Here is a 144,179-nt window from a genome sequence, read left to right as displayed (position 1 = left end):
CAGCTTGGTTTATAGTTCCTTTTTTTTTTTCCTTCTCTTGATTCTTTTCTTGATTATTTGTCTTGATTATTTACTATAATAAAAGACAAAAGTTTACTATTCAATATCGTATACTTCACCATTAAGTGGTCAGTCATTCCTCCTGCATAAATGGAAGTCCAGTTGTGATTTTTATTTTAATCTGTGTTTCACTCTCCAAAAAGGAGTGACATGGGATATAAAGGACGAAATAAAGCCAAGATACTGACACTGATTAATAAAGGTTCCTTTAATTCATTACCTTCATTCCTATACTTGATGTAAGCATAAAGTAATATTAATATGAAATTGTTTGCCAAGAGTGTTATTTACGGCAATACTAACTTGACAATGGGGTAGGATATGGAGATTGAGGGTGTGTCAACTTTCTGTTTAATCAGGAACTTCTTAGATATGAGTGGTACTTTGATCAGCTATAAAATAATCATTGCTTTGGCATGATAGCATCGCTACGGTGCTGAAAGCTTTTATTAAAAGTATTTATACTCAGCAGCATGACGTTTTATTTCAAAAGGTTTCAAAGCCTGTACTTAACTGTGACCGTGACTAATTTTGTGCATCACATTTGCAGGGTGCTGATAAAAACTAAAAAATGTTTTAGGCAAAAAGAAATGCTGAGCAAAAATGAAATGCAGCTAAATACAGGGCTAAATACATGCTAGCATAGATGGACATGAGTGTTACAGAAATTATGCCCTGTCAGAGTACACATAGGTCAGTTTTGATGCAACTTTCATCATAAACTAAATAATTACCAACACTCATAAATCTTACAGAAGTCAAAGTCTCAAGAGGTTATCATTTTATGTTTGGCTCTCTCAGTGACTTCAAGAAACGAATATATGGTCAGTTCAATGCAGAGAATTAATGAGTAAAATGTAACAAAATTTCAGTTTGAAGTCATAAGTCTTTGGCATACCAAAAAGGTACCAAGGGATAATGAATTGCCATGTGTCAGCTCCTGTGAGGTAACAGTCCATATGCACATTCTTCCTCTCCTGCAAATGTGGTATAATCATAGGTAGTTTTTCCCTCACTTAAAGGACAAGCTGCTTCATTTTTACACAAGGTAAGAAAATTATAGAATCATAGAATGGTTTGGGGTGGAAGGGACCTCAAAGATCATTTAGTTCCAACCTCCCTGCCATGGGCAAGGACACCTTCCACTACGTCAGGTTGCTCAAAGCCTCATCCAACCTGGTCTTGAACACTTCCAGGGATGGGGCAGCCACAGCTCCTCTGGGCAACCTGTTCCAGTGCCTCACCACCCTCAGAGTGAAGAATTTCTTCCTTATATTCAATTAAAATCTCCCTCTATCAGTTTAAAGCCATTGCCCCTTGCCTATCACTACATGTCCTTGCAAAAAGTCCCTCTCCAGCTTTCCTGCAGGTTCCCTTTAGGTACTGGAAGGCTGCTAGAAGGTCTTCCCAGAGCCTTCTCTTTGCCAGGCTGAACAACCCCAACTGTCACAGACTGTCTTCACAGGAGAGGTGCTCTAGCCCTCAGATCATCTTTGTGGTCCTCCTCTGGACCTGTTCCAACAGGTCCATGTCCTTCTTCTGTTGAGGGCCCCAGATCTGAACACAGTATTCCAGGTGGGGTCTCACGAGAGCAGAGTAGAGGGGCAGAATCCCCTCCCTCAACCTGCTGGCCATGCTTCTTTGGATGCAGCCCAGGATACGGTTGGCTTTCTGGGCTGCAAGCACACATTGGTGGCTCAAGTTGAGCTTCTCATCAACCAACACCGTCAAATCCTTCTCCTCAGGGCTGCACACAGAGAATTCAAAAAGTAATTTACTGTCTCCCAATAATTTGTTCCTGTTTCCTGTGTATCCATAGGAGTTCAAATGCAAAGTTGATATTAGGATTACCTAATCTAATATTCTGCAGAGCACTAGCAAACAAGTTTCACTCAGTAATTTCTGGAGTGATCTCAACAACTTTTTGATGTAGATTACATATCTAGAAAGACATTCCACCTTAAGGCACACCACTTAAAGACAATTACTTTGAAACATCTCCTAACATGTCATTGATTGTCCATATTTTGCTGAATTGGACCTCGAAACTCCAGGGGATCAAGAATAACAATATTTCCTCATAAGATATCTCAAAGGTTAGTTCACTTAATTTCTATTTTGAGTGTTTCTGGTATTATCTTCCAGGTACAATCTATCCTCTTTTCCTGCTTCTGTGTGAGTACTGGAATTGTCATAATCAGGGAGATCAAAAACTCGTCTAGCCCTGTGACAGAAGGTTAAAATAGTTACTTAGGGAGACAGCATCAGAAACAGATCAAGTGTAGAGCAATATTTTGCAGGAATATTCTCCGTATTTCCAGGTAGATCCTGCACTAGAGTCTTCGTTTAGGCTACTGTATTTAAATCAAAATGGATCTATCCTTCTTAAGTTTGTCCAGTCCCTTTTATTTTACTCTCTCATCTTCCCTGCCAAATACTCAATTATTGTTACAGCTGATGAAGAAAACTCAGCAGCTGTAGAGCTGGACTTTTTACCAAGCAATCTGGTAAGTTAGTGGGATAGCACTCATATAAGTGGGGAACGAATGGGTGCTCTATCCTTGTTCTGCTCCAGCACTGAGGACTGGGTTAACAGTTACCCCAACGAAAATATGAGAACAATAAACAACAGGTCACAGATCAGTTTTTAAAAATGCAGAATTCTAGTACTTTGGATGCTGAGAATAGATGCTATCTCTAACTGATAGACAAACAAAATCAAAAGGGCATAGAAACTAGCTTTTCAACAGACTAACTGGAAGGAGCAAGTAAGGGCCCCTTTGGGGAGTGGTAACTAAGTAACTAACTAAATAGGTTGCAATTCAAGAAGATGAGAGAGAGAGAACATCCCTGGGGTGTTGGGAGACTGATTATCAATGCATACATTTGCGAGAAGAAAGCAAGAGATGTCGAGGGCATACCTGTGTGATCAAGACATGCAGGGTTATTTGGAGGGAAATTTCTGGAAAGTCAGGCAGATTTTGATTTTTGAACAAAGAATCAAAAGGATTATTTTGACTATTTCCTGGAAAACAGGATGCTGCATATATTCTTGTAAATTACCACGATTGTCACTATTGGCCTATTCTCCCTTTCTCTTCCTAATGCAGAGAGGCTCTACATATTGGATAACCACTCCTAACAAAGGCAATGAATTTCTTCTTTATGTGCAAACATGAAAAATTTACCTTCCAAGCTTGTATAGAACTACGATCACACTAATATTTGCATATTTTACAGCACAATAAACCAGACTTTTTATCCTGAGGTTCTGAAGTGTGATATGACATATGAGATTTATAAGATGATAAACCCCGAAGGTTCACTGTTCCAGTTTTATTAAAAAATGAACCATGATTCAGTTTTTTGAGGGCACTGTTTAAAAATCAATGACACAACTGCACCTGTAAAGTGAGAAAAGGTCATGATAATATGACTGTATATTAACAGTTTCAGCTGTGATAAAATAACTTCCTTTTGTAGCAATTTAATTCTATATCTTTAAAAAAGTGTCATCCTAACTACGATCAAAAAGTTGGCCCCAATCTGGATACCTTTGGGCAGTTCACCCAAAATGGTTTACTCTGTCTGAAAAATGATTGATAATCTGATTAGCTTTTCCCTCAAACACAATTTTCTTCGGAAACTGACAGCCATGCTGTGTCTGAGACAGACATGGAAAAGTACTCACTCTTTCCAGAGAAAACAAGGATGGCTCTAAGCCCCCTTGCCTACCTCCTTTCAGGACTAAAACTAAACATAAAATCTCGGTTTGCTCTTTTCTTGTTGTTTTAAGATGAAAAACAGCCAGTTTCAAAAAGGTAGTGTCATATTTATATCAATAAAAACAGATGTGGAAATGGCAAAAAGCTTTAGTTTCAAGTGCCTTTTGTGTTACACTAAGTCCAGAGTTCTACTACCTGAACAGAACAGTATCATTTGAAAAGAAGTTCCCTTTTTTCCCCCCTCCATTACTTCTGCTGAGATGCAGTTCCAAAATAATACTCCCCCAACAGTCAGAATCCTGATTATATATTCACAGCTTAAATTTAGTCATGGTCACTTCACAGGTATTTGTTGTTCTGTCAGTATTGTCCCTTAGCTGAAGAGCTCTTTTCTCCTCCTCAGGTTTTTCTCCCCCTCTAATACATGTATGTCACAGTGGCTGGTAAGGTAGGTAAAGCACCAGGACTAGGGTAGAATCCATTGGTGCCTGTACTTCTGATCAATATTAGTTATTATTTTTCTTTAACCATCATAGCACAAGTAGCATCGAATATGTTGATTTCACATCTTTGGGAGGCATCAACAATGCAAATGGGGCTAAATCCGGCTGGAGGCCGGTCACCAGTGGGGTTCCGCAGGGCTCAGTGCTGGGTCCGGTTCTGTTTAACATCTTTATCAATGACCTGGATGAGGGGATTGAATGTACCCTCAGTAAATTTGCAGACGACACCAAGCTGGGAGGCTGTGTCGATCTGCTCGAGGGTAGGGAGGCCCTTCAGAGGGATTTGAACAGACTGGATCATTGGGCTGAGGCCAATGGCATGACCTTTAATAAGGCCAAGTGCAGAGTCCTTCACTTGGGGTATAAAAACCCCAAGCATCGCTATAGGCTCGGGGAAGAGTGGCTGGAGAGCTGCCTGGCAGAGAAGGACCTGGGGGTGTTGGTTGACTACCGGCTTGATATGAGCCAGCAGTGTGCCCAGGTGGCCAAAAAGGCCAATGGGATACTGGCGTGTATCAAGAATAGTGTGACCAGCAGGAACAGGGAAGTGATCCTGCCCCTGTACTCGGCACTGGTGAGGCCGCACCTGGAATATTGTGTCCAGTTTTGAGCCCCTCGCTTTAAGAGAGATATTGAGCTCCTGGAGCGGGTCCAAAGAAGGGCGACTAAACTGGTCAAGGGGCTGGAAAATAAAACTTATGGGGAGCAGCTGAGGGAATTGGGGCTGTTTAGCCTAGAAAAGAGGAGGCTGAGGGGAGACCTGATTACAGCCTACAAATACTCGAGAAGGGATGGTGGGGAGGTGGGGGAAGGGCTCTTTACATTAGTGATGAGTGACAGGACAAGAGGAAATGGGTATAAGCTTAGTCAGGGGAGGTTCAGGTTGGATGTTAGAAATAATTTCTTTTCTGAAAGGGTTGTCAGCCACTGGAATAGGCTGCCCAGGGAGGTGGTTGAGTCCTCATCCCTGAATGTGTTTAAGAAAAGGGTAGATGAACGGCTTAGGCATATGGTTTAATGGGGGATTAGGGACGGTTGGACTGGATGATCTCTAAGGTCTTTTCCAACCTAGAAATTCTATGAATCTATGAATCTATAAATCAGGACTGGAATATCCTATAGACGTGTAATTTTAATCGGTGGAAAAATACCCATCAAATGAAATGTAACAGCTTAAAATGCAAGATGCTGTGCTTAAAGACTAACAGCAGAAACTTTTGCTCTGAAAACTTCTGCTCTTTGTACTTGCAGTTGGAAAGAAGTTTTTGCACGTATTGATCACACATGAACCAATAGGCAAAGGGAACCCAGAACACATTGGGAAAGGCACTGCAGAGGTATGGAATATCTCTGCCATCCCACAGCTGCACTCAAATGCTTCAGATCTGAAGGGAGTGTAGAGAAGGACTGGGAGATAAGGTAATGAAGAACCCACTTTCTGAGACATTTGTTTGTTTAACCTCAATCTGTGTTTTATTTTGTAATTTCCCATATAATTAGAGTATTACAGTCAAGTATTAAATACTTCAAATCTACTGAAAATCAAACGAAAGGATATTAGATGAAGATGTTGTGATTTAATTTTAGTGCTTCTAACCAATACAGTGCTTTTATTTTACTAATTTTCTTCTTCTTCTGTACTTTTGCCAAGTGTGGAAATTAACATGAGTCTCCATGTCAGTCTTCCCCTGCTGTGAAAGAAATTTCTAAACATCAGGTTGAACTGCATAAGCAAACCTATCTTGTGCTCCATACCGCTGCACCCAGGCTGCTTCCAAGATGTAAAGTAATTTATGTACAGCTACACTACATTTTAAACAGTACTGTAAATATGAGAACAGTCGAAAACTTTTATTTTAAAACTCCTCTTTTTTAGGCGGAAGAATATCACTCCAACAGTTAAGTGGAGTCTATTTTCAGAGATTCTTCTTCTCATAAAAACTTCTCAATGACTGTGACCAAGCCCTCATAACCAAAAGGTTCCTCCAAAATCAGCCTTTAGGATCTGTTTGACTTTTGTTGCTTTCAAATGCCACTGCCTTTCCTCTCAAAGGACCACAGAGATTTCCTTCTGTCCTTGTGGTGACAACAGCTAACCACATCTTCTGCTGTATTGGGAAAAGTGTAGCCAGCAAGTCAAATGAAGTGCTTTTTTTCCTTTGTTTTTTACTCATGAGACAACACCTGATGTACTGTGTTCAGTTTAGGGCTTCCCAGTAAAATAAGGACATGGACATACCAGAAGGAGCAAACTGGAGGGCCACCAGGATGACTGGGAGACTGGAATACATCACACACAAGGAGATGATGAAGCCTCGTTTGTTCAGCCTGCCCAAGGGAAGTCTAGTAGGGGGTCTTCTGCTATTATAAGATGACAGGTACTTTCTTCTTGGTACACAGTGAAAAAGTAAGAGGCAGTGGTCGTAAGCGTCAATAACAGAAATGTTGACTGAATCTTAGAAAGAATGCTTTCACCAGGAGAGCGGTCGAACACTGAAACAGGTTGCCCATGCAAGTTGTGGAATCTCCATCTTTGAAGCTGTTGAAAACTTGACTGGACAAGGACCTGAGAAATCTGATGGAACTTCCAAGCTAGATCCAACTTCAAAGTTGGCCCTGCTTTGAGCAGAGTATAGACCAGATGACCTCCAGAGGTCACTTCCAACCTAAATTAGCCCGTGGTTCTAACATAATCTGAGTTTTCAACTTTACCTTGCCTTTGTAATCCTTTGGAAGTGCATGAAAGAGTCTACTAGTGTTACTTGTTCTAAAAGATGATGAAGAGATTCTTCCCTCCTGCATCTTACCTCTTTCCTCTTGGGGAATGGTTATTTTTTTTCCAGGTCTACTCTTGTCACTCTTGTGTGTTAAAAACGAAACTTCACTCATGTCAACTTTCCTTTCCCTGGTGTCAGTATTGCTTTTCAGACCTTTCCTGGCAGGCTCTAGGTCACTCTGTAAGATGCCATCTGAGAGTAACAGAGGATGCCAAGTTGCCTCCAGAGAAGAGACAACAGTATGCTCTCATCGTAAATAAAGCAAACAGTGTACTGGGCTGCAGTAGTAGGTGAGTGACTAGAAGAAAAAGGCAAGTTGTTATTCCCTTTTAGCTGGTGTTAGTGAGGCCATACCTGGAACATAGCATCTTGCTTCATCCACTCCCTGGCTCAGACAGGATTTTGAGAAACCTAAGTCCGGGAAAATGGTATGAAGATTGAAAGGAGCCCGGGGCATAGCTCCTCACATACGTGAGGAGAAATCTATTTGGTTTGGTGAAGAAGAAAATAAGGTACGAGCTAATAGTGGCATGCAACTATTTGAAGGGGAAATACAGAGGTGACAGACACTTTTCCAGGTAGTTGCAGATAGTTTTGCAATGGGCAATAGCAGTGATGTGCAGTGTGAGAAGTTCCAACTGTACGTTACAGCTAAGAGGGTGGTGCAGCAGTGGGACAGAGACTGACTCCATCCTCGGAGGTTTTCAAGACTCAGCTAGACAAAGCCACTGCTGACCTGATCAGCTGTTGAAAAGTCCTCCTTCAATTAGGCAGGTGGACTGAGTGATTTTCAGAGGTCTCTCCAACCAATGTGTTTATATTTCTGAAATTCGCAGTTTCCTATATTACATTGCTATCTCTCCTGCTGTGTTCCCTGGCTATCTACATTTGTCCCCCTTTTCTAGAGAGGTAACTTCTGTTCTTTCTAGAAAACAAGTCTTCTGTTTCTGTTTGTTCTTTGCCCCTGCTTTTCAGGGATTTAAATCTGTTTTTCAGCTCTGCTTCTCCTCCACTAGTGATCTCTTCTTCCATTTTGACCTGTTAACGTATGTTTTTTGGGTCATCCAACTCATTCAAGCATTTCTTCTCTACGTCATCACATTTAATAGGTGTCTATAAATTTCAAGTGCCTGCACAGTCTCCTCTCTCCCTTCCTTTCCTCTCTGTTTTCGTATGGCGCTTTCATCAATCCTCCAGCTGCAGTGCTAATCCTCAGATCTTTTCTTCTGTCTGGCAACACTTCATCAGTAGGTAATTTCCATCAGGTACCTATTCAAGATTAGAAAATATCCTCCAGCTTCTGCATCAAGTCCTTTTCTTGCCTGTTCCATTTTTAGTCAGATTTTATGCATTAAAGGAACTGTATTTCTCTGTCCCTTGTCTGTTTTTAATAGATTGTAGAGGTTTTTTTGGATGTGTCATATTGAGTCAACAACAATCTGCAGACACTAAAATATAGAGTAACTTATGAAGACTATCAAGTTTATGGAAGATGATTTTGCCTGACCTTTTAAAGACATGTGGTGTTTAAATTAGTCCTGTGAGTAAGAGATCAATTCAGATCAAATTTCCCCAAATTTAAAGAGAAAATTGTACTTCCTTCATCTCACCCTATAAAAACATTTTTTTAATGCTCTTTATTTCTTCGCTTTATAGTCCCTGGACTTTCCTCAACATTGGCTGCTTCCATTGTTAAATCTTAGCAGTTAACTGTCCATCAGTTGTGATTAAAAGCAGAAGGTCTCAGCTGGCTCAGCTCCACACTGTCTGTGTTACACGGCTCCCCTGGAGAAGACCGTAAACTACAAACTGCAGCAAACCACAGATCCCACAGACTAACCAAGCCAACTGCCACCAACCATTGAAACCTTGTCTTTGATTGGAAATTAAGTGGGAAACTGAGAGAACATGCCACAACTTTTGGTATTAGCTGAAGTTCCCGAAATTGAAGAGGTTTAATGCCACCAGGTAGCTAGAACTGATATAGCTGTTTTGAGATGTGACAACACATGAGTAAGTGACGCAAATTTCTAATTGTCATGGTTTGATGTGGAGGGGGGGTGGTTCTGGTGGCAGGAGAGGGGTTTTGCTCCCTGCGACCTCCCCGGTTTTGGAACCGGGTTAGGCTGAGTTCTGGCCACCAGATCAGACTGCCATCCCCCTCGGGATTGAGCCAATAGGGTGCCTCTGCGAATTGCCCTATTTAAGTCAGGACAAAGGGACCGGAAAAGGTGCTTTGCCCAGGATCGAGCAGAGAAGGGAGGAGGGCACTGCCCCTGCTCCCTGGCTCCCGGCCGGGCAGCTGCCTGCGTCGGGCCGGCGCCGCCCACGGAGAATGGCGGCGGCGGAGCCAGCTGGGGAACTTGGGGGCACCCCACTCCCGGGGTGCCCACTGGGCTGAGTTCACCTGGAGAGGACTGAGATCTGAGAGAAACAGCTGCATCGACACCAGGTCAGTGAGGATGGAGCGGGAGGAGGTGTGCCGGAGCCGAGTTCCCCCCTGCAGCTGATGGTGAGATAGCAGGCGGCCCCCCTGCAACCAGGACGGCCTCGGTGGAGCAGAGACCCACTCGCAGCCTGTGGGGAGAAGATGCCTGAGCCTGAGGACGGTCGTGTTGGGATGCACGACAAGGCAGAGAGGCATCTGGAGTCTGCGTGACGACCCACGCCGGAGCGAGTGGCTACAGCTCCCTAAGTACCCGAGACTGTGGTAAAGCCCACACCGGAGCAATCTGTGGGGAAGGATTGTTTCCAGTGGGCTGGACTCATGCTGGAGAAGTTTGTGGATTTTTCCTCGTGGGTAGGGGATCCATTGGAGCAGGGGAAAAGGGTGTAAGGACTCCTTCTCCTTTAAGAAAGAAGCAGCAGTAACAGCACGGAATGAACTGACCTGCACTCCCCCAGTCCCTGCCCCCTGTGCTGCTGGGGGGAGGAGGTAGAGCCGGGAGGAAAAGAAAGGGGGGGGGGAAGGTGTCGGTTTTAAGATCTGGTTTTGTTTCTTTCTGTCCTCTCAAGTAATCAGTTTTTGTTTCCCTTTGTCCTTCTAAGTAATCATTAATAAACTCTTTTGCTTTGAGAAAAGCTCTGCCTGTTTTGCCCAGGACCATGGTTGGTGGGTGCTCCCTCTGTTCTTGTCTCAACCCTCAGTCCCTTTGTTTTTTTTTTTTCTCTCCTCTCTACTTTACTGGAGAAGGAGAGACTGTGTGAGTTTTAGTTGCTGGATCAGCCTAAAACCACGACAGTAATGCTGCAGACTTTTTGCTATTTCATGATTTTCATGATATTTGGTGATTTTTTTTCAATATGCCAGTTCCTAGAGTTGTAAGACTATAAGAAAACATCAAACTTCACAGATTTTGCATATTGAGGACACTGACTGCTGTCTACTGCTCGTGGTGTACTTTAAAAAAATCTATTTACCTTGAGTCATTCAAGTCCTAAACATTTATTCATTGAACTGCTTTGCTGATGAAAACTAGCAATCATAATGTTTGATTCATGCATAATAGGTTTACCACAATAAAATAAAACACACATGTTCATACATCACATTGTCTTAATCCAAATTTAGGGACTTTTATTTTTGGAATAGGTGGTTCAATGATAATTCAGATATAGATAAAACATCTAAAAATGGAGTCTCCTAATCATCATTCCTTGTTTTGTTTCCTATATAATTTTATTTCTCTTTTCACTACCTTTATATTAATAGTCTCTCAGTATCTTGGAATAGCACTAGAATATCATGTCACAATGTGATATGTTGACTATGTTATTCGTAGAAGCAGGAAAGATTTAAATGAATTAGTGGTGCTGAAACAGAGTGGAAGGAAGAGTCTCAGAAATATATTTTTTCCGTTGATGGTAGCATATAGCATAACTGAAGAATCATGTTTTTTATTGCTTAATTTAGCTTTGCTTTTATAAAATCACTCTCTATGGATATTTTAAATGCTTATATGAATTCATATTTACTCCATCCTTTCTATATGTTACTAAATGCAACCCTGCACAAACAATGACACCATTTCATCTCATGTCATGCTGCAGATCTGTTCCAACAGTTGGATACCAAAAGGCTCTTTAAGAACATGCTGTAATAAAAGCTGCCACTTTCTTCCAGTTCTGACTTCTTCATGTAGCCTTACCACAGTTTTATGTGATAATTTTCCGTAAATCTTAGTCTGAAATACGAAACATAATTTCATCACAAAAATGTAAGACAATATTCTATAATATACTGACCATGAGATCCTCAGAGTGATCCTCTCAGGGCCTTGCTCCTTCATCATCATGATTTGAAAAAACTTACATAAAAATACAAAGTGACTCATGAAGCGCATTAGGGCTGCAACAGAAGCTTTTGTCTGACCTTTTGTGGGCTCAGGGGATTTAAATTAGTTCTGTAAGTAAAGAGCAATTCAGATAAAGATACTTGAATGAATAAATAACTTGAAGAAAAAGGGAATCATTTTATTCAGGTTAAAGCTGAATTCTTTATGCTTTCTTCATGCTGAGTTGATTTTCTTTTCCAAGAGAAAAGAATATTTGATGGGGTAAAAACCTCACCTTTTTTCTCTCCTACAAGATTTGCAATCAAAGGACTGTAAGAATCAGGAAAAGAAGTTAAATTAAATGTAAAGGCTACTCAGTTATTTTTCATGTGTTAAGTGCTTACAAATAGATTTTAAAATTTCTGGGGGATTATCCATTCTTTTTTAGCCAATTTAACATAGAGCACAACAAACAAATTTAGTAAGCAGTAGGAAGTAGGAGTTATAAGATTTAAAACTGTGATAATTAACAAATTAATATAATTCAAACAGGCAATCTCTGTTCACACGTAATCCTTGTCTCAGTTTTTCTGTATCAAGTTAATACGGAACATGGTTATAATTTCACTCAATTCCTATATAACAAGCACAGTTAATTGCCCAAGAAAACTAAGCAATGATTTGCGAAGCCTGAAAGTCTTTCAAAACTATCTGTTTTCTGGGATTCTCTGCCAGCCTAGTACCATTACATAACCAAATCACGCATTTTAGCTACAGGTATTAATGACAGCTATACATAATATGGTATCCAATGCCCCAAATTAAGCCCTTCTAATGATAGTTTTAAAATTACATAATCTTCTAAATAAGTAACTGGTATCAAAGACAACAATAGCTAATGGAAAAAGAAGACTCTGCACAGAAGACTGCTGCTGTATATTGAGAATGACACAAAGCACTTCATATTTAGTTGTCTACTCCTAAACTTGCCCTAAAGGTCACATAATTAGTTATAAAACCTGTAGACACTTTCAAAATATTTTATGTTACTATAAGTCGTTAAAAACTTGTCTGCACTAACAAGATAAATACAAGATCCAGCACCAAACTATACATTTATATCTCTCAAGAGTGAAATGGTTCACTTAAACAGGTATTTGAGACAAGATTTAATTTTAAATGTTTCCTCACCAATAATCACCAGTCTTTATAATCTTTGCGCTGTTGAAAAGCTTGTGAAATCCGCTGGTGAACCTAAGGCTATGTCTATGGTCATGAATTCAACAGTGCTTGTGAGCGTTCCCAGACATGGGAATATGACTGCTCTGAAATTATTAGAGCGGTCCCTGGCATGCCTTTGGCCTGTACCAACTAGCAATCTCCCAAGTAATTCCTAGAGACAGTCTGGGAGTTTGAACATCCCACAGACCATTACCAGCCAAGGATTTGCATCCAGCCACCCTGTTCTGGATGCTGGCTGTGTTTGTTTACTGCAGTACCTGCGAGTCAGTCCATGCCAGTTGGCTTCCATGCCTGGGAATATTCATGGAAATAGTTTTACCTGTTAGTGTAGACATACTACTACCTCTTTCCCACTAATGCTGAGGACAAGTAGGTGGCTTCAGGAGATTAAATACCAAATTAGTAAAGTTTCATTCAGTTAGAATCACTTTTGATAATCAAATCCATAAGGATGGGGTTTTATCCATTTTTTAACAAAGCAACTTCCCTTGTTATTTTAATCCCACTGCAACAAAGACGGCACAGCATTCAGCTGAATTCAGAAACAGTTTGAGGTGCAGTTCATTTTTTCTGTATCTTGATTAATCCCACACAGAATGTCAGGCTGGAGTTACATTTAAAGGCAGACTATGCCAATATTCAATATTCTAAGTAATTAAAAATGAGTGCCCACCACCACAAGCACTGTCTTGGAAGCCAAGAGACCAGAGTATTAGTTCTCGCTCCTGCACAGAGTTCCTATCTTGTTTTGGGCAAATTGTTTACAGCCCAATCCATGTCTAAACTGTTAGACTACAGGATTATGCCTCCTCTCTGTCTCCAATACAATCCATTTAAGCCTGCAATAAGATGATGCCCCAAAGCAGACCATCAAGTACCCTAATCGTTAAGGTTAAGGCAGCCCTAGAGAGATGCAGATTTTAAATTCTCCCAGTTGAAGAGGGACAAAATGGATGGGCCAATGTCTCCCATTTTGCAGGCTGAGTGCTCTAGTCAAACAATCAAACAAAGTTTACTTGCTCCCTTCCTACTTTTAAGTATTTATTCTCAGAGGAAATTTAGATTCTTATCTTGCAGTCTTGATATAGATATGTAAGTCCTGAACAGAATGAGTTCTCAGACAAACCTACATACTAACAGTACCTTTGGGATGAAATTCATATATTTTTTTGAGGGTTATCCTTACTTTGCCTAGCCCCCAAATTCTGGGCTTTGGATTCCACTCTTGAGTCCCAGTCTCATAAAATTTAGCTGGTCTGTGCTGAAATTATGGACATCTAATTGCTATAATTGCTTCATCTTTTAGATCTCTGCTGTATTTACGCTGCCATGTTAGCTGGGGCCAGAGTTAAAGTACGCTGGGGACTGCCTGCATGTTGTTTATCATTTTGATTCTCATCTGGAAAATCAAGGTATCTCTCCAAAAAAAGAAATCTGACGCAGAGGGCAGGACCGGCTTGTACCTGAGCTTGTGCTCCTCTGGGCCATACAGATATAGCTGGAGCCATTTGGCTCTTTGAATTCAAACACAGATTTCAAAGCCGGTAGAGACAAAGCACTGCCTTAATTCCCCGTGTGTAGTACGGGGAGTAGCTGTACAAAACACACAGCCAAAAAGATGAAACGTCTTCGGTAGTGCAGGGATGGCGGCTGAACGATGGAGGCAGTTGTGGATCACGGATTCTCAGGACAGTCTCACACTGTCCTAAACCCTGGTGAAAGCCTCTGTATGTACACCAGCCGAGTATAGCTGAAGGGTGAGGTACTTGCAGCTCCGCACAGGAGTGGAGCAGGGCGGGAGCCAGCGAAGCAGGCTGGATGCCAGCTGAGTCCCCCAGTGCCAGGGGAATTCTCAGCTGGGAGAGCCTGGCTGCCTTCCAGCCTTGCTCGTCTACATATATACATAGATATGTATACATCTATGTATATATGTATAGCAGAACTCTTAAAGGAGTAACTATCTTCCGTATGTCTTCTAGTTTGACTAGAAGATTTTTATCTCATCTCTAGTCTAGTATAGAATAAAGCTGCAGCTGCCTGATCTGTGATTACCCTCAGCTTTCACATAAACCATACTTTTAAGCAATCATGTTGACAAAAAATTCTATGCCTCTCTTCTCAGAAAAAATGAAGACTAAATATCCCAATAGCGTAAGGGCTGGAATACCCATACTGGAGAAGAAATATAGGCAGGCATTCCAAATATCTGCAATAACAGAAAATATCTTTTTTCACCTAGAAATACGTGGGTGAAGGTACTGGCTAAAAGCAGAAGGGAAGAGGCAATACCTAAATGGCTTTCGAGATAAAAGTAAGTGTTCATTTCTTCCACCATAGAAAAAAAACCCTACTTTACTAGTTACCAGGTGTTTCTAATTTAATTCATTTCATTAACTTCTTACAACTTGTTCAGCCAGCTCTGCAGACAATTGATTTTTATTACAACATGCTTCAGTGACTTTCTACACTAGATTTTTTTTCCCACTAACTATACAGTTCTTCAAATCACTTCAAAATTACATTTTATTTTGTTTCTATCTTTTCAGAGTTTAGTCTGGCTTTTCAGTCAAACTTATCACTTATTTAGCACATTCTTTTATAAGGCAAATACAATATACATAAATTATGTAACATCAAATATTTACATATACGTTTGCTGCTTTCGGAGGTGTGATTTCAAAGTTTTCATTACAGTCCTGCTGCTAGTGAAAATTGCTGACAAGACAGAAAAATAGCCTGATTATGATACTATAATAATTTGATATATATCAGACATGTGAAACAACAGTATTTGGAAAGTAATCCTGAATAATAAAGGAGCTTTTAAGATCCACAACTAAGGATTATCATGTGATGATGCTGAAAGTCTTAATCAGATTGTTTTCACCCTTAATTATACAGGGAGAGTTCACACTGACACCTGCTGTTAAGATTACCTAACTTTTCCCATTATAAGACCATTTTCAATTTCATTACCAATTTAAGTGTGTGGGCTGATCTTTTCTGGGATAACTGTCATCTTCTGATTTAAATCAAAGGGAAAAAGAGAGAGTTAGTGTTTCAGACAAAATTTTTTTATGATTTTCAAGAATTATGTGGGCGATAACAGCTCGCTTACTTCACATGGACTCTCTTTCAGTTACTTAATTTTAAAAAATCATTTATCTACATCCTTTGAAACAAGAACTTGAAAATCAGCAGAATTTCATTGCTGAAGTTTCCTAGAAAGGCATCCATACTTGGCCAAGATACGAGCCCCAGAAAAATCAGATGATACATACTGATGTAAGTGGAAGGGTATTACAATTTTGTACCCAACATCTTTGAAGATTCCACTTGTTTCTACCTCTGACAAAACACCAGGAGTGAAAAAAGATGGCCAAGAAAGGCAAACACTGACGAAGTAGGCAGGATGATGCAGAAAGAGGTGTAGCAATGGGCTGTATGAACCAGAAGAAGGATAGACAAACCCAGTAAGACATGCAGTGCCAGCGAGCACTGAAAAAGAACAAATATTAATGAGGAAAAAGGAAGGAAATACTGGGGGGCCAACAGGCGTTTAAATGATGAAGTATTTAAATCATGACTCCAAAATTTTGACACTTCCCTGCTCTTTAGTAAATAACTATGAAGCAAACTGCCATAATTTTCCATCTTTTTCTGTTCGTGTGTCCACAAAAACGATAACTCATTTTTGTTACCTTTCTCGTAATAAAATAATGACACACTTCTGTGTTGATGACCTAGAGAGACCAGGCAGATAACTCACATGGAAGATGAGCATGCGGTTGTTCTAACCTCCCCCAAGAAAAGTCAGCATCAGGTTTCTGTGCAGCTGGCTGCATACTTGTAAACTGAATCCAGATATATGCTATTACAAAATCATTTGTTCTTCTCATAAAGTGATATTACTGGATTGATGTTACATAGGGATAAATCAAGGCAACAATTCTGAAACACCCTTTGTAAAAGAAATGATGTTTTAAATTACTGGCATCCCTGAAATCGTTACTGTTGAGTGCTCATCTGCTAAGACCTACATATGAAATTGTTATTTGTTTTTTAATTAGGATGATTTTACACTTTATTCTTCTCCTCATCCCCTCTCAGAGAATTTGGAATCAGGAAGTTTGGGTTTTTAACCCTGAGCTTACCCCTAGTTTTCTGTATGACTTTTGAAAATTCAGTAAACCCATCTGCCTTTGCTGTCTACAATGTCTATAAAATAGATATGAGTGTACATGATCTACCAGCAACTTACAGAGCTTTCCACATCTACGTTGGCAACTACATTTTGGCCCAGGTCAGTAGATACTGAATGTAGCAAAGACTACAATTTATCATTAACATCATAACATTAGTAAAGGGCAATCCTCAATGTCTTTATTTGATATAACATGGCTTGGCATTTACACTTTCCTTCTCCTGTACTGGTGACTCACACCACCCCAACATTTTATGGTCATCTGTCACCTAACACTTCGTTAAGCAGAACACCTGCAGTGATTTCAACCACAGCCCACGGTATTTTAGCCACTAATGGTCTACATGACACCAGCAGTCATTAACTGATTGGAAACTATCTGGTTGTCTCAGCCCTATAGGCTTTTAAGATAGAAAATAGATGAACAATTGATCTCTTTTCTATCTTTAAATAAGAAGAATACTAAAATAAAGATTTGTTATGATGCTGACTGAGGTATTTTTGGGCTGGTATATTCTTCAAATACTGATATAGAGAAAAAGTCATTCAAATAGCTGTCCTCCTGATGTCAACTGGAACTTATTATGGGTTTTGTTTAGTTTAAAGTCTCAGAATGTCATCAGAAAGCTTCATGTGGAGTTGGACTCTGAAATAAATTAAAAGATGTGTGTTTATAATTTGCATTTTAACAAAATATTTAAAAGAGAGGAAAGAGCATACAACAGTTGAAAAATTGCAAATGCAAACGAATATTGAAGTAATTGTATTTGGTTAAGAAAAATTGCTTGGTCCAGTATTTTGCATTCAATTGTGGTCATACATCCTGCAATGTCTCTGTGCACAGAACTGCTGGGCAGCATTCCCCAAGGCTTTGGATGCCCTCAGGGACCAATGGGTGCTACTAAGGTATTCTGCTTAGTATCTTAGTATCTCTATTTCCTTTTTTAAATGGTTTTTACCTTTTGACTTTTCCTTCAACTCTCTTTTTTCATTATTATTATGATGATGATTAGTATCTGTTGCCTCTAATGATAATTTAGTTTCTTCCTGGTTCCTTTTTCTGTAGCTTGCCCCTTGTCATTGGAAACATCTTCTTTCAGTCTAAATAGTTGTAGCTTAAGTAATTCCTCATATGGAAGTTGTTCTATATCTCTGATTATCCCTGTTGACCTTGACTAAATCTTCTCCAGTCCCTTGTCTTTTTTTTAGGTGGTACGGAAGTACAAGGTCAGAACTTCACAACATATTACAGATATCGTGAAACCACAAATTTACATAATGGCAGAGTGACATTCTCTCTTTCATTCTTCATTCTTCTCCTAATGGCTCCTAACATTTGATTTACTCTTCTGATCACTACTGAGCACTGAGTGATGTTTCTGCGTGGCTATCTATCATAACTCCCAACCCTCACTCCAGTCAGCTCAGAGCTCATGTAAGTGAAATTAGAATTTCTTCTCCTTATGTACATCACTGTACATTTATCTACAGCGAATTTGAGCTGTCATTTTATTGCTCAGTCACTAAGTTTTACTACCCTGAATAAATTAATATCATCAAACTTGATTACCTCACTGCTAACATGCTTTTTAAAGTCATTTAAGAGCATGTTGAACAGCAAAGGCCCTAGCATAGATCTTATGGAACCTCATCTGTCACCACCTTCCACTACAAAAACTGACCATTTATTCCTATCTTCTAGCCATTTAACCATACAAGGATCTTCCCTCTCAAGATGTGGTGCTAAGTTTCCCTAAAAGCCTGTAATAACACTCTTCTCAAAAGCCTCTTGGAAAAAACAAACAAGCTATGTCAAACACATCACAGTTATCCACATAACAATTCACAAGACTTCAGAAAAGTCAACATGGCTTTTCTCAAAAAGATCACTTTATCAAGATATTCAGTAACTCTGTTTCTGCCGGCTTATCTGCATAGTACAGATGTCATGCTTAAAAGCTTTGTAGCTCCCCAGGTCTCTTCTCAAAACTTTTTTTAAAATTGCCTTTAGATTTTCAACCGTCCTTGGTCTTTCGGTGCCAAGGCAGCTTTGTGCAAGGAGTTACCCAGTATCATGTTTGAGAAGCCATTCAACTATTCGAGACTTGAATTCCTTTTGAACTCTCTTGTGAACACCACCTTGTCCTGGTGATGTGCTGCTCCTTTTGTGCTCTATTTGCACCATGTGTTGTCTTCTGTAGTCACTTCCTCTCCACATAGGTCCTTTGAGGAATCTCTCACAAAGATGATCAAAACATGCCCTGCTTCTTGTGCAGTGAGGGCAGATGCAAATAATTAATTTAGCTCCTCTGAAATGGCCTGACCCTCCCCTGAGTCCTCTATACCATGATTATCATCCTGCACCTTCAAACTCTTACTTCCTCCTTTTGATCTATTTGAAGAAAGATTTATTGTTACCTGTGAATTCTTCTGCTAGATGCTCATCAAAATTCTTCTTGTCTTGTCTTACTGTGCTTTTACGTGTTAGCTGCCAGAATTTATGATCCTTTCCATATTTTTAATATGGACATCAGTTTTTTGAAGAGTGTCTTCTTGCTTTTGTGATGCATGTCACCTGATCCTTAGCTACGCAGGTTTTCTTTTGCCTTTTCCCACTTTTCTCCATAAGCAGTGTGTTGGCCTATGGTGGAGACCTAAATAAATTCCAGATGAAGAGGATTTAATTCTCTCAGCTGACCTTTTTAAACTAAGTGCTTCTTTTACGCAGTTTATCTTTTCGAGAGAACCCCACCGCAGCCGTTCCCAGAAAATTACTGAAGCTGAGCGCGCTATGGCAGCCGCTGCAGAACAACCCTCCAGCTGTGGGGCTATGAACCAGCTCCCGGGCTGCAGACCATCCTGGGCTCTCCCTAACCAACCTCCCCAACACACAGCTGCTGAGGGTGAGCTGCGTGTTACGGTCTGATGTAGTGTGTGCCTGATCGCTGCAGGTAAGGGAGGAGGCCCACCATTATTGTATTTCCTGCTTTGGCTGCTTCTTTGGTGGTCTTAGGACACTGAAACCAGGTATTAACCATCTTCGCTAGGCAGTTGTACAAAGCCAATAATACACTATTTTTATTTAGGCTTCAAATTTCTGTCCATGTGGGTTCATAAGGTTGCTTGATGAAGTGGGGAGTTTTTGAATTAGATTCTAATTTTTAAAAAATATATAACACTACATCACCACCAAGAAGGCCTACTTCATCTTTCATCTTCATCACCAAGTTTTTTGTTTTACTGTTACAATCTTCTGTGGATTATCTTGATTCTGTCAAGCTTCTGATACATGTACTATGCCACTTCTTTCACTTAGGGCTAGACTCGCTTTCCTCACCCTGGATTTCAAGCGCTTGTTTCTGCCATGTTTTCTTCTTCAGCTGGCAGCCTGTCTCCATGTCCTAGTCGATGTTTTTCTCCCCTCTGACCGACGTATCTGAATTCTCACAGCATTACCTGTACCACAGGTCCCATTTCAAACCACTTGTTCTTCTGCACCTCCTGGCTTTCTCAGGACTTCTTCATTTACGAACTCACTCCTGACATGCCTTAGTTTTAAGTGCCAGAAACCCAATTCCCATATGAATCCTCTTCTATGGCTTCACTGTATCATGGCAATGTTCCCAGTTCCTGGTAAATCTGACTCCCTGATTTTTGCACCTTCAATATCTGGCTGAGGTCTTTGTGTTTGGCACCAGTATTTGCACCTTTGTGCTTGCCAAAAGCACAACAATAGATGCACTTTCAAATAGAGTTGGTTCCATGATCTATGTCACGTATGACGTGTGTGTCTCCCGACAATCAGGCCAGTGCAGCCCAGGGTGACAAGCAGAGGGGAAAGGAAAAATCAATGTGAGGGTGGTAGGGAGGGAATTTCTAAGCGAGAACAGCCACCAGATATTTCAGAACGTGCACCCACATCCCCAGAAGGACTCTGTATACAGTAATGCTCCTTCATCTGAATTAAAACTGTAAAACCACAAAACAATTAATTACATTGTATTGTTTGTTATTATACGAGTTTCCAAAAGTACTACAGTGTGAACAGGAACATTCAGAGTATAGCGACTTAGAAAATATCAGGCTTAAGTTTAAAACGGAGAAATTGTTATCAGATTTTTCTAAGAAACGCAACATATTTCTAATGTCCAGGGAAGGATAATTGCCTATTTTCTTACTTTCACCTTCCCTGCAAGCACATATTCACTTCTTTTTATGCCTTCTCACTGTGGGCTCATTTATATTAATAAATACCTCTGTGTGTGATACAGCATGACAGACTCTCATCAACAAGTAGGAAAAATATATGCTTGTGAAATCATAAAAATCCCTTAGCGACCTATCTGAATAAAGTACGAATGAGCACTATTCGGTTACAGCAGATCTCCTGTCTTGCTGAATGAAGCTGGAAATCTTTATCTTTTCTTCCCCAGGATCAAAGTATTTAGCCTAAATTTCTATTTCAGGGTAATTCCTATGCATAGTCTAGCTCTAAAGTCTGTAAGTTTGCTTCAACTGATTTTTTTTTTTGGGAAAAACAATTCCTGTGCACTTTGAGTTGCCAAACTTCTACAGTCTATGTAGAATCCAGATACCAGAACTCGGTAGTGTCTCCAAATACAAGCAAATACAATATATTTGGACAAATACAAGCAGTGTGTCCAAATACAAGGATGTTGGGGTTTTGTTCTACAAAAAAAAACATCCTTCACACGAAAAGAAGGATGTTTTTTATATATTTTCCAAACATAGTCTTCATAGTGAAAAGAAATACGTGAAGTGTAATTTTTATGGACAGAAAGCCTCATTTCAGAAACTGTTTTGCAAGAGAGGTCTTTATATGCTGAGGGCAGAATGAAGTCCTGAGCCCGTACTCTTGTCTTTCAACATTTGAAACACGCACATGTCACAAACAAGTTTACTCTTGCATACAGGTGAAATCACAAACTCATTGTAGACACAAACATAATATATTTAGTAACTGGGCATTCTTTACAACAAAACGGATATAAGAATGTATTTGAAAAGGCGTATCTTGGTCATTACTTGTAAACACTACTACATATTCCAGCATATCTGGACATACCAACAGAAAGACAGGGAATTTGTCTTGATTTCTACTGGAACAGAGTTAGTTTTTCTTTTTAGCAGCTGGAAAAGCTCTGTGTTTTGGATTTAGTCTGGGATTTGTTAGGAGAAAAGATATCATATTATTATTATTTTGTTCTTATCTCAATCCATGAGTCTCCTTCCCTCTTCCCCTTTAATTCTCTTCCTCATCCCTGGGTGTGAGGGAGGGTGACATGACAGAAGTCATGTTTTAGAGGCCTTCTAGGATTTCACATTCTCTTGAGAACTCACAAAAGGTTTTGTTTTTTTTTAAAAAACAACTGTGGTCAAGAATCTGGGGAAGCAACAGACCAGTACATTTCTGAATTACATAATACAGACGAATTCTGTAATTGCCGGATTAAAATCCTCATAAATTAGAAACAGGAATGAAGCTGCAGGAGATTGAATGATAATATGCAAAAGCTCCATGTTAACATCATGAAGAGATACAGACAAGTGCAACATGGACAGCAACTCTCCAACAGAAAAGACTCAGAGATAATTTGGCATGTAACGTAGGAAAAGCACAGAAATCGAGCAAAAAGCCTGCCCAAGAATCCACCTCCAACACTAAAACCCAACACTAAAAACCAACAAAAAGCAACACAGAGTAGAGAAGATGAGCAATGACAAGATCACATAAAATTGCTCATGGTGTATTATGAAGAAAAATAAGATGATGGACAAACCTTCTGTCTGGCGTCAGACACTTGTAGCAAGAAGAAATTATCATGCCAAAACTTGTATACAAGGGAAAAGGAAAGAGGAGAGGGAAGAGGAGAGCAGAGGAGGAAGAAGGAAGGGGAAAAAAAGGCAACATAAAATAGAAAACATAAACCTCTGCCTATCATAATACATCAAGACAAGGCAGCATACAAACAGGAAATTAAATGCCAAGTACACAGTATGGCATCAGTGAATCTAGTAGACTATGAAAACTCCTATACTATTACTTTGGAATAGAGAGCAAAATTGCAACCACAAAAAGTCAGATCATAGACCCAAAAGGATTGAGTAATTACCCAAAAAAAGGATGCACAAAGAAAACATGCAGAGAAAACTGAGAGACTGCAATTTCTGGTAGTACAGACAACACAGAAAGTAATGTCACTAAAAGAAATCATGAAGCTTATTGCAGTAAGTTTCTGACAAATGTTTTAAAACTGATTCAAAAGCAAAATGAAATCAAGACTCCATACCTTCTAGAGCAGATAACATACTACGGCATCCCTGCAGCAAAGCTGCTGAAAGATTAGCAGGCTGTATTTGAAGGACTGGAACGTCTTCCAGGCATGTCACAGCCACAAACAGAGAATACAGTTCAGCCAGTGGAGTACCTGCACCACAGGGCATACGTTACATAAAGAGAGGAAAAATGAGAGCACCAAACACAACAGAAGACACCAGTCTTAACGCCTCCACTGATCAATGTGATGGTAACAACTGCACGTTTAGGAATGCTGCACAAAAAACCTGGGTATCTGTGTTCATTTTTAAACACAGAACGAGCCTTAAAATGCCAGGGTAGGACCCTGCACAGACAAAATGGTTTTGTAGGGATTCATAGCTACCCAATTAGAACACCAACACCGATAACAAAAGTAATTTTTATCCTTTAGATGATCAGTCTGAGTCCATGCCCAGCTGACAGCAGGTGAAAGTCACACAGACATGAGATATCTAAGATCAGTGGCAAAACTTAAAAGAAGCTGCTATGCTCAGTGTTGTTCTTATTGGATATTATAGTGGTCCCGGCCTCAAAATGGAGTAAGATTTAATACAGTTGTACTATCTCAGTATACTACAGTACCATAGTATACTACCTCACTACTCTAATGAATTTTCTCTCAAAACACGGAACTGTACATGCAGCCTTACGCCCGAAAATGAGAATTTTAGGGATATTATTGAAGTGGCTAACGGTATTTTAATCTACCTTTTCTATTTTTTTTTTTTGTAATGATTGTAAACATTAGATTTTTTACTATTAATTTTTAATCAAAACACTGGTTTCCAATGGAACAACACCTTTAGAAGCAAGCTGGTTAACAGGGCTCAAAACCCAAGTCCTTTAGCCATACAAAAGCAAATAAAGAGTAGGAGGCACCCTTTCTTTAATAAATGAACAAACCAATCCAGCAAAGCAGAAAACATTTATCTTTATTTGGAAATTAATAGGTTAACATCAGAAAACTACTTCTTTAGTGAAATTCTTTATACAAAATGTATACTGTAGTTCTTAGAGCATATAATTTCAACAATTACATACACACTAAATATACATCAGGTCTATTCTAGCTTTTGCTATTGTAGTAATATGAGAGCAGACTGCTACTTTTATTGACATTTCCACATTACTTCAGGTTCTAGTTCAGGTTATGTCCTATAAGCATAAAGTTGCTCTTCCTGGTACAACTTACGTCATTTTGGCAACAGGTATAACTCAGTCCTAAGTGTACTTACTGTTTTGTGCCTACAGTAGGGAAATGTGCTGGTATAGCTGTTGAAACTCCCTTCTATGGAGGCCTGGCTATACTGTGAACGCAGGATATTGCAATGGCCTGTATTTCTCTCACCTCTGGCTGAACACAGAAATACACCGGTGTATCACTATTTCCATCATGTTGGGAAAATGGTAATGTTTTTTCTTAGAATGACATTGCCTGAAGTCAAGCCATGATACAAAAATACATTAATTAAAGGTATATTTGTTTCTAGTTCACAAGCATTCAGAAATGAAAAAGCTAAAACATGAGAATTCAAAAAGTGCTCTATTTATTTAAATGTCCTGATTTTAAGCAAATTGTGAGAGATTTGACAACGTGGAGCACCACACACCTACAGCTTTAAATCAGGGCAAGTACTGTGCTGTCCCAGCTTGGAAAACATGGACAGAGAGCTGTTACATGTTCTTTAAAACGAAAAGAAAATTACTGAGCATATTCTAATAATTTTTTTTTTTTTTTGAAACTTATATAAAAAGGATAAACTTGAAGTTTTATTAGAGTAATGGACTCATCCTGAATTAAAATTCATGCCAGAATCAACATTTTTACTCACTGGTTTTACCAATGAGTGCAGCAAATAATTAAAAAAAAAAAAAAAGTCGAAACATGATCTAACACATAGAAGCAGTCTGTTCAAATCAACCAAACCCAAACTGAAGTTGGACAGCTGGCATGGGAATTTTAGTCCAAACAGTTCATGTGTGGCAAAGCCATAAGCAACTGAAAATAGTACCTTACAACAGTAAGAGTCTGACAACTGTTAAGACTAAATAGTACCTTACTTATTAAGTAGCTTTACTGAGATGGTTCACCAGATTTCATCAGTTTGTCTTAAAATTTAGTAGCACCTTTAGCACTACTAGTTGGTAGTAAGACTGAGGATTCAATTTTCTTTGTGGCCTTGCGCTAACCTCACTCTCTCCATAGCTACATTCTTCATCTGCAGATAAAAAACAAGCAAACACTACAAGTTGTAATGTTACACAGTGTAACATCAGCTGTAACTTTACACTGACACAGTTAACTTTAGCTGCTTTTCTTCCTAGAAATCAGTGATACCAGTGTAGTGGTTTTAGGCTGATCCAGCAACTAAAACTCACACAGTCTCTCCTTCTCCAGTAAAGTAGAGAGGAGAGAAAAAAAAAACAAAGGGACTGAGGGTTGAGACAAGAACAGAGGGAGCACCCACCAACCATGGTCCCGGGCAAAACAGGCAGAGCTTTTCTCAAAGCAAAAGAGTTTATTAATGATTACTTAGAAGGACAAAGGGAAACAAAAACCGATTACTCGAGAGGACAGAAAGAAACAAAACCAGATCTTAAAACCGACACCTTCCCCCCCCCTTTCCTTTTCCTCCCGGCTCTACCTCCTCCCCCCAGCAGCACAGGGGGCAGGGACTGGGGGAGTGCAGGTCAGTTCATTCCGTGCTGTTACTGCTGCTTCTTTCTTAAAGGAGAAGGAGTCCTTACACCCTTTTCCCCTGCTCCAATGGATCCCCTACCCACGAGGAAAAATCCACAAACTTCTCCAGCGTGAGTCCAGCCCACTGGAGACAATCCTCCCCACAGACTGCTCTGGTGTGGGCTTTACCACAGTCTCGGGTACTTAGGGAGCTGTAGCCACTCGCTCCGGCGTGGGTCGTCACTCAGACTCCAGATGCCTCTCCGCCTTGTCGTGCACCCCAACACGACCATCCTCAGGCTCAGGCATCTTCTCCCCACAGGCTGCGAGTGGGTCTCTGCTCCACCGAGGCCGTCCTGGTTGCAGGGGGGCCGCCTGCTATCTCACCATCAGCCACAGGGGAAACTCGGCTCCGGCACACCTCCTCCCGCTCCATCCTCACTGACCTGCTGTCGATGCAGCTGTTTCTCTCAGATCTCAGTCCTCTCCAGGTGAACTCGGCCCAGTGGGCACCCCGGGAGTGGGGTGCCCCCGAGTTCCCCAGCTGGCTCCGCCGCCGCCATTCTCCGTGGGCGGCGCCGGCACGACGCAGGCAGCTGCCCGGCCGGGAGCCAGGGAGCAGGGGCAGTGCCCTCCTCCCTTCTCTGCTCGATCCTGGGCGAAGCACACCTTCCGGTCCCTTTGTCCTGACTTAAATAGGGCAATTCGCAGAGGCGCCCTATTGGCTCAATCCCGAGGGGGATGGCAGTCTGATCTGGTAGCCGGAACCAAACCTAACCCGGTTCCAAAACCGGGGAGGTCGCAGGGAGCAAAACCCCTCTCCTGCCACTAGAACCACCCCCCCCCTCCACATCAAACCATGACAACCAGAAAAAAATTCATGATGGAAGGAGTTAAAAGCCAACCATCTAGCACTCTCTGTATCACCTTACAGATTCCATATGGGGAACAGACCCCTATTTCCTTTGCATGGATAGCAGAACATGAGTGATGGTCTCCTAGGCTCTCACCTGAGAAGGCACTGGGTTGCAATGCTAGGGCACACTCCAAAGCTGGGAAGTTTCCTATGTAGCACCTCCAGAATAATGCCAGAGATTTTAGAGAAAGACTGTAATAGGTTATTTTATTATTTAAAAAATACAACACATTTAAAATATTTTGAAATCTCAGCATCTCTACAAATGTAGACAACAGATTCACTAACGAGCAGAGCAACAGTTTTAGCTACGCATGCAGTGCCTTTCTTCCAGGAGGTGCGAAGTGCAGGCGAAAAACATCATGTCAATCACATAGAGAGAGAAGGGAAATTACACAGAGATTAAACAGCTCCAATAGATTGAAAGTGGCTATAAAGTCAGAGACAATATTTTAAGCATATGATTTACCACTGGATTTCCTTACTAATAAAAAGCTATTTTCAGATGCTCTTCAATACCTATTCCATATACTTTTCAGAAACTGTTGTCTCCCAGTACCACAGGTTCCTTGAAGACCTTAAGTAAAATCTTATGCTTTTTCTACCGTTATGCAGAGCTTGTTTTGTACAGAATGTGAGAATAATGCAGGAGTGTTACAACACTGATAGGCAACAACAAACACACCACATACATTTGGAACACACGACGTACAGACTTTTGCAGTACAAAATTAACCATGGTTGTATGTGCTGCTGCTGAACACTGAAAGACATGCAGGGAACAATAATGTTGAAAAGCTAAAATAGAAATTAAAATTGGCTTTTACGTTAGACTTGAAAAATGAAGTACAATTTTCATTACTATCAGTACAGACAGAAGCTGCCTGCACATACAATTCCACTTACAGTCCCGTAAAGTGCACATCAGTTCTTTTCAAAACTGAAACAAAACTCAAAATTCAGAGTTCCTAATCTTAATGCAGAAGACCTCAACAAAAAATACAGATAGTCCTGATAACAAAGTTTGAACAAAATCAGGAGAAATAGTTAAAATAAAAGCTTATGCAAAGTTTTTTTAGATCCTGATTCAGCTGGGGTGCTTTGTTTTTGAGTCCTGTCCCTAGGGTCTAACTGAAATCTTGTGAACATCTGTCACCTTGTCTCATGTACTTGTAGGTTCTAGTTCACTGCTGAAACAACCTGCAATCTTAATTTCCAGCACAGAACTAGCCTATAACCACCAGAGGCCACTGCTGGTCTTTGCCTTTTCCCTTCATGTAGCTGGGCCATAGCAAGGAGTCAGCTCACAGGAGCCCCAGGCAAGGATCATGGCAGCTTCAGTCCACCTTTCCATATTTACCAATGCTGCCCTTCTGCAGAGAAAATTAAATACAGTACACTTGTTACCGGCAGATAGAAGAAACAAAAAAAAAATTATCTAAATATTGCTTACCCAACCTTAGCCTTCAGGAAGAAATGAAACTTTGCATTCCAAAAACCTGATTTCACTCTTTGATATGATTAAATCTGGTAGCTAAAGGCAAGTTTTTAGATGTAATTTAATTAGGTATCAGAAAGGCATTTAACTTAGATCTGATGAAAAAAAATAGCTCCATACATTCGCAACAGAACGACATACGTGAATTAAAAAAGTGTTAATTAACATTCAACGATGAGAATATTAAGTAATGTTTTGCTACTAGTCTACAGATATTAGTACCCAGCTTGCCCTAATTTTTTGATCAGTGATCTGAAGTACCTCCTTAATACTAGTCACAGAGACTACAGAAAATCGCTTTAAAGTAATAAATGTGGATAGGGTCATCCAGCCTCCTTAACTAAGCCTACATCACATTAAACATGCTTTAATACAAGCTACTGAAACACTACATGGATTGAAATAAAGAAACCAGCAAACCAGGTGCTGGCCATATGGGATGGAAGGAGGAAAAAAAAGGGATATTCTGGAAAGCAGTGAGAACTACTTGAGCATTTTAACAGTTGAGTAATGAAGCAGCAGCAACCTGGTTCAGTGTGAAGTGGGTTTTGGATCACTCTGGGTGAAAGACTGAGTAGCAAAAAAAAAAAAAAAAAGGTAGTAGGGAGTCTTCTCATAGCAGTTCCCTTTGTATAGAAACATACCCTTTTTAAAAAGATATTTAAAAATTAAAAGGTGCAGAAAAAAAAGCAACTCAAGAGAAAGCTTTAGAATCTTAAATACATGAAGATATTGAGATAATGAAAAAAGATTAATCAAGTCACTCATCTAAAAGAAATGTTTTGTATTCAAAGTTTTATTTAGCAAGAAAGAGGTGTAATAATTTTGGAACCTGACACCCTATGAATTCACAGATGACACGCAGCAGTGTCTCTGGACGCAACGAAAGCCATGAAGCGCTGGAACGAGCTACCAACAAAAACACCTCCACCTTTACCGATGCCTTTCCGCATCCCGCTTCCGCCGCGCACCCGTGACCGCCGACAGGATGCCCTCACGCAGCGTGGGGCTCGGCCGCAGGGCTCAGCCAGGCCCGACCCCGCGGTCCCCACGGGGGTGGGCGCTGCAGGCAACGGCGCTTCTGCCGCCAGGCTGAGCCCCTCGCCCGCCGCGCACGTCTCGGTCACCGCTCCGGCCAAAGCCAGAACTGATGGAGGGGGCAGGAGAGGAAGCGAGGGAGCGATGGCCCCCAGGGAAGGGCGCCGGCCCCGCCGCCGCGGCCTCGGCCGAGCCCGGCCTGAGGCCGCCCCGTCTGTTTCTACGCTCTGAATGGGGCACTTCAGCCTTTCCGCTGGAGCGACACGGCCCCCAGGAGGACCGGAGGCCCCGACCTCATACGGCTCTGGCTCAACCCCGCTCCGCGTACCCCACCGCCCCCAGCCCCGCGCATGCGCCGCCGCACCCGGACACACCAACCCCCCCCTTGGGGCACGCAGGCACATGGAGGCGCTCCCCCCCGCCCCGTCCTGTCTCGCCTTAGCGCATGCGCAACCCAGCCTCCCCGCCACCGCCCCTCCGCGACCTCTTTCACGCTGCCGTGTACAATCCTCCCCCCCCCGGCCCCGCGCTGGCGAGGCGCTCTCAGTGCGCCTGCGCCGCCCGGCCTTGCCGTGAGTTCTCTTCTTCCCCGCTCGCTGTTCTCCCTCCCCCCCCCCGCCCCCCGTCCCGCTCCGCTCCCCCGGTGGGTCGGTGTGCGCCTGCGCCAGCTCCCCGCCCGAAGCGCTCCCGCAGCGCCGCGTCCCCGGCGGCCCGTGTGTAGGGCCGGGTTCGCTTTCCCGTCCCCGCCCCTCGTTCCCCCTTCACCAACCGCCGCGTCCTCCGCCGTCGCCAACTGTGTGTGCGTGTGTGTGTGTGCGAGTGCGCTGGGGCGGGGGGGGGTGGGGGGAGGGAGGGAGGGAGGGGGCAGCCATGCCGAGGGGGCGGCCTCCCAAACCCAGCAGGGAGACTAGCGAGGCCGGCACCGAGTCAGGTAAACAGCGCGGCCGGGCGAGCGCGACACGCGCCCGGGGGTGGGAGCGCGGGAGCCGCGAGAAGGCGAAAAGCCTCCGCGGGCTCCGCATATAGTCCCCGGATATGGGGGAGGAAGGCCGGGTCTATTGTGTGAGTGTATAGGCGAGAGGGCGGAGGGGAGGGAGCCTGGCCCGGCCCTGCGGAATGATACCGAGCGGGCAGCGCCCGCCGCCCCACACGGCGCGGCGGCGGGGAGCGTGGTCGGCCTGACGGACCCTGCCACCTGCCCGCAGCCTCCCGCTTCCCTCTGGGGAGGGGCAGCGGCGGCTGTAATGGCACCTCACCCGTGGAGGGTGCGGGGGGAACTGGTCGCGGCGCGGCCGGCGCCTTCGCCTGCTGCCCCGTCGGCGAGGTGGCCAGTGGAGAAGGGTTTCTCGGGCCGGGCCGGGCCGGCGGCCTTGCCTTCCTCTTCCTCCTGGCGCGCCTCCGGCCGTGCTGCGGCCGCTGCGGCCGCAGGTCCCGGCGCGGGGCTGGCTGGAGCCGGGGAGGGCCGGAGGAAGAGCCCGGGCGGGCTGGCGGCAGGCAGGACAGGAAGGGTCCCGAGTCCTTCCGCCGCTCTCTTCCGTCCCCTCGCACTGCCTCCCCTCCCCCCAGCCAAATTAATGAGATGAGAGCTTCGAATAAAGGATGATAAACGAGTAAAAATAAGATTCAACTCTTCCACCTCTCTGATTATAAGAAGGGGGGGCTTTCTTTTTTGGGGCTTTAAAAAACACCTTTGTAGTCGTTTACTTTGTGAGTATTATGTATAAAAAAGAACTGATTTTCCTTCCTGAATGTGTATTAGTCTGTTGGTTTTTGTTTGTTTTTTTCTCAATTTTTGCTTTCATTTTATTGTTGATGACTAGAGAATATTTCAGGGCAGGATTGGTTTCATGGGCTTGGGGTTTTTTTTGACAGCGATTTGTAGCTAGTGAGTTTTCTGGCTCTTTTGTGTAGTTCCTTCCTGCTGATGTTATTAAGGATCCATGAGTAATACCTGAATAAAATCCACAAACTGCAGATACTTTGTTTCAGTTAGACCTGAAACCCTCTTCAATGACTTCTCTTTCAGCACAAGCATGTATCAGTAGATTTATTTGTTTGTTTGTTTGTTTGTTTTTTTCAGATAGAATGGGCAGAGATTTCATAAAGCATTAAAATACCATAGTTATTTCAGTCATGAAAAGTCAACTAGTTAATATTTTTAGTATATGTTTAGGATGTCTGGTTTACTGAATGCTTGTGGATGAGCTCTGGCTCCTCAAGAGGAATGTGTAGGTGAGCCTTCTGCAGAATACTTTTTGTAGAATTGAAATGTGCTGGCAGGCAAAGAAAAAAAAAAAAAAGCTGTACTGTTACATGAGCATTGGGAAGTTAGCTAAAATGTTTTCTGCAGTATGAAGAGCCAAATGGGCCACAGATTCCTACCAGAAGTTTTTATTATTTTTTTTTTTGGTGTTGGAGCCGTTGATCTCAGCTTTTGAGCACCCAATAGTAAGTATATAAAGAAGAACCCAAAGAACTTTAGCTGTTCTTTAACCAGAACTTTAACCAGTTTTGGAAGTTGAGGGCATTTGTTTTTTTTTTTTAAGTTTATTTTAACTAAAATATCTACTTAATTCTCTAATAGTTCTTGCAAGGGTACACATATATCGTATACATGTAAGCTCCTGTATTAATGGCATGGTGTATGAATGAGAAAAAGATCAAGACTGAGACAAGCTGTCCAGAAAAAGTGCCTAGTAGTAGCTGTATCCCTTTTGCTTGTAGTTCGACCTTGATCTTAGACCCTTCCTATGGTAAGAAGTATGGCTGACAGGACTTACTGAGTTTGGTCATCAGTTTTGTATTTTTCATGTATTTAATTTAAAAAAAAATGCTAGATTATTAATGAAATTGTTTCATAGAGATAGTTTGATTGCAGGCAGCAGTTGAGAATTACAGGGTGTAGGGCTACCACAGAGATTCAGACTTATGCAGTCTGCAGTTGCAAGGACTCTGCCCTATATAGGTAAATATTGTGGGTTCTGGAGTCTTTGGTCCTTGAGATTTCAGCAGTTTGGGAAAACAGCAAAGTCAGTGTTGGCAAGTGTCGCGTTTTTTCTACGTTTACATGTGTCTAAGAGAAGGTAATGAATGAAGAAGCTGTAGCTTAGCAGAACAGCTCGAATCTGAGGAATTTATGTTCTTGGGACATTCGGCTGTTTGTCCCATTCGGATACAGACTGACAGACTTTGAAAACCGGTTGTGAATTCCAAGGGCCTCACTTTTAGCAAGAGGAATTCTGTTTAGAAAATAGCTATTTACAAAAATAAATTTCATGTCTTTTGCTTAGGAAATTGTACGTTTTTAGGCTTTGTTTCTTTTTAGTAGGCCCTCAGAATTCCTACAACCCTGATACACCAATGTCTTTCACAGAAGAGAAGTGTTGCTCTCTGTAGTTGTACAGTCTGTATGTTTATGGTAATACAGCTTTCTTTGGAAGAAAAAGTGAATCAGTAGTGTTTTGTTGTGCAGCTTCCTTAGACTTCTGTAACCACTGGGCATGTCAAACACTAGGACCTGTTCTTTGTTCTAGGAAAATTAAATATGTTAGATAAAAACCGGAACTCTGGGCAGGAATAGCCAAAACAATATCTTGACCTCAATGGCTGCTCTTCTAAGAGAACTTTTCTTTGCATTGATAGTGTTTTCCCAAAATGGTCTTGCAATTATTTCTCTGTGTTTTTGTTTTGTTTTGTTTTATTTTAAACTTTATTGAACTGTTCAAATTGACCTCTCTGATGAAACACAGGAGGTTCTGTCTGAGGATAAGGAAATACTTTTTTACTATGAGGGTGGCTGAGCGCTGGCATTGGTTGCACAAGGAAGTTGTGGAGTCTCCTTCTGTAGAGGTACTCAAAACCCATCTATACAGAATCCTGGGCATCTGGATCTAGGCGTCCCTGCTTGAGCAGAGGGGTAGGACAAGATGACCTCCAGAGGTCACTTCCAACTTTAACCATTCTGTGACTCTCCTTTGAGGTGGACAAAGTCTAGGGTTTGGTTCTCAAGATGCTTAAGAGAGCTAATCTGTGATTTGAGGTTTTGCTGCTCCTTGATTCTTGGTCTGGTTGCTTAGCAGTGGTTGTATAGCAAAGCCTTTTACAGAGGTGTGACAGGTCCTTGGCTCTTGCCTTTCTGAAAATTTCAGGATGAGACCTTGAATATATATGAAGCAAGAAGAATGCATTAGAAAAAATGCTGCTCCATGCGGATGTTTTTAAAGAGAGGAAAAGGACAAGCAGCTCTTAACACATAATTGTTGTTAACATCAATAGCAATTTCCACTGCTATTGTGCAGCTAAGGTAGCACAAAGAAAACATGCAGGGGAACATTTATTGTGTTCTGTTTATATTGGTATATGTTTTCTCATGCCCTTTTATGAATACATTTCTCAGGTTTAAGCTTGGATATCGTGGCGATACTTTCTTAGTAATAATCCCTCAGACTTTTACCTTTTCTTTTAGTTTTACTGACTGACTTTGCATAAAATGTTCTCTGTAGGCTTTCTTGAAGATGCTAGCATTATAGAAGTTGCTTATTTTTAATATTTTTTGAGCGTGGGAGAAGTGCCTGAGAATTGAAACAGCCTTGAAATGCACTCGTGTTTTGGAAGGTGCAGTATGATTTTGCTTTGAGAAAAGTTTTTAGAAATATGATAGGCCTCATACTGTAAGGATGTTATTTTGAAAAAATCTTACTGAACTTTTTGTTTTAATTAGAATTTAGCAATGAACAGTTAATATTAAGCTGGAATTGAAATAAATTCCAGGCTTCTACTGTTCAGTTAGATAGCCAATGAAAAGACAATGTTTGAAGATGTATTTGTAACAGACCCAGAATAGTATTTTGAGTGTTTATGGCTATTTTATTAGCTACTGTAGTGAACAAGAGTTTTTTGTAGGTCCTGTGAAAGCTTAGGTGGAAACTTGAGATTTTGTCACTGGTTCTTTCTGCTGTTTTGTGAGAGTTCCTGTTCTGTCCCAATAAATGTTTAATTGTTACCATGAGTTGGTAGTCACCGCTTTGCTGTTTCTGTTGTTGTTTCAGGTATATGGGAAGTATTTTGAGGACTCTGTTACTATTCTTGCATCCTTGATTGTGTTTTCTTGCCCTAAATTTTCCTTCCCTGTAGTGAAAGTCCTTTCTATTTGATACAGTACTGCTTGTCATGGTTTGAGTGGCAGCAACATGAAATTACCAATTTTTTGCTTTCATAGCTGTCTGGTCATTTTCAAATATCAGAAGAGGAAATCTTTGAACAGCCAAGCAGAACATTTGCAGGGTGTACTTAAGGAGTTTTTAAGCCTAATGTGTAAGTCATATATTTAAACCCAAAGGCTACTTTTACACAAGTTTAAACTGAATTCATTTATGAGTGCAGTTAAAACTGGGTATTGTGTGCCTTCAGACGGCGTGAATTTTATCAGAATTCACATATGAAGAGTGGTAAATATTAAATACACAAGGATAAGAAACGCAGAGAAAGTGATGTAGCTTTATGTTTGCCTCTGCAGAGATGGCTGTATTTTGGTTGCTTCCATTCAGTTCTCTAGCATCAGTTAAGGTGTGGATTTATTGAATTAGGAGGATGTCAATTCTGAGGCTTTACATTTCAGTTTTGTATTATTGAAGGAAAATGCAACTTGAAGTCATTAGTTAATATAAATTCAAGGAAGACTTATGTAGATTATTTTAGTAGTTGTGCACTAGGACTTTAAGTGATGACCTCTGACTGACAAGTAAAAGAATAGGTGAGTGATGTCATGCAAGCAAGAACAAAGAGGTTGTGGTACTGCTTCTGTAATGTGGGCTAAGTCTTTTAAAAATGCTGGATATAGGCAATTCCTTTTTGAAACATACAGGAGGGAAAACTGCTGAAACTTTTGCCTTAGAAAAGAGAATCTTTAGGCTTTAATAGTGATATGTTTGTTTGGTCATCTCAGTGTTCTACAGTAACAAAGTCTAAATTTATGCAGGAAGGGTGCGTGGGGTCTCAGTGAGAAGATCCAGATTGCACTGGTCTTGAATTCCGTGTTAGCTCCTCCCTATGCTTGAAATATGTTTATGCCTTTTCCTCAGTAGTCTATACAGTCGAATAACCTTTGTTTAAGTTTTGGCTGTGTGGTAACGTCAGCCTTGTTCTGCCCCTTCTCCATAGCTTTCTTCCACTTGCAAATCCTCGTTATTTTGTTCCCTACTGCAGTTGCCCTCATACCGTCATATCTCATTCAGTCCTCTGTGTTGTTTCCAAAAAATAATTAAATTTATATTAGAGAGCTCTCATGTCTTTTTCTTCTGAGTTTTTCCGCTGTAGTTGGATCGCATTCCCTCTCACGGAGAGGGAAGATCATCTAGCAAATGATTTAGTTCATTCTTAAATTTCTATTCACAGTGTAGTGGCTGGGCACAGGTAAGAGTCAAGGTCTCAAGCATGAGACATCCAAATCATATAAAAACTGACAGCTGAAAAATACTAGCTTGGAATATTCACGTGCAGCTGTCAAAAACGTGTAACTCCTGTTTTGGAATATTTAGCAATAAATATAGCAATATTTACCTGAATGTCAGGTGAAGCTGTCAGAGTTGGTTAAGGAAATGCTGATTTTCAGTTATCTGTGTAGATTAGGATGATGTGAATGGTATATCTATGTGATGAGTTGACCCTGGCCAGCAATCAAGCACCCACAGGCCACTCGCTTACTTCCTCCTGCAGTATGATGGGAGAGAATTGGAATAGCAAAAGCAAGAAAAAGCTTGTGGGTTGTGATGAAGACAGTTTAATAAATGAAGGAAAAAAGCAAAAAAACCCCAACCAACCGAGTGATTCAAAGGGCGAACATTCACCACCTCCCACAAGCAGACTGATGCTCAGTCGGTCTCTGCGCAAAGACTACCTTGGAAGGACTACCCTGCGTTTGTATTGCTGAGCATGATGCTGTATGGCAAGGAATATCCCTTTGGTTAATTTGCATCATCTGTCCCCTCCGCTGTCTCGCCCACCCTCAGCCCACTCACTGTGGGGGCAGAGTGAGAAACAGAGATGGCTTTCATGCTGTACAAACACTGTTCAGCAATAGCTAAAACATTGTTTTAGTCACAAGTTTAAAAACACAGCACCATACAGGCTGCTATGAAGAAAGTTAACTCCATCCCAGCCAGACCCAGTACGATCTATTTGGCATATAACCAGCTACGATGGAGCTATTAATTCTGTTTCCTGTCAGACTTCTCCACCGCCTGCAGCACATCAGTGTGGCCATGCAACTTCTGGAGTCAGCTGTGATCCAGAAAGGAGTGCAGCTACTTTGCATTGGCAAATGCTGAGCATTCGGCACCTGGACATCCATCTTGGCAGTGTGCTCCTGGAAGCTAAGTGCCTGGACTGGTGTGACTTTAAATTCCAAATTGAGTATTGACCAAAACTTAATAAAACTACCTTTTCTTATATGAGCGAATTGTAATTAATTTATGGATTTTGGTCTGATACATGGACCGAGAGTTGAGTCTTTCCCTTGAGCTTCCCTTTAGAAGTCATGAGGCATGACTGATGTTTTCTTTAAGAAAGTGCTGCATTAGGTTTAAACTAGCCCAATTCTTTTATGATTGCAGAACTAAGCAAAATGTTATAATGATTCATTATCACCTGTGTTTGATGACTTCTAGTGTAGTAGCAGGAGACATCAATATTGCCTTCCCTGTTTTGTTCTCTTGTCCTGCAGCTTGCTTTCCACTCGTAAATCAGCAAATCGGTTTTGATAGGGTCAGACCCCTTTGTCCCTAAACTTACCAACTGCCGTTAAACTTCAGTGACAAGTTTTCATCCATGAATTCTGCAAGCTTGAGCATTGTATGCGCAGCGTCCTCTCAGTCGGATGCGAGTAGGTTGTTTAGAGATCTAATAAGGCCGTGCTGCCTTTACAGCTGAACGAGTCCATCTGCGCCTTGCGGAGAGGACTGCGGGCTGCCGTGAGGCACGGCGCTGCTGACACAAGGAAGGGGTGGTTGGGAGTGCTCTAATTCTGTCTTTCTCCTTCCACATTGAGTTGTCGTCAGTGGCTTACAGCAGGGAGCACCTGCTTGCTGACTCAGCTCCCGAGGTCAGGTTTTCCTGAAGGCTGTGTCACAGAAATCTGTAGCTGAGTTGACCCGAAGCGTGATTGCCACTGCTCTGAGAGGGACAATTAATTTCGAAAGAACTTGAAGGCTGTAACATTAAGAGTATTTGAATTAAGTCCATGTTTAAACTAAAAGTTTTTTATCTTTGATAGGTACTTTGCAAATACGATTCTAGTGTTTTTTGGGCACTTTGGACACACTGTAAGAATACAGCCAAAATGTATGTTTGACAGTGCATAAGGAGCTAAATGCTCTCTGTTTAGTTTAATTGCGTTGATACTTGACTGTCTCTCTCAAGCTGTGATGGAATAGGGTTGGTTTATGTTGCAGCTAGACAAACATGCGAACTGGAAAAAAAAATTAGAAAATGACAGTAGCTTTTGCACTGTTTCCATGCAGTTGATACTAATGAATGGCAGTGTTTTAAACTTTGCAGCTGTTCAGTGAGGATTTGTTGTAGTGTGCAGACCTGAAGGAATCACTTGTTTTTCAGGGGAGTCGTTACTGCAGTACTCATTTTGTGTTTTCTCTGTGTGCACGTTTGTTTATGGATGTCAATAAGTAGCTTCTCTCTAGTAACAGCATGCCAACTTTTCATGCGATTTTGTTGATTTTATATGCTCAATCAGTGAATGTCTTTAAATAAAACCTCGAACTTCTAATTCTGTGTTGTTGACTTGAATAGCATTCTATTACTTTGTTAACAGGCGGTAGACTTGTGTTTTCAGCTGAACAGAGCACATCTGGTAACAAGTAGATTGCTTAATTTGTGTACCAAATATTTACATTTTGCTGGGAGCATAGGCACCATATTAACTATTTATGATAAGGTTGCTAATCTGGTAAATGGTGAATTGTGACCATCAAATGCTGTGTCACATAGGTCAGTGTTTTTATTTTTTCCCTTTGATAAGCAGGGAATATTTAGAGGTTGTTTTTTTTAAAAAAATTAACAACTTTAGCAGTACATTTAAAAGTACAGGATCCATGTCCCACTGCTAACTTCTTCAATTGGCGTCATCTTACGTGTTTTTTAGTATTCAAAAATATCCACCTTTAAGATAGGTTCAGTATTTTACCATGTTTGGCTTGTTTTGTGGTCTAAGCTGATACATCTAAAGGCATTTTTTTTTTTCTCTGATATAAGGAAAGATGATTACACAACTGGGTTTTATTGCTGGTTTCCCTGAACTACGCTAATGTAGGTTATTACTTTGACTTGCTACGATATAAATGTATTTTGTAAATACATTTTGTAAATAGTGTCTTTGTCTGGTTTTTAACGCTTCTAATAAAAAAATCTGTCAAACTGTTATTTTGTTTTTATATTGAAATGAAGATGGACCCAAGCCATACTTTATGAGTCTCTGACACTTGCCTGAAAAGCTAAAATACAGCTCGCTTGCTAGTTACCTTCTTAACTGGCAATTTCTTTCCTGTTTTTCTGTCTTCCCAATTCTAGCCACAATGTAATATTTTTGTCCTTGCTGTTATCCAGTTGCTTGATTTCAGCACCGATATTGTTCTTAATCCTCTTCTTGTTACTGCTGGAAGAATAAAATAAAAAGTCACTTTCTGCATCTTTGATAGAAAGGAGCTATGCAACTCCTAAATACCCAGTATTTAGCTGGTGAGAGATGACCAAACTATTTTAGAGAGAATACAAGTGAAGAGATTATTACAGTCTCATCTTTCCCTTAAACTACTTTGGACATAGTGCCAATGAGTAAATGAATTTGTGTTTTAATTTTAATCTGCATTAGATCTCAGTTCTGCCCTGTGAGTGAAAGTCAAACAATTGAACTTTCATAGTTCTTTTAAATCCAAACTGAACTGTTTTTTCTATTCATATGGGCTGTAACTACGTAGAACAGTCTTTAGCCTGATCTTCCAATAGTTGAGCCTTTGAAGATTTCTGGAATCTAACCTAAATTGATTTGCTGGGCCTTATTAAGGATTTCTGCAGTAAGAGTCCTCTGCCAAGTCAAGCTGGACTGTACACTCCAGTTGCTAATTCTAGGATCCAGTCCTGACTCCCAAACATCTTTCTTTTGCTATTTGGCAACATGAAAGATAGGACCAAAAAAGCATAACATTTGGCTTTGCAAAGAGTTACAAAGATTTTATTTGAAAGAGTAACGCTGAAGATGTTACAGATGTAAGCAATGAATTTTCTAAATGTGTGCTTTCTAAATGTATGCCTTCCATGCTCAAAAGAAGTGTGGCCAGCAGGTGGAACAAGGTGATTTTACCCCTCTACTCTGCTCTAGTGAGACCCCACCTGGAGTACTGCGTTCAGCTCTGGGCCCCCAACAGAAGAAGAACATGGACCTGTTGGAGCTGGTCTGGAGGAGGACCATGAAGACGGTTGGAGAGCTGGAGCACCTCTGCTATGAAGACAGGCTGAGAGAGTTGGGGTTGTTCAGCTTGGGGAGGGCTCTGGGGAGGTCTTCTAGCAGCTTTCCAGCACCTAAAGGGGGCCTACAAAAGAGCTGGAGAGGGGCCTTTTACAATGACATATAGTGCTAGGACAAGGGTTAATGTATTTAAACCGAAAGAGGGGAGATTTTGATTAGATCTAAGGAAGAAATTCTTCACTCAGAGGGTGGTGAGGCACTGGAACAGGTTGCCCAGAGAAGCTGTGGCTGCCCTATCCCTGGAAGTGTTCAAGGCCAGGTTGGATAGGGCTTTGAGCTACTTGGTCTAGTGGAAAGTGTCCCTGCCCGTGGCAGGGGGGTTGGGACTAGGTGATCTTTAAGGTCCCTTCCAACCCAGACTATTCTATGATTTCTTCTTTCTTGGAGTCTTAGGGCTGTTAGGAAGGTGGAAAGGCTTGCAGGTAGTTCAGGGTTTATGAGGGCTCTCCCCGAGTTCTCCAAGCGGCTCCACCGCCGTCATCCTCAGCGGGTGGCACCGGCCCGGCCCGGCACCGGGGAGCGGGGGCAGCGCCCCCCTCCCTTCTCCTCGCTCCTGGGCAAAGGCACACACCTTCCCGGTTCCTTTGTCCCGACGTAAATAGGGCAATTCGCAGAGGCGCCGATTGGCTCAAGCCCCGAGGGGGATGGGAGTCCGGTCTGGTGGGCAGCTCCTGCCACCAGAACCTCCCCTCTCACATCAAACCATGACATTCACCCATGAACTAGTCTTGAGAAACTCCTGATGCTTCCACACAGCGTGTGATGTGCTCACTTCCTCATTTCCTAAAGTTTAGGCTGTTTTTCTGTTTTTTCTTATAAAATATTTTTAAGATTGTGCTTTTTTTACCCCTTTCTGTTTATTTTAGTGGTGATCGTTTACTTCTTTTTAAAGAGAAGCTGAAATATCTTCTTCCTGTGTATCTCTGTGCATCATGTGGTTTGGTTTCGTACACTTACAGTTATCACTGAAATTCTGTTGAAACATCACAAGCGTATTTATTTTTTCATTAACATATAATTAATTTAAAGTCCTATTTGAATTCCAGAAGAAAATTCATAGCCAGTAGATTAATCAGCATTGTGATTGATACAAATGAGATACACATTTTAATAAAAGTTATGTACAGAAATGTTACTGACCTACAAGTAAGTCACTTGGTAATGTCATTCAAATGCTAGTGAGCATGTTGCTTTATCTGTGTTTCAAATCCTAGAAAAGTTACCACCTTTATGTTATAAAGTTATACTTTCGCTACTTCAGTTGCTTAGGCATTGTTTTTGTGTGTTGTCTGGTGTCTTTGATCTCGAGGGTGAATGTCTAAAGATAGTCGTCTCTCTGGTTCATGGAGGTTTAAAGGCTTTTCTAAAGTCATGGATTGGATCATTTTTCAGTTGTCCATTTAAAGTGGGAGGTCAGGCTCTCATGGGTGTGAACAATTACTCTTTTTTCTAGAGGAAAGGAAAACTTCTTGAATAAAGTTTTCGTGTAGTCCAAGTATTGGAGTAGATTTTTCTGTCACCTGTCTTTTTCTTGTCATGCCACTATTTACAGAAACTGTTTTTGTGCCCTTTATTCTACTCAGGTATATTTATCGCAAGGACGCTTAAAGGACAGTGTCGTGTAATTAAAGCTGTGCTTTTCAGCTCTTGAGGAATTGTGACTGTTTCAGGAATGGAAAGGATACCTCTTATTAATAGGGTTTGCATATACCATGAATTTACAGCTGAGAGTTCTTCAAAGGATGCAGTAGGTTTACGTTTATACGTGTTAAAGATTTGTGATTCTTAAGCAGGTTAATTCTCTCTAACAGAAGGATGCACAACTAAACTTTGCAAAGCAAAAGTTAATTGGGCTATTTAGTCAAGAAATGGGAAGTATAAGTCCCCAGCACATTGGTTTTAGTTGTGATTTCACACCCAAAATGTCTTGTGCGGAAATATTTTCTAGAACTTCCTCTACTACAAGCTTTTCAAGTTTGTTTATGAGAATTTTAGCAGGAAAAAAGGGTGGTCAGGACGTAAGGAACTGTTTATTTTTTTTTTCTTGAATGAGACAGGACTTTGAGGTAGGTGCAGTACTGAGCAAAGATAGTATATGAATCATCTTTGGTTTCCTCTAAGGAAATGTAAACAGGATGCTGTAAACTTCTAGTTGTGTTGTTACTTCCTATGCCTAATCCTTACACACATGGTGAGAAGTACTGACTTTGTTAAAGGGAAACATCAAGCCTTGCTTGTCTAGATAATAGAATCAACATTCCCTATTTTTTGCATCCTGTTGCATTCTGTTGTTGATGCACTGGGAGTTGTGACAGTGTTTGAAACTGAATTCTATGGTATTTTTTTTCTCTTTAGTGTCCTTAATCTGTAGCATGAGTCACTTGATTTTTTTTTTCTTTTTATTAATACTGGTTTGAGTGATCTTACGTATTTAAACTCCTCCTGCCAATTCTTTTTCTTAAAGTTTTTCTTCAGTAAAAATAACTTCCTTAGTAATACAGTATCTTTTCAAGTGTAAAATTTAAGTTATTTAAGTTGCCTGAATATTTAAGATATAAGAAAAATATTGATAGGGCTGGCTTCAGCCATTTGAGCAAGAGGATACAGAAGCTTGCAACTCATATATCAAAAGTTGTGTGACTGTGGGAAAATGAGAAAACTGTGAGGGCTTAAACTGTGTCTGCTGAAAAAATAATAATCTTTTTTTTTCTCCATTGAATTCATGTGTACAGAGTTTGACTGGCATTTTATTGCATTTCTCAGCTATTTGAAACATTGGTGTTGGTTTTACAACTGAAAAGGTAACCAACATAGGTTTTGCATTGCCAGAAGTAGAAAAAAGAAAAGATGCCTTTTTTTTCTTTAAGAAAAAAAAAAGAGAGAGAAAGGAGTGAGGGGGGCAGAAAACTGGTGTAGTCAGAAGTGCTGACTGTATTGTATGAAAATGGTTTTTTTTTTAGAAACACATGATGTAACATTATGAAAAGTAACCCCTGGCAGTATCTTTCTCATACCTAGTGTATTTGGCAGCATTTTATTTTGGTGCAAACTTGATGGGTGTTTATGAAGCACGGAAAGAATTTATTTCAAATTACTAGGATAAGGCAATTATTCATCTCCTTAGCGACTGGCAGTTAGAGGGATGGATATATTCCTTTGATGCTGTGTCAATGGAAGTAGTGATGTTTATGCCTGGGATCTTCAAGATCCAGTGAAGTTAGATGTTGACTTATGCGAGAGTCTTACACAAGTTTTAGTAGTTTCTGCTTCAGAGAATTCTGGTTTTCTTTCAATAAATTATAAGTAAATGAAACGTGACTTCATACAAATGTTTCAATGCTTGTTTTGTAGATGATGTTCTGACACCAAATATAGAGAACAGTAATTTTCCCTACCAAGTACCTAACTTCCGTAAGTGTGAGATCTGTTTGCTGTCTTTTCCAAAAGAGACCCAGTTCCAGCGCCATATGAGGGATCATGAGCAAAATGACAAGGTATGAATTTTCGTAGATATAACTTAGGAAATACCAGTGTATATTGATATTTTCATATACTGACAAGTAAAGCTAACAAAAGACATAGTTTTCTTTTTTTTTTTTTTTTAACCATATCGCTATTAATTACTACTTGGGGAACCTCAGAGTTTTATGAAGTTTCTCTTTCATGTTTCCTCGTGTTTCCTTTGAGACAGGACCTTACTTTGATGCTATTTAATTATTTTCAATTCACTAATTTTAAATTTTAGCTATTTTCTTTGATTTATAAAATATTCAGGTAGATGAGAAAACGTGTGGGTTTCTTTTAATGGAATTTACAAACTGATTCTACGCATTAGCAATAAAAAGAACATAACACTTATATTGATTAACTGAAACATTGCTTAGATGCATAGATTCTGTTGCTAACTTTACGTTTCACAAAGCTAAAACTACGTGTGATGGAAAAATAATTTTATTACTGTTTGAGGTAGCTATAGATACAGATACATTATTACAAAATTTAGGACTTTGAGATGATGATTCATATATACAAAGAACTATTTATGTACGTTTAAGTGTTGTAAAGTTTATGTATAAACAATGGAAGTTGATAGTGCTAAAACTGTGCTATTGCATGCTTGTGTAAGAGCCTGTATGTCTAAAAGTGAAGGTGCTCTTAAAGAATGAAAACTCTGCAGATTCCAACAGTCAATCCTAGCATAAACTAATCTCTTTGCTTTGCTGGTTCAGTTATTTATTCTGCTTAAGAAGAGTTCACAATCTCAGTTAAAGTAGGAAAATTTATTTCTGTCTCTTGCTAGTTTTTCTCCTGCTAACTTCACACCCTCGGACAGTCTCAGTTTTGAGCCTGCTTTCTTTAGTTCCCCTACCTTCTTTCCCCATATGCTCTTGAAATGCTGTATTTGCATTTTCAGTAGTGGGGTGCAACGAGCAGAAAATAATTGATTGGTATTACTAAGGATCGTTATTGTATGTAGGTACTTGATTTGTGCTTTTTTATTTTAAACATTTTGATTTGTATGGTTGTATGTGTCACCTAGGCTATATGTAACTTCTGGGAAGATTGAGTTTTGTCTTTTTGTGATTTTAACGAACAGCCTCACCGATGTGACCAGTGTCCAATGTCTTTTAATGTTGAATTCAACTTGACACTTCATAAATGTACTCATAATGGTGAAGATCCTACGTGCCCTGTGTGCAACAAGAAATTCTCCAGAGTGGCCAGTCTGAAAGCTCATATAATGCTACATGAGAAAGAAGAGGTAATTCATTAAACCTTATAACTTAGATTTTTGAAAGACATGTCATAATGGTTGTACTTAATCCCTTGCCTGTGTACTTGAGATTGGAAGGTTGAAGAAATGGTCTCATTCAGAAGAAATGTAAAACTTTTAGTGGGGAGTCTGTTTTAATAATAGTAGCAAAAAATTAGTATATTGGACATAAGCAAGTGTTCCCATCCTGGCTGTACTAACAAAGAGAATCTGTGCATGTTTGATAGATATCATATCATAAATGAACATTAACTGACTAGTTATTTACAAATACTTTAATTTTGAAGCATTTTCTGTGATTTCATGTATATTGATAAGCCCACATGTAATAGTCTGAGTGAGGATTTTTGGTGGCAGATGTCATGATGAGGCACGCTTACCATCAGTTTCTTGCATCATGAAGCTGTTCCCTTATCTAAAACTCCTACCCCCTTTTTTGAGTGGTTATTTTGCTTGAGAGGACTTCTTGTTACTTCCTGTCTGTGCTGGTTTTGACTGGGACAGAGTTAGCTTTTCTTTTTAGCAGCTGGATGAGCTCTGTGTTTTGGATTTAGTCTGGGATTCGTTATGAGAAGAACGTTGATAGCGCACTGATGTTTATAGTTGGTGCTGAGACATCACGGAACTTTCAGCTTCCCGTGTTCTTGCCGGTGTGCAGGAGCACAACAGGCTGGGGGGGAGCATGGCTGGGACAAAGGGCCCACAGCTCCCCTTATGATTTGAATTTAGATTTCGGATTGAGGGCCAAATTGGCCAGTGGAGTATTCCATGTCATGCAGTATCACGCCCAGTTTAAAAATGAGGGTTGACTGGAAAGAAGGGCCTTTGCTCTTCCAGGGCTTTCACTCTAGGACTCTTGGAGTGCTCGCTCTCTCTCACTCTCTTTTCGGGCCTTTCGCTTGTCCGGGATTGCGGTGTTGAGACTTGCCTGTTTCAGGATTATTAGTCCAGGCTCGGCCTTGATCACTGGTTGGTGAGCAATTACACTGTGCATCACTTGTTTGTATATATTACCATTATACATATATATATATGTATATATGTATTATTATTAGTAGTAATAGTATTAAATTGTTCTTGTCTCAACCCACGGGTCTCTTTCCCTTTTCCCCTTTAATTCTCTTCCTCATTCCTTGGGGGTGGGGGAGGGTGAGTGAGCGGCTGGGTGGCATTTAGTTGCGGGCTGGCCTAAACCACGGCATAAAGCTTTCCATAAGTATTTCTGAGTTTGGGAATTTAAAGTATTGTCTATCAGTGTACAAACAGCCCCCTTTGTTTAATGTTAGAAGGTGGATTTAACCACAGTGAGGTTAACAGTTACTTGTTCTATGTGTGTGGGTGTTTTTTTTTTCATTTGCTTGAGGAGAAAAAAATTAAATCTGGTATCACCTATTCCAGAGAGAGGCTATTGGGTTTGATATATTGCTGGATTTTTGTACAGTTTTTCTATTTTACCCTGTCCTTGCTTTACTACAGCAAATTCTACAGTAGTGAATAAAAATACATAGACTTTTGTTGTCTCAAATACTTCTTAGACTATTCTTTTGTTTGTGGAAGGTGCTTAACTGAATATGTGTAATAGCAAGTTAATGTCATAGATAATGTGTGTCTGAAAAATGCTGAGGAGCAATTGACACTCTCAATTTTGGGGACCATGAGCTTGATTATATTGTGCATTGTAAGCTTCTCTTCAGGTAATTTTCCTCCACTTGTACAAAGCGACTGTCATAAACCAAATTTGTTGTATAAGAACAATATTTTTCCATAAGGCGTATTCTCTTTCAGATTTGAATGTAGGTCCTGGAAAAGAAAGTAATATTTATTTGTTTATTGTCTCACACTATAACTTGAGTCTGGTAATAAGGATCTCTACGTTAGGTTAAAACAAATCATTTTGGAGGTAGTATTTAATTTCATTAAAGGACTTCAGATTTTTAAGTTTTTGTGTGGAAACATTGTCTGGTGATATTGCAGAATTTTGTGGGGTTTTTTTTTTAGACTTAGAGAACAGATTTATTGTCAAAGCATTTTTAAAATAGCACTGCATATCTTTGTTCCTCTCAATTAAAACATTCTTGTCAATATCTTTATTTAGATGAACACTGTTTTTTTTTTTTCTCTTGTTGACCATTCAAGGAGAGGAAAAAAAAGGAGGGGAGAGGTTAAAAAAACATTTCCATTTGCAGTGATAATTACAATTATTGAAAAAAGAACCAAGACGAAAACTATCTGAATTTACTTATGTGCACCAGTAAGGAACATGAAACAGATGAAACAGATGTATTGCCAAGAGATGGTGAATATTTTTAGACATTTAATCTTAACTCTGCTTAGATTTTGTAAAATAAAGATACACTGAGAAAGGAAATTAATTGTTTTGAAAAGCAAAAGGGAGTAAAATAAATGCAGAACTTTTAGTTTTCATTGAAACAATATTTGACTTTGATTCTTCCTCTGAATTTCAGAGAAATGGCAATGCTTTTGCATTAAACATTACAATTATGATTTCCATTCTAAATGACATGACATTGAGGGCTGAAGCACCTCTCCTATGAAGACAGACTGAGAGAGTTGGGGTTGTTCAGCTTGGAGGAGAGAAGGCTCTGAGGACACCTTCTAGCAGCCTTCCAGTACCTAAAGGGGGCCTACAAGAAAGCTGGAGAGGGACTTTTTACAAGGACATGTAGTGATAAGACAAGGGGCAATGGCTTTAAACTGAAATAGGGGAGATTTTGATTAGATCTAAGGAAGAAATTCTTCCCTCTGAGGGTGGTGAGGCGCTGGAACAGGTTGCCCAGAGAAGTTGTGGATACCCCATCCCTGGAAGTGTTCAAGGCCAGGTTGGATGGGACTTTGAGTAAGCTGATCTAGTGGAAGGTGTTTCTGCCCATGGCAGGGGGGTTGGGTACTAGGTGATCTTTAAGGTCCCTTTCAGCCCAAACCATTCTATGTTTATATGACATGGAATGCTAATGTAACTGGAAAGTGATGTGTTTAACACTACTGTAAAATTAATGGGTTGAAGTGATATCAAAAACATTATGTGTCCCTTCTTATTTCTGTTGTCTTTTCTGTGAAGATAGCTTAAGAAAAGTCAGTAGTAACTATGATGGGATTAGTGTTAAAAAGTATGTGACAATCTGTATCATTTTAATCAGTAAAAGTGTAAAATCCCTGAATCTGCAGTTAAGATGTTTCTGGTTAGAAAGTAGTATTTTTTACAAATGTTTATGTAGACCATAGCGTAATGGCACTGAAGTAAGTTTCTGTGTGTACCTTGAACTAGCCTACCAAGGAAATAGGGAATGGTGGTGAGAATGGTACCGAAATGCTTGTTTCTGCTGCCGTATGAACTTTTTCAGAATGCAGTTTCAGTGGAGTTTCTTAAAATACAAATATTACCATAAATTTGCAGTGATTATTGTTTATGATTTATATTATGAGGCTCAGAACTTTTTTCACTTGTATACTTTTATTACTGTTTGCTTTCAGCTGCCAATGTCCATAGAAGGATACATTAATCTACTAGAGCAAAGCTTGTGCAAGTGTTCTGCTGTTTGAGAATCTTTTGAAAAATTAGTCTCTATTATCTCTTTCAGAATCTTATCTGCTCAGAGTGTGGAGATGAATTTACTTTACAGAGTCAGCTGTCCATACACATGGAAGAACATCGTCAAGAATTGGCAGGCAGTAGGATCCACAGCTGCAAATCTTGCAAAAAAGAATTTGAAACTTCCTCACAGCTGAAGGAGCATATGAAAACTCACTATAAAATAAGGTGACAATCACAGATTGTAACAAAATGAGCAGATGTTACTTTTATGGTGATAGCTGGGGGAAGCAAGAGTACCATTTCCAGTCAGCAAAGTACCATGATCTATGCAGGTCATTTCTTTTCTTTGGTATGCTGTTATGAAATGGCTTTTTTTGAAAAACAACAACAACAACAACAACAACAACAACAACAAAAGCCTTGCTAAAGTAGGTGATTATTTTTGGAGGCTTTTTTTGTTGTTGTTTTTGTATTTAGACACCCAGACTAAGCTTAGTTCTATCTTCTACCTGTTCGTAAACACAAAGTTTTTCTGATAGAGTGCTTTTTGAAGTGTGTTTATATGTGATTTTAAAGGCTAATGGCAGTACATTGAAGAAAATGCATACTAATTTTACTTAGCAGTTATTGTAGTTGCAAAAATCCTAATGCTTACTTTCAGCAAGGATATCAATTGTTCTTGCAGCTTTAATCATCTTCTGCAAGTAGTCCTCACCAGAACCTGCTGTGAGTTTCTTGTAAAAGCACAGAATGAAAGGAAAAAACAGGCCTAATAAATACTATCCCTACTTTTGGTGAAAATTTGTTTTGTCCATTCTTTCAGTTCTCTAGTTTAACTTCACTTTTAGGGAGGTGAACATTACTTTAAGTTGGAAGAAAGAAAAACTTACTTCTATTGACTTAGTTTATACATTGAGAAAGCCTCATGTTTTTGACTGGTGGTTTCTCTTTTAATCTTTAGTCTGTTCTGTAAAAAACAAATGGGAAAAATAGATATTGAAACATGAGAAATACTGAGTATTTCCAATTATTTTTATTAGCAGATGATGCAGGTTGTGAGATCGTAATAGTTGTGTTCCAGAAAGTTAAAAAAGTATTGTTGTAGATTTTCCTTTGCAAACTGAAAATTGAGGTAAAGTTGTTATGTTTCTGTCGAGTTATATAATATTACACACATGTTCTGTTGTGGACATCTTCTGTGTAAGTTAGGATGAATGAATAAAGAATGGCTGAGTGAATCTAGTATGATGGCTGTGATTTTGAGAGAGTATTATGCCTGCTACATTCTGATACAAATGAGATACAAAGGCTCCATGATTATTTGTTTATTTTCATAAACACAGGTTATTTCTGGATTCAGAGCTTCCGTATATGAAATTCACCATATTTATCAGTTCAGATGTAGAAGCATGTTACGTTTTTATTCAAGAAACTTCTGTCCATAATGATGCTTTACTGTCCTTTCACCAGCAGTACCAATACAACCCATGTATGTGAGGCAGGTTAATGAATTGTGTAAGAGATGCCACTCTACCTTCTGTGTTTCAGTAGAAATGATTTTGAAAGGAAAAACATGGACGTTCTAATTCATTCATTTATTTATTATTTGACACAATCCTCTCATATTGTTCAGATTAATTACGAAAAGTTAACATTTGACCTAACCTGCGTGACTATATATAAAGTTCAAAGACACACATCAGTAATTAGAAATCTTACTATTTGATTCCTGTTTTTCGTTGTAAAATAAGCTTCAAAAATTTATTTTGAGGAACAGCGGTGAATATTTGGGTTCTTAAATTCTTAACCTGTTCTTGTTAGACCTCAGCAACTGTGTGTGTGCTCTAGTTCATGAGATCTTCCTATTCTAGTTAAGAACAAAAGTCTTGCTGTGTTCAGGCAAAAGAAATAAAGTTGCACCAAGTTGAAAGTTCCCACCAAAATAGTAGTTGTGAAGACACTGTACACTTCTAGCAGAATTGACAGTGAAAATGTCTCTAGAGAACCTCTAAGAACTGTCAACTTTAATACAGAAATAACTGTAAAATTCTTGGTGTTCGTAGGCTCTTAGAAAAGTGCTCCGTTTACATTGCACTTAATTACAGAGTTTGGTTTTTAACTGTCACAGCTGATATGTTGTCGTCCAATTTACACTGTATGTTAAAAAACGATGGGATAAAGTCAGCTTCTTTAAAATAATTTTGAATATTAGGATTAAGAGGATTTTATTTAAATGCTTTTTTTTTTTTTAAATTACAGAGTATCAAATACTAGATCTTATAACAGAAATATTGATAGAAGTGGATTTACCTATTCCTGTCCTCACTGTGGAAAGACGTTCCAGAAGCCGAGTCAGTTAACACGACATGTTAGGATACACACAGGTAAGACCATGGAAGTAATTATTTTAGTTTGCATTTGTTTTACAAAATTCAGTTAATCTGTGAAATGCTAAATGTTTTTCTCCCAGTTGGGACTTGAAATAGTCTCAATACATCTGGCTCATTAGATGCCGTTCGTTACCTGTTGGTTTGAAACGCCTTTATGTAATTCCTTTGCTTAGGAAATTTATATGCTTTTAAAAACCTTTTAACCTGTTTCTGATGATATACATCTGGAAATCCTAAGTGCTTTGCAGGTTTCATTTGTTACAGAATACCAGTTTTGGTACTTAAAGTTTCAATGGGCCCTAAAATTGGAATACCTAGATAAGGGCCAGTCAGATACTCTAAATAGGATTTTATGTCCTCTAGAGAAAGATTCTAAAGTTTACAAACACAAGAAGAGTAGAAATACAGGAGAATTAATAATACCACTAACATAGTGGCCTTGCTTCTGTTTTTAGATTGATTTATTTGAAGTTACTGCCATGTACATTCTGTACTTTCTATAACTGCCATTTTCAGGATGTCCAAAGCAAACTTGCGAAGTGATAAGCCTAGATTGTAGTTTTGATACTCGAAGAAGAGCAGGTGACTGTTCAGTTTTGCAGAATGAATAGCAGATGGATTTTGCAAAATTGCTGTAATAAGTATGAGCGTTGGTTTAACCCTTAAGCAATTTAAATAACTGAAAAATGCTAAGTATAAAATAATACAAAAGTTTTTGAAGTGTACAGAGGACTGTAAGAATAGTTCTCCAGTTTTAACCAGACATACATAATATAGTGTAATTTGGCTTTAAACAAAACCATCCTTAAAGGTGCTCCAGTGATGTGCAATGTATGTGTATTTTCCATCTTGTGAATAAATCGCTGCTTGTCTAGTTTTTAGCTATTTAAAGTAGTAACTTATATAAACGTGCAATGTTGTTTGTATTAGCAGTCTGTTCAGACAGTGATGTGATGAGTTACCATGTACAAGAATGACTTTGCCAAGGGAGAAATAAAAATTCCATTATGTGACACTTTCTTAGGAATCTTTTTAAGCTTTATGATTTAATTATAAAACAGTAACACAAGAGGTCACCCTTGTACCTGCTTTAAAATTTGCCTCAAAGTAATGTCCAAAAAAGTCATGGAAATTTAACTTTTTTATTTTAGCGTTTTGTATCTATTTGATACATCATCTTAGCTTCTTCTAGCCAGAAGTAAAGAAAAAAGATGATAGTTGGTTGAGGACACTTTTCTAAAGCTTCAAAAAGTTCAAGAGCAATTATAGTTCTTTTGAAGAGTAAAAAACCATTTGTCTATTGGGAAACCAGAGACAGAAAATGTAGTCCCAATCTGCACATGACGGTAGGTCATTTTAAGTTCCAAGTAGCTTGTGAATACTCATTTAATTTGTGAAGTATGTTATTACTTTAAATCTGCAGACAATCTGTCTGGCATCTCAATTGCTTGAGGTACTGTAAAATATGTAGGATAGAACTCTGCTCCTAAAGAATTTAGAATACTTAAGTCTTTAGTTGTTAAAAGAGCATGTCTGTGCTACATGTACAGCATTACATTAGTGTCTTAATGGCAATACTTTTCTTGTTCATAGCTATTAATTTCAAGTGCTTACACCCTTTGGGAAAAAAAAAATTGAGTCTCAGGGATTGCAATTCTCACATTAATAACTAAGTAATGAACCCCCGTTCCCCTTCTCAAATCTGCATTTTATTAAGTTGCACTTTAGAAATATAGAAATTCCACATTTCCATTCTGGAATTAAGACTTAGTTTTTATAATGAAATTTACTTAAACAGGCAAGCTTAACCTGAAGCAATACTTCTATGTGTCCACCAGCAGCTATTAGTGGAAGCAAAGCCTTTTTACTTCTGAAAGCTCGATCTGAACTTTGTCACTGTATTTCATGAAAATCTGAATCAGTGTTCTGTATTTTAATCTATATTAAAAAATATACTGTTAAAACCCACAGACCTTAAAGCATATTGAAAAGCCATAAGCAGCAGAACAAAAGATAAACATTCTTTCAGAGTTGATACTATGTGAGTTATATGCTTGTAGTCTTTCAGAAAATAGCTGCTTTTATTTCAAACAATGTGAATTTAATTAAGAATTAATCATTTTAAACTAGATGTAATTGCAGCTCTGTAACTAGCTGACTGTTTTGTCACTTACAATGTCTGGGGAGTTTTTCATACTTAATCTGTTCCTGTACAAATAACTGTAAGTACGCATGGCACTGGGAACATCCGAATCAGGAAATAGTGACAGAGCATTCCTGTAACAATATTGCTTAGATTTTCTTTGGTGTTCAGTAGTAATATGAACATTCCAGGCTTTAAAATTATTTTTTGAGCAGGGCTGTACGGTATCTCATATAATGAAAACATTATTTTATTGCACACTTTCAGTAGGTGGTTGTAAAGAATGAATGACTATTAATACTTATTGGGGAGTGGGAACGATAGGCCGTCTTTTACAGTGTTGCTGTAAGACTTTCTGATTTTAAACTAAATAAAAGGTTAAATTTTTGCCTGTTGGTTATTTATTACTGTCCATTCCACCCTCTGCTCTTCTGCTTGTTTCCGTGCAGGTATATGCATTTTGTAGGATTTGGTGTAAAATAATTGTGTATATGTTGGGTTTTGGTTTTTTTTTTTTTTTTTCACCCATTTTTCCTTTTCCTCTGGTAGTTTTTCATAGCAGCTTCTCAGATCTTCCAAACCACAAGTTGAGGGAAGCTGTTCTAAGTAATTACTTCACACAAGTTTCATTTACTTTACGCAGTTTCATTAACCATCATCAATTAGGTCATAAAACTTTCTTATGCAGCTACATCTTTATCAGAATAGATGCTGAGATTGGTGGCGAGAAAAACAATTCCATTGTCAAAACGCGTAGTAACACATGTTTCTGTGTTTATGTGCATGTATGTACAGATATCCACATGCAGTATTTTATCTTAACTGGTACAATTTTTCATTTAGACGCAGGAAGCAGCTACCCTTTACGTAAAGCCCCTGACCCCACATCCTCCTTTTCTCCCGGTTCAGGTGAAAGACCTTTCAAATGCAGCGAATGTGGAAAGGCCTTTAACCAGAAGGGAGCGTTGCAGACCCACATGATCAAACACACCGGAGAGAAACCCCACGCTTGTGCCTTTTGTCCGGCAGCCTTTTCTCAGAAAGGCAATCTCCAGTCACACATACAGAGAGTTCATTCGGAGGTAAATGCGGTTATTCATGAAGCAGTGTGTGCTAATATACTACTTATTTCATTTTCAGTGTTTGAGTCATCCTGTTTGCTATTCCTGTGCTCTCTGGTGCTTTCTGCAGCCCATACAGATACACTGCTGTCGTCTAGATTCTAGTTTGTTGGTTTGACCTGCAAGCTTGCCTAAAATAGCTTAATCTCAATAAATGCATACTTAGGATAAGTAGCAAAACCTTCATTTACCATTGCCTTTTCAGTTCAGTGTGCTTTTCAGTACACTAATTAATACATTATTAGTGATTTTAGGTGTATAAAAATGTAACTGCGTCAGTCTTGGGAGAGCGAGGGCTAGAATTAAAGTAATCCAAAAGCAGCAAAGCAGCAAATGGTGAAAAATTTCAAGGCCAAACGGTAACCCACTAACTCCATCATAGACCATACTTGCAATTTGTCTTCGAAGCATATATCTTAAAGCCTTTTTCAGAGGTTTTTCGGTTACCGATAGAGGAAAATTACAACATAAGATAAAAACCATTGTTGTCTCAGACCTCTTTATGCTGATTTTTTTCATCATCTTCATGACAGACAATTTTTAAGATTCAAGAAGTGCTGCTGTGATAATGTTATGTAACCTTCTGAGGAACATTGGCTGTGCAACTTTGTTCAGTAATTTCCTTGCTGACTTTAGTGATTTGTGGTTGGAAATACCCGTAGAAAGAGACCTGGTTTTGATTTGGGAGGTGTAAACTGATAGAGACGGCTTTTTTTTCTTTTCTCTTTTTTAACCTGCATTCCCCTAGCTCTGTCTGACATTTGCTTTCTTGTTTCTATTTTTGTGTAACAATGATAGATCTTATTTATTGAATTTTTTTATTAAGGATCCTTTTAGTCTGTTAGATTTTCTCTCTTTTAGGATATGGTCCTTCAATGAATATGTCTTAGTGTTTTGTATGATGCTTAATTATATTAAATTATAAGTTTACATTTCATGTGACTTTGTGTGACTAGTCTTCCTCACTGATCACAGCTCCCTATATGCAATAGCTTTTGCTGCATAAAAAAATGCACCAACATTAATTTGATAATTTACATTGATTTTTTTTTTAATATTACAAGATTGTTAGGGATCAAGCCAAAAATATTTTTCACTTTTTTTCTATGTTACTCTGTTTTTCTGTAAGGGGAAAAAAAAAGTTGTGGGATAAGGGACTTTGAATAAATGATGCCTCTTGATCACATTTTATGCCGTGTTTCATTATCCGGAGCCTGCATTTTAGTTATTGCTTTGGATCATTTGTTGATTTTTGTTTTGTCTTTCTTGCTGTCACTGTATTTTCTTCAAGACTGCATACAGAATTATTCATTTTTTCCTCAGACAGTCACAAAGTAATGTTACAGGTGATAATGAAACAGATTGATTCTCAGTTTGTATATCACTGTTTAGTCATACCTGTGTTTTATTAAAGTCTTGTTACCAGTTGAAGCTAAAGTCAGAAAATACAAAATTCCGTACTACATTGTAAGCATCATCTTTTGAAGGCTTTGTTTTTCCCTACATATTGAAAGTACTGCACTGGTTCTTACTGCTATGTAGTAGACTGGGGAGGAGGGGGAAGTGAGGATGGTTGGAATCTACAAATTTAGCTGCTTTAATTACCTCAACCGCTTCACCTGAAAGTCCCAAACAAGCTGCTGCTGATCGCTTTTTCATCCTGAGTGTTCAAGTTCAGTACAAATTATGTATTAAACTTCCCTGCCTTTCACTGTGTTCTTTTATTTGGTTTGTTGTTGTTTTCCATGCAGTCCCTATGGTCTTTGGCCCAATCTATCTCACCTTCATTCTACTTTGACCTGAAAAATGCTTTATTTTTTTTTTTTTGAAATTTAAAAAAGATACGTTTGCAAAAGTAAACAGAAGAGAACCAAAATTTTAAGATAAATTATCTGAATTTTTTTTGGTTTCATGTTCCTAAACTCACATTTGTATTACATGATTTTATATCTTCAGGCACATCTTAATTGATAAAGATGCATTTTGGTTTTGTTTCTAAATGTGTAATGGTAGGAAATTGTAAAGAGGGAAGTCTGAGGCCTCATTTACCAAATGACATTTGTTTTGTTCTCTGATGCTTCCCAACATTGAGAAGTGGTAATAGAAGATGACAGTCATGCACGTAGATTACAGTTGACTTGATATCCGAGAGATACCAGGCTTATTCCATGACTGGATATCAGTAACTTGGAAAAATAAACCATTTTAGTTCTCATAACTCCATACTATAATTGGTTCGTAGAGAGCTAAAGAAAAATATAAAATTTTGTAGATTTAGGGAAAATTTACTTTTTTTTGTTTGTTTCATTGAAGGTGAAGAATGGCCCTACGTACAACTGTACAGAATGTAGCTGTGTCTTCAAAAGCTTGGGTAGTTTAAATACACATATCAGCAAGATGCACATGGGTGGTCCACAGAATTCTGCAAGCTCTTCAACAGATGTATCTCATGTTACAGCGGTAAGCTTTGCTTGGTAAATTGTGAAAATGACTTCAAGAGGTTAATTAGATCTATATCTTAATTCCAGTAATTCTTTGATAGGTTAGAACTAAAAGACCTATATCTGTTTTTTGTCTTCTTAAATCTTGTGACATTTTCAGAATTGATTTGCATTGTTGGCAGAATGTAAATTGGCCAATAACATAACAATAATTATGAAGTTTTCCTGGAACAATGGAATCTGGAACTATTCAAATTATATATTAGTTTTATTTCATTTTCAGAAATTCTTTATATAATTCTAGTCCGTATAAAGACATAGTGGATGCTTCTGAGTATTTCTGATAACTTGTTTTAAATGCTAGCTTCTTATTTGACGGATCATAAAGGAAAAATCTTAGCTTTCTTGGAAGCGCTGAGTGTTGATTTTTTTCTTTACCAAAATACAAGAAACTAAATTTTGGAAAAGTTTTCTGGTTTCATAAGACTTTTTTTTTTTTGAGCCATAATAATTTTTTTTTGAGTGCATGTTTAATGTATCATAGTACATTTTTTTTTTCTTTGAATAGAACTACCTTTTCTACCTTTATTCCACTTGTTTTACGTAATTTCCAGCTTCTATGCTTTAAAGGTCAATGAATGACAAGTAATATCAGACTTTGAAGAGGAGGTTTAAAATTTAAAGTCTCAATTTCATTATGCAGCTGTATCTTATTGAAAACAAGTGTCTAGTAGTGTTACTTGGAGAAACATTTTTCTTTTTTAGACTTCATAAAGTCATGAAAGTCTTCATACATTTTTTTGTATGGCAGATGCTATTTATCTCTTCAGGTTAACTAAAAGAAAAAAGACTTAATTTGTTCTATTGTCTTGCAAGTGTGTATAATCTCTATATCTTTTTGTACATCTCTATATTCACAAGCCTAATCTTAAAAGCAGAATGGAAAAGGATTCTTTCATACTACCTCATGCTTGCTTTGCCTGACTAGCTGTGTTTTTCTTGTTTTGGTTTGCTTTAGTATTTTGCATTTACCTTGCATATTAATATTACAGAAGTGTGGTGTTTTTATCTTTGCTGCATGCATACTTCATTGCTTGAGTGAAGGAGGGGAAAGATAAAGGATACCTCCATACAATAGTATAAGCAAAATGGGAGAAAAAAATTTCTTTCTAAAAACAGATGCTGAGAAGTTTAACAAGGAAGATAATAACGAGATAATAACTAACATGTCAATTGCATATTGAAAGAGTATTACACTTTTTATTTTTAATTTTGTATTTGAAACTGCAGAGATATAATTACTGATCGATCGATTATTATTGCTATGGGAAGATGGTACATTCTTGGATTAGCACTGGCATTCTTGTGTTAGAACTGACTTTTTCATTCTGCTCTAAACTTGCAGAGTTTCTTTTAACAACAAAACTCCAGTATAATAATTCTGTTCTGAAGTTCACGATCAGCCTCTGTCGTCCCTTGTTATATATCTGGGGACGAACAATGATTATGTCTTTAATACAACAAATCCCAAAAGCTGAAGTTTCCTGAAGTGCTATGCTGCCAAAGAAGGCATTCTTGTGTGATACATGAATACATCTTGTAAAATATAGTTCCTGTAAGGTGGTTACCTGTTTTTTGCTGCATCAGTGCTTATAGCTAAGGTGTATTGGTTTCTGTAACTTGTGTTTACTTAATGTATATAAACTATGAACATTAGTGATTCTAGGTACTGTTGTATCTCACCCATAGTCTCGTTTTTTTCTGTCCCTAGTCTCCATGCTGTGGGAAAATGAACTGCACTACTTTTGTGTGATATTAGCCATGTTTTTCTTCTTCTTGTACAAACGCTTAAAGTACTTTATTTTCATTTTTTGGTAGGACTCTGTCACCCAGCCTTTAACAACGTCCCCTACTAATCTTTTACAACCTGTTGATAACAAATGGAAGAACGTAAGTGTACAGTTTTTGTTATATTTTTGTGTCAAGTCTAAAAGTGGGAGAAACTACAGAATATTTTAAACTTTCATTTAACTTGTGGGAATGGATATGCAATAGTTCTCTGTGGTAAGTTGATCAGCTAATACGTGAAGACAAACTTCTCGGTGAACGCAACTGGTTGTTTAGAAACGGAATAGGTCTTGAATGGTTTATGACCATATCATGATTGAGGGAATATGATTTGGCACATAATTTCTGCGGAGATCCACTTCAGAGCAGGTAAGACTGCGACTGGGGAGAGCTACTGCAGGAAAAAGCCGAAGAAAAGCTCTTTTCTAGGGCTTTTCTGGAAGCATTTTCTAGCCGGGACCAGATCTGCCGCTGTTGGGGGCGGTGCCGGCGTAGGCGGGCTGCTGGGAGAGCCGGGGAGGAGCCAGCACACCCGCGGTAAGTTTAAAAGGGCTGTCATCGTGCCTAACGGTTATTTCTGCGGAGATCCACTTCAGAGCAGGTAAGACTGCGACTGGGGAGAGCTACTGCAGGAAAAAGCCGAAGAAAAGCTCTTTTCTAGGGCTTTTCTGGAAGCATTTTCTAGCCGGGACCAGATCTGCCGCTGTTGGGGGCGGTGCCGGCGTAGGCGGGCTGCTGGGAGAGCCGGGCGGAGCCAGCACAGCTGTGAGTCACTGGGCTATAAATAGCCTCAGGGAGGGCAGCGAGAAGGAGCTAAGGAAGACTATTGTTCCCGCCTAACGAGGGGACAACTGCTGCAGTCTACAGCTCCTTGGACGGGATTTGAGGTACTTCATCTTATCAGGGAGTCATGGTGGCGACTCGGAGGAGGAAAAATGTGCTTTCAGCACCCACTCGAGGGGATGTGGGTGTTCAGGTCACAGGCTGTGAGGAATGTCACAGCTTATCCTTGGTAGCTGGGAGCAACCCTGAGGAGGGCTGCGTGAGGTGCGAGCAGGTCGATGACCTGCTAAGCCGGGTGGCGCAGCTCCAGGATGAAGTGCTGGAACTCAGGGAGGAGGTGAATAGGTTAAGAATAATTAGGGAAAGCGAGAAGGAAATTGACAGCTGCCATAATCTGGTTGTGGCAGAGCAGAAAGAAGTGGAGAGGGTAAAGGGGATCAGGGAATGTGAGGAATTAGGGGACGAGGAGCAATGGCACAAGGTCCCTGCTCGGCGTGGCAAGCACAATTGCCTGGCAATTCCCTTGCCCCCCCAGGTGACCTTACGTAACAGGTACAGTGCTCTGCGAGGGGAACTGGAAGACAGGGAGGGTGATGGCTGTCCCTGCTTGGAGGTGTCTCCAAAGCCGGGTCGGACTGCCATCGGTATTAAAGCCTCATCAAAAGAAGAAAGCATAGATGAGGGCCCACGCAGAGGGTTGCCTAAGGGGAGTCAGTCTGCTCCACGATTTCTGACTGCCCCTGTTAAAAGAAAAAGGAGGGTAATTGTCATAGGCGATTCCCTTCTGAAGGGAACAGAGGGGCCAATATGTCGACTGGACCCAACCCACAGGGAAGTTTGCTGCCTCCCTGGGGCCCGGGTCAGGGACATCACTAGGAAACTCCCTGCTCTGGTACGGCCATCTGATTATTATCCATTACTGGTCATGCAGGTTGGAACTGATGAGCTAACAGAGAGAAGTCCAAAGGACATCAAAAGGGACTTCAGGGCATTGGGGCGACTGGTCGAAGGGTCAGGAGCCCAGGTAGTGTTCTCTTCAGTCCCTTTAGTGGCAGGAAAGAACATAGGAAGGAATAGAAAATCAGATTTGATTAACAGATGGCTCAGAGGCTGGTGTCACCGACGGAAATTTGGTTTCTTTGATCATGGGGAGGCTTTCGCTGAACCAGGTCTGATGGCACCGGATGGGACCTGCCTTTCTCAGAGGGGAACCAGGGTCTTAGCTCAAAAGCTAGCAGGGCTCATTGGCAGGGCTTTAAACTAGATTTGAAGGGGGAGGGGGGGAATATCAAGAATGGTAAAGATATGCTGGAAGTATCTGTAGAACAGAAGAAGGGATTTCCAGCCAAGAAGTCAGATCTATACCGCTGTCAGCATGGCACCAGTGCCAGCACCGAGGGTCCAGAAGCTGAGGATGGATCGCAGGTATGTTCGAACGATCTTACACTGCCGTCCAAGAGAACACCTGTCACTCCAGCCAGCGAGTCGGCTTTGTCGGAGGCCCATCTCAAGTGTATGTACACCAACGCACGCAGCATGGGAAATAAACAGGATGAGCTAGAGATGCGTGTACATGAGCAGGGCTACGACCTTATTGGCATCACGGAGACGTGGTGGGACGACTCCTATGACTGGAGTGTCAACATAGAGGGGTATAAGCTTTTTAGAAAGGACAGGAAGGGGAGACGAGGAGGGGGTGTCGCTCTCTACGTCAGCAACCGGCTGGAGTGCGTGGAGCTTCGCCTGGGGTCGGAGGACGAGCTGACAGAGAGCTTATGGGTCAAGATTAGAGGACGGGGACGGATAGGGGATGTTACGGTAGGAGTCTGTTACAGGCCACCTGGCCAGGAGGACAGAGCAGATGAGGCGCTTTATAGCCAGATAGGAGCAGCCTCGCGGTCACAAGCCCTGGTCCTCATGGGGGACTTCAACCACCCTGACATCTGTTGGAGAGACAATACGGCAGGGCACAGGCAGTCCAGGAGGTTCCTGGAATGCGTGGATGACAACTTCCTCCTGCAGGTGATAGAGGAGCCGACAAGGAGGGGTGCCATGCTTGACCTTGTGCTCACCAACAGGGAGGGACTGGTGGGCGATGTGAAACTTAAGGATAGCCTTGGCTGCAGTGACCACGACACAGTGGAGTTCAAGATCCATGGGGCAGCAAGGAAACCATTCAGCAAGCTCTGTACCCTAGACTTCAAGAAGGCGGACTTCGGCCTCTTGAAGCACCTGATGGGCAAAGTGCCGTGGGAGGCGGCCCTGGAGGGACAAGGGGCCCAGGAAAGTTGGTCCACATTCAAGGAGCACCTTCTCCAAGCTCAGCAGAGGTGCATCCCGACGAAGAACAAGTCGGGCAAAAAGACCAGGAGGCCGGCGTGGATGAGCAAGGAGCTCCTGGACCAACTGAAAATGAAGAGGTTAGCCTACAGAGGGTGGAAGCGGAGACAGATAGCCTGGGAGGAATACAGAGAAGCTGTAAGAGTGACCAGGGATCAAGTGAGGAAGGCTAAAGCCCTAAAGGAATTGAATTTGGCAAGGGATATAAAAAGCAACAAGAAATGCTTCTATAGGTATGTAGGGGACAAAAGGAAGTCCAAGGAGAACATAGGCCCCCTCCGGAAGGATACTGGTGCTCTGGTTACCCGGGACATAGAGAAGGCTGAGGTACTCAATGAATTTTTTGCCTCAGTCTTCACTGGTAAAGCCTCTTGTCTTACCACCCAAGCTGTGGAAAGAACTAGCAGGGACTGTGAGGATGAACCACCGCCCACTGTACTTGAAGACCAGGTTCGAGAACATCTGAGGAACTTGAAGGTGCACAAGTCCATGGGACCTGATGAGATCCATCCGCGGGTCCTGAAGGAACTGGCGGATGAAGTTGCCAAGCCACTGGCTATTGTATTCGAGAAGTCGTGGCGGTCTGGCGAGGTCCCCGATGACTGGAAGAGAGGGAACATAACCCCCATTTTTAAAAAGGGGAACAAGGAGGACCCAGGCAACTACAGACCGGTCAGCCTCACCTCTGTGCCTGGCAAGGTCATGGAGCAGATTCTCCTGGGAACCATGCTAAGGCACATGGAGAGCAAGGAGGTGGTGGGTGACAGCCAACATGGCTTCACCAAAGGCAGATCGTGCCTGACCAACTTGGTGGCCTTTTACGATGGGGTGACAACATCGGTGGACAAGGGTCGACCAACGGATGTCATCTACTTGGACTTGTGCAAAGCTTTTGACACTGTCCCGCACGACATTCTTCTCTCTAAACTAGAGAGTCATGGGTTTGATGGATGGACCACTCGGTGGATAAGGAATTGGCTCAATGGCCGCACTCAGAGAGTAGTGGTCAACGGCTCAATGTCCAAGTGGAGACCGGTCACGAGTGGCGTCCCTCAGGGGTCCGTGTTGGGCCCGGCCCTCTTCAACATCTTTGTCGGTGACGTGGACAGTGGCATGGAGTGCACCCTCAGCAAGTTCGCCGATGACACCAAGCTGTGTGGTGCCGTCGACACGCTGGAAGGGAGGGATGCCATCCAGAGGGACCTCGACAGGCTGGAGAGGTGGGCCCGTACCAACCTCATGAAGTTTAACCAGGCCAAATGCAAGGTCCTACATCTGGGTCGTGGCAATCCCAGGCATAAATACAGACTGGGTGGTGAATGGATCGACAGCAGCCCTGAGGAGAAGGACTTGGGAGTACTGGTGGACGAGAAGCTCAATATGAGCCGGCAATGTGCTCTTGCGGCCCAGAAGGCCAACCGCGTCCTGGGCTGCATCAAGAGGAGCGTGGCCAGCAGGTCGAGGGAGGTGATTCTCCCCCTCTACTCTGCCCTCGTGAGACCTCACTTGGAGTACTGCGTCCAGTTCTGGAGTCCCCAACATAAGAAGGACATGGACCAGTTGGAGAGGGTCCAGAGGAGGGCCACGAAGATGATAAGAGGGCTGGAGCACCTTTCCTATGAGGACAGGCTGAAAGAGTTGGGGCTGTTCAGCCTGGAGAAGAGGAGGCTCCGGGGTGACCTTATAGCGGTCTTCCAGTACCTCAAGGGGGCCTACAGGAAAGATGGGGAGAGGCTGTTCAGGAGGGCCAGTTATGATAGGACAAGGGGTAACGGTTTTAAAATAGAGGGAGGTAGGTTCAGGTTGGATATTAGGAAAAAATTTTTTACCATGAGAGTGGTAGAACACTGGAACAGGTTGCCCAGAGAGGTGGTGGATGCTCCATCCCTGGAGACGTTCAAGGCCAGGTTGGACAAGGCCCTGAGCAACCTGATCTAGTTGGAGATATCCCTGTTCCTTGCAGGGGGGTTGGACTAGATGACCTTTGAAGGTCCCTTCCAGCCCTAACCATTCTATGATTCTATGATTCTATGATAATTCTGTTCATTAGGTCTTCAAAATGGAGACAAATATTTTCTTATAAGATTAAGGACTCTCATAAATACCGAATTATCCTGCCCCTCTGACTGTACTTCACAGGGATACCATAGTTAGGGTGGAGAGGGAAGGTGCTGTGTTGGTGCTAGCTGAGTTGGTTGGAACTGAGGCAGCAGGAGAACCATGGGGCTCACAAGGAGCCTGTGGAGCTGGGGAAGGACGATGCAGGGCTGACTTTCTGGAACCCCATAGCAAGCAGTCTTGATGTACAGGCGGGTGTGTCTTGATGGGCCACTCACAGTGAGAGCATTAGTGTGTTTTGTTGCAGTTATGTAGCACGTCGTTTGTCAGCTATAGGTTGCAGCATGGTATCTTAGTGACAGACTAATCTGACTTGCATTCCCTCTTCGAACCTTCAGCCACTCATTATCTCTTTGTGTACTAGAATCCACAAAACCAAGGACTAGGAAATGTCTGTATTGCTTTCGAGTCACCATAACCAGTCTATCCACTTTCTTTTCATCTTTTCTTATGAATTCAGTGTTCTGCGACCAGTTAACTTAAAGCTGAACAGAACTGATGTGAACTAATTAATTACTAATATTTGCTGTATTAAATAGTTATGCTATATTTTTTACAAGACTTCAAAAAGCATAAAAATGACTGTTCTTCAAAAGCAGTTTTAGTGAATTTTCATTTCTTTAACCAATTGAAATTATTTTCCTTGATAAGGAGTGGTATCAGAGGTGATGCCTCATTTTTAGGAGGGGTGTGTGTGTGTGTGTGTGTGTGTGTATAAGCACAGGCCTGAAAAGAAGGTAATTGTCGAATGTGCCACATTGTGTGGTTCTCTGTACTTGATGGAGTGCCAGGTTTTTCCCCAGTGAGAGGTGCCAGTTGGGAGCAATAGATCCTTTTGCCCTTTCCTCCCAGAATTGCCTGGTGGTCTTGGCTGCCAAGTGGGAGAACTGTTTCAGTTCCATTCTTAGTCTTAGTGTCTTCAAACCTGTTTCTTCTCCAGAGAACGACTTAGTAACTGCTGAGCCACCAAGCAGTTTAAGTGTACAGAGTCAACTTCAGCTTGTGTGCAGTGGATCTAGGAAACCAAGCAAGGAGAAGCCTGGTTTTCTAGTTTGGCAGTTAGAACAGAAACCTGAATTCTCCTTCCTCTTGCTAGGGTACCTTCTATTTTTACAATAGTAACTATGTATGGGAACATGTTGGATGTTTTATGGTTGGACTTGATCTTCAAGGTCTCTTCCAACCTAAACGATTCTCTGATTCTGTGTATAGGAATCTTGTGGAAAAGGAACTCATGACATCACCTCAAAACTAATGCAAACAGATCTCAATGCTACAGTGAATCAGCAGCAAATTTGTTAAATGTTTTCAGATATTCCTCCTTTGATGTACTATCTGCTTGTTTCTGTGTCTTCAGATGCACAGCCTGGTTGTTTGTGTGCAGTTGCTGTTTGTTGAACTGGCATATATGCTCAGATTCCTCCATGGAACTGTACCAAGTGTCACACATGGTTTTAAGAAAATGTCTAATGTTAAGTTTTTGGTAAGAAGAGCTAGTTGCATCCTTAGTGATTCTTCTTTTTCCTTCCTGTAATGGAGGTGGTAAAAAGCAGGGATATGTTTTGTATTTTCAAATAAAATGACATACAAAAATTAATGTGAGGCACTGTGAGTGATTCTTAAAACTTTCTGAGAGAATTTGTAAAAGAGGTGTGTAGGGCATCACCATTGTTACTGTTTCTGATGGAATCCCTTGGAAATTAGTTCTTGACCCTGCACTACTTAATATTTTATTAGTGACCTGGAAGAAAATACAAAATTATCATGAATCAGGATGATAGAAAGATTGAGGTAATTTATGAAGAGGACAAATCACTGATACAGAGTGATCTGGACTTCTTGGTGAGCTGGATGTACCAAGCAATATATGTTCTGATATGGCCAAGAATAAAGTCACATTTTGAAGAATCGGAAAACTAGGCCACATTCACAGGATAGGAGTTTTCAAGGATTTTAAATTCACCTTAAAAATAGGGATAGAGGAGATAATAATTGATATATCATCTAAAAAGTAATTTTTCCTTGCCTGGAAAGATTAGTTTTGGACTTCTTATTTAGAGAAGAAACTTCACATCAGAATGAAAAGCTTTTATGTCTTCTGTATTTCCTTCTGGGAATTTTTCCTTTTGTCGGTTGTTTGTTTATAGTGTTCACTGTTCATGAATTGTATTCAAAGATACAGGAGGAAGCAGAGCCATCAAAATTCTTGAAGTATGATGTGGTGTGTTTTATTATTGAAGAGATTCAAGGTGTATTATCTTTTTTGCCCGTGAGGGAAAATATTTAAGGATGACTTGATCTGTTGTTTTGAAGAAAAGAGAAAAATCTGTAATCTCTTCAATAGAGAAGAGAAAAAAGTTTTGAGGGTTGAAGCCAGACAAATTCGCACTTGGAAATATAGTATGGAATTTTAGTGTGGATACTTTACTGTTGAAGGAACTTGTTGAAGTTGGATTGCAACAGAAAAAGTTACTACAATAAATGACTTGATTTAAAGAACTGCTATAATTTCTGTGCAGTTCCTGTGCCTGGAAGGAGTAATTCACTCAGAGCAGTCACGCGGTCTGTGTTGCACAGCCCATCAGACAGACTGAGGGTGATCACAAGGTCCGCTATTCTAATTGAACAAATGGGCAATTATGAAGTAGTAATAAAACATTTCGTTCTCTGTGCTATTTTTAAAATCGATTGTTGAAGTGAGACCTACAAAGAGACCTCTGAAACTTTTTATAATCAACTGGGTATCTTAGTAGTAACAGTTACAAACTTTATATGCATGCATATGTATATATTATTTTTTAAAAAAGATAACCTCCATGAGACTGTATATAAACTGCTGTATTATCTGTGAACACACTGGCTAAATACACGAAATACTGTAATTTTCATGTCAAAGATGATATTGAGCCGTTCCTTCATTTATTTTTACAGAATTTTACAGACTTTTTAGTGTAGTCTTCCATCTCTACTGAAGAGCTTCCCTGCATCCTGTTTCAAGAAAATGAATGAGCTCTATAAAGAGCTGTTACACTCTTAAGCAAAACACTTTGTTTCAGTTCCTGTTTATTGCAATGAAAATGGCATACAGTGTTTTTTATTTTGTAAAATCCATATTAAAATGTTTATAGCACTTTTGCTAAATTGGAATCTGCAGAAATGGAGTCTTTCCCTCTGTCCCACTAGTGAGGTGAAAAAAGATGAACTAATGGTTAAATCAGCAAAATAGCAAGTGCTATTCTCGCATGCATGCCAGAGAAATGAGATGAGGGTTTGTTTATATCATTTCCTGAGAAGGCATTAAGAATGCTTCATCAAATTTACCGGACATAACTTGGAGTCAAGCTAACTTTTCTTAATATATTTCTTTGTAACCGTCCTCAAATAGGGTGACAGTATCATTTTAACTGTTCAGTGAAATGTGTCAGTATAAAGTAAATCTCAGGGGAGCTTTAAAATTAGAAGAAATGTTACACACGTGAAGCGTAACATTATTCTGTGTTCAAAATGATCTGAAGGAAGATAGCATTTTTTACATAGATATGTGTGTATGTTTATGCATGCCTGGAAGTGATTATTTTAGGAGCACAGAAGAGAATATTAGAAGCAAATATTCAGTGTGTTCTGAGAAACAGAATTATGGGGCTAGCTGTTATATGCATACATATTTCTCTTTTTCGCCATAAAATAAATGATTGACAGCAGTTGTTTCAGTAATGGTGTGCTTATGCTGTCTGTTATAAGGAAGAGAAGTTTGTAAATGAAGGAGAACAGAAAGCATCTTTATTTCTGATTTTAAAAAAGAAATACCAAGGGTTTTTATCATTTTTTTTCTTCACATTTGTCGCTAAGGTAGCCTAAGATGCAATTATCAAATCAAAGATTAAGAAACCTGATTTTTAGACTTGAAGTTCTTTTTAATATTTTGACACAGCTCCATGTGTATTTAAATTTTTAGAGTATGAAAATATTCTTTCACAGCTAAGAGATTGAGAAGATTGAAAGTTGAAAAGGAAAACAGTTAGTAGTTTAATTGTTCTGAAAGGTTTTGTTGTAACAACACAAATAAATCTCAACTAATAGAAGGTTATTTTTCCAAAGGACTTGCTTTAGTTAAATGTGAACTTTGAAAAGACAACCATGTTGGTGCCATTTATTTATTTTGGAATTGCTTTTCATGTGGCCTCTACATTACGGAATTCAGTAATTGATCCTTGTGTTTTGTAAACTGGTTGAAGGTTCAGTAGTTACGATAAACTTAATTCAAGCTGTAAGCTTACAGTTACACAGCTTGGCAAGAACTCCAGAAAGGGGATAAACAGAAGCAATTCTTTAGTGGAGTGGGCAGACAGTGAATGACAGCTCTGTATGATCCTTATGTCTTATACAAGTGGGCATGCTTGTAGTGGACAGTTAACAGAAGTTTCAGGTAAGGGAGCTGAACATGTGGGTTCATACAGACTTTTCATCTTCCTTTAAATATGTACTGCTGTCTATTTCAGGCCACGCATTTTCGGTCTCCACTTCTTCAACAAACAGAAAACCAGGTGTCTTCAGCTACTGCACATCAAGGTCAGCAGGCTGTAACTGATGTCATTCAGCAGCTCCTTGAGTTATCAGAACCAGGTCCTGTAGAGAATAACCAGCCTCAACAACCTGGTCAACAACTGAACATTGCAGTGGGAATCAATAGAGATATTTTGCAGGTAGGAGCTGTGTGTGAGAAGAGCTTTACATTTCAGTGTTTCTTTCCCTTTGTTTTTATGTTAGTGAAATTTGTTCTCAGTATTTTCAGTGACAGCATTCCTTCTGCATTTCTAAATGATTTATCTGTCAAGAAAGAATTGTGAATATCTACTGAACGGCTATGGAGCGCACCAAAATACCTGTTGTATAAGATTACAAAACCAAGGTTATAAATATTGATTACATGACCTAGAAGAAAGCTCTAAGTGTACGCACCTGTACATGGACATTTTATGGATCCTTTTGACTTTTTTTTCTCCTGTTGCCTAGAAGCAGCTTGTGGCACATCTTTAAGTTATGGTATGCTTAAAACATGATGACATTTAAGAGAGAAAAAATATTTTTATCTGTTTAAGTGTGAGAATGTATATGAGGCCTTTATCCTGTTCTAATTAGTAAAGGCTATTTGAATATTTCCTGTTTGTGCAAGAAAATTCCTTCCTGGTTTGACCAATGTTTTTTCTAAGCCATTATTCTGTCCTTGATATTGGCAGCAGGAGATGCTGTGTAACAGCAGAGATGCAGGGCAGTAATTCAACTATCTGTGCTTGTTCTGCAGCCTCTAACACATAATGGAACAGGACAGAGAATATTCTTTAGTATTGGCCTGCTAACCTTTAAGCTATTTTTTCATCTCTAAAGTACCATTTACATTTCTTTTTTGGAAGACCTGAATGTTACGTGTAACTATACGGAGGTTCACCATATTACCTGTGCTGAGTTCTCTAATGTCTGGAATGTGATGTGTAGTTCCATAAAATTACAACACAAAATATAGCTATTGTCTTGATAGCTATGAAAAAACCAAACCAAAATAGTCTTTGAGATTGGTTCTTTAAGTTATTGTATGAGCATCACTAGCCATATTGTTGTACAAAACAAAAAGTAGTTTCCTTCCAAGCAATCAAATATCTACACACTCCTACTTAAATATGTTTGAGGTCTTTGATCCAGAGCCTTTTCAGTCACAGTAGTGTCCATAAAGGTGCCTATGCTCCAGTCTCTTCCGCATGTACTTGAGTATTATGAGTGCATAGCTCTTGCCTTGGTCGCATAGTTACCAGTGGTTTCTTAACACAGGCTTTTGAGCTTTTCCAAGCCCCTCTTTGGTTTATCATTCTTCCTTTTTCTTTATATCATCTGTGGCTTCTCCACAAGCTGGTGGGCTTCAAATTTGACCTTTTATGGTCTGATGATTCTGTAGAATCTGAAAGGCAGTTGCTGGCATGTGTATTAGTGCAGGAAATCCAACTTAAAGTCTCACAATCAGAAGTCAATGTTGTGTAGAAATGTTCTTGCAAATTTCAGATCCAACTGAAATTCTGGGAGGATAAGACATTTAATTCCTTTAATTATATTTGCATTATATCTTCTAAGTAATTGAGAAAAGTTGGAGCAACTGTGGAATGTTTCTTTCTTAATCTAGAAGTTTTTTGTTCTTTTTTAGCAAGCTTTAGAGAACAGTGGGTTGTCTTCGATTCCTGTCTCCGCACATTCTTCTGACTGTAGCCAGGCTAAGACTCCTGGGGCCCAGGATCAGAATCCAGATGTCCAAACTCTCTCAAATCATCAGGCTGACTCTAATGCAGAACAAGATAAAGAGCAAGAGAGTACAGATAAACTGGATAAAAAAGAAAAAAAAGTTATGAAGAAAAAATCACCGTTTTTACCTGGTAATGTTGCCGCTGCTTGCTACTTTTTGTGCCGTAAGGACATTTGTGAGTGTGTTGATGGCTTTATAAAAGGATTTCCCAAAACTTATTGTGGATCAGTAACAGACTTAATCTACTTTTATAAAACACAGTGTATGTATAAGTTATCCATAGTAGCAATTATAACTTTTGTTACACTGATACTAAAATGTATCAGAATGGCATGAAGTGAAGTTACACTGTTAAATCTTCTGGGTTTAGATCAGTGGAGTTTTTGGAGGAGGACAAAAAAGAAGGAATGTAAGTATTTTCCTCTCTTCCCCATCATCCTTCTCTCAGGAGGATTGGGATTTTATGGTGTGTCCCAGAGCAGAGAGTTTTTGCAAGCTCTACTCTTCCTCTTTGGAAGTGAGGCCTCATAGAGGTGGAAGCGCAGTGCTCCTGCCTTGTGCAGGTCTTCACTGATCTTGACCATGCAGGGAAGGACGAAGGTTGACATTGTGGATAATACTTAATGTCACCTGTGTTTGGAATCTCAGTACTGATTTGATATTGTCACCATAAATGAATGTTAATATTCTATCTCCTCACTATATTGTGTCTGTACAAGTCTGGATTTTGTCTCTGTGCTTAAATGAAACTTTAGTGTTAAGGACACTCAAGCTCTAAGGTTGTTAGAAGTGGTTTGTTCCCAGTATAGCCATAATACTTTAATGGCTAGCCTGGTGGAGACAACTCTATAATAAGCAGTCATTGAGCTCCATGTGTAGGAACTTCATAGATACATTGATGTTGCTTTTTTCTTTGCAAGGGATGCAGAAATTGATCCAAAGTTGAAAAGTGATCTTGTCCAGCATAACTGTGCTAAAAATGAGCATTAACTTTTTCCTCTGGTTGTAGTAACTGTTTTATTCCTTGTATGTGACAGTAACAACTCTCTAACTCTGAGTGCAAATAAAAATAAAAGGTCACTGCTGTACAGTCAAACACAACTGCCTTTATTTTTTGATAAAATAACATAACCTCAGTGTATTCACGTTTTACAGAAAAAAACACTATGTGAACTGATTTAAACGAGCAAATATGTGATATTGAACAACATATATGAATAAGAAACACTGATAGGATTTAGAAGCTTCTTTTGTCATTTTTGTTGAGAAAAAGTGTACTGTTGCTTTAGGACAGAGCTTAGGGTTCTTGGATCATAAAACAACTTTTGTGAAGAAGTAGACAAATCGTAAATCTTTCAAAAGGACTTTTTATGCAATATTTGCTCCTTTAAAAATTTATAAGTTGTAATTTGAGTCTGAATTTGCAGAAAAGAGGGCCTTATAAAGTATATCATCCAATTAGTTAGATGAGTGTTTAGTACTTAAAATAATTTCATGTGGTTATGGTTGAGAAGTTATATTCATTATTGGATAATTTTGTGTTAGATACGGTATTTATAAGGTAAGTGATATATTATATTGCATGACACCTACATTCCATATTTCTAAGTAGCATACAAATTGCATTCTTTCTGTTCTGTGAAGTCAGACATAGCTTTTTTCTTCCCCTCCTTTTTTTTTTTTTACCTTCTTCCTTTTCAGTAGCATAAAAATGTTGGAATTTCAACAGAATTCTCTTGGGTTTTGTTTTTGTCATTCCAGCCCATTGCTATTTTTGTGAAGTAGAATGTACCTGATAGAGAAGTTAATTGTCTACCAAGTGTGTTGTAATGACATCTATTTGGCAAAATGTTTTATGGGTTTTGATTGCTTTCTATAATGATGTGAATGTAGTGGAATTTTTGAAGAACTGTTGCAGTGTTTCAAACACATTCATTTTGATGTTATTCCTTACTTTAGGTTCTATACGTGAAGAAAATGGAATAAGGTGGCATGTTTGTCCATATTGCTCCAAAGAATTTAAAAAGCCTAGTGATCTAGTGCGTCACATTCGCATTCATACCCATGAGAAGCCGTTCAAGTGTCCGCAGTGTTTCCGCGCCTTTGCCGTTAAGAGTACTCTCACAGCACACATAAAAACACATACTGGCATTAAAGCTTTCAAGTGCCAATTTTGTATGAAATGCTTTTCCACCTCAGGGAGTTTAAAAGTTCACATTCGTCTACATACAGGTAAGGCCTCAAAATTGCTTCTGTGTTTTCTGTCATGCAGATGAGACCTTGAATGAAAAAAGACTACGTGAAGCGCTTAAATTGTAGAGATGTCTATCGTGTCGTTGATATCTGTCAGAGAATGAACTGGGTTTAGTGTCTTATATAATGAACTTAAATTTTTATCAGAACTTTCTAGTGTTTCATGGCTTTGAAACTTTTTTTGGGCTCTAACAAAAGCTGTGGACATTTAGTTTTCTGATGATGAGTCAGCCGTTGCTCCTTTTTAATAGTGCCGTTGTGAGTGTATTTAATTGTTCTTTCTTAAGAGTCATGCTCTTAGAATTTGAGTTCTGATTTTACTTATCCCCAATCATCTTTCATATTTACTCTGCATCTTTTCTTCCCTCCCCTTCCGCACGTGCTTTGGTAGTTTCACTGTATCACTCAGGACTGTTTGGTTACTTCCCGTTTTATCTTCAACAATAAGGTGTTGCTTGGTGTTTTCACCAACTTATCTGTTTTCAATATCTTACACTGCATACCCTAAAATTCCTCTGTTCTTATGATTCTTGTTTAAATCATACATGATGTCTTCAATACCTGTTTTTCTGTGGCTGAACTTCTATCCTCTGCATAGAGAAAAATGAATTTTCCACTTTTGGTGGTCTACCTGGTTGTTTTCCGCTTTTCTTTCTTTGTTCTTGCAGGTAAATAAGCTTTCAGAAAGATAAGCTCATAAACATGCTGCTCTTTCACTCCTGATTTATGTATTTACGTTCTGTGAAAGTATTGTTCATTGACTGTGAGCATTTGTTGTGCGATATGTTTTACAGTCAGATGCCTTTAATCCATGAAATATCAATGTTGGATTCATCTGTAGAAAATTTTTCACTTTGTTTTTTTGTAAACTTGTAAACCAGTATTTTCTTCTGTTACTTTTCTTCTGTTACTTCTGTCACCTTCTATGACAGGGTGACCCGCCTGGTTGACGAGGGAAGGGCTGTGGATGTAGTTTTCCTGGACCTCAGTAAAGCCTTTGATACAGTTTCTCATAGTGTTCTGGTGGAGAAACTGATAACTGCTGGCCTGGATAGGCACACCCTCCTTTGGGTTAAAAACTGGCTGGATGGCCGGGCCCAAAGAGTGGTGGTAAATGGGGCTAAATCCGGCTGGAGGCCGGTCACCAGTGGGGTTCCCCAGGGCTCAGTGCTGGGTCCAGTTCTGTTTAACATCTTTATCAGTGACCTGGATGAGGGGATTGAATGTACCCTCAGTAAATTTGCGGACGACACCAAGCTGGGAGGCTGTGTCGATCTGCTCGAGGGTAGGGAGGCCCTTCAGAGGGATTTGAACAGACTGGATCGTTGGGCTGAGGCCAATGGCATGAGCTTTAATAAGGCCAAGTGCAGAGTCCTTCACTTGGGGTATAAAAACCCCAAGCATCGCTATAGGCTCGGGGAGGAGTGGCTGGAGAGCTGCCTGGCGGAGAAGGACCTGGGGGTGTTGGTTGACTACCGGCTTGATATGAGCCAGCAGTGTGCCCAGGTGGCCAAAAAGGCCAATGGGATACTGGCATGTATCAAGAATAGTGTGACCAGCAGGAGCAGGGAAGTGATCCTGCCCCTGTACTCGGCACTGGTGAGGCCGCACCTGGAATATTGTGTCCAGTTTTGGGCCCCTCGCTTTAAGAGAGATATTGAGCTCCTGGAGCGAGTCCAAAGAAGGGCAACTAAACTGGTCAAGGGGCTGGAAAATAAAACTTATGAGGAGCGGCTGAGGGAGTTGGGGCTGTTTAGCCTGGAGAAGAGGAGGCTGAGGGGAGACCTGATTATGGCCTATAAATACTTGAGAAAAGATGGTGGGGAGTTAGGGGAAGGGCTCTTTACATTAGTGATGGGAGATAGAACAAGAGGAAATGGGCATAAGCTTAGTCAGGGGAGATTCAGGTTGGATGTTAAGAAGTATTTCTTCTCTGAAAGGGTTGTCAGCCACTGGAATAAGCTGCCCAGGGAGGTGGTTGAGTCCCCATCCCTGGATGTGTTTAAGAATAGGGTGGATGAGCTACTTGAGGATATGGTTTAATGGGGATTAGGGATGGTTGGACTGGATGATCTCTAAGGTCTTTTCCAACCTAGAAATCTATGAATCTATGAATCTATGATTCAAAGTGGCAAAAGCACTAGGTGGCTTGAAAAATAGGTAGTGTAGTGTTTATGGAACTCCATCATGTAGTTAGCACGTTTTTTTCCTGTTAGAGATGTTTGCTTCTTCCTCTGTCTAGCAGGTTAGGCTTACTGGGTCAGGTTATAGGTTCATCCAGCCCCGTATGCTGTCTTTTCTGGCAACGTGTGGAAAAGAAGCCTACAGTAATGCTTCTTAGAAGTGTATGACCAACTTCCACTAATCTTTGGGTTGAGGGCTTTATGAAGCAGGCTGTACCTCTGTGCCGAGTAGCACTTTGTAGATCTTTTTGTTCCAAAGAACTTAGCAAATCAATTTTGAACCCATGTCAAATGGATGGAAATAAAATCACAAACTAATTTTTTTTTCATCTTTTACAGGTGTTAGACCTTTTGCTTGTCCTCACTGTGACAAGAAGTTTAGAACATCGGGCCACCGGAAAACTCATATTGCTTCACATTTTAAACATACTGAACTGAGAAAGCTGCGACATCAACGTAAACCTGCAAAAGTTCGAGTAGGAAAGACGAGTGTTCCAGTACCAGACATTCCTTTGCAAGAGCCCATACTCATAACTGATTTAGGTAAAGAGCAAGTAAATCCATGCTCTCTGGAAATTTGGATTTCACTGGAAAATAGAGGTCACAGTTTAATCAGGCAAACACATTCAGAGCTTACTCAGAAAGATGCACTTCAAACTAAGTCATCAGAAATAATCAGGCTTCAGAAAAGTCTCATATTTTATAGTTTACTTGCAGTAGAATTAATAAGAAGAGTAAATTTTTTATTTACAGAGAAATTGTATAATCCTAACCAGAAAAAAACTGTGTGCGTTTTTACATTACATTAGGAGAGGAGTTTAACTGTTGTTAGACTGTTGGTGTAGAAAAGATGACAAGACAGTTCTAGATTCTTCTTGAAATGATCGTGTTTCTCAAATTGCTTATATTAATGAGTCGGTGTGTTATATGATTTTAATGTTTTTGGTGTAATTGTGACTACAACTGAAGGAGTGGTATCATTAGGGATAACACTCCAAAAAAGGGCAGAAGAATTCTGGAACAAGCTGTAGAGAATTTATACAGTTATTTTAATTATGTTGTAGTAATTGCTATGACATTATGTAAAAACACTTTTTGGAAGAAGGTGAGGTGTTGTACAGCTCATTGTGGGTGCCTCATCCCTAGAGGTGTTCAAGGCCAGGTTAGATGAGGCTTTGGGCAACCTGGTGTAGTGGAGGATGTCCCTGCCCATGGCGGGGGGGTTTGGAACTGGATGATCTTTGAGGTCCCTTCCAACCCTAACCATTCTGTGATTCAAGACAATGTATATTGTTGTCCAGTAGACATCAATGTAGTGGACAAGGCATTTACTCTTTGTTGATGTTTGACTCAGCAGGCTGCTAACTCCTGCTTTGTCTGTTGTGTAATCATCTTTTATGTAGTAGAGTATTATACTGTTAGTATCTTTAGCCTAAAATCTTTATCACTCTTCAAAAATGCTTTTGTTTTCACTGCTTACAAGAATCACTACGCAAGAGCAGAAGTTCTTTTGGTATCAGATATAGGAACTTACATTTTCAGAGTAGCGACAAAACTTAGCTGGCAGCTTCAGATATTCAGATCACACAATAGTTCTTTCATGAGTGAACCCTGGAAACAGGTACAGTCCTATTTCTTGATTTTAAAGAAAAAGCACTTCTATACAATTAAGATCTGTGCAGTGAAGTTCTGTTTTTTTGGGGAAAAAAAAACAAACAACAAAAAGAAATACTGTAAAAGTTGTTTCCTACAGATACTGACAACAGTTGAGCTCCACTGATATTAGAGTGTTCAGTGTGAAAATAGGAAGTTCCACCATTTATCTAGAAGGTGTCATGTTTTTTTTCAACCCACTGACAGTATTTCCACTGTTCCCAGAAAAAAAAAAAATCTCATTTCTTGTAGAGATGTCAAGAAACTAGTATTGTTGCTCTATATCAATGTTAATCTTTGAGTGGCACTTTTAGTGGAAAAAAATGTTGATATATATTTTGCTTTTTTAAAAAGTCTAAATTAAAAGTCTATAAGAAAATTCTGCAAATTGTTCTCTACCTGTTACAATGTTTGTTTCATTTTATTCCATTACTTGATAAAATTTATTGAGTAGGAATTGCAAAAAATTGTAGTTTTTGTAGCATGTATTGTGGTTCCAAAAATGGAACTGATGGGAGGAAATGCCTTTTTATAGAACTCTGAACTATTTTGCTGACTTGCTGTATCCAGTGTAGAGCCACCCTTAACTATTCTAAGAGTATGGAGAAATGTTTCATATATCCGAGTTGAACAGGTTGAGTAAATAGTTCGCAAGTGTTTTATTAGGAATTTCTGTTATTTCTGTTCTGCTGTGTATCTTATTAGGAATTTCTGTAGTGCTTCTACAGACCAGAACCGTTGTAACCTGGGATACGCTCACAAGTTAGTCAGCTATCATTCAGTAACTGAATTGTTCTGCTATTATATGATCAAAAGTAACTAAGAGTAAATATTTGTCATGTGGAGTTCCTTCTCTTCTAATTTAGAAGACTTGTGTCATCTCCTGAGCACTACTACTAATTATCATCACAGAAAGATGCCAGAAGGAATTTAGAAAGTAGGGTTGTGGTTTTTGTTTCTGTAGGGTTTTTTGGTTGGTTGGTTGGTTGTTTTTTTGGGGGGATGGGGGTTTGCTTTGTTTTGTTATCTTTGTTTTGGTTTTTTGTTTGTTTCATTTTTAAAGAGAAAATGTTTTTACTAGACCAACAGAGTTGGTTGGGGAAAATGAAGTAAGTTTTGACATATATGTATTTATAAAAATATATATAACGTATATATGTAAACTTTTTCAAGTCTGAGACACATAAACTTGTTCTTTTTGCATTGTTGCCATCTCTTCTCAAAATTGTGAGAATTCCCTCTTCTTGTCTTCTGCTCTTTTCAATTACATTTGGAAGTCAACAGAAACCCTCCAGGCTTTCCCTTCTGAATATGAAACACAGCATGCTAGATGAAGCAGTCTGAAGAAAGAAAAGACAGCATAAAAGGCTTTTGCAGTTAATATTTAGGACCGTAAAGGGATCTTTTGCATATTTGTTGAAACTTTACATCACTCCCTCAGCCTCGTGTATTAGTATGGTGACAAGTACTTTTGAGTTCACAGATGAGTGAATGATGATGAGTTTTTCTTCACTTGAGAAGTCTGCTACTGTTCCCATTCTGTCATCATGTTTGGGCTGATGCCCTTCTGTTGGCTGCTTCTGAGACAGAACACTCTTGCATTAGCAGTTGGACATTTAATAGCAGGAACTTTTAACTGGTTTTCCAACACTACACTTGACTCACTTCAGGGAACAGTGCATAAAGGCCGTTTGTTTAAATAAGATAAAGTTTGGGTGTTTGGTTTTTTAATACATTTTTGGAGGTACCCAAAGAATTAACAAGACTGACTGATTAGCCAAAGAAGTTGATGTACAAATACAAGAATTTTTAATGGACTTCTTTTATTCTTTAAGTAAAGGCATATATATATATAAGGGTGTTTTGTACTTTTCACAAAATGCATATTAAATATTTGTCAAGTTATTAATATGTATCTGGGGTACATTGATTAGATGTCATTTGATTAAGATGGAGATTAGAAGAGCAAAATATTACTTGTTTAGCAGTGAATTCATAACTGTCAACTTTTTTTAAAGTTAATGTTTATTTTGGACTATATGAGGCTTAATGTAATGAGGTGGGTCTATGGATAAAAGACGAGCTATCACAGGATAGCGTGTGCAATATAGTATGTATAATGCTAAATAGGTGCAGGCATAATTTTAAATAAGTGCTGAAAACATGCTCATTTTCTTTACATTTTTGCGTACTCAAAACCACACTTTTTTTTCAAGTACTAGCTCTTTAGATTACTGCCATTTTGGAATAACTTGACCAATTAATTTTTCCTTGTTCTGTGTGTTTATGTGTGCAGGTCTTATGCAGCCAATCCCAAGGAATAGCCAGTTCTTCCAAAATTATTTTAACAATTTTGGTAATGATGCAGAGAGACCATACAAATGTTTTTATTGCCATCGAGCCTATAAAAAATCTTGTCATCTTAAACAACATATCAGGTAAAATAAATGCAAAGAAGAAATGAAATGTATGTAATAACAAATTTATAGAAAAGCATGAAACTGTGTATGTAGTGCTTGCTGAAAAGACTTCTTTTTTTACTGTCTCTAAGTATTGAACCAGTAATAATTGATTTTTCTGGTAAAGTTGGAGGAAACTTTGGACTAATTCATACGTATGTACAGTCCTAGCAGCAGAAGTGGTTGTATTTAGTGTGCAGTTTTGCTTAATAACACTCGGACTCTTTTTTCCTAAACTATGTAAAGAAAAAAGCATGCATTGCGTGTGAATTCTTATCATAATTTTGTAATTGCATACTCCAGATTATCTGCTTTGTGTGCAACTGCTGTTTTTTGAGAAGGAAATCAGCTTTTTGTTCTGTGTGCCGTTTTCTGTGTATTAAACCTAAAAGAATTTAGGCTTACGTTGTAATCAAATGTTCTTGGCTTCATTTTTTTTCTTGAAGTTTGGTTCAAGTTCCATATAGTGGGTGTTTGTTACAGCCACAAGGTCATGGGAGTCACAGGAAAACTTTAGGTTGGAGGGGAACCAGTGGAGGTAACTAATCCAACTTTGTTTTCAAAAGAAAGGCTAGCTTCAAAGTTAGATCGGGTTGCAGTTTTACAGTCAGGGAGCTTTGACATTTAGTTGAGTTATCAAAAATCATTCCTTGATTTATAAACCATGAATAACTGGAGGAGAAAATATGAAAAAACCACCAAAGATCATGACTAGGACCTAAGGAAATTTTCCAAACAAGCAGGTGGCAATCTATTTGGTTTTGCAATGTAAGCTTTGTACCACTTTCTTACTCTCTCTGATTCAGATCATGTTCCTTATGTTCTGCTTACAAATCAAGTTCTGTATTGGTAGGTTCTCAAACTGGCTTGAAACAGTTCTTAGTTTCTATATACTGTCTTAATGGGAGGGAGGAAGTCTTGCAATATCACGTCTTTTTGTAACATCCTACGTAGATTTCTCACTGTCTTTTGTAGACACAATCAAGCTGGATTGATTCAAATCAAAATAATTTTAAATTAGTAAGTGTTGCTGGTCTGCATCATTACCACCTTCATTTTCCTTCATTGAAATAGTTGATTTTAATTGTGTTTCACACTTGTCTATTTTCTGAAAGAGAGTGTAACTGTCAGTGGTTAATTACCATTAAAATGTTAGTTGCCACTAAAGAGGACCTGATCTGCCTAAAGATGGCCTTATTTAGCCTAAACATAAGCTAAATGTATGCATATTTTACTGAAGCATTTGTAGTTTACAGTTTTATTTAGATTCATATTTTTTCATGTTTCATTTGTGTTAGAGAAATGTAGTTGACTGATTTACCTCCTTCATTTTTCTTTTTCACAGTTTGGTCAGGATCCTTTGAATGGAAATTGAAAGTGTTTTAATTACACAAGAATGTTAACAGCTTACTAGTTAATCGAGTGGCTTACATGTGCTGAATACTCACAGTTTTTTTTTTTCTTGTCAGAATACATTTGTGTTTGAAAATTCTGTTCTTCAAATTCCAGTGCTTGAATTCATTCTGCTGTTGGGTATACACCTACTCCAGCTCAGGATAAACTAGATTTAAAAGCCTCATCACTTACTACGTGCGTCTTTGTTTTTCTTCTCCCATACTGAAAATACAAAGATGTGATGGGGGTAACAATCACTTGCCACTGTGCTTTTTTCTGATTGATCTTTGCAAGAGAGTGCTGAGCGAAGCTTAGCTTAACTTGGCTTTTTTAGGCGTTTTGTAGAGGAGTTGGAAACTTTTCTCTTTTTCCTTTTTTTTTTTTTTTGTAAGTTGACATTGTTATACCTAAACTACTAGATTTGACACTTATGTGGTCAGTCTGTCTTCACTGAATGAGGCTCATCATTGCTTAGAAAGCTTGTTTTCCTCTCTGAAACAGAGGGAAATTCGTAGTAAGGGTATTTTCAATATAGCAGTGACTGAATAGTGTGTTATATTCTTCCACAGGCACACCAAGGAAGGGTTGGGATACCCAATCACAGCTTTCCATAGGTGTATATTGATAGCAAAACAGTAATCTTGGTATCAGTCACACTTTATTATGACATCTGATGTAGTGGTCATAGACTTCTAAGGCTACTGTAATCATAAGCCATCCCTAATTTTTCCCAATTGTAATAAATCTTGCTTCCTTTATCTTCCATTTCGTAGCATTCACATTGCCTTCCTCCTAGCTCTCACTCCTGGGTTGCTACAGTCGTAACCCTTAAAGTTCTTGTTGCACTCTGCTCCTTTTCCTAAACTGTCCTTCAGTCTGTTTTATGTCTCAGTGTAGTCCTAAAGGGAGACTCCTCCAGCACCTCTGGAAGGAAGGATATAGTGAGTGGGACATGTTGATAGTATAGGTGAGAGATTTTCTGCACTGGAATATTGTTTTCACATAGCAGTCTGAAAGACTAGTTGTGCTGTGCCTTGTTCAGGGCTATTCAAGATGGACATAGTTCTTTTCTGAAAAGTTTCATTATTAAATATAGTAGCAGTTGCTGTTATGAGGAGGACTTTGTACTTGTCTCCAAACTTTTGTGGACATTGTTTTAGCTGAATTGAGGAAAATAACGTGAATGATTATATACTAGTCTGAAGAACTATTATATTATCTGGCAAGGAAAAATTCAACCCAAATATTTGATTTGAGGCAAAATATGATCAGAAGAGGAGACTGGACTGTAGGACATAATTAAAACTGTCAGACAGTATTGCTTCTAGCCCTGCCAGTGGTGACATGCAGATAGTTTATAATTTATTAAAGCTTTAAATTCTGGATTTTCTTGACTAAGGCCTCTTCCATCCATACAACAGTCATCATAGTTTGCTTTATTTTGCTCATTTTAAAATCTTGTCTTTTAATAACTTCGTAAAACAAACTGTTATATCTACTTTAACTTCTGCTTTCTCTTAAAAAGGTCACATACTGGTGAAAAGCCATTTAAGTGCTCTCAGTGTGGAAGAGGTTTTGTGTCAGCTGGAGTTCTGAAAGCACATATTAGAACACACACTGGATTGAAAGCTTTTAAGTGTCTTATATGCAACGGGGCCTTCACTACTGGTGGTAGCCTCAGGCGACATATGGGAATCCATAATGACCTTCGGCCGTATATGTGTCCATATTGTCAAAAAACATTCAAAACATCACTAAACTGTAAAAAACACATGAAGACTCATAGGTATGTTTACAATTTTTATGTGAATCCTTCAATGTATTTCAGAATCCCTTCCTTAGACATACTTGGAAAGGTAGCTTTGCTCTGTAGCAAATGCTAGTAGTTGAATAAGGATGTTTATGTTATGTTTTTTCAGTGCTATTAATTGAATAACGTAACAAACACTTTAGTAGCTCTGAAGGTATAGTAAATTATGGTGTATAATAAAATAAAAATTTGTTCTCATGAATAGTTAGGATAACTATCTAACTGAAGCCATAAAAAGACCTTCTTACCGTTCTTTGCAGATATGAACTTGCACAGCAACTTCAGCAGCATCAGCAGTCTGCTTCAATAGATGATTCTACAGTAGATCAGCAGAGCATTCATGTTTCTACACAGATGCAAGTGGAGATTGAAAGTGATGAGCTACAGCAGTCAGAAGCTGTTGCAACAGATCAGCAGGCTATTTTAGAGTTAGACCAGCAGCCAGTAGTAGGCACAGAAGAAACAGCACTAGAACAACAATTGACTGATCAACCTTTAGAGCAAGATGAAGGTGAGTATTTGAAATATGATAAGGTTTATAATAATGTCAGTTTACAAGTTCTCAAATAACTTTTTCATTACAAATTTCAATGATTTGAATTTCAAGATAATGCAAGTCTAGAAAAATGCGTGGAGTAAGCGCTAACTACCCAAAGTATATTGTACAATTTCTTTCATTCATTGGTGTTTAGGTTTACTGTTAAAAATATAAAAAGATTGATTGAGGTTTGCACCATTTAGCTGTATCAAACAAAACTACTAAACAAATAAATAATACTATATGCACAAAGCTATACCACATCACCTTTATTATTAATAAAAAGCACTGCTATATAGTCTACTTAGGAAGTAATACCTGTGTTTTGAGGTGGGAAAATACAGAATATTTCATGTACTTATTCAATTAGTAATAGTGGAACAAAGTATTTTGATTTTGCTTACTTGCTCTGTTTCATGGTGTAATGAGTTAGCAAGTACCACAGAGGAATATAAATAAAGCCTACAATAAGCAAAGATTTAAATACCTATTCAGCTAAAATTTTTTGTTTATTTTTAATGCGGGAAAAATTCAGATGGCTATAAAATGTAGGTTTTGGGGAACAATTGAATTATCCAGTTAATTAAATCTTCTTTTCTTGATATTTTTTTCCTTGTCTTCCTTTCCCCATTTCAGATAGATTTGTGACATCCCAGCATGCTTTACAGGAAAACATCACTCAATTTGAACAACAAGCTATAACACAGCAGCCATTTGATCAACAGGGCTTATCACAAGGTTAGTAATAAATGAAAGTTTTTAACGTGATTTTTTTAAATCTGGCCTTACAGCATAGCTATCATAACGCATTTCGGAAGTTGGCATCCACAGTCAAAGTAACTACAATGCAGAGAACTTGCAAAAGAACTTTTTCTTAAATTACTATTTTGAAACTATATTTAGTAGAATATTTTGACTACCTAAATCTAAATAGATTTTGCTTTATGAGCTGATGTTTAGTCATTACAGTATGGGGTTTGTAGTCAGGCATTTCTTTTCTTTCCTTGATTGTGTTTGAAATTGCTGTCGCAGTAGACAGTTCACACTACTTTTCCTGTGCTCATGCTACCTGCTTATAACATGAGATGATCAGAAGCATGGTCTAAGATTTGACTGAGTAGCTGCTGGGTTTCGTTATGGAAAAAGACAGTGCAAAATATAATCACGTAAAAATCATACTTTCACCTGACCACAGCAGTTTCCTTTCTTATTTTATAAAGGTACATAAGTAACAAATTAAGAGGTTGTAAACATTTGGAAACTTCTTTTTTATTTTTTATTTTACCTACAGAATAGCGAGAAATATGCGTAAGGCTTATGTAGCCTGCAGAGAATGACGAAATGACTGTGATCCTTTGCTTTTCACTCCTGGATTTCTTGAGTTGTTGCTTGATATGAAGCTACGAGTTTTGTTCTAGTTTTTGCCTTTTGTTTTTTGTTTATTGTGTTTTTTTTGAGGAGGGGCAGGGTAGGGGATGGAAGGGAGGTATGTTCAAGGGAGTTTCATTTGTTTTGGTTGGGAAGCATACCTCACTGGCTGACCAGCTGATCTCTTCCTCCTTGTTTCTGACTCCAGCAAATAACTCCATGTTTATATAACTGGTAACCAGTAATTGACGTTCTATCTACTTCTCTGTTTTTAATTTCTTTCCCTGTTTAATTGTATAGCGCCTTTTGTAAAAATGTAATTCAATGTGCTAAGTTGCATGATACTGTGAAGAAGTAGTATCATTTGCTGCTGATTTTAGTTCTCCAGGTTGTGCTGCTTTGTATGTAACTGAGAAAAAAAAATTAAAGTCTCCGCCTTTAGTAAACTAGACTGAACCACGTCCTGTTAAAACCCTATGGATTATTTTCATTGGTTGCCTTTAACAGTTTTCCACATAAATGAAAAGAGAATACATAAAAAAGTGCAACCTTGCATTCTGTGTTACTCTCAAGAGTGGTAGTGGGTTTTGTTTCGATTTTTATTGTTCCTTTGAATTTGAAAATCCAATACGTAAACCTTGTTTTGTTATCTTATTTAGACTTCGGTTTCTGTGAATGTGTATCTTCTCCCTTAAATAAATACTGAGTACTGAGTGATTTCTTGGTGAAGGAGGAGACTCTTCTAGATCTCAAAAAACAATTCTTTTATCATCAGAAATCTAGGCTGATCATTGGCACATTATAAAATTGGTACAGAGAATCAAAACGTTTGTGGTGTGGTTTTGTGGTGTTTTTTTTTTTTTTTTAAGTCTCATTTGTATAAGTTGTCTCCTATTCTACTTGGAATCTCATCCACAGATTCCCAACTCTTTGAAGTTTCCTTGAAGATCCTGGAGCCCTTCAAAATTTTTGAATTTCAGGTAGGTAAGCATTTGCGCGGATGCATGCGTTAAATTGGTCGACCCTCTCCCTATGTCTGCATCTGTGCTTCATGCTCCTAATTTCTTTTTCTTATCAGCTAGGTAGAACATTCATGCTTAAAGCACTTAAATCTTTTTTATCGTTGGTGTTTATAGACTGTATTGTTAAAATATTTTGGCTCAGCATTTATAAATAAAACAAGATAGGAGTTTTAAAAAAAATCTTTGGTAGGTTTTTTTTATTTTTTTCTTTTTCCTTTTTTTAAGAAAAACAGAAAATCTTTGCATTTCACAGACGAGGCTGATCTCTAGGTCTGCACAGACCTGTCAGAACTTTTTAATTCTTTCAGGTTTATAATACTTTTACACAATTTCTGCTTTGTTCAGATAGATTTTTTTTCTTGATATGTTCAAGCTTGTAAATAAGTCTAGATCTTGTGAGCGTGCTGCTGTATCATACTCTATTCATTTGAGCTAGATTTGAAGACTGAGAAAAAGGACTTCAGTGTTCTTTGTAGTTTACATATTCAGACGTCTTCATTTGGAGACTTTTTAGTGAGGTCAGAACAACCAATTGGATCTCTTGTCAGAAAATGTCTTTGGGTTATTGATTATCATCTGTCACCAAATGTATTTGCATATAGATTATATCACCTTTTCTTCCTTTAAAGTCTCCCTGTAAGCATGGTTGAATGTTAATAATTCAACTAGTGGTGATAGGAGAGTGATCTTGAAAAACTACAGGAAGTCCAAATACTGTTATTCTGTAGCCCATGGAAATATACCTGTGCCACCAGTCTGCTGTTTTACTCTCCTATGAAGTTGATCTGCAACCTCGGGACTTGGAATTCCGATTCTTTCAGTAACTATTTACGCATTAATTCCAGTCAATACAGTTCAATTGGTTCCATAAGTTGCCTAGGAAGCAAACCTGCAAAATATTTAATTGCTCGTCACTGACCCTTATGGAGATGCACATGTGCATGTAGATGTGTTTGTAATGTTAGAATTCAAATGATCCGTCAGTAAAGACTTCAAGTTTTGTCTTAACTAAAATACTGTATTTGCTATGAACCATCATACTGTTGTTTTCTCATTCTCATGTGCAAGACATATCCTTCCACTAGTAAACTCATATCCAGAGTAGTCTATTTTTTCAGTATATTTTGTTAATGTAGGAGAGAATAGGTTGGGTGATGTCCTAAAGCCAAGAAAAAACAAGCAATACCAATGATTACTTGTACTGAAATAACACAAAATCCAATTCCAAGTTTATAGAACTTTGTAGTAAAAGACTTCCGTGTTATACAGAGTTTAAGATGCTCTGTGTTCTTTGCAGATTAAGCAAAATCTATAACAATCTATAACGATGAAAAGAGCAGAAAATAAAGGTTCTGAAATTTATTTTTGTCTCTCAGACCGAACATCTGTCTTTTGATATTTTTTTTTCCCTTTAGCATGCTCAAAATAGTCAGATCTTTTTAAAATTTTGAGTGGAAATTGACCTTCGTATTAGGTATTGAGCAAAATGGGGATGCATCATGTATATTCTTGTTACAGCGTTGGTTTGTATTTATTCCAGAATTACTTTCAGAAGTAGTATTTCTTTCTTCAGTTTGTCGCAAAATACCTCTAAATTCAGAACTCTTCTTACTGAGCATTTTGTTGATTGATCCTGGGAAATTTTTCAGGATGTCAATAATTGTTTTTATTAAAACACTGCGAAGTGAAACAGATCATGGTACAGTAACTTCATTTTTCCTTCTTAGCTAGTAAAAATTACTTACCAATTATAAAAAAGTGTCAGTTTTTTTAGACAGATGTTTCTTTGTACATTTAATAGTTATGTCCTTTTTTTTTTGTGTTGGCCATGGAAGAGACATCACTTCTGCTTCAGTTTCTTGAGGCCTGTTTTTCTGTGTTCTCATCAAGTGTAGTGGGAATAGCATTTTTCCATAAAGGTGCTTTTAAAATGTATTTGAAAATAGAAATTAGCAGCCCTCTTATTACCATAAAGCTTTGCATCGATGTTCTTCAGGCTACTTTTTTATTTTTTTTATTTCACTAAGAGTAATTGAGGTGCAAGGTTCAGCTTATTGAATCTTTTTTTCTTGTAATCTCAGTAGTTCTAGGAGAGAAAATAATGTACAAGTTTCAGCATTAGGTTTGGTGTTAAGTTACAACCTGACTAATAATGCTTTCAAGATTTCTTTACATTTGTTAGTTTTCATTCCATGGTGTAAGAAATAGCATACATGTAGGTTTTCTCCTGTATTGATAATGGTGGTATTCTGCTCTGAAAAGTGTCTTTTGGGAAAATTTCTGCTTAAACTTAACACATCCCAGTTTTTTATACACTGTCATTCAAAACGTTCTTTAAGCATTGCTTTTTTGGCCTTTGATGCTGTGATCATCTGATGTGGGTTTGTTTCTACCCTGTTTTCATAATCTTCACCCTTTTTGCCCACTAAAGGCAAACTGCACAGAAATAGTAAAATTGCTGCCCTTACCTTAATTACTAATTCTTGCGGCTTCATTTTTTTCAACAAAACATTGATTTTTTTTTTAATTTTTTATATATATTAGAAGTATTAGGGCTTAGAGGGGTTGATAAAAGGGCATCTCTAATAGCATTCAAACCCCCTGCTACCTGAGCTGTACTTCCCTGGCTTGGAGTTATTGATACAATCATTTCATTCATTCATTTAGAAAAGGAGGTGATAAATTTCTGATATTTCAGAACAACAAAACCGAATAAAAATTTCAGGCCTTTATACCAGATATGTGAATAAAAATATGTGTATTTTTTACTTTGCAGTTTGCCTTTGAGAGGCTCTACTTTACTGTTATCTAAAGAGTGGGAATATGTGGAGGAGATCCAAAGTAGGAGAAAATGGGGTTACTTTATCAGAAACTGGAGTTCTCCTATTGGGTCATCTCCTCCACTCCCCCGCCATCCTCCCCACTGAGCTTTGCATCCTTGTGATCGGCTTCCAGTGTAGTTAAGGGAGCGTGGTACCAACGTGGATAAAGGGAGATGGGTCAACCTGTTTGACACATGCATGCTTACATACAAGAAATTCAAAATTTCAATGGCTCTAAGGTAATTGTCGCACCTCGAAGAAACTTCAAACAGTGTTTTTCTGTGGAGGAGATTTTCCAATAGAATTCCAGCTAATGGTAAGTAGCCCTGTTATGCATATTACGTAGATGCCAGAAACATTTGTGTATTTTGCCACTCAACAGTGAAGAGTATAAAATGAGTATTACTGTGTGGTAATACTGCTTAATCTCTTTTGAAGGTAGTCTTCAGGAAAGTGTGGTGTTATTCAAAGTCCAATTCAGTGTGTTTTCCAGGTTTGTGACTGTTTAATTTCTGACAGGTTTTACAGTGAATGACAGCTACAATCAACAGACTCAATTTCCAGCTGTACAGCAGCTGCAGGATTCAAGCACACTTGAATCTCAGGCTCTTTCAACGAGTTACCATCCACCAGCCCTCCTTCAGGTTCCAAATACAGACACTATTAACGTAGTAAGTACTTCTGGAAGGCAGAATTCATTGTTCTGTGTTCAGCGATGAGTTTCTTTTAGCTGTTTTATTGGCGATTAGGTAAACTTGAGACGTTTGAAAAGTTTCATGATTTCTTTTCTAGATTGCTTATGTTTAACAACTGGAAAATAAAAGGGTTGGGGGAGGATAAGTGCTGTGGCTACAGGTTTCTAAAAAAAATAGTTGTATATTTTGATGCTCTAGGCTTTAAAAAGGATATGATGCTATAAAGTTGGATTGTAAGTCTAAAACTAAGGAAAGGACCTAATGTTATCTTATAATTTGACATTATTGCACTATATTCTGCCCTAGTTCTTTAATTTCTGTAGATATAGATATGATCAAGCAATAAAAATAACATTATAAATGCATAGTGATCATTTATGGAGCTTGCATTTTACAATGTATGATGTTCTTTCATGGCTCTCATCTGGTTAAATTTGTAAAAGAGGTTAATTGCTAAAAGTACAATTTAAATATAACTTTTTATGATGATAGCAGTACCTAGCATGAAGACCATCTGTGGTCATGCGCTTACCACTATGATTTGCATGAATTATTGTCCCTTCATACTTGTTTTTAAAGGGCAAATGCCAGTCAGAGAACTGAGGTGGGTTTTAGGATCTGAAAGAGTTTGAGTAATTTAGCCTACAGGCTTTGGAGTTCTCTTCAAATCTTACAACATGCTGTCATTCTCAAGGAGTAGTCTGTGGTGGTTTTTGCTTAGAGGAAGAACCCGTTCAAAAAGAAGTGAAGTCTATCAGCACCACTGTGCATTTTGCTACTCAGTGTAGGGCTTATACTGTTTAAAATGGCTGTTTTGGTATTAAACGTAACCCCTGAAACACCAGAAAATCTATGAGACTCGAGACATGTTTTTGTCTAGGTTCGCAGGGAGATAGATGGAAGTACACCACGTTGTCTGTTTATTCTGATTCAGTAGATGTACATTTTGCTGCTTTCCTTCTCACTGTGAAAGAGCGAGGTATCATATTGCACTCTTAATTTCCTGTCAAAAAATTATGAAAGTGTCATTTTGGTTACTTGTGTTGAGTGTAAGTGCTGTAATCTTTTTTTTGCCTGCTTCTGTGACTTAATTTCAGTGTTGTGTTATTGAAATTTACTGGAAGTTTTGATTTCTAGACTACTCGTTTGATACAAGATCAGACATCACAAGAAGAACTTGAATTGCATACCCAACGGCCTCACTTTCTTGAGGATAACGAAGATCAAAGCAGGCGTTCGTATAGGTTTGTTACACTTTTAGATTGTCATAGAATTTTCTGAATCTTTTATGAATAGTAATTACATGCCACTAATGAAAACAATTTTCTTCTAATAGATGTGAATATTGCAGCAAAGGTTTTAAGAAATCTAGTCACTTGAAACAACATGTACGATCACATACTGGTGAGAAACCTTACAAATGCCAACTCTGTGGCCGTGGCTTTGTTTCCTCAGGAGTTCTTAAGTCACATGAGAAGACTCATACAGGTAACAGAATATGCCAGCTCTATATTAGCTTAACTCACATTTGGGTTTTGTAAATGTCCTATATAAGTAAACTTAAACAAATGGCATGCTACTTATTTGTTTCTGTTACTTTAAGGAGTTAAAGCATTCAGCTGTAGCATTTGCAATACCTCCTTCACAACTAATGGCAGCCTTACGAGGCACATGGCAACTCACATGAGCATGAAGCCTTACAAGTGCCCGTTCTGTGATGAAAGCTTTCGAACAACTGTTCACTGCAAAAAACATATGAAAAAACATCAGGCAGTCTCCTCAGCTGTAGCAGCAGCTACAGAAACAGGAGGAGGAGGTAAATTGTTTCATTTTTACTCTTATAGTCCTTGCTACGAAACAAGTACAAATGTTTCAGTGGATTACATGAATACTATAACAGTAATCTTATAAATTAGCCATCCAGCATGGAAAGTGTCTAATGTCCACAGCCACTGAAGTTTCTCTGTTATGTAAATTGCTTAAAGAAATCAGTTTTCCAGGAGTAGAGCATTTTTTGTCCTAAATTACTAATACCTGTATTTAATTATTGTAAAAATAAGGAATACAGATCAAGCTTTATTTGAAAGAAATGCAGACATGAGTAGTTAGACCCCTGAAAGAGATTTAAGTCCAAGGACGTAGTGTAGTGGCCATGTGTTTAATAATAAACCCTTGTATTTTTGCAGTTTCAGCTGACAGATCAAACTAAACAGACGTGTGGTTTTGTTTGTTTTGTTTTGTTTTGTTTTTTAATAGTTGCATGTGTTGAAGATGATGATGAAAACTCTGAAAGAACTTCCAGAAAATCTCGTCCTGGTGTCATAACTTTTACAGAAGAAGAAACAGCAGAACTGGCAAAGATTAGGCCTCGAGAAAGTGCCACTGTCTCAGAAAAAGTTCTTGTCCAGTCTGCTGCAGAGAAAGACAGAATTAGTGAGATCAAAGATAAGCAAGCAGAATTGGAAGCAGAGCCCAAATATGCCAACTGTTGTAGCTATTGCCCCAAAAGCTTTAAAAAACCCAGTGATTTAGTCAGGTAAGCAATGGAAAATTTTTATATATTTTCAATTTTCTAGATTCTTCACCAGAAACTTAGCAGTAACAGTTTCATCTAACTTTTTTATGCCTAAGCTAAAGTTTAACTCATATTTGCACACATTTTTCTTTTTCAGAATGGTTTAAACAAAATGTGTCAAAATGTTATGTATTCTAAATACGACTAAACCAGCCTTTTCATATTTCCTGCAGTATTAAAATGATTATTAGGAAATTATTTTTTTTTCTTGCTAGGACTTGCATACAAAAACATGTAAAATCAGTTTGAAAAATGGCAAATGCTTAAATCATCTTTACTAGCTCTGCTTAATGTAATGTTAATATGAGTATTCAATTAATTTTAAAATTAGTAAGATACAAGATTAAATATTTTTACAAACTGACATAAAAGTAGAAATTCACATAGACATGTATTCTGAAATTATTAGGCATGTTCGTATCCATACTGGAGAGAAGCCGTATAAGTGTGACGAATGTGGGAAGAGTTTCACTGTAAAATCCACTCTGGATTGTCATGTTAAAACACACACAGGTCAGTAAGATTTTGAATGTATTTGTTTAGAAACTGGTTACTTTCTTGACAGACTGTTTTAACTAAAGATTTTGCAAGGAAATGGTATGTTTCTCTACGATCTGGAAAATGGCACTGTGAATGCAGTGCTTGGTGAAATTTGGTACTTACTGCGTCATCAAATTAATCATATTACGATATTTTTTATAAACCATATTATTATAGCCCTCTACATCAATAGGCTTATGAAGCAGTCATAGTCTTAGCTCATGGAAAAACTACGTATGTATCTGTAATATTTTAATTTCAAATCTGCTGTAATATTTCAATACTAAATGATTTTACTGAGCAAGAGGATGGAGCTGGAGGATTTTATAAAATTAAGTTAAAAAAGTGATAAACGATGTTTGTGCTGCTGAGTAGATTGAAAGAGTACAAAAAAATTGAGCATTCAGCTATTTGAATCATGTAAGTTGAACGTAAACCTAATTTCTGTAGTATTTAGGTTTCTACAGTAGTTTTTTGTATTCTTAAGAGAGATCTGATTTTAGTTAGTAGTGCTTTTCAACCCACAGTGGCATAGCATGTAGTAGGATAACTGATGTCACATGTTATTTTATTTTTGCCTTCACTGCTTTTCTAATATCCTGTATATGTAACAGTTCTTGTTGACATTTTATTTGGGTAGCCAGCAGTATGGTGTCAGTGTAGAAGAGATAAAACGCTCTTAATTTTACTATATTTGAAAGAAACGCCAGTCTGGTGTTTGCCATTCCTGGATGACTTCTTTTCTCAGTTTGTGATCATCTTCCCTCCAAGTTTCCCTGTGATCTCTACCTCCTTGTTTTATAGTTTAGACTTACACGTCTTATGTAGACTCCCTGTCTGATAGTTTTGCATTTAATGTGTCTTTTTTTTTTTTTTTTCAAATTCTTAGTATTTATATAAAGCCCAAGAGTGAGGTCATAATCTGATTGAATATTTTAATGTCTGTTTAAACAGGACTTCAAATGTTCAGTTTGTTCGACTCTGCTTATTTTTTTGTTTTGCTAACTTTTCTTTCTTTCTCTCTCTCTCTTTTTCCCCCTCCCCCTTTCTCTCAATGAATATTTTTTACTTTAGTGGGAAAAATGTTTTTCTTTGTGGTACTCTGAATATGATAGCTTTGCAGCAGCCCAGATCCCCATTGTCTTATTGGTTCATGTTATACCCGAGCTCTTTCTTCTCCGTTACTTGAAAGAATATTGTTGGAATTTTTACTTAATTTTGTTGAACAAAAAGTGACAACAATGTTAGCATTTTATAATCTAAATCTGTAATCTGAAGTAGGTTGAATTGTAATTCGGTAATCTGATGATTCTTCTGTGTAAGTGGAAACTAGAACTCAATAGCAGGAATCTTAGGCACACATTGGTTTTGTGACTTCTTTACCAAATGTAAATGACGAACATCACCTGAATACAGAGTATCAGAATACGTTCTGATCTGGAAGTTGAGTTGACTTTTCTTTCAGATTTGATACAATGGTTTGCCAGGTAAAAATAATAACTTAATCACACTTAATACTACTTCTCCCCCCCCTCCTCCAATGTATTTTTCCATCAGAGCTATAGGAAAGTCTTGATTTTGTTCTTTGGTAAGACAGCTGTGCAAAAGACATCGTTTTATTCCCCTTGTTTAGCTAGGAAGCAATATCATACTGGAAGGCCTGGGAATTTCAGGAGTCATAATGGATTTTCAGCTACAGTGGCATGTTTTCTGCTAGATATTTACATTATGCATTTTGTGAATTTTACAATTGCACATATTGTTAAAGACACAAACTTCGTAGTTAACTGTTATTTGTAGTACATTAAAAATTCCATTTGAGACCAAGGATTTTTTTCAAATGTTATGCAATCTGAAAGGAAAGGGAAGAAAGAAGACTGTATGTGTATAGATGAGATTTCTCTACTTCTAGATTACTGGGAGTTGGTTGATATTTTGTTTTAGAATATTATCTCGCAAATTTTATTCTTTTCCTACTTGTAATCCGTTAATACTAGTCAGTATTGAGGTAAAGGCTGAAACGGAAGAATAAAGCTGCTGGAATTAAAAAGGAAATGAGTGACTAAGTAAGGTGAAGAGGCCAAGGTGAAACTTTTAATTCTCCGGTTTTATGAGCTGTGTAGTTCAAACAACTTGATTAGTCAAGAAGGTGAGAGATGATGAGGAGGACAGGGGCATCAAGGTGACCAAATAAGATTCTGCCTGAAAGCTTTAACAGCATATTAAGTTTTAGAAATAGGAAAAAATGAAGATACCCTTAATTGAGATCCTTAATTAATTTGAAAAGCAGCCAAAACTGTAAAGAAAAAGGCTAATTATTTCAAATTTATTCTGTTCAAATGAGTGAAGAATCTGTATTTTTTGGAATTGTTGGTAGAGTACTATTGATTTTTAGAGGTTTTATTACTTACCTCTCTGTTTTTGAAACTTTTCTAGGCCAGAAACTCTTCAGTTGTCACGTATGCAGTAATTCTTTTTCTACAAAAGGGAGTCTAAAAGTCCACATGCGTCTGCATACAGGAGCAAAGCCCTTTAAATGTCCACACTGTGATTTACGGTTTCGTACTTCAGGGCGCAGAAAAACCCACATACAGTGTCATTATAAAACAGAGACAAAGAAAGTTAGGAAGCCGGTCACCCGTACTTCAGCTGAGGGACTACAGCCAGTCAGTCTTCTTAATTCATCCTCAACAGACCCTAATGTTTTCATCATGAATAACTCCGTTTTGACGAGTCAGTTTGATCAAAATTTACTTCAACAAGGACTCGTGGGCCAGGCTATCCTGCCTGCTTCAGTGTCAGGTAAAAATCGATGACTTTTTTGTGGTGGTGTTGAGATCAAGTACTGAACTTTGCTTTCTGTTAGAGTTCAGAAAATTATGCCAAACGCTACTTCCAAGCAGGTAAGAGTTGTACCGAATTTATGATTTGATGCATGGTGGTGATATAAATAAAAATGTATTTATTTAAGAATGAAGGAGAAAACATATGCAGCTCACCTAAAAAGATCTCTTCGGTTCTGCTGTAGTGTTACACTGCAAAAAGGAAAAAAATACAGATAAGGAGTATTTTTGGTAATACACTGTTGCCTTTTCTTAAAAAAGAGAGAAGCAAAACAGTTATTGTGTAAGCTTTCACTTCCTTAAGCTTTATTTCATATTCAAGCATTAGATCCTAGAGCAAAGAAAAGCTTGTCTACACTAGTTATTTACATAAATAATGAAGAGGGTCTTTTAAGTGCACATGCTCTGCTGTACATGTGTAGTTAATGGTCCAAAACAGAAAGGAAAAAGAATACCCCAAAAAAACCCACAACCAAAGCCAAACCAAGAAAACACTTTAGAAATACAAAAAAGTGCTAGAATAGACATGTATGTTGAGTAACTAAATGCTTAGGATCTTAAGTCTTACCAATTGACAGTGGCTACAGCTGCATTCATAGATTCATAGATTTCTAGGTTGGAAAAGACCTTAGAGATCATCGAGTCCAACCATCCCTAATCCCCATTAAACCATATCCTCAAGTAGATCATCCACCCTATTCTTAAATGTGCCACAGACCATTCTTTAACTGAGGCCAACTGGAATGGGATACCCAACATGCTTTGTGTTGCAAGTACAAGACGTTTTGAGAATGATCCTTGCTAACTTCCAAGTTACTTTCAGGAATTGCTGATCTGAGTACTAGCTGGCCTCAGGCAAAGGTAGCACAGGTACATTTTTAAGAACAGAGTAGTGTTCTGGTGTCTGAAAATGTTCCCTGGTACTGGTAAATTTAGTACTTAAATTGTGGGTCTTGGACTGTCTGTCCGCTGCTTCTGAGTGAGACATTGAGTTTCTGTGCTGCTTTGGCACTTTTTTGAGTACCTGTCTATGATTTTGAAGGTGTGCTCACAAATTCACAGTAATGTATCAGTCTCATATTTCATGGTAGTCATTCCAGCTTATCTGATTCAACTAAATTGTTGTCCAGGACCAACAAACTGTTGGTTGTTTGGAAGATACTGGTTAATGCTATTTGACAGGCACCATTTGTGATAAATTTGTGATTAAAAACTGTCTGATGTTTGCTTGGATTTTTGAGTGAACACCGTAAGGAGGAGTCTCTAGCATGTTCAGATGTCCTAGAAAGAGTCAGGAGCCTTCTTAAATAGAGGTCAGTGATTTGCATTTTGCCTGGACCAGGTATTTCTTGGGTGCATTGTAAAGCAGATATATTGTACTAAAGGATTTTGGAGAGGGAGAGAGATGTTTTTAAAGCATCAACCAAAGGAGACTGGTTAATCATACTGAAGGTGTTTGGAGAAGAAGATATGTCAAACAGAAGGTGACTTTTTCCTTATGTTCTCTCAAGGCCTTTTGTAGAGATGATCTATTCAACTTTTGAAATTAGGAGCTTTCTAAATTCTAAAGATTTCGTATTTCAAATGCTACTGTACCTTTTTTTCCATCCACATGAGTACATAGGTTGAACTTTGATACCTTCTTGAACAATGTTTGTGCTGTGCAGAAATGTGACAGTAGCTTTCATGTGTATGCTCACAGTCAGAATGCACATATGTGTGAGTGCTGCTTGTATTTAGGTGTGGCACACTCGGCAAGGAAGTTTATTCCAAATTTCTCCGGGTTACCTGAGATATTCTGGAGCGATTCTTGTTTTGTAAGATGCTAGCTAGTGCTTAAATATTAACAATCCTTAAACTGCATAGAATTTATGAAGCTGTGAAACAGGCAATCATCTGCTTCAGAGTATTTTTCTTGGCATGAATAAATGTGTATGTATGTGTATAGCTTCTGTATTGATTTAATTTTTAAAAATAAACAAGCTTAAAGAGGCAGTCAGTAATGATAAAGAAAAACATTATAATATGGCTGTTTTCTTTGGTAGCTGGAGGTGACTTAACTGTGTCCTTGACAGATGGTAGCTTGGCCACTCTTGAAGGAATACAATTACAACTTGCTGCTAATCTGGTTGGACAAAATGTTCAAATTTCTGGAATAGATGCCACCGGTATTAACAACATAACGTTACAGGTAGGTTGCTCACGGTTTCTTGCTTGTAATGTTATAGAGTCACTTTGAGGGCTGAAGGAGGTTTAATGAGCATACTTACTTGTGGAATGTCCCATGCCAATGCCATGCTGTATCAGTTGTACCATGTTAAGAGATGTAGACAATAGCTGCACAGCTATCCACAATGGTGGTGGCTTTTTTGTGTTCTGGTTTCTTTCAATTTTTCAGGTTTTGTTTTTTAGACCTCTGTGATTTTGGAAGATTGCTTTAAAATCTCTCTTTTTTTCTTTTAATTCCATTTTGTCTTTTCACTTTAAAAGCGTTTTAGGCTAAAGCTCCCCACCCCCTCCCCCAAAAGAAACTCCCTGCAGAAACAAACCAACCCAAATTATTGCATAAAATGTTCTTTTCCTTAACATAAGACACTGGTGTTATTTGGCAAGTTTTTAATTTCTAAACTCACAATTTAAATTCCCATTGAGCTTACAAAATGAATAACAGAAAAAGGTGAGATGATTACATTTAAAAATAGATATTTAAAATCATGTGAAAGAATGGTTTTGATGAATTTGATTGTGTTTGATCAATTTCACAGAATCATTGAGGTTGGGGGAGACCTCTGGAGGTCACCAGGTCCAACCCAAGGGTCAGGGAAGAGTCCTCTTCAGAGTTGCATTGGTCTGCCCAGAGTCTGTCTATGCAAGAAGTTTTTAGCGTAAACTGAAGAAAACTGTATTTTAGTTTTGTTTCCCCAGTCCCCAAACACTCATCCCTAAAAAGTAAAATATCTATTTTTAACTGTTGAGAACAGATGTTTGACTGTGAACTGAGATCTGAAGGAGCCCTAGGAACTGAAAAAATAGATAATCTCTGATATCGGTCTCTGTCTGCTCCATGTCTTTTTGCTTTCAGAGACATGAAGACTGCGATAAGTGTTACATGCAACAGTAAGGCAGTACAGAATGCCAGTATTGTGGGTATCTAGTGCCCAGCGTGCTCATATGGATCTATGATCTTGATTTCCCAAACGTTTTCCTGAGGGAAGAACCTATAGCTGAAGACTGTTTACGTATTGACTTTGGCGACTGGCTGTTTACAGGCACTTAAAAAATAAATTTGAGTTGAAAATGTTTAATTTAAAAGTTTGATATACTCTAGATATCTCTATATGCAACCCTTTGAATTCTACGTTTATGTTAAGACTCTTCACTTAACCCGTATTTGTTAACTTCAAATTGAAAACTTGCTTTTCAGATTGATCCAAGTATTTTACAGCAGACGTTACAGCAGAGTAATTTACTTGCTCAGCAACTAACTGGAGATCCCAGTATGGCTCCGCAGAATCCCTCCCTGCAGGCAACAGAAAATGCAGTGCCGGCTAATGTGGTTATCCAGCCTATATCAGGCCTGTCTTTGCAGCCCACAGTAACGTCTTCCGCCAACATGACAATAGGATCCCTGTCGGAGCAAGAGTCTGTGCTGACAACCAGTGCTAGTGGTAAGCAGTGCCAATAGTGTTACTGTGCTTTGAGTGTCTTAGTTTTAATTACAGTGGTACCCACAGAGAGAAAATCTGCCCTCCGTCCCCAAATAAGCATGCAGTTCTTGTGTCAGCATCTTCAGCAAATTTTACAACTTTGTTTTAATATTTTTGAATGTGATTTTTTCGGAAGGCAGCTATACAATGAAAATATTGAAGAACATTTATACTCTTTAGAAACATGCAGAATCTTTGTTTTGAAGGTCTTAGCCTGCAGAGGAATAAATTGGGTATGAAAACAATTTCTTCTTTAAAGTACAAGTTTTCACATCTTACCGTGGCTGCATCTTTAATAGTAATTTAGAAAGTAATGCATTAATTGCTGTAAAAATTCAATCTATTATAAAGAAAGGATATTAGTGGAATTTTTTTGGTTCTACTCGCTTATATTTAGGTGCACAGGACATCTCTCAAGTTATGACTTCACAGGGTATGGTATCATCTTCAAATGGACAACACGAGATAACGTTGACCATAAATAATTCCAGTTTGAGTCAAGTTCTAGCTCATGCTTCGGGTTCTACTACTACGAGCTCGTCAGGAAGTCCTCAAGAAATCACTCTTACAATATCTGGTTGGTATTTTTAATGATCTTTAATGGTACCAGATCTCCATTTTATAAAGTTACAGTACAGTAGCATTTGAGAATATTTTCACTGTCCACAGCTTTTCTGTGATATTTTTTTTATATTCATCAGCTTTAAAAGGTATTCCCTGAATCTGCTTTTGAAAACCAAATGCATTTGCTTTGAGAATGCATGTTGGATTTGTTCCCTATTTTATTCATAGCGGTGGTTCAACAGATACTTTTCTCAGCGGCAAAGCCCATATGGCCAGTTCTTGTTTTCTCACGGTGCCTCACTTGAGGTAGTGCAACTTCTGGGTAATACTGGGATGGTAACAAGTATAGCAAGCATTGGAGATGAGTTTATTTAATGTAGTTTTGTTTAAATGCCTGTGGAACCGTGTTCCAAAAGATGTTCTGACCATTGTTTAGATACACTGTTCGGTCTTTATAATATGTGGTTAATACTTAAGTTTCTTTTGAAAAAAGTTAGACCAATTTTCTTACTATGTCTTAGAGAGTGATCCTATATACATTATAAATAGCTTTCCACTTCTGCCAAAGACAATTTGTATTTTGTATTACTACATTTCTTTAATAGATCCAGAAAAATATTCAGTGCTTTTCTCTCTTTTCCTTTTTTTTTCTTTTTTTTTGTTTTCTCTTTTTCTATTTTCTGTAATTTTTTGAAGTGTCATGACAGTAATGTCTGTTAAGTTATCATGTTTCCCCACCTGTGTTTTTCCTGCTTGCTAATGGACGTTGCTTATTAAAGAAAATGGAGTATAGCTGTCCAACAACTGATAGAATCTGCTTTCAGTTTCTGTGTACCATGTTTTTTGACCATTTCACAAAATTAACACTACGTGAAAGTGATATCTTTTCCAAAAGAGGACATGTTCAGTGCAATTCATTTCATATAGTAGAACTGAAAAAAATAATAATCATGTTTTAACCATTAGTCTTTAGTTTACTAGGTTTTATGGTTTCACAGAGGTGATGCCCTAAATCTAACTAAGCAAGATCAGTATTTGTCTTACTAATAAGCACAGGCATTTCTATACATGTTAGTATCTAGATATGCATAATCAAATCTGTAATAAAAACTTGTTGACCCTCTGCATAAAAATCTGCTTAGAAATGAATTTTTTATTTTGGTTGGGTTTTTTTTCTACTTTTCTTATTTTATGATTATTCGTTTATAGTTCTAGGTACAGTAGCAGAATAATGTTGAGACATTCCAGTTATAATAGAACTTATTTCTGTTCAGGCCAAGATCTTATTCAGCATAATTCTGGAGGCAGTGATCTGAATAGTGGCTTAAGGCTGACAGCACCAACCATCAACAGTCAGACTACAGGTGCTACGTTAACTATAAGCAACGACCAGCTTCTTTCTCAGGGCACTTCACTAAATGCTCCAGGTATGCATACAGTGATTTTTCTAATTAACAATAATAACATTTTGTTAAAAAATAGATGTTAGACTAGGTAACTAATTCTGAAATAGTATAGTCTTGCACATTACAATTCAGGAATTACATGGCTTTGCGTGTTTTCTCGCTAGCCTTAAATTGTTATGCCATTTAAATGAGTTTATTTTAAATTAATTTAATTTAATTAATTTTGTAATTAATTTTCTTTACTCTTATGCATACTTAAAATTTCTCCGTCTTCCTTTTCCTTTCATCTGTCTCCTTTCATAGCTTCCTTTAGTGCTTGTATATGTCTATAAAGCAAGTGTGCTTTAATGTCACACTGAGGGAAGCCTACTCCAGAGTATCCTGTAAGATTTGAATGTTAAGGCATGCTCTTGCGTAGTGAATTAGTAAATGAAATAGTAAAACCAGACAGTTTTGTTGTAACTTCTGTCTCATCTTCTCAGGTTTTTGGAGCTGATCATAACCTGAGAGCCTTGAGGCCTCTAGTCACATGTTGGCAAATCTGTAATAAAATATTGCACAGCTTTTATAGTCTCTGTAGTCTGTATAATCTATAAACTGTTGTGAAATACCTATTAACAATACACTGGCCTTTTTTGCTGTGATGGATTATCAACCATGTTGCAAGGATAAGATGGGAGTGTTGGGTTACAGAGTTTTCAGATTTTTGTTTCACTGCCATGAGTCGAAGTGTATTTCATTGAGAATTCTGAAAGTGGTCAGACTACAGAAATGTGTAACCTGAAACTTCTTCAGGTGTCTTTTTGGCAATGAGTCGTCTCCCACATGCCATGTTACAAAGTTATTGCTTTGCATTATGATGTTCATCAAGCTACATTCAGATGTAATTTTTCTATCATCTGACCTCTGATGCTTTTTCACACATGATTAGCTGTTTAACTGATGTATTTGCTTCCAGAATAGAAAGTGAATTAGAAATTACTAAGTTCAATTAAAATAAGTTTGCAGCCAAGAGTTGATCTTTTTTTTCACTGTTTTGCATATATTCCAGAACTTAATACAACAGGTGGAACAAACCTTCCTTCAACAACACCCATATCTCAGTCTACAGTTTCGGCCCAGAATTTGGTAATGTCTTCATCGGGAGTTGGAGGAGATGGTAGTGTCACCTTGACTCTTGCTGACACTCAGGGAATGTTGTCAGGTGGTCTTGATGCAGTTACACTTAATATCACTTCACAGGTAAGCAATGCTTTTCTGAACTGACAGATGTTTCTGTCTCACAGGGCAGGAATTGGAGATTTTGCTTAGAAAATAATTTTGCTCTGTATTTGAAAATTCAGTAATTCAGTTAACTTTCCTTCTTTCTGCCAACAGTGTGTGCAGACTGACATCTAGAAGCATAAAATATTTAAACAGAAATACGGATAAATATTGCAGGATTTTTTTTTTGCAATGAACAGATAAGTTCTACTGTTTCAAACATTGTTTGAGATCAGTTTTTAATGATAAACTAAACTATGTACTTCATCATTATTCAGTAGTATATCTTAGCATTCCTAAACTTTTTATTGTTTAATTTGGTAAACTCGTATTTTACTTCTTGTGAACATGAGAGTTGAAGAGCCGTTGCGACAGTTTCTTTCACGACAAATATCAGGACAGAATCTAAATTAAATTGACTGTCCTTAATAACAGGTAGTGTTATAAGAAATGTTATAAGGATAGTGCTGTATGCACTATCATATAAGGCCTATAGAGGCCATGAGAAGGCCTATAGAGGGTGGAAAAAAGGACAGGTAGCCTGGAAAGAATACGGAGCAATTGTCTGAGCAACCAGAGATCAGGTTAGGAAAGCTAAAGCCCTGATAGAGTTAAATCTGGCCAGGAATCATAGAATCATAGAATGGTTAGGGCTGGAAGGGACCTTCAAAGGTCATCTAGTCCAACCCCCTGCAAGGAACAGGGATATCTCCAACTAGATCAGGTTGCTCAGGGCCTCGTCCAACCTGGCCTTGAACGTCTCCAGGGATGGAGCATCCACCACCTCTCTGGGCAACTGTTCCTGTGTTCTACAACTCTCATGGTAAAAATTTTTTTTTTTTCCTAATATCCAATCTGAATCTACCTCCCTCTATTTTAAAACCATTACCCCTTGTCCAATCACAACTGGCCCTCCTGAACAGCCTCTCCCCATCTTTCCTGTAGGCCCCCTTGAGGTACTGGAAGACCGCTATAAGGTCACCCCGGAGCCTCCTCTTCTCCAGGCTGAAGAGCCCCAACTCTTTCAGCCTGTCCTCATAGGAAAGGTGCTCCAGCCCTCTTATCATCTTCGTGGCCCTCCTCTGGACCCTCTCCAACTGGTCCATGTAAAACATCAAGGACAACAAGAAAAACTTCTATAGCTATGTCAGTGATAAAAAGAGATCTAGGGAAAATGTAGGCCCTCTCCAGAAGGAAACGGGGGGCCTGGCTACCTAGGATATGGAGAAGGCTGAGGTTCTCAATGGCTTCTTTGCCTCAGTCTTCACTGGCAAGAGCCCCAGCTGCACAGCCCGAGTCACAGAAGGCAAAGGCAGGGACTGTGAGAATGAAGAACCGCCCACTGTAGAAGGTCAGGTTCGAGACCATCTAAAGAACCTGAAGGTGGACAAATCCATGGGACCTGATGAGGTACATCCACAGGTCCTGACGGAACTGGCAGATGAAGTTGCTAAGCCACTATCCATCATATTTCAGAAGTCGTCACAATCTGGTGAAGTTCCCAATGACTGGAAAAGGGGAAACATAGCCCCCATTTTTAAAAAGGGAAAAAAAGAAGACCCAGGGAACTGCAGGCCAGTCAGTCTCACCTCTGTGCCTGGCAAGATCATGGAGCAGATCCTCTTGACGACTATGCTAAGGCACATGGAAAATAAGGAGGTGATTGGTGACAGCCAACATGGCTTCACTAAGGGCAAATCCTGCCTGACTAATTTGGTGGTCTTCTATGATGGGGTTACAGCATTGATGGATAGGGGAAGAGCAACTGACATCATCTACCTGGACTTATCCAAAGCACTTGATACTGTCCCACACGACATCCTTGTCTCTAAACTGGAAAGACATGGTTTTGATGGATGGACCACTTCACGGATAAGGAATTGGCTGGATGGTCGCTCTCAAAGAGTTGTGGTCAACGGTTCAATGTCCAAGTGGAGGCCTGTGACGAGTGGTGTTCCTCGGGTCAGTACTGGGGCCGGTGCTATTTAACATCTTTGTTGGAGACATGGACAGTGAGATCGAGTGCACCCTGAGCAAGTTTGTAGATGACACCAAGTTGTGTGGTGTTGTGGACACGCTGAAGGGAAGGGATGCCATCCAGAGGGACCTCGACAGGCTGGAGAGGTGGGCCTGTGAGAACCTCATGAAGTTCAACAAGGTCCTGCACATGGGTCAGGGCAATCCCAAGCACAAGTACAGACTGTGCGGAGAATGGATTGAGAGCAGCCCTGAGGAAAAGGACTTGGGAGTGCTGGTGAATGAGAAGGTCAACATGAGCCGGCAATGTGCACTGGCAGCCCAGAAAGCCAACCGTATCCTGGGCTGTATCAAAAGGAGCGTGGCCAGCAGGTCGAGGGAGGTCATTCTGCCACTCTGCTCTCATGAGACCCCACCTGGAATACTGCGTTCAGCTCTGGAGTCCCCAGCACAAGAAGGACATGGAGCTGCTGGAGCGGGTCCAGAGGAGGGCCATGAAGATGACCTGAGGGCTGGAACATCTTTGCTATTAGGACAGGCTGAGAGAGTTGGGGCTGTTCAGCCTGGAGAAGAGAAGGCTCTGGGGTTATCGTATCACAGCCTTCCAGTACTTAAAAGGGGCCTACAGGAAAGCTAGAGAGGGACTTTTTACAAGGACATGTAGTGACAGGACAAGGGGCAATGGATTTAAACTGAAAGAGGACAGATTTAGATTAGATATAAGGAAGAAATTTTTCACTCAGAGGGTGGTGAGGCAGTGGAACAGGTTGTTCAGAGAAGTTGTAGATGCCCCATCCCTGGAAGTGTTCAAGGCCAGGTTGGATGAGGCTTTGGGCAACCTAGTGTAGTGAGGGTTTCCCTGCCCATGGCAGTGGGATTGGAACTAGATGATCTTTGAGGTCCCTTCCAACCCAAACCATTCTATGATTCTGTATCTCAGTAGCTTTAGCATTAGTTTGATTTTTATCGTAAGTTTTTCTTGTGGTGTCATCAAGAGCCAAATATGTGTTGGCAAAACGGAATGTATAGGCCAGAGAAAAAAAATAAAAACAATCAATAAATAATATTAAAAGACCAGAAATCGAAAATTTAGAGTCATTGTGTGGTTGGCATTTCAGTGTAGGTTTAGCATCTGAAAACTTGCGCTGTTTCTTCTTCTTTCTTGGCTGAACTAGGTTTAGATTGTTTTTTTACTTACTCATTGACCCAAATTAAAATGTGTAAATGTGTATAAATGAAAGACTGTTTATCTAGCATATGATGTGATTAAACCTGGTGAAGCAAAGTCTGTGAGGATGATTATATGCTTCCCTCTTTGCAGTTTTGCTCTGGGGAGGGGAAGAAAAGACTTCTTAAATAGTTCTTGTGACACATTTGTGATTTCTGGCATCACAGAGTAACAAAGCAACTTGTGGTTTCATTTCAGATTTTGTCATAATTTAAGCAGTTCCATTTGGCAATGTTGATGTTTATTAATCAGATATTATGCCTGATGTTCAGGCAGGCATAAACAAAAATGAAACATTGTTTTGGGTACTATGCAAATACTGTCTATGTTGCAGGAGTCTTGATAAATAGACAGGTAGTACTTAAAGGTACTGTGTTTCCTGGGGAAATTGAGAAGTTTTTAACAGTAATGTAGAAATAGAAGAAGTAGTGTGATATTCATAGTTGTGTATCTTCATTAGTAATTTTGTACCTTCATTTAATGTATTTTTGAAAGTAGGTTTAATTAAGATATTCAAAAAAAGTAAAATATTGTGGGAGGATGATGCAGGAAAGCACAATAGAGGGGTTAAATAAAGTATCAGCTAAAGAGGCGGACAAGGGAAGGCTGAGACATTCAGCAATTGATGCAAGGCTGGGAAAAAAAAAATTAATAAGAACTGAATCTCTGCTCTTACAGACTTCCAACTGTTGTTACCTGTAAATTGGTAGAATTAGAATGGAAGAAGAAAAGGAGAAAAAACAGTAGTATTTGTTCAGATAGCATTTTGGAATGGACTTTTTCAAGTGAAAAAAAAAAACAAACATAGGTTTGAGGTACAAAAATAATTTACATGACTACAGTTAGCTGTTTAAATATAGTTATTGTACCTTTTTTCTTTTCTCTCGTCTTTGACAGGGTCAGCAGTTCCCTGCCATACTCACAGATTCCAGTCTTGCTAGCCAAAGTGGGTCAGGCTCACAGCAAGTCATACTGGTGAGCCATACGCCCCATTCAACAGCTGCAAACTCCGATGAAATAACATATCAGGTAGCTATAATATATTTCTGTATCTTTTGTGGGTAAAGGACGTTATTTAATCAAAATACTGGAATGATTCCTCTATATCCTGAAGCAGGAAGGCTGGTGTCATTTCCAAATGAGAGTATTGGGAAGAGGTTCACTGTGACTTTCTAGTCACTCAGATTCTGTTTTAAGTTTTGAGTTAAAAACACTTCATATACAAAAAAGAAATGCAATTAATAATGTGTTTCTTTCTACAAATTACATAACCATGCTCTCAACACAGACTGCTCCAAAAATTTCCAAGTGAGTTTGTAATTAGATAATAAAAATAGACGAAGTTGAGAGCCATGGAAAAAAAGAAGCATCTATCGCTAAATCTTTTCCATTTTCTTTTTGTAACTAAATTGCTTTAACAGTGGAGCAACATAAAGTCTTTTCAACTTCTTATGTACTTGAATTTCAATAGAAACTTTTACATATGTAATACAGTTTTAATATTAGAAGAAGTAGTTCAGACTTCTCTTGTTGAAGGCAAAATGAATATTTTCAACCAACCTGGTAATGCAAGCTCTGAAATAGGAAAAAATGGGAGAGGCAGATGGTGATCCACAATCAAGTGAAGAAGTGTTGGACTGGATTGGCAAGCAGAGGGCAAGATGTGGACAAGCTGTGACTGATATGGGCAAGAGAAGCCTCAAAAATAAGGGCTGAAGGGAAGGGGCCTACCTCAAGTGTATGTGTACAAACAAGGGTGCCGAGACGACGACATAATAGAGCAAACTTCACACTCTTCTTGGAAAAATTTTCACAACCGTGTGCCTCTGAAGTGCCTGTATACTGATACGTGCAGCATGGGGAGCAAACAGGAGGAATTCAAGGTCTGCATGCAGTTGCAGGGCTGCCATCTCATTGGAATCAGAGAGAAAATCCCTCTGAAAATAGAGTCCGCAATGAATAAATTAAACAGATAGAAAATATTCTTCTCCTCTGTAAAATCAGAGATACTTTATTTTCTGTCTGAAATGGTTTTGGTTTTGAATTTTGTTCAGTGAGAAATATGAGAATCATCTCAGGAATGTAAAACTGAATATAGGAAAATATTGATACAAACACAAAACACATTCTATTATAATGCATAAATGAATTTGATCATAGTTATTATAATCTTTCTGTTTTCTTAAAATACATATATGTGTCATTCTTCAGAGTGATGAAATGCAAGTTCATATTTGCATACAACTTATTTATTTTCTTAGTGTTAGTAAATTGCTAGCAAGTACTCTCCAGAAATTGGTCATGTTGAGGTAGATTTTGAAAAATAAACCACTGTTGTGAATATGCCTATGAAATTGTTTGACAGTGATTTTGTAAATTGTTACAGGTGACAGAAGTTTCTCCTAATGTGACTAAAAGCAGTCAAGCAGAAAAGGAAGGTCGTGTGCACCAGTGTTTTGAATGTAGTCAAACCTTTTCTTCAGCCACCATGTTGATGCACCATAGCAAAGAGGTTCATGGCAAGGAAAGAATACATGTTTGCCATGTCTGCAATAAAGCCTTTAAGCGAGCAACACATCTTAAGGTATTTGGTAGTAACAGTTGATTGTTCCGTTAACTCATTCTTTTGTTTTGGGCTTTTGGCAATATTAATGAAAGGCATATATTATCCCTTTACTTTTCCTTTCCTTTTAGAGTGCGAGAGGTGTGCATCTGAGAGAGGGAATCTAAGTGATAATGTATTCACAGATAGGGAACTCTTTCCTAGAGCATGGAGAGGATTTTAATGCATGTATTGACTACAGAATGAAAAATGCAAATGCCTGTCATGCAAATAATAGTGCCAGAAAAAGCTTTCATTTATTTGCTCATGTGTGTCATCACTGCTAATCCTGATTTCCAGATAAGCTTTTGAAATCATAGGAAGATATCCACATTACACTCTGTCATTTGATTTTTAGATGCTCTGTTTTATGAGTACAAGTGACATCTACACAGGAAACATTTGTTTTAAAATATCCTTATATTATTACTGTTGTCTAGTGATATTTTCTATGTAGTTTTCTCTATACCTGATACTTCCAAGTATTTTCAAAAAAATTAGTGGTGTGTTTAAGTTTTTAATCAGATTATAGAATGTTCCTGTTAGGAATACTAGGCTGTACTAGACAAGTGGTATGTCCAGGCCAATATCCTATCTCTGAGAGGTACTAAAAGGCAGTGATTTGAAGGAGTGCTTTAAAAAAGAGCAAACATATAATATAACTTGCCCAGAATTTTGCCAGCTTCCCAGAATTTATAGCAAGAAATTTCTGGAGCCAGAGGCAATGTCTTTATATTAAGTAGCTCTCAGGAGAGCTTTTCAATAGATTTCTTTTCACTTTAGTATCATATTTTTAGGAAATATACCCTGTTTGTGGCTATTGCTGTAAAAGGCAATAAAAAATATTTCTATCAATACATTAACAACAAAAAGAGGGCTAAGGAGAGTCTCCATCCTTTAATGGATGCGAGGGGAAGCATAGTGACAAAGGATGAGGAAAAGCCCAAGGTAATTAATGCCTTCTTCGCCTCCGTTTTTAATAATAAGATCAATTGTTCTCTGCTTACCCAGCCCCCTGAGCTGGAAGACAGGGACAGGGAGCAGAATTAATCCCCCATAATCTGAGGAGAAATAGTTAGTGACCTGGTACACCACTTAGACACACACAAGTCTGTGGGTCCGGATGGGATCCACCCAAGGGTACCGAGGGAGCTGGCAGAAGTGCTTACCAAGCCGCTCTCCGTCATTTATCAGCAGTCCTGGCTAACCACAGAGGTCAGAGTTGACTAGAAGTTAGCAAATGTGACACCCATCTACAAGAAAGACTGGAAGGAGGATCCAGGGTACTACGGGCTTATCAGTCTGGCCTCGGTGCTGAGGAAGGTTGTGGAACAAACCATCTTGAGTGCCATACATGGCATGCATAGGACAACCAAATGATCCGGCCAGTCAGCATGGCTTTATGAAAGGCAGGTCCTGCTCGACTACCCTGATCTCATCCTATGACAGTGGGACCCACTTGGTGGGTGAGGGAAAGGCTGTGGATGTAGACTACCTAGTCTTTAGTAAAGCCTTTGACACTGTTTGCTGCAGGATCCTCCTGAAGAAACTGGCTGCTCATGGCTTGGACAAGTGTACTCTTCGCTGGGTGAAAACCTGGCTGGATGGCCAGGCCCAAAGAGTTGTGATGAATGGAGTTAAATCCAGTTGGTGGCCGGTCACAGGTGGTGTTCCCCAGGGCTCAGTATTGGGGCCAGTTCTGTTTAATGTCTTTATCAATGATCTGGATGAGAGGATCGAGTGCACCCTCAGTACGTCTGCAGTTTGTTTTTATTGCCATACTTTCAGAGGCAGTGAGAATTAACGTTTCAAGAGAGGTGGGGCAGAAGAGTTGCATACCACTGCATGAGGAGGGGGTAAAGAGACCTTTCAAAGGTTTCCTATTCTTATTTTCTAGTTAGATAATGCTTATTTGGGACCCCAGGATATTCCGTATCTGAAAAATATGAGAATTACACAAATAAACTTGTAAAAACATCATACGAACAATATGAACAAATAAATACTAAGTATGTCTGTACGAAGTGCTTGTGCTTCAGAGCATTGTATTCCCATGAACTATTTTCAAAAACATATATTTTACAGGAAAAGTATAAGAGATCAGCAGATCAGTGGAACAAAATTGCATCACAGACTGTTTCTTATGAGAAAATTGATAGAGAAAATTGTATGGTAGCTGTCTGGATGCTCTCCTGTTTGCTTTCATGTTGAAAATGGGGGAGGGAGGGGCTGTTGGGGTTTTTTGGCATTGTTTTGGGTTGATTTTTTTTTTTTTTTTTTTTTGATGGTGGACAGAATGCAGCAGCCAGTTTCAGGTAATTTTTCTGAAGTAGGTCATAGCCTGCTTCCACCCTTTCAGTGCTTCAGGAGGTAATGAGCAAGAAAAGCAAAAGATTTTCTTCATCTCCAACTAAGCTGTGGTTTATGAATCTCCTGTGATTTTGTGGGAAGACCTTTTATTATTTCTCCATAATACTATATTATTATAATTACTATGGTAATGATATTCTTCCCTGTAACTGTCTCACTGATTTTGGAGTGAAAACAAATTCTGCAGACGCAATTTGCTTCAGTTCATGGAGTGAGGAATAGGACCTCATAGACATCAAGAAGGCTTATTGTTTAGGTGTAGTAAAGACTAATTAGTAGTCTTTAGTCTGTAATGAATAGACTAGAAAAGAATGTCCACGCACATTTTAGAAAGTGGACAAGTACTCACAATACTGTTTCACGTACAGTTCTTGAATAGATTTTTTAAATTAAATACATTTGTATTTGGTTTCTTTTGTTATCTGAATTTTGTCTTGGTGTTAATAAAGAGATTTAAATGAAAAAGTTAATAGGTAACGTAAGATACTCCTTTCAATTTGCAAAACTCCTGGGCCCAGCATCGGTAGATTAAAAACACTGAAGTTAGAACTATTTTTAATGTTTCTTCATAAAAATAAAATGTGTCGTGGCCTCATTCTGCTTTCTTACTTATAAGGACCTTTGTGATTTTTTTTTTTTTTAGTTAATTTAAGAGTTCATTGTCAAGTGGTTCTGTTTGCACATTGATATTGTGCAGCTGCGTGTGTCTATGCTGTGATAGTCCCCTCTTTGAGGCCTGTACAGTTTTACAGTGATACTTACTCAGGTGCCAAGTAGGAATACCTCCATATCAGGCAAGGCAGAGAGATGGATACTGTAGAGAGGAGGGGGAAAAAAACACTATTAACTTGCAATGCACAGTTGTCCAAAATCCATGTTTGTAAGGGAACAAAACATTTCTAAAGCTCTGGTGTTTTAGGTTTTTTTAGTTTGGTTTTTTTTTTTTATTTTGTTTCAGGTAATTAGTGAAGGGACTACTGTATGCAAAAAAAAAAAAGTGCCATGCATACAGTTATTGACAGGTTTTCAGAAATGTAAAGACAGTGATGCATCACCTTTACAAAGAGTTGATATACAAAAATGATCTCTAGTTAAAAGAAAAAAAAAAGCAGACTTCCATCTTCTTCTAGCTTGTCTGCAGTTGACAAAGATCCTCTACTTTCATCTTCGAAGTGTGAATATATTTCTATGCTAAGTACTGAAGTTTTTTAAAATGGTCTGAAATGTGATTTTTTTCTATGCTGTCTTAGGAACACATGCAAACCCATCAGGCTGGACCTTCCCTGAGTTCCCAGAAGCCTAGAGTGTTTAAGTGTGATACTTGTGAAAAAGCTTTTGCTAAGCCAAGTCAGCTGGAAAGACATTGCCGCATTCACACAGGTAACATCAGGAATGATTTTTATCTTGCAAGATTTTTCTCATGAATGTATGGGTGTTATAATTGGAGTCCTTTCTCGTGGTTTCAGGTAACTGCATTTAAATATCAACTTAAGCTTAAAAAAAACAGGTACATTTCTAACCCAAAGAATCTAGAAATTAAAATGAGAAACAGCAAACTTGACATCTCAGAAACTCTGATGTTTTGTTTAAAGCCAGAACATCATGTTTAGGGGTGTGACTAAGATGCTCTGTATTTTGGGACTGGCAGTACTGCAGTGGTAATGTGAATGCAGGAGCTTGTATCTAGAAGTTTGTCAGTCTTTGAAACAGATTAATAAAAGCATCTTTTAAAGCATTGTTTAAAGTGGTGTAAAGACACCAGATATGATCTTCTGCAAGCATATAGGAGAACGTGCAAATGAGTGGGTGTGCTTAGTGACATTAAATAAGGGGCTGTCTTGACTGCTGATTCTGACTGCTGTATGCAGTGCTTCTTGGTCATTGAACTACTGCTCAGTTCATCTGTTTCTAATGCCAGTGCTTTTAATTTGTTTTGTTCTTTTCTGCTTAATTATTTTCTTCAACCGTTGCTCTATAAATATAAAGACTATACTAACTTCTCCTAGGGAGAACACATTTCTGTGAGAAAAGTGCTTTTCAGGTTGCAGCTTCTGCCCTGCTACAAGTTGAAAGCTGTACACAGGATAGCTCAACTGCCTTCCCCTTCCCCTCCTGTGTGGTAACAGTGTTCTTAAGAACACGAGTTCTAAATATATAGGAGTCAATTCTCCAAAACAACTTCTCTCTTTTCGATACCGCTGCTGCCAATAAAGAGCAGTCATGGCTGCCAGGTTTAAAAAAGGAAAGAGGAAAGTTATTTTTTATGCTACTAAGCTGGAGGGGACCAAGGAATTTGACTGGATGTGCCGTAGCGCAAGAAGACTCCCAAAAAAGGGTAACTTTCTTTTTCAGTGAGTCAGGCAGAACTTTCTCTTTCCCCAGTATTAACTTCTGTTACGTAACTTTTGGCTGCTCCTCATGCATTTAAAGCAAAGTTCCTAATCTCTTCCTTTAGCTTTTACCTTGTTAACCCTGTCATTTTTCCTCGGTTTGTATCACTAGCCGGTCTTGTGACATATGGTTTGAGTTTCATTTTGAATGGATCTTCACTTTGCACCCTCAGATTTAGTCTTGCAGGTTTTAATATTGCATCTTTGAAGTATAAACTTGCCCATATATCCCAGTGTCTTGTGCATGCTCTCATTTAATACATCAAAACTTTCATTTCTCTGACTTTTGACAAATGCGATCTTATATAAACACACACCCATACACACGCATTCTACCATGCTGTTCCAAATGTTTGGGAGGGTTATAAATATTTATTCAGTAGCATCTTTGAATTCTTTTTATGTGTCTGTATGACATCTGATAGGCTGTTGGTGTCTTGACACCACTGCCAGTATTGATAATTTACATTATTTTAATGTGTCCCTATATTCTTGTTAATTTCTTTTATGTTATATTTATGGCAAGCTCTTAGAGGTAGGATTTGTCTCTTTGGTCTTTTTTCATGAAGCACTTAATATGGTGGAGTTTCAGTCTGTGTCTAAGGCTATGTACTGTGATGTTATCAATAATAAATGATAAAAGTGTTTCCTCAAGACAGGCAGAGGAAAAAAAAAAGTAAAGTAGATGAAACTGAAAACACGTTAAGATTGCCGCAGTCTAGGAAACTGCTTTAACGTGCCATACAGCAGTGACAATGTAGAAGAGCCATTGTTAGATGATGCGTGACTGTCTTCCATCAGGGTTACATTAACTCATACTTACTGTTTCACATAAGCAGTTACTGAGACATATCTGTGCTTTCTTTCTGGCTTCTGCAGTACATCATGAGGCTTGCAAAGAAATTAATGTAGTCTGGTACTTGTTTACCATGGGATAAAAAGATGAATCGGAGAATAATTTTTCAGTGATTCCAAATGTTTGTGGATGAATTAGATCTGGCCAATACAATATGCAGCCTCCTGTGGCATTTTTTAATTTGTTCTGGTAAAATAAATTTGGCTCGTTTCGGCTGCCTAATTCAGCATGTAGTTCATACACTATCAAAGGTGAAGTGGGGGGGCAGTAATTGCAAGTGCTGTTGCACCTTGTTTACACGTGAGTGTTGAGCTTTTTTGGGGTGTTAAGGTTTGCTAGGCAGCTGAGAGCCAGAGAGGTCCCAGGCGCTGGCCCTGACTATTTTTCACGTTTCATTCAGTTGCTGAGAACTCTCTAGCTGAAAGGATAAGAGGGTGGCTAGAGAGGATTCATCAACTTGTTGAATTTATGGTTTGAGTCCTACTGCTAAGAAAATTCTGAGATTTGGAAATCCTAAGAGAATGTTTAGAGATATTGCAATGGGAAGGCATGGATAGATAGGGGAGGTACTGGGCATAAAAAGCAGATGAAGAACACGGATGATCATTGAGCTGGGAAGGGATGATATCCTTATGTATCAAGTTGTGAAATACTGCGGTGTGGGTGATATGTATTGGTTATGGCAACTAGAGATTATCTTAACAGGAGGGGAAGTTTTCAGTGCAAGTGTGGTAGGATAGACTTTAATATTAGTGGGCTGGGTCATCCCACTTTCAGCAAAACTTAACTTCTGGTACATAAGCAATAACTATTGATAAAGGTAATGGGTATTTGCAGCCATTTGTCAGCTAGCAGCATTCGTCACTAATCAATTGCTACTAGTTGCAATTACTGTACTATGGGTGTGTATAAGCATGTTTTATAAGGGATGTTCCTACCAACTGGTTGAAGGTGGTTTCTCATCTGGATATGGGAGGAAACTTTGACCTGATCTGCTAGAGCTGGTTTTATGTGTTAGGGGTGTCTGCTGACCCTTTGTATTCTAATCTAATGGGCTGGCTGCTTATGCTTCTCTTCCCTCCACCCCCTGCTCCAAGAGAAATGCTGGTGACTGCTCTTCCTGACAATAAAATTAAAGAAGGGGAGCAGAGCTGCTTTGTGGTTACTGTGGTAGAAAGGAACGTTCTGGTTATACTGGGGCAGGAAAAGAGAGGCAGGAGTTACAATCCAATGAGATTAAAAGTCTAGAATTCCCCAATAATTTGCTTTCTGCATAACTGACTTAAATAATACAGACTTTGAAAAAAGGCAATATTCTAGTTAAGAGTTTCACAAAATAATCTGAAAGCAGGAAAGGCAACCAGCTTCCCTTTTCCCTGCTTTGATTCCTGCTCCCTATTGTAATGGACATGGAACACTTCAGGAAGGCTGGGAACAGAGCAGAGTCCCTTTATGCATCTGTTTCTCATAAATCTGCACCATCATAGGAAAAATTCTTTCTGTTTTGGAATGGCTTGTAATTTACTCAGTAAATCCTCAGATATTTTGGGGTTTCTTGTACTTGGGTGCTCATGTGTTAGGAATGCCTACAAACTGTAACAATCCTTGCTAAATTCATTTTTATATAACTATTGTCTGATGTTGTTGAAACAACAAATCAATCCTCATGATAGTCATTCTTTCAGAAGGGAACGTTCTTTTAAAAATCCCTTAAGACCAAAAGAGTAAAACTGCTGCACAGAAGTTTTTAGATGGCTGCTCTTACATAAACTATGATAGGAAAGATTAATATAAGTCTAAACTGATTTGCTTTCCTAAAGGTATGATCCTTGTCTGTGAGAAAGTGTTTGTGATTTCTATCTTGATTAACAATTTCTACTGAATCAGTGGCCAGAAGGAAAACACATTGCTTCTCTGAATAGCTCTAAGTATCTTTTACATTCAGATTTATCAGTGAAGAGCAGTCTGGAGAAATGCTGCTGAAATTAGAGGGAAGCAGATGCTTCTAGTTGTACCGAAAAGCCATGTGGTAATTCATTACACAACACTGAAAAGACTGTTCATCTTAACAGAATAAAAATCCTGGAGTCAAAAATATCTCAGGAAACCTAAATTTCACTTCAGACTAGTGAAATCATTGTTAACAAAAATAGAAAGAACACTTCTGTGCTTTAAAGGATCTTTTATTGATTGTGTGAGAAGTTGGATTTAGCATGGAAGCTGCAGTGCATGTGGGAACCCTAACAGGTAATGAAGGAAGAGAGAAATTGGTTCTGTAAAGAAAATTATGGAAAAGTATTTATACTCCTGCTTGTGCTTTTTTGTGCTAATAACAAAGTGTATTTGTAAGTTCAGAAAGTGCTTTTAGAAGTCCTTAATGACATACAGCAGTGTGTCTTGTGTTGATGTCAGAGGTTGTGGTGTTGATTGTTGAAGCAAAGGTCTGGTTTTGCAAAGCAGATATTTTAAAATTCTTAAATATTTTTGTAATGAATATGTTCTTGAGCTTTTATTTAGAAATTACTAGTATTCTGACAGATTTGGAAGAATATGCCTGCTTTGGTAAGAAATGGAGATCACTAGTAGCTATTGGCATAGGAAGCCATAGGTCCCATGTAAAACTACCAGAACTTTTTTTTTAACACATTCAACTTCCGCGTTTCTTACAGACATCAGCTTTGTCTGAATTTTTCAAGAATATTACTTTATCTACATTTTTTGTAAATGATGTAGAAAGGTGGTGGTCCTCTTGAGTACAGAAGAGTCAAACTGGTAAACTGATATTTTACACCTCTACTAAATAATTTACTTAAATTGGATAGGAAAGAGAACAATATCAGTGGTTTAGGACTGTTCAGCTGTTTAATCTGGGACGTTTTACTCATTATATGGAGCCATAGTGCTGTTTTGAGAAAGTCTCAAGGAAAACATCATGTCTACTTGATTTCTAGGTCATCTTGATGATTTTTCCTGAATTCCGAACTGTATTTTTATGTTGAAATGAGAAATAATTAAATACATTTTTCTCTTTTAAGGGGAACGACCATTTCAGTGTACTCTGTGTGAAAAGGCTTTTAACCAGAAGAGTGCTCTTCAAGTCCATATGAAAAAGCACACAGGAGAGAGGCCTTATAAATGTGATTATTGTGCAATGGGATTTACACAGAAAAGCAATATGAAGCTGCACATGAAACGGGCTCATGGTTACACTGGTATGTGGCATAATGACAGTAACGCTGAGTGCAGAAAGCGATATGCTTTACTGGGAAAGCACAAAACACTTCCCTTAAGTTATTGAGGAATTAGGCACTAATAGCCAAAGACCAGAGTTGATGCGCTAGTAGTTGAACATGCAAGCCAAAAAGCAGGTGGAAACAGAAACTGGTTACTGCTTATGGTTCCTTGTTTTTTATGTGAAGCTCTGTAGTATAGAAATAGAGAATTCAAAAACTATTACAGGAAAACAATCCATTGTATTAGGTTTTTTTTAAATTTTTCAAAGAGCATGTAATGAATTTACAGAATCTGAAGTAGTTGTGTAATGCTTTTCCCAGCATGATTCCTTTATTCCCAAGTGCTATATTTACATTTGTCTTACACTGCACATCAAATGGTACTCATTTGTCTTTTTCTATGGTACTTTGGTAGGTCCTGTACAAGAGCCTGCTAGTCATCAAGAACAAGAAGGGGAAGATATTAGTCGTGCTCTGAATTTAGAAGAAGTGGTACAAGAATCTTCAAATGAGTGGCAAAGTATAGGCAATGTTTTTCGATGACACCTTGAAGTTTGAAAGCTGAAAATGTTTCTGGGACTCAAATTTCTCTAAACAAGTTTTCAGAAAAGTAAAAGATGGATTTTTACAGTTAAAGCTTCAAGCATTGAAAATATTAACAATGGAATAATATATTATAGGGTTTTTTTTAATAATTTACAAACATTACCTAAAAGAATAATTTTTTTTTTTAAGCTTGTAGAAGAATATTGGGAAAACATCGTTTAATCTGTGCTAAGTTGTCTGTGAATCAATGAACTCAGGTAATACTGTATACAGTTTCATCTTCTAATTCACAGCCAGCATATCTATTTGAAAAATAAACTGGAACTTTATATCAGAATCAGATTCCCATTTTTAAATGAGGTAAAGAATAACTTCGTGGGAAAACCATGAAACTGTCGGTCAGCTTTCTTTTTTATGTGTTTAAAGAAATGAGGTTGCAAACAGAATATTACAGAGTAGATGCATGCAGTATAAAATAGTTCTGGGTTGTTGGTTTGTTTTGTTTTGTTTTTTTTTTTACAAGCCACAGGAAAATGCTGTATTTCTGTTTTAAGCTTTTTTTAGTACATTTTGAGAATTTGTTGAAGGAATAAAATGCCAGGAACTTAACGGCTTTTCTTGAGTTAAACTCTTGAGAGGAAGCATGTTCATTTCCATTCCAACCGCAGAGGCAGTTAGTTGGTAGTCTTTAGGTTAAAAGTCTGAGGTTTTAAACTCAGCAATAATTATTTAAAGAGAATCTAAACTAGAAGAGGTTTCAATTAAAGCCTCTTCTTTTCTGTTTGCTGTATTGGATCAGCAGGTACATATCTCGGTATCTGTGGAAAACACAGCCATATACTAAATCTGGGAAGTAAACATACAGTTTTGTGTTAGCAGTGAGAAAGCTAGATGCACACTAGGTCACCTATATTTTACCATATTCCCCAGTGCTGTAAACAGTTATCATTTCAAATCTGTAAATTCCTCATTATTTTCTTTGTGAATTTTGGAAATATGTTACTTTTATTTGTTGTTGTTTAAGTCATTGTTTCAGCAAAACTACCTAGTTGACTAAGTAACGCTTTGAAAGGTGCCACTTGTTAAGTATATTCGTGTAAAGAAACACTGGAGTAAAAACCTAAGTCATCTTTTAGACATTCCAAAGACAGAAGCTCTTTTCTTATTTTTACCTTGTTCTTTTGAATTTTATTTATATGTTACATATATATAGATATATATATATGTGTGCTTGTATGTGTATATATATATATATTTAAAGTTATATGAGCCTCTGTGTGGCTGATCGGTATATTTTGTAAATACTAATCCCAGTTGCAGGAAGTTCATCTTTCCGGTTTGCCGCGAGTACTTCTAGATCATTGGTGGATTTGTTGTACTATAATACAGAGTCAGATCTTAATTTACCTTCTGAAAGATAATTGCTCTCAGATCCCAAAAGCCCTTTTCTGTAAATATTGTCTATACTTTGTCTATGATAGAAACTGGTTATTTCAGATTGCTGAAGCAAGAAATCACTGTTGGTTTTGATAGGGCATCTCTTAATTCTTTTGTTAACTCTTTGGCATATGTATATAAGTAATATAGTTGGTGACATGAAAATAACACTTTTGTTATGTGGAATATTTAAAAAGTCAAAACCATGTTAAATAATATTACTTTTTTTCCAAATGCTGTTTCGTGTATTTTTTAAGCATTTGATTCTGAATTCTAGGAAATTCTAAAAACTCTTGTTTACTAGAAGCACGTGTCTCAATATTATATGTAAAGAATGTATGTCAAGTTCTTCCAGCGGTGCCTTTCCTTCCAGACAGCCTATTAGTGTTCCAGCTGTTTAAGACAGACATTATATTTCACAGTTGTCTGAAGGCATACTGGCCCCATAGCATAGCACTCTGTTTATCTGTAATAATATAGCAAAATGTGCTGTGTTGCATGTACCATGTATAGAACCTGTTCTATATTCCCTGTTCTTTCAGAGAATACTGTATAAATGCACCGCAAAGTTTTGTTGAAGTTGATTTGCTGCGTAGGGGATGACACTTTCCAGAGGTTGCTAACTCCAGTTTGACAGAAGATGATTTACAGCTGGTCACATCCAGGTGCAAATCCATCTGTCATGTAATGGGAACGTGACTCCTGAATGCTGGAAAGCATTTGGTCTGCTCTAGCTGTCATTGCTTTGCCAGCACTTAAAAACTGGTAGATATTTTATACTAAGTGTGTGCTAAAAGCAGATCTCATGCGTAAGAAGATACTGGTTTTAGAAGGTCATTTCTCAAAGTGTTATGTCTTGATTAGAGGCAATGAGTGCATGTTGTAAGTTTTGGAAGTTTTAAATAAGCTGCGTGAGTTACGGAGTCAGCTGACATTTTTCCTGAATTCAGTTTGCTACTTCTGTCAGTTACAGTAAATAGACTTTTAAAAAACTTCTTTGTAACACAACATTTGATTTCCTTCCCTGCATCCTCCTCCTCCGTGAACATCAAGAATTCACTCTTAAGTATCCGGACATAGAGGTTTCCATAGCCCAGGTTCCACAGTACGATTGAGTCGGAGGTTTTCAAAGCAGCGTATCTGTTGATGTTTAGTACAAATACAGACACTATAACGAATATGTTGATGTTTTCAAAAGCAACGTTGAAGTAGATGCCTTTTTTTAGGAAGCAGAAAGAACTTTTGTTCTAAGATGTGTTTGAAGAGGCACATTGTTTAGTGGGTAAGTGAATAGTGCTTAGGAACACCTTTGTTCTTTCTGAGTTGATGCAGTAGTAGGCTTACGCCAGCCTCAGGTCTCTTGGCTTGTGTCTGCTCAAGTACTTCTTTTGTTTTATGTCTGTTCCTTCAGTACAAGATATGACACACTCCTAGTACTGGTTGTGCATTCTTGTTTCAGGAAAAATCCTTTGCTTACAAATCAAATAGCCATTTAAACTGCTGTTTTTCAGCAAAGCTACTCGTGAGTAATGAAAAGAATAAATTTCAGTTTAAATGTTAATCTCTTTTGGGAGACTTGTGTTGGTAAAATGATGCTTTAAAGTAACGTACCTTTTCTTCTGTAGGAAGTAAATCCAAAAAAGCCGCTTCCAGCCTGTGGAAAATATGACTGAGGAGAAAACAGAGTGATGAAGGCAAGGAAGAAGCTTTAGATAAAGTTCTGTAGTTCTACAGGGCAGTATTTTGAAAGATATATTTCTTGAGGTTTTTTACTTTAAACATTATTTCCTGTTTTTGAAGGCTGCTTTGAAAAACAACTTGATTTTCACATACCCTGTTCGATGAAGATACTTTGTGCTAGACATGTTCATGAAGGGTGGGATTTCATTGCCTGTACACAGACATTTTGTGCCATGCAATATCCCCCTGGCCTTTAGCTGCCACTCCACAAAGACACTGGCTTCCCATAAGTCCTGTGTCATGTTGTCAGCCTTGTGGGCCACGCTAAGTCACCAGCAATGTCAGTAGAAGCCTGTGTGCAGGCAACTGGGTCCCAAAGAGTCATTTTAGTATGTGAAAATTGTTCATAGTGAAAAAAAACCCACAGAACTTCATACATATGATCATCTCTGTTGTAAAAGACAAAACTGGTCCAAGTTTCATTTCAAGTTGATTACTTTATTTCAATAATGAATATTTTTAAAAGCTGTGTTCCTATAAGAACAATACGTATTCAAATTAAATCAACTATTACGTTGCAGAGTATACATCTGAATGAAGCTACAATAGAAAAATACACATAGCAACCAATGTAGATAATAGAAGATGTAATATGTGTGTATATGCTTAATAATTTTGGTGGTTTTGTTTTATTTAGTCTCTATGTATTTTCTATCCTCACATCTTTCATTGCTTCGTATTAAGGGACACTGATTTAAACCTACAATAGATTTAGATGTGAAATGCAATTAACATACATCTTTATAGGTAACTTTTACTGGGCACTTATTAGGAATGCAGTTTCAACCTGGGAAGCATTAACTGTAGTTTGCAATGCATAGGCTAAAACTAAAAAAAAAAAATTTAATCAGATGCTTAGGTGACAGCTTGAAGAAACGGTGAGTTTAAGTAATAAAACAGTGCAATTCAGAAGAGCCTTTTATTTCCCTAAGTGTGGTTGGAAATACCGTTGCCACACGTTCGTTTTAGTAATTTGTGAACAATTAATATCTAAATCTAACTCAGCTATGATTTATTTCTATAAGGCAACTACAGTACAACAGTTAAATGTTCACAGTAGTTTACTATGAGTTTACTTTGGTGCACTGCCCGTAATAGGCATCCAGATGTTACTCAGGCAAAGATGAGCCCATCAAATACAACACTGCTGCAATACCAAGAGAAAGATTTGAAACTCTAACATGAGATGTGCAGGACTATCTGAGATACCAGTACTGAAGGGCTCTCTTTCAGAAATTAGACTTTATTTTTTATATATTTATTTACTTACTTATTGTACTGCAAAGTTAATGCTGTTGCAGCAGAGTGTGTGAAGCACCAGTGACGTCCAGTGGTCACTTGTGCAATCTTAGATGTTTCTTCTCTGGGAATATCCCGTGTTTCTTAACATTAGTCTAACTCAAATTTGAAATCCTCTTTCTCTCCCTCATCTGCTCTTAATTCTAATGGTTTGGATGCGATGAGCAATTCATGGTATGGAAAGAATTTCCTTATTACTGTTGCTCCGCATCGTAGTGATTCTACGACATCTGCCCCCTCCCCCGCTTCACATACCTTGAACTCCCAATGTTTGGTAAACCTTTCCGTGACTGCCTAATCCTGTTATAAAAATAAATTATTCTGTGAGTGAGAGAAGGAAGATTAAAAACCAAACCAAAACCAAACCAAATCAAAAAAAGTATTTGGATAAACAGTCCTTACAACTTCTGCACATGGTGGAGTTTTGTTTTTTTTTTAACAGCAGTGTCTCAAATTCATTAACAGCAGTGCTCAGTATCCAAGACATTAGCTCTTTATTTGTAATTCTGATATTCACTAAAACAAAACCAGAAGACTCAAGCTCGGATTAGGTGCTTGGAGAAATAATGAAGTCCAGCATACAGTTAGGGCATCCTGAAGAAGAATGAGTAAAGTCAGAGATCTTGTTACTTCACATAAAATAAGGAAAACATCTAGTAAAACTACTTTTTGTGTTCCTTTCATTCAACTGTTGGTCAGGGATTGCCAATAGAAGTTTGTATAATCTACTGCATGCAGAACCTAATTGGCATTAAGTAATGGATTGCATCTATCTAGGTAATTGTTGCAGTTGTTATTAATTTTAAGGCAGTTACATTATGAAGCAGAGTACATGATCCTTGGATGGCACCTTCAAGCTTCAGCGCCTAGCAACTGGTGAACCAGACCGCGATCCAGGTCGGGACCCAGAGCCTCCCTGTGGAGGGAAGAACAGAGTTAATTAAAAGGTACTGTTTATTTGGGGCTGTCAACTGAAAAACATCACTCTGTAGTTTTAAAAATTTCAAAATTTTAAATATTATCTAATGAAAATGGCTTGCAGTGGCCTCTAGAATGTCGCTGAATATTATTGGAATTTTCACTTCTAAGAGATGATTGCTTTTCATATATTTTCACATAGGATTAGTTTACTCTCATTAAATTTCTCATACAGGGCTAGAATTATTCGTAGGTGCGTTTTCTTGCTCAGGCTTTCCTAATGAAAGCCATTTATTTATTTAGACTTCTTGAAAGTTTTCAGTTTTATGGCTACCCTTGAACTGTTTGTATACTTTAAAAAAAAAAAGACAAACAACCAAAACCTGCAAAAAAAAAAACCAAACACCAAAATCACAAACTGCAAACCTTACATACAAGTTGTAATAGTCTCATATCTGAAAGAACTGAATCCAATAATTTTATTCTATAATATTAAATTATAGAAAATATAACAAGAAAACACAAAACTAGGAAAAAAAACTTGTGATGATTCATAAACCTGCAGTTGAGAAAAGCCCTACAGCAGTCTTGTAGCAAAGATGATCCAAGATGAAATTTTGGCGTTTCGTTTTTGGAATTTAATCTTAAGTGAGTATCTTTTCCTGAGGCTTTAGCAACTTTCTATGCAAACCTTGAATGATACTCTTATGACCACAAATGTGAGATAGTGTGGTAATTGTTACTGGAATCAATTAATGACTTAACTGTTTACTTAAAAAAAATAAGCATATGTGTATTTGGGGATTTTGTTTTCTTTCTTCATATTATTCTTCTCATCTTTCAGTGCTCTCTCATTTTTACTGAACTGTTTCAAGGAAAATTTAGTGTAATCCATTAGGTAATTGGCTTTTTTTCATTCAAAGTTATCTTAAAGAAGCAATGTCTTTTTTATTGTAAAAGACTACAAAACTATGTAAAGAAATAGTTATTAATGCCTCCTGCTATAAACAATGGGTCTAAATCAGATGGGCCTGAATAAAACTCTGATGAGAGTTCTCAATGGCTTGGAACAGGCTATCTAAAAAGTAGAACTGGTATATATATATCACCATATATATATATAAATATAAATCCAAGCTCAAAAGTTGTGATCGTTATGAAAAAAGTCTGTTACGTTTTTTGAGAGATTATTATCTGATATTTTCAGATGTTCGAAAGAAATTTTACAAATAACGTCAGTATATAGCCATGGTATTGTCGATGTATCTGAACTCCACTAAAAAGCTACATGTGCACAGTGTGAAAGTGAGTGATGGTGCTGTGCTGTTATGTCTCCTATGGGAGAGTAGAGTGGTAAGAGTCTGAGATGATCAGCTCTGCTAATGGGATCTCAGACCTGTCTTGAAGTTAAGGTTACTACTGATTGTGTTCTTGCAAACAGTATACTAGACGATTTGTTACTTGTGAATGCTCCACTACCTTTGAGGAAAAGTACAGTCTTAGTTAAAGTAGCTGCCAGTGGATATGATGTGCTTTCCACATGTCTTTTTCCTCACGACTGACTTTTTTTTCCTGTTCTGTTTTCATTTATTAGCTGTGTTGGTGGGGCTGTGCGGTGATTCGAAATGGTGAACTGAACTATATTAAAGATAGACCGACCCAATGTTAATTTTTCATATGACACAGTTTTCTAATTTGCCCAACTATGTGGTGTCGCAGCTCATGGTACTGCCATATTGTAGGAAGTCTCCCATCTGGGATGGGAACAAGCAGGGACTGTTCAAGTCGTTACTGCATCTCAGCCAGATGTGTCCAGCACTGCCCTGTGCTATCATTCTGCAACTCATCAGTTTGCTTTCACTTTCACTGCTCTAACTAAATTAGCAGCAGCAGCAAGTTGTGTCACTTCATTCGTCTTCTGTGTTCCAAGTCATTTGTGAGTTGAGTAACAACACGGATGCTGGTGCAGGTCCTTGTAGGGCTTTGTGGACTTACCTTCTTTCCTGATGGTAACTGACTGTGTATTTTTACCTTTGTTTCCTATCATATGAGTAGTTATTAGGCCATGAGATAACCTTCTGGTTTATCCATGCAAATCAGAAGCCTTAAGGAAATGTGGTTGTTTCAAACATGGCAGGTTCTGGAGAGGTTTGGCTTCTCTCTTTCCTGGACTCAATTTTTTGTACTTATAGTAAGTTCAATTGTACTTTACCAGTTTAAAGATTTTGGAAAGAGTGCCCTGGCCCTCATGATAGGATCCCTTATGTCCCTTGTGAGCAGATTTATGCTCATAGAATTTTCCGCTTCCTCCATATCCTGGCTTGTGTCCTTCACCACCCTGCAAAGAAAGATTTTTCACATATATTGCAAATTATCGCATTCAAATTACTGTATGCACATGGTAGTCTTTGTTTGTGATCACTGAAATGTAATACTCAAAGCAGAAATTTAGAGGTGTTGGAATAAAATAATCTTTTACGTAATAAACAAAGATGAAGGAAAATGTTAGGAAATTATCTGAATATACTCAAATCTGAGGGAAGCACCAATCTGTAAAAGAGGAATTAATAATCAAAAAATGGATAATCAGAAGGTTAACCTGCATGACAAAACTTAAAATGTTTCAATTTCACAAGTTCTAAGATGTCAAACACGTCAACTAATTTGTGTTCTTCTGATAGTGAAAGGAACAGTGGCTTGAAGTTTTTAATATTTTATCTTAAAAGGCAAGTAATTTACATGTCCATCTCATTTAATATAAAATGAAACCTGTGGTAGAGAAGTAGAATTTAATTAGTTGTGAGAGAACTGTGGGAAGAACTTGTCTAATAACTGTTTAGGCAGATCACGTCTTACTGAAAGGGGTTGCGAGGAAAGGTGGGACAAAATACTTGAATTAGTGACAGTGTTAGTTTTTCAGACTTTACTGTATAAGAGCAATTGGAACTGTGAAATAAGCACCCATCTTGTCCCAGCCCTCCCTCCCTCCCATTTTTGTCCTTCCCAGGAAAAGAAAAATGCAGCAGATGAGTCTTCCAGAAGTCTTTAAGGGAAGGGAGCTTTGCCATGCAGTGGATTGTGCTCCCTTTGCACTAAAGCAAAAGAAATTATTGCTGCAAGGCTGTCAAGTTGCTGGATAAGAGCAAGCAACAAAATTACCGTCTTAAAGTGGTGGGGGAGGAGGGAGGAAAGTGCAACAGGAAAAGCAAAATAGCAAAATTGAGTCAAAACAAAATTATCGTGTTGCTCAGCAGCTTGAGGCAATGGAGCAAGATACACTTTGGCCTGGTAAATAAAACGGCTGTTATTGAAAGCACATTCATCACCTACCCAGCTAAATCTGGTGAGGGATAATCCTCTTCCCTGTAAATGCAAGAAATAGAAACAATGGCATGATGATCACTATGGAGCATAGCATCTGGGTGTTCCATACACAGAAGAAGATGAAAACGCAGTAAAAGTAATGAAACTCTGGCCAGATAATGAAGCAGGAGTTTAAAACAACAATCTGTGTACAGTCACTCCATGAAACAAAAAAGGCAAAAGTTCTTTATTTTAATTACAAGAACTGACTTCACTAGCCATGGTTTGTCAGTATCATGGAATTCAGAAGCTAGCTGAGCTTAGTAAATGTAAGGACAGTTCCTGGTGGGTGAGGCTTGTTTGAAGGTGTTACCTATGATCAGTTTATTACAGGAAGCAATCACAACTTAAATTGAGTAAAAAGATCCCTGCGAGTGGCTTAAATATGTTACATGTCATGCAGCAAGTCAGCAAGTGCATGAAGATGAGAACCATGGCTTTTCCGTCTTAGTCCCTTGCTTTAAATATTCCCAGTAATAACTCCAGATTTTTATTTAGTGCCATTAAAGAAAATGGATCAGGCTAGCAGCTGAATTAGCCCAGAAAAAATCTTGGACGTTACGAGTCCCTGAAAGCGCTTACCTTTGCTTGCATTGGGGGAGGTGTACGGGGTGAGACCTAAAAACCAACACAAAAGTTGTAAAACCAAGGCAACAGTAAATGTAGGGAATCATCAAGCCTTTTGCATATTATTTATGAGTGAGTAGGCCTTATGCATCAATTATTTTTTTTAATTTCATCCTTCTCTTTATTGTGATGTGAATATTTCAGAATGCCCATTGTTTAAAGTTCGAAAATGAATCATAGTATGTGTAATTTTCCCATCATAAAAGTGTTGTCATTATTGATGGATTTTTTTTTTAAAACCTATTGTAGGTCTTACACTTCAGATCCAATTATGACAGTATCCTACTTCAAGTAGACAGCATGTTACTTTTGCTGCCTTAGATATGAACATTGGGAAACTTGATTTGTGAAGGGAGTAATTAAGAGGGACTGTGCTACGTCAAATATTTCTGTCCTGGTTTAGGCTGCTATTATGTTTTGGAGATTGTTTATTCAGCACTTGGGCATCAAAATACTGAGGCCTTTGTTTCAGAAGAAAAGCTGAAAAATAACATTGGTAGGAGCACCTGTACAGATCAAATCAGAAGTATCACAAATGCAATATGTAGAGTCTTGCTCTCCACATAGTTCCGGTACAGTGTTTTAAATAGAGTGCTATATTTCATTAGGTATTTACACAATACTCAAGAATATAGTATCTGAAATTCCATCTTTCCTGGATGTTTTCTGTGAAAACTCCTTACTGGTGTAAAACCAGAGAAATTCAGCGCTTGAACAAAATTAGTATTACCTTAAATGAAATCATCAGGAGATACTGTTGGGCTGTTTTGCTTATGGTTTCAAATGATACTCAAAATTATAACCTGTTTCATATTTAGGAGTAAACTTAGCACGTCCATTAAGTGCTATCTAAGTAATCGCACTAAGAAGCTCCCATGCTGTCTTCAGCTTTGCCTAGAACACCCTGGATTTTCATCTATTTTTAAACAGAAGATACGCCTAAATACAGCCAATGCCGAAGACACAAGGACAAAACTTGTAAATGGCGAAGCTGTGTAATTGTAATGGTGGTTGTTGAAATTTGACTATGTTAACAGAGGGTTCAGTCACGTTTTTGGTAGCATTTCAGTATTGTTTGTGTTTCCAGGTACAATTATTTTTGTATTTGAATGACATGATGAGCTCAAAGGCACAGTACAATTCACAAGGCTCAAAATAATGCGTAATGACTGGGCAGTGTTTGGTTACTGAAGAATCCTAAAGAAAATGTCTCATTTTAATGCATAACAAGAAGAGAGCAGACTTACAATGTTCTTGAAGAAGTGGACTACAGGGTTGTCATCACCAGGCCGGCCATGCTGAGATCTCTGAGGGATGGACCCTACGTGGTGGCTAGCCCTGGCTGCATGTATATCCTGAAAAGCAGAATAGGCAGATCGCTGTGTCAGCTAGGAAGGAAAGATAATCAGCAACGGTAGGAAGGGAAGAGTCATTTTCACCAGGAATGCAAAGAATAGAAAAATGCCTCAAAAATCCACAGAGATTGTGACCTAAAGTTGTGAGTGCTGTGAAGGAACAATTTTTTAATACACAGAATCACAGAACGTTAGGGATTGGAAGGGACCTCAAAGGATCATCTAGTCCAATCCCCCTGCCAGAGCAGGACCACCTAGATCAGATCACAAGAGAACGTGTCCAGGCAGGTTTTGAACATCTCCAGAGAAGGAGACTCCACAACCTCTCTGGACAGCCTGTTCCAGTGTTCTGTTACCCTTACTGGGAAGAAGTTCTTCCTCATGTTTAAGCAGAACCTCCTATGTTCCAGCTTATATCTATTTCCCCTTGTCCTGTCATTGGATGCCAGTGTCTTAGAAGAGCCTGACTCCATCCTCATGACAGTCACGCTTTATGTATTTGTAAACATTAATGAGGTCCCCTCTCAGTCTCCTCCAAGGTAAAGAGACCCAGCTCCCTCAGCCTTTCCTCATAGGGGAGATGCTCCACTCCCTTAATCATCTTTGTGGCCCTACGCTGGACTCTCTCAAGCAGTTCCTTGTCCTTCTTGAACTGAGGGGCCCAGAACTGGATACAATACAATGGCATATACACAGTATGTACATGGACATATGTTGTGCTTATTTATATGGGTGTTTGTGTTTCTAACGTTACAGCCCAGTGTGGAATTAAACCTGTTGTGATAACAGAAACTTTATAATTTTCCTTCTTTTGTGAGTAGGATCGTAGAATGTAACTTTAGAAATGAAACCTGACATGAAGAAAATCTTAGAATTTTGTTGGGTCATTCTCCGTGTGAGAGCAGGAATGGGTCACATATAATTGTCTCCGTTCTCAGAGATTGCACAACACTGATAAACTGCAAGAGTGGCTTTTTTTTAGAAAGAGGGAATCAAATGAGACTGACGATACTTTCTATTTTCAGTGGTGCTTCCTGAGCAATACAGCAAGAAGTCCATTAAGTGAAGGTAAAATAAGTCACAAAAGTAACACACTGTGAAGACTGAAGACCTTGACTGGTACTTAGAGTGTGATGCATCTGTTGCAGTGACAATACTGCTGTCTGGATGCACTATGACAAAGTTTAGAAAAGAACTGTTACGTGTGGCTGGCCCAAATTACCAGCATCTGCCCATCGTTGCACATTGTTGCACAAGGCTTCACATTCAGTGCATCAGATCTAAGTACGTTCAATAGGGAACAGAGAATCATAGAATCATAGAATCATAGAATGGCTAGGGCTGGAAGGGACCTCAAAGATCATCTAGTTCCAACCCCCCTGCCATGGGCAGAGAAATCCTCCACTACACCAGGTTGCCCAAAGCCTCATCTAACCTGGCCTTGAAAAGGAGAGAATAGGAGAGAATGAAAACAGCAATAGTGCCACAGCAGTTCTCTTAGTATAAGGAATTCCTTGAAAATTTTCATTGGCCTCTAAAGTTGAAATGGAAATCTGTAGTGAGACAGTAGCTCACCTGAGCACTTCCTTAGTGGTACAAACGGAATGAACGTTAGACTGTAGAACTGTAGGAATAGTTATTTAACATATGCTTTGCTTTCATCACGTACAGAAAAACATTGATCAGCTCGCCAGGGAAAAAGCTTGGTCTGATTGTTGGAGTGGGACTCCTGACTCATGAGTGGTTTGGTGATTTTTGACAAGTAAGTTAATATTTATAGAACAGATTTTTCAAAGGTTTTTAAGAGTCTTTTTATGCTTTGAATGAAATCAAATTTGTGACGTCAGCACTTTCGAGAGTGATCCTAACTGCCTCAAGCTATTAGTACTGAAAATGGCTGCGCAGAGATTTACATGTTCTTGACTCTTGAATGAAAGGTCCCATGAAACCATCTGTGTTACTGCTCAAAGCTGCTATGTGGAAGTTACATTTTTAAGTGAATGGAGTCAGATCTTCTGATCTTATGTGAATGATATGGATTTATATTACGTTGGATCATCCAAAATGAGATGCAATATCCACCTTCATGAGCGGCCTTTTAAGTTACATAATTCTGAGGAGAAATGAATTTCAGATATATTGTTTAGAAGATTAATTTCCTTAGGATAAAAAATGAGCTAATGCAGAAGAGTTCAGCTGGTATTTATAAGCATCATTTTTTGCATGCTGATGATATGTAGAGGTTTGCTGTTGTAAGAAGCAGGAATTTCTTAATTTTACTGGGTCTGCAAGGTTTCTATAGCATCAGGCAGGCAGTCCTGCTTATACTTCTGCAGCAGTTCCTACTTTATCACTAGTTCCAGTGTTGCCAAAATATCCTCTGCTGTCATGGTTAGGAAGAGGGAGCCAGTAAGGCACCAATGCATGTTTAGAACAAGTTACTTCAGCTGTGTCTTTGTCTTTTTAATCTATATTCAAATGAAGCATTGCTTTGTCTCTGGAACCAGCTGACCGCCTTGTCTTTGGGATAAATACCATGCTAAATACGATCTGATTGTCCGTCATCTTTAGCAGCAGGAACTGGTCGCCATCTAACCACAAAACCATTGCAGTACATGAAGCAGAAAACTTCAAAATCAGATTTGACTGCATGTAGCCTGCAGCTCCACAGTGGGCTATGGATTGCCATCAGGCAGTTATCTCAGAAGAGGTGGGATAATAGTTTTTTACAGTTTAAATAAGGTTGAGATTCTTGAATTTAGCGTTCTGATCATTTATTAGATGCTAAATTTGGCTTATTGAAACGGTTGTCAGGTAGTACATGTACAAACGCTCTTCTGTCTGTGGTGCCAAATGTCTTTGACTGCATCCCCCTTTAAAGCTTATTGGGTAGTAATAAGTCTGAAGCCATTTTTAGTGATGGTTCTGTAGGAGTTTAATACTGTGGTTTTCCCAGTGTTACAGATAAAGTGCTTTCCTTTCGTATTATCATCAGCAAACTTAATCTGTGGTCAGAATCTTCCAATATTATTCTAAATTTGTGGCAGGTAGTTACATGTTTCCTGTTAGTTTATAAGCTGCTGGAATTATTCTTCTACCTGTATTCAATTTTTGGACTCCTAAGTGGGGGTTTTTTGAGATTGCTCACAGACATGATTTATGAAAATTATTTCTCTCAGAAGAGTAATAACTGATGTCTGTAGGTGTTAAAAGTTAAATTTGAATGGATTCAGGCAATGCTTTGCTGAATGAGAAAAGAAATCTAGTTTACCCTGCCAGGATGGGCTACAGAGGTGGCATTTTATAATTGGACTTTTTTTGTATGAGCTCACCTAGTCACTGCATATTTTACTAATACTAATTTAGAAGACCACCATTGGGCTTTGAATATGCTTTAAGTGCTTGGCAGAAAAAAAAAAAAAAGGCATTAACTTAAAACCAAATAGGAATACAGCAGAGCAACCACATTTTAGGAAGGGGTGACATTTACTTGTTGCTATGTCTGTGCATTACTGATCTCTTATTGCCCAGTAGCTGCAGAGAGCTCCCCCTACACCTCTTGCAACATTGTCCTGAATTTCAGTCTTAAAGAGCATGGCCAATAAAAAGCAAGTGTGGCTTCCATATCTATGTATTACAAAATGTACTTGAAAAGTATAATCTTGAATTCAGAGACCTTGGGTTCTATTCGTAGAGTTTAAAACAGATGTTTCTCTGTTTGTGGCCTTAAGAAAAAATTGGAAAAAATAGCAACTCCTAGGGTAACTGAATAGTTTGTAGTGATGAGCAGTCTTTCTTAAAATAATAATAATAATAAAAAAGTAGGACAGAGGAGAACACTCAGCTTTTTACTGTTCCCAGTTAACTTTTTATTTGACCTTAATAAAGGATCCCTACTAAGTCAACTCTGTTGTACGTTCAAAAAAAAAAACAAAAAGGAAAGACTTCTTGGTCTCAATAATCTCTAATTATTAGAAAATGTTTGCCCATATTGGGAATTTAACTGGTATCTGGGAGATTTGATGACACAGACACAGTTTGCAACTTCACTGTGAAAGTAATAACTTTAACAATTAATAGTGTAAATAAGAACACTCTTAAAAATGTGTGTAAAATACCCACAGTTACTCTGTAGTGGGAGTAATTCAATATTGGAATGCTTTGCAGCTCTTTCTGGTGATGCACAGGAAAGTTGTGTTATTTTACTGTGCCACCTACCTTATGTATGTTGGCCACTAAGACAAAAGGAAAAAAGAGATTAACTTTCAATGTAGTGCAAAGAAAACATACAGGTATTTAAAGGCTTACCAGTAGCTATACATTGGCATCGTGTTCCCTGTGTTAGCCGTGTGCTTTCACATCAAACTGTATTTGCCGGCACAACCTGCGTTAATATTTTGAAAGAGCTGTTTGGAAAAAAAAATTGCCATTTCTCTACACAGTAAGAAGAATCCGTACGTAATTCAGTACATGCTCTGTTTTGGGGTTTGTGCAGGATTGCTACATTTCCAGTTGAGGTGGAGATACCTGAGTACGTGCTCTTCAGTGTTCTGAGAGAGCAGCCTCACCAAGTCTCTTGGTATTTTCCATGGCACATAATTGTGATTTAAAGGGTGTTACCATCTGTACTGTAACTCTAGAGGAACCCAGAGAAGAGAGGTCTTGTGGTTTTGGTCAACGGAGCGGACCCTTCTGGTCTGCACATTTGGACACCGTGTTTGATAATCCAGGTTTGTGATCATACATGCATCTGACGTGACACGTGGTAGGATTTGGGAGTCTAAACTCATTTTCATATAAACACAATTGCAGTTACGTATTCTACCTGTCCTTAATTTTGTTTTCCAATTTGACGCAGAAGCCTAAAAACTGTGGTTAATCAGCAGCAGACATTTTTTTAGTGATGTTATAAGATGCCATGAAATACGTATCAGCCTTTGTTTGGTATAAACGTGACGTGTGAGATCATGCGACTCTGACTGAGTAAGAGGGATTTTAAAATGCGTATTATAAGCTCCTACTGAGAGTTCTCATCCTCCACAAGACAATTGCTTATAACTAAGCATCGCATACACACGGGAATGTAAACTTAAAGCTCTAGTTCCCGATCAGAGATGATATGCATTAGTGAAAGTAATACTATTAAGATATTTGTGGCTTGGAGTACTGAGTTTATAGTTTTTCCAGTTCCTTTCAGTATCGTTATTACGTAGTGTTGTTGCCTACTTCAGGATGTGAAATGAAAAGCTAAGGAATGTCACATGTCATTTCTGTAATGGCAAAATCCAAATACATATGAAATATAGAAGTAGCTGATTTAAAATATAATAAAACCACGAGCATTTTTTACGCTAGTAAGAATTAAAAACGATGGACGTTTTCATGCATTCAGTGGGTTTCATGGTTTCCTATGAGTTGTCTTCACAAGATACCTACTGAGTTGCTGTGCATGAATTTAAAAGAAATCATACAAAATCTACAAATTTCAAATTCGTATAGACACGAGAAGTACATTGAGATCTCCTTAGAAAACCAAACTCTTCCACAGCCGGCAGGAGGGAATGCTTAACTCTCACTAGGAAATTTGCAACTGTACTGGTAGACTAAAATTGGCCTTTAGGCCTGATGAATACTGTTTGTCCTGGTTTGTGGGAAGAGTGAGGTGGAAGAGCAACAGGTAATTTTTAAGTCACTGGGCTAATTTTGTGTTAGTGCTTGAAATGAACTTAGAATGCAAACTAAGAAAATTCCTGCCCAGGCTTGTATTTCTGTAGTTTAGTTAGTACCGTTTCAAAACAGTGTTCCAGACGGGAATCAAGATATGTCCTTTCAACGAATACGTATGCCTTTTTTTTTTTTTTTTTTTTAACACAAGAGGAAATTTATTGTATACAGTTTCACTAGAGCAATCATAGGAAATCTGACAGGCACTTCTATATGGATATTGCTTCATCTGGGGCTTTGGAGGTGCTCTGTACATGGGGCTTTGTCCTCCTGGGCGGAGCTGATGCTGCGCCAGAGCCTTCCAGCCCTGTGACCCAGCGTCTCATCAAGCAGCGATAGAATACCTAGCACGTGTGTAATGTGAGGGTGTATTTCTCCGTGCCTATTCTAGTGGTAATGCCTACTGTAAACATGCACTGCTAAACCACAGCTGTGCTATACTGGTGTTGCACGTGAGTGAAAATGGGAGCAACAACCCGAGTACCGATTTGCTCTTTGTGATGGTGTTTGTTCACACCTTACTGATCTCCTACACGAAGGGATGGCAATGCTGACATCTTCCCCACGTGCTGGTCTGACAGTGACATTGTAATTAGCTAATTCAGGAGGCTTTTCTAATCACTTTAGAAAGAATGAACCGCACATCCTTGTAATGGTACTGTTAAGTTTTCCAAATGTGGAAATTAGGGCAGAAATGAAGTGACTTGCTCAAAGCGACAGAGCAGAATTGGTAATGAGAGAGAGGTTTAGAGTCCAGGAGATTCTGCCTTTCAGTGTTGTACTGAGATCATTAATGCAAACTTTATCTAGAAATAAGTGATGAACAGAAAGAGGAGGAACTCTAAGCAGATAAAGATGGGAATAAGAAACACAGGAGGAAAGAAGCGATGACTGAAAATTAAGAAACCCAAGGATGATGAGAAGAAAAATGGCATGAAGAAGGAAACAATGGAGAACACTGACCATCAAGAGAGGTAAGTGCTAGTTGATAATCCATAACCCTCTTATTCCTTAGTGCCTTGAACATTGGCGTTCAGAAATAAGAAGGCGACGGTAAAGAACTATTGGGGAAAAATACAGCAAATCGAGTTGATTGTTCAGGATAGTAGTTCTGTTTTAGAATGAGTCCTGAGTGAGAGATTGGTGCCAACACACCAGCATACCTTCGGGGTTTTTCTTCATGTCCACCTTATTCCACTTATTCCTGTGACACTTGATAAATGGTTTCAGGGCAAAAGCCAATGCTTTAATTTACCTTCACTTTTCTGTCACATTTTTCTGCCTAGCGTTAATCATTTCATTCAAATATTCTTCATGGTAGAGGTTCTTTATCTGCCTGTGCATTAGTCTCTGGTGCATATTCAGTGGTGTTCTCTGTTCTCGCAAGTTGGTATCAATGACAGATTAAACCTTGTTGAAATGATCCACCACAGACACCAGGGCAAGGCTTTGGGGTGTTTTTTTTTCATTTCTGTGGGTTTTTTTGAGAATGATCACTCCAGAAAAAAAGAGATTTTTGGCTAGTAGGTATTCTCAGGGTAGTTTCCAGGGTAGCTTCTGCTGCCAACAAAGTTCACAACCTTAAGGACTTAATGTATATGGCCAAAGTGTGGAAGGCATCATACATTAGTATTCATGATGATAAATTTCTACATATTTGGTGGAGATGCCTCTGTTGGTGCTGCTATAGCAAAAGAACGTAACACTGTGGGTATGGCTATTAGTAAGAAAGCAGAAATTGGTAAAAATTTTAAAAATGCCCATTGCCTAGTAGTTTCATATAGTCAAGCAGCTCATACAATAAACAAGATGGTAATTATGTGGAAAAGAAAACTATAAATACCAGGTGTACACTATCACTTTATAGCTGCTAACCGGAATGAAAGAGGAGAAAAATGTTACTACATCCTTAATTCTTGAAATACGCATTTCATCTCTCAGGTTGCACATTTACCCACTCATAAACTATTTTATAAATTGTTTTTGAAGGGACTGGCCCAATTTTCTTTCTTTTCTGCCTTTAATAGGTAAGAAATGACAAGCTAGACTCTTGTACAGGTTGTTAGAGTACTGTTGCCTACGTCAGCGTAACTTATGGGGAGAGGCTAAGAGTAAGGAGAGTTTACTATTATGAAATAATTAGACATGGTATGATTAATAGCTTATTTCTTTGAAACAAATACTATGACTCAGGTAATAATTTCCAGTATAAATTCAGTATAAAATGCAGGGGGGAGACGGACCATCCAAAACCTAAGGCTTGTACAGTTTCCAAGGCATGTTAGTTGTGTGATATCAGAAATGAAAAAGTAGATGCATCATAAGTAGAAGGTGAAAAGGAGCTAAGTCTCCTCTTGGGTCTGCAGCAGTAATTCACTATGTGTTACAAATGTTTTTTAAGTTGTTTTGTAAGAAAATCAGTAAAAGCACCTGAAAATGGTAGCAGAGGGTTTTTTGTGTAGCTCAGAAATGAAACCAAGTAACTTTAGAATGAAATGAGTAACTGAACATGTCTGACTACCGGGAGACCATTTCAGGAATGAGGTGAGAGAGTTTGCATCAGTACACAAAATGAAAGGCAGCAACTGTGCCCAACGGTATGTGATGATGGAGGTACAAAACAAGGTCAGGAAAAAAAACTATTCACTTCTGCTTCAATTTTCTATTGGGCAGTGTTTACCATTGTGCAGTCTCAAAACAGCTGAAGAACAAAGTCACTAATTTTGGCATTCTAGGATGGAAAGTGCTAAGGATAATGCAGTTCCGTTTGCATGGAATGAATATATATGATAGGAAAAAAAACAATGTAATAGATTTTATTATAAAGCAATTTCCTATTTATAGATTTGGTTCATCTGCAGAGAAGTAAAACACAATGAGAAAATTTTAATGTTAGATAGAGAAGATGCTCATGCTAAATTTTGAACACATCCATTTGCCCTTCGGTACGTGGGTTTTGGGGTTCCTGCCTGCCCGTCCCACTTGTTTAAATAAACACCGCCCTGGGTATATGACAGTAAAATCAAATCCAAACCTTACTGTCAATAGGGCTGTGGTACCGTGCAGTTGAAAACCAGAGGAATTGGTGCAGAACAGCCAAGGCCAGTTCCTACTAAAAGACCCCAAAGCTGCCATCACTGCCTCTCCAGTGGCCATGGCTCTGTGCTGCCGTTGCACTGAGGCCCAGCAAAGCCTATCAGCAAACCTGTAACTTCACCACATACTTGAAAAAACCCTTGGAGCTCTTCTTTAGAGCACCCTAATATCTCCCTCTTAAACAGATTCTTCTGTCCATTAGTATGATATAATAATGATAATCTAGAAATAGTCTAGCAAAGACTGAAATGGAAGATATTGTTAGAAGTTTAATGAAAAGGGGAAATATTTTGCTGTAGACTGGTTAGAAACAGTGATCTTTAAAATGCTTCAGTTGATTAATTAGTATTTTAGCCTGAACACGTTACTAAATATGTTTCTGAATTTAAGAGGCAAAAAAAAGACCATTAAAAAAAGATAGTAAAAACAGTGAAGCTTTGCATAGGCTTTTCCTGTCCACTCAATCATGATTTTCTCTTCAACTTCTAATACAAATCAGCACGAGCCCCATCTACTTTCTCCCATTTCTGACTAAACCTTGCCATGCATCTGCCGTTAGGCTGAGCACAAAGCATCACGTATACTTCACCAAAAGTTAGTGCTTGCTCTTCTAAGCGTCACTTACAGAGCATTTAACCTAGTCTGGCTTCCAGGTTCCTCTTATAGTTTGTAGTAATTGCTTGAAGCAGTGATTTCCTTGAAAAAGCAAGAGATAATGAATTCCAATGCATTAAATAATGTGTTGATTATTAAGTATGTATAACATGTATATGGTCATGTGTGTGTTAAATGAACATGTCAAAATCAATCCTATGTAATGTTGGCTCCTAAGCCTTTCACTTATCATGTGCTGTGCAGTACTCACCTGTGGATACTGGCTTGTTTTGTACAGATTACTGTTTATTAAACCAGACAAATCTACCATACAAGCCCAACGAGCTTTAATCAAACTGGCATTTCTGATACGTGAATTCATTTTTAGGTCATTCATCATTCACTGCTACCTGTTACGAAAAAGAGAGGCCAGATTCAGCCCCTATTACCATAAAGCAATAACACCAGATTTAGCAGCTTCGGTTATTTAAAACCAAGTTGTTTCCTTACAGAAGGCAAGCTTTATTCGTTTCTGTCCAATACGCTGTTTTAACTTAATTTTGTAGAAGGAGATACAGCCTCTTTCAATGATCTGAAACCCCAGCACTTACTACGAAGTAGTTTGTTGCAACTTCTGTTAATGGATTAAAGTATTTAAAACAAATTAAATCATTAGTACACCGGTTTTGTGATGTAAACAGTTTAATGAATACATAAAGCACATATAAAGCAAAAGATTAAAACAAAATTATTGTTACAACCACCATAAACTATATAAAAAAAATTTCTTTACAAGCATCTTGCTTGCACAGCAGGTTTTACAAAACAGTGTATCACGAGCAATACCACTCCCTGAAAACTGAGACTTGGAAATAAAAATCACAGTAAGTAAGTATTTACTTAAATCACATCATGTACTAGTCAGACTAGCATTGATTTAACTACTTTTCAAAGACTTCGTGGTGCTGTAGCATACATTGAAGCTCGCACAAGAAACGTGAATAGAGTTCAAGTGCAAAAAGAAAAAAGACACCTGGATATTCTGACGAATATATCCATTTATGTCATTATTTAAAATCGTGGTTCCTAAACTTTTTGCCTGTGCATGTTTATCACAACCCTTTTTGTAGATCCCCGTTACAGTGACTGCTTAGCTCTGGGGTGGGTTTGGAACTGCCCTTTCAGAAATGCTGATCCTAAACCCTGGCTCTGCTCAGCTTGAGAACTTCAGCCCAGTACTCCTCATCCCTTGTATCTGTCTGTGGGAAGGGGAAGTCTCATGTCTGCCTTCCGTATTTCTTGCACCCAAACACATATATACTGGGAAAGAAATACAGGAGCGAGGCTTCATACAGGCAACAGGAGACTGCATACAAAACAGAAGCAAAATGTAAAAGAAAAATTGATTTAATCTTTCACTAAGTCTGGCCTCAGCCTATTATTTACTGTCACTCCCAATATTTTGGCTTGTTGCATGTGTGTCACAAATGTAGTTTAAAGTTTAGTACGTTAATGCATAATGTTAAACCAGGATAGGAAAAGTTCTTGTTTCACAATCCAAACTTTAGTAGGAAAAAAGAAAAAAATAATCATAAAACAAAAGAATTACAAAAGCGTAAACAATTGCATAAAAGAAACAAAATAGCACACAGTACATAGTGAAGTTGAATACAGGCAAATATCTAGGAGGCACAAGAGAGATTTGATCATTTTAACAAATTTGCTTATACGCTTTACAAGTGTTTAGATAAATATTCTATAAAAATTAGAAAGGAAATAATTTATAGTCACATTACTGTCTTGCATGCTTTTTAAAATGTCTGCACCGCAGTTTCTTTCTGTCACCCTTTTAAAATATTTAATACAATACAATTTAGGCTGTGCACAACAATGGTTTTGTTTGGAATATTCGACCTTAAAAATTCTTCAAAGTACAAAATTCAAGCTGTTTTCGATTGAGTTTGTTATCTAAAATCTTGATGGTGCAGGGGGAACAATGGCAAATGCATTTGCTGCCTCTTGGAGGAGAAGGAGTATTTCTGTACATTCCAGTATTTCTATTTTTATTTACTCCCATGGGACTCCCACACACTCTTAATTTAACTTCAGAATTCCAGGGTAAGGGAGAACCTGCTCCACAGGAGAAAAGGAGGCCACAAAACAGTCCCTGCTTTGTTCCTACCCCACCTTTCCGTACACAACAGTGAGTATTATTCATTAATGTACTTTTCAGCTATGGGGCTGCAAGATGAAAATGCCTCCACAAAGAATTTAGAATGTGTTTTGCTTGAATGTCAGCCCTAAATCTGTACAAAGAGCAAGTGTTGTCTTTGCATTCCAGTGCTTGCTGGTGTGGGTAGTTGAGACACACGCTCCCAGTGGGGCACGGGTTGGCTGAAAAAGGAAGATGGCAAGAAAGGCAGCTGCAGAATTGCTTTGAAATGCTTCAAAAATTAATCAGAAACACATGCAAGCAAATAAACAGTGCAGCTCCAGGAACTTTTCAATTTCAGGCCTTTGAAATTCATCCTTTAAGGTGCTTTTCATGGTATCTTATTTACCAAAGACCTGTTTGCTTAGTCGAGTCTGGAGAACTGCCAAGGGACTTTAATCATATTTCAGCTCTTCACCAAACACCTTCAGCATCTATCATTACTCTGACACTCTACAAAATTCAGCAAGTAACAACTATTTAGGTTTTAAGCACAAATAGGACTATTGGCTGTCTGGACTTCCTCTACATACACACGTATAAATAAACGACACCACAAGCCTGCCTGGATACAAGAAACCAAAAGGCATTGATTCAAAGGCTAAATAAATAAGAGTTGAAGCAACTGTCTTGAAAATGCGGCACTTGCTCAGTATTTTCCACACTGAAACCCTCCTACGATAGAGCTTCCTAGGACGTGTTTTCGTGCCTCAACATTATCATTGTGTGAAATAGTGCTAGAGATGCTTTGGCACTGGAAGTCCTAATGTGACTGACTTTTGCCAAGATAATAAAACTTCTCTGTGCTTCCAGCTGAGATCTGCAAGTCAGGACTCTGTAACATTATATGTAGTTGTTCTTAAAAAAATTACTTCTAGGTAAAAAATGTTAGAATTGTCCAGAATTCTGTACTGTTTTGCAGACATTTAAGTGCCTCAAAATAGCAGTTTACTGAACAGCAACAGAGATAAGAGAGATGATATCCTGTCCTCTCATACGTAATTATGTCAAGATCTGTAGAGTATCATAGCAATTATGTTCACACCAAAGGATTAAATACAGAATTTGTACAACTTGCAGCCATTTTTTATTCATCACTACTAAAGAGTGAGTCGGCCATTTTCTTTTATTGCTAAGCAAGAACATACATACCTCTCTGTATGTTCTGACCTCTGTATATTCTGTATGCAGAATCTAAGTTTTTGGTATCGTTTCCTTGGTGTACAAAGAGCATTTTATATACTATTTTTTTTATCGAGGAACACAGTATGTGAATGAAACAGCAAGAGTTGAGCTAGCCAGCCAGGTTCCAGAATACAGCAGTGTTGGCAACAGTCTCTGATATTTGCAGTAACAGTAAGAACAGTGGTTTTTCTTCATTCTCACAGCAACTGCTTGTTGCACGTATGAACATTACGAACCTATAGACACGACCGCGTAATTGCTACACCTTTGTCATAAGCATTATAGTCCCCAGTTGATAAATGTGAGAAACAAAAAGACCAAAACGTACAGCTTGCTTAGTATTGGCTACCACGTGCAAGAAGCTTCTGGTTTTAAGTTTCTATAGAGTATTTGTCATCCGGTGGTCTATACATTACAACTACTCTTCAGGGAAGGGCTGTTACACACTGTGCTTCCCAGTGCGGAGCTGTGAAGTACACCGACAGCCAGCAGCTGTCGTACAATCACAAATCGGTTTTAAACCACAGGGTAGTATGTAACACGTCCCAGTGCAACACGATGAGACAGCCAGTTTGGGAAAGCCGCACGCTCTAACCCATCCCAGCAGGCATCACAGGTTAGAGCTACTGAACAGACAGCAAAAGTTGGCAAAGTTTACTGAAAAACTTCAGCCCAGCCAGTAACTAGGAGCGTTGCTTTTTGCGACTTGAACAACTACATCAAACAATACATTCAGCTAAAACAAAGGTTTTACAGCCCTAGAGTAGTTCTTATGTAGTGTGCGAACACACAAACACAAGAGCCACTTGTCATTTACATGGCAAAGGGTACAGTGAAAATATCTTAAGCTTTGCCACTTGAACAATAGTGAGCTAAGGTACCATCTGCATAACTCTTCAAAGGAGGCAGGTTAACCCTGGGAAAGGAACGCATACAAGTAATATCCTTTCACCGTGTTTTTCACTTCATAATGAAGAAATGGTTTGTTACACAATTTCTAATACAAAATGCTTGGAATATAAATCTTTACTTCTTGCCAGAATAAAGCAGCTGGACTATTTCCTACACCTGGGATTCAGGACAATACCTCTCAAGCCATCTCCTCAGCAGTGCTATCAACTGACCTTAAAACATGCTCTTACACAAGCAGGCTGAGAATCTGGCCACAGTTCTTTTTCTAACATCTGTTTCCAAGTCTGTCCTTCAGTTACAGCCAAACTATCTTAGAGATTGTCTTGCATTTAGTGCTCTCATCCAGCTCCTTTTTGCTCCAGATATTTAAGAACAACACACAAAAGCAGACTGAAGTTTCTCTAAATGGCACAGCATACAAACGCATACAATGCACCACATTAAATGCTCACAAAAATTCCGCTCAGTAATGTTTCTAGAGCCACCTGGATTTCTAATACTCCTTGTTACTACCCAGAATAGCTCCTCCTGTTTCCCAGATCTATAGGTTTTTTCTGTTGTTTTCAGTTTAAAGCCAAGCATTAAATTACACACCTGCAAGTACCATCTTGCTGGCTAAGTCAACTCTTGCATTATAGCAGTTACACCTTCCTTTTAGTCCCACCCTTCCTGTTAATTGTACTTTATTTTGCTGTAAGCTGTGCAGTTCTCTATTCCTCAGAGCTCACCTTGCCCGAGCCCCGCCGGGGAACGTGTCTTTCACCTCCAAAGAATCTGCCCAGCGAGTCAAGTAGACCCGAGTCTCTGTGCCTTGGAGATCCATGTCTCGCATGGTCTGTAGTGCTCGCAGATGCCATTTTTGATCCGTGCCGGAAAGAGGAGCGTTTTTGTGAAGCCATCAAATCCGAATTCTCTGAAGCTGCTGCACTGTCCTCTTGGATGGTCTGTAGCTCGTCTGACTCTGAGGGCCGATCTTTGAAGGTGTTGTCTTCTCTTCCTGGGGCATCTCGGGAAAAGAGGCGGATCAAGTGGGGGCGACCAGTCGTGTCAGCTGGGTTGGCCTCGGGCCAGGCATTCTTCGGGTCTGCTGTGCCTTTGGAGTCTGTCACCGCTGGGCTCTTCGTGGAGGTCCCATTGTTCTGGTTCACATCTGCCTCTCCTGCAAACAACAAGGATGAGATATGAATACAGGCCTGTGAAAAACAGCCCTGGAACAATGCTGCTTTCTTTCCCTTGCCTTGAGATGCTCATTTCATACAAAACCCGTAATATGTGCAGTTGTAATGAAACTATGTTCTCTACCAGGCTTTAAGAACATTAAGCTATCTTGGAACTGAAACCGGGATGATGTTCTCACATAAAATTTGCAGTCGTTCTCGGGGTGGTTTTTTTTTAATTAAACGTATTTGTAAATAGATCAATAGGTTGTTCAAAGTACAACTGAAACTAACTTTATTTACGTGGAAGGATTACTGATGAGGAGGCTCTCAGTGAACCATCGGAAATTCCCATACTTTCCCTTGAGGTCCGCAACTCTGAAATGTGCCATTTGAATCCAAAACAGGGGAAAAGAAATCATGAAAGTGACATTACAGGACTATGCCTTCTTAAGTGCATGTTCCCTCTCCACAATATCAGAGCTTTTGTACCTGAAGGTTTTATCCCCATTTGGAATCTCTCACTGTAACTTCAGTACCAATCAAACAAGTATAATGAGGGAGATTTTTTCACTGTTCAAATTGTCCTCACTTCAAAAAGGCAGAGAACACTAAACTGCGATTTCTGCTCGGCCTCCCAGGACATGTTTGTCTCCATGTATGATCCTGGCACTCGACGTACAGTGTCCCAGCACTGATGCTGAAGGCCTAGAGCAAAACGGTCCGATTTGCATTTACTGCTTGTGAAAAGTGACAAAAGCAATTATCGGAAACTGATGAGCTTTTAGCCATGAAAGCTGCCGAGGGGGGCCTCTGTGGTGTATGCGAAATGTCTGCTGCCTTCTCCACAGTTGCGTTCTGATGCACACAGTAAAACATCTGAAAAGAATCAGCTGCAGCACACTTGACCCTTAACCTGTAGTAGCTCCTTCTATTAGTGACAAAGAGATTTATGGAGGTTTTTATAGTCTGTACCATTATTCCTACTGTTCTAAAGGAAACTGCACTCACTGCTGAATATGTCTGATCTCCACGGAACACAGAAAGAATAGTGGTAGGTGACTGCTTGAGAAGCAACCTTCAGAGCAGACACTTCCTACACACTGTGTCAGAAACAGGTTTTGAGTTAAGTAGCCTCAAAATTTCAGAAATAAGTTACAGTTAGTCAGCTGTTACCTTTAAGGTCTTCCAATTTCTTCATTACATTTCCATTTGATTTAGTCGTTGTTGCCGTGGGAGGGATAGGATCTGGCAAATACCGTTACATTTTCAAAGTACTCTGAGCTCAAGTACTTTGCTGATTCATCAGAGCAATTTTAGACTCGACACAGTCATTTCATACGATTTCGCCCACCCACAGGGCACTAAAGAAACCTTTTCTCAGACTGAGAATCATTCTGAAATAATTTTATGGATAATGGCACAAGACAGTAATGATGGCTTTTGCAAATACATAGCGGTACTCAGGTTACAATTTGTTGAAATCGATCTGCTACAGTTTTTCGTATAAGAACATAACGTGCAGTTTTGCTGTGCAATTTTTTTTTTTCTTCTGTGAAAACTACCTAGAACATGTTGGGGAACTTCAAGAAAATTTTCTTTGGTTGAAACACCTGAAAGTATTTATTTGGAATACAATTATTTAACCAATTCTAATTGTCACTGAAGACCTCATTGGTGGGGAAAGGGAAAATATTTGCTGGCAACTTGGGACTTTGATTTTCCTGAAAAGATACTTTCAAACTTCTTAGAAACTATTAAAGCCCCCAAATGATTTCCTTAATCGAATGAAAGAGAAAGTAACTAACATGGATATATGACACATCCTAAAACTGCAAAACATTTTAAATAGCAATTCTAAGCCTAGATTCTATACCATAATACAAATCCATTCAAGGACAGAAAAAGAAAAACATACAAAAGAGCTATTGTATTTAATTAAATGCATTAACAAAACACCAGAGCATCTGCATACTAATATTTTTTACAACAGTTGTTCTTTGTGTCACTGAATACGGGTATTGGTAAGCAACAAAGAAGGGTATTTGTGCCACAAAAGTAGCTTCTCCCAATGCATACGCAGTGAGCTATAAAGTATAAATCTCTCTGTGTGCTTTACTTCAGCCATGGAAGTACACATTTAAGTTTTCCTCTAGATTTTCTGCATCCTTAAGTCTTCTCTAATATTTAAAGATATATAGCAGAGATATTAATAGTTGAGCTAACTAATCAAAGTCTTCCAAGTGCATTTGGAGAGGCAGATCACTTTAATAATGTCTTAAGGATATCCAGAATTAATGAAGCATGTAAACATATGCTTATTTGTTCATTTAGAAACAAATATTTAGACTTCTTCTGTTAAAAACCATTACAAATGCTGTGCATATGATACTGATACTCTTTTTTTGTTTATTTGTTTCTCCCTGCAAGATGAAGCTCTCTTGTTAAAACAGAGTACCCTTCCTATACCATATCACTTGTACAAGAGAAAGCTGCCCAGGGAGGAAGAGGTCTTCAGGCATTATTTTTTTTTCCTGAACCTTTGTAAAAATGGGTTAAAAAGTAAGTACAGCAGGATGCATTGCCATAGGCATTACCAGAAGGCTATTAAAGTGTCGTCTATTTACATTTAAGTAAATGCAAGTGAAAGCATGAGAAAAGCACATCCTCGAAT

General features: G+C 38.7%; 2 protein-coding genes across 5 annotated transcripts; one reads left to right on the top strand and one right to left on the bottom strand.

Annotated features, from left to right (window-relative positions):
- The first annotated feature begins 30,127 nt into the window (after positions 1-30,127).
- On the top strand, positions 30,128-117,091 carry ZNF236 (zinc finger protein 236). Of its 3 annotated transcripts, XM_086608530.1 has the most exons (33): positions 30,128-30,188; positions 43,143-43,285; positions 44,389-44,553; positions 48,165-48,343; positions 50,378-50,502; positions 53,561-53,733; positions 56,086-56,232; positions 58,092-58,163; positions 67,802-68,005; positions 69,493-69,718; positions 71,548-71,820; positions 74,364-74,567; positions 77,974-78,115; positions 81,057-81,317; positions 81,602-81,852; positions 82,516-82,617; positions 87,611-87,762; positions 88,924-89,030; positions 89,123-89,274; positions 89,390-89,602; positions 90,043-90,322; positions 90,771-90,874; positions 93,338-93,703; positions 95,790-95,935; positions 97,169-97,412; positions 97,849-98,028; positions 99,290-99,442; positions 100,473-100,663; positions 104,787-104,918; positions 106,276-106,473; positions 110,112-110,241; positions 115,143-115,319; positions 115,756-117,091. In XM_086608530.1, the coding sequence occupies exons 1-33, from the start codon at positions 30,128-30,130 to the stop codon at positions 115,881-115,883; spliced, it is 5,781 nt and encodes a 1,926-aa protein (XP_086464656.1). In that variant the 3' UTR covers positions 115,884-117,091. The 3 variants fall into 3 exon arrangements, with proteins under 3 accessions (XP_086464656.1, XP_086464657.1, XP_086464658.1); XM_086608531.1 differs by lacking the exon at positions 30,128-30,188 and having other exon boundaries at positions 43,213-43,285; positions 95,820-95,935; XM_086608532.1 differs by lacking the exons at positions 30,128-30,188; positions 89,390-89,602 and having other exon boundaries at positions 43,213-43,285.
- Positions 117,092-121,221: 4,130 nt separating this feature from the next.
- On the bottom strand, positions 121,222-141,289 carry MBP (myelin basic protein). Of its 2 annotated transcripts, XM_086609167.1 has the most exons (6): positions 141,077-141,289; positions 126,518-126,625; positions 125,226-125,261; positions 124,611-124,643; positions 123,493-123,618; positions 121,222-121,278 (listed from the first exon to the last, which is right to left on the bottom strand). In XM_086609167.1, the coding sequence occupies exons 1-6, from the start codon at positions 141,245-141,247 to the stop codon at positions 121,222-121,224; spliced, it is 531 nt and encodes a 176-aa protein (XP_086465293.1). In that variant the 5' UTR covers positions 141,248-141,289. The 2 variants fall into 2 exon arrangements, with proteins under 2 accessions (XP_086465293.1, XP_009980194.1); XM_009981892.2 differs by lacking the exon at positions 124,611-124,643.
- Positions 141,290-144,179: the final 2,890 nt, after the last annotated feature.

The sequence above is a fragment of the Tauraco erythrolophus genome, chromosome 3 (assembly GCF_009769465.1).
Source record: "Tauraco erythrolophus isolate bTauEry1 chromosome 3, bTauEry1.pri, whole genome shotgun sequence".
NCBI lineage: Eukaryota > Metazoa > Chordata > Aves > Musophagiformes > Musophagidae > Tauraco > Tauraco erythrolophus.
The sequence above is the reverse complement of the archived record's forward strand: the minus strand, read 5'-3'. Positions and strand labels throughout refer to the sequence as shown.

Coding starts and splice junctions, on each gene's coding strand:
- ZNF236 (XM_086608530.1), top strand. CDS start 30,128: ATGCCGAGGGGGCGGCCTCCCAAACCCAGCAGGGAGACTAGCGAGGCC. Junction 81,318..81,601: donor AAACACATGAAGACTCATAG/GTATGTTTACAA, acceptor CGTTCTTTGCAG/ATATGAACTTGCACAGCAAC. Junction 99,443..100,472: donor CACTTCACTAAATGCTCCAG/GTATGCATACAG, acceptor CATATATTCCAG/AACTTAATACAACAGGTGGA.
- MBP (XM_086609167.1), bottom strand. CDS start 141,247: ATGGCTTCACAAAAACGCTCCTCTTTCCGGCACGGATCAAAAATGGCA. Junction 125,262..126,517: donor TCCACTTCTTCAAGAACATT/GTAAGTCTGCTC, acceptor GTTGGTTTTTAG/GTCTCACCCCGTACACCTCC. Junction 123,619..124,610: donor CCCTCACCAGATTTAGCTGG/GTAGGTGATGAA, acceptor CTTTCTTTGCAG/GGTGGTGAAGGACACAAGCC.